Here is a 144,179-nt window from a genome sequence, read left to right as displayed (position 1 = left end):
CAAGTCAAAATCTATGTATTTCAATGGTCCCCGTTCTAATTGGTGCGACTTAAGTCGCAGTGACTCCATGAATGTTTTTTGCACTACTTTGTTTCATCTTCGGTGTGACTTGTTCTCCACAGAAAGTAATTAGGTTGCAATGCAGTCGCATGTACATGTATATATTATGATACCTGGGACTCTTTATCAGCTACTGAAAGGTCTGCAAAAAGTAAGTGGTTGATATATGCTGCTTAGCACTTTGCGGCTTGCACCTATTTAAATGTGCAGTAACCTCTAGCAACCAATGGGTGTGTGGTAATAATGTACAGTAACCTCTAGAAACCAATGGGTGTGTGGTAATAATGTGCACTGTGTTTTCTTGGTGGGGACTGCTTCTCCTGCCAGGACATCACAATGGTTTGGCAGGAGAGAATCCCCTGTGAACACTGTCTGTGTTGGTGGTGGAATTTAGCTAGTTTCTTTCCTGCAACCCGTGGCTGCAGGAATGTAAGTGTGTGTGTGTGTGTGTGTGTGTGTGTGTGTGTGTGTGTGTGTGTGTGTGTGTGTGTGTGTGTGTGTGTGTGTGTGTGTGTGTGTGTGTGTGTGTGTGTGTGTGTGTGTGTTTTTGGGGGGGGGGGGCGGCGGCCCAAATTATTGTTGCCCATGGTCCAAGCAATATTATAGATGGCCCTGACTAGTGATAGACGAACTTCCGACGGGACGCTTCGCGAAAGCGGACCACGAACGCGGCCGATAGTTCGCAAACCGTAACCTCCCATTGACTTCAATGGGAGGCGAACTTTGCAAACCTACAGGTCAAATTTGCAGCCACAAAATAATTAATAGCTGTGCAAACATAGTCCCACCACATGGCCAATGACATAACACATGTATGAGGTGAATCTGGGATCGACAACTACAAGCATTCTTTTTTTATATGGGAAATTGTTCTGACAATTCAGGACTGTGGAGCGCATGAAGACAATGGAGGAGAGGGAAGGTCAGGGACCAGGGTAGGCAAAGAAGAGGGTGCAGGAGATGATCACTAGCAGCGTGACATACAGCAATGACACCTGCACCGTGATATACAGCACTGACAGCAGCACCGAGTTGTAGACAAACCTACACTTTGTTTCAAGGCGGGGTCTGGGGAGGGGCAATGGGTGGGGCCAGGGGTGGGGCTGGAGGAGGGACTAGGGGCGGGGCCAGGGTGGAGCTGAAGGGGGCCCCGTCAGGTAGGCTGTACGGGGCCCCATGATTTCTATCAGCGGCCCTGCTTCTGGACAACTGTCAAGTCTTCCCCATGATTGTGTAACCTACTGAAATCAGACAGAGACCATTCAAAGGCTCAGGAAACCTTTACAGGTGTTTTGTGTTAGACGATTACAGTGTGACCCCATGAGTCTACAATACTGAACTTTTTTACAATAATCCATTTTTTACTAAGTTGGCCAGAACTAGTTCTTGAGGGAGCCTAGTCCACCTTTCTACAACTCTTAGGCCCCTTTCACATGGTGTTGTCTGTGTATGGACTCAGCTTTGCTCAGCAGGGATTGCTCCGCTGATCCCTGCTGACCAGGCGTCCGACAGGTCCATCGTGCGGAAATGGACCCATCAAAGCCCTGCTGTCCTCTATGAAGCTCGGATGAAAATGGGCCACCTGTCCGTTTTCATCAGATTCTCCATCAGAAATGTCACTGCTGACATCAGCTGCACCTTAGGAAGTGCACGGAGCATCTGATCGGGTCCATCTGAAAAACTGACAGGCGAACCTGATCAGAAAGCCCGTGTGAAAGAGGCCTTGCTGTGAAGAAACGTGTGTGCACGCTATTTGGATTTGAGCACAGACATTTTTCCAGCTCCAAAACATTAGCAGAATAGATAACAAGAGGAACATCTCTAACTAATCTTCATAAAAGATTATTTATGACAGGGGTCCGAACTCTCCCCCACTATCCAAAACTAAGGAAAATAGTTTGGGCTGCAAAAAACACATTAATCCTTTGTCATGAGAAAAATAGAGAGTCTGCTATTGCTGGCCTTCACCGACTAATACTTTTGAGCAATACTTTAAAAATAACCATCAGTGCGCTGGAGGAGGGGGGCTTGTCCCCCAAAACCTGTAAGCCTCTCAACTGTGTGACACGGGAATAGAAAACACGGCCTACAGCTAGAGTTGTTCAAAAAGCTTGTTTTTACAGTTGGATAGGAATCTTATTTTTTTTAAAGTATCTGTGGGAGGATGTTTTGCTTAAAAGCATTGCCTTTTCAAAGCAAGAAGATTTTTAGAAGATTGGGACTGGAATTCTGTCTGTAATGTTGGAATTAGTGGCGAGAATTCAAACGTATAATTTGGACAAAAACTGCAGGTATTCCAAAAATTTCCACCCTTTTCCTAAATACCCACCTCTGCTCCTAGACAAAGCCTGCTCCCTCAACTAGAGCTGCCACTTGAAAAGTAAGCGGTGACTGGCATCTTTGTCTGGGCACCGAGGAGAGGGTGAGAACAACGCTTACAATCTCGCACACCTCGGGTCCGCTGTGGTCACAGTCCAAAGTTTGTGCTGTTCAGGAGTGAGGCTTGCTGTGACTTTGATATCCATTTGCTGGCTTTTAAACTCTGACATGTGAGTGTAAAGGTTGAAGTGTTTTTGTGTTTTAATAAATTGATTCATACGGTTTTACACTATTGGAGCACCTTTATTATTTTACATGTGGAATATTTGAATTTGCACAATGGATGATTGGAGCAACGGTTCACTACTTGCTGTTTGGCTGATAAGCGCTTAAGCCTGATACAAAAGTGCCGGCATTGGGAGTCGGTGAGTGCATTTCTTAAGGGAGTGGAATCGCTGATCACTTTGGTGTGGTGGATGGAATAAGAGGAGACATTACTTCAAAGGATACTTTTGGACACTTTCATGAACTTTATCTTAATTTTGTTTGTTCTGTGACACATTTATTTGGTTCACTTATCACAGGGTGATACAATTGTTGTTCATACCATCCAATTGTTGTCACGTTTCTTGGAGTTAGTTATAATTTATAGTCAAGCGCCACTATTTTTCCTTTTTTCTGATTTTTGTATAATTTGGACAGATCGTTAGGAATTTGAATACCACTAATAGAGCAAGGGGTCCATTTAAAAAAGCAAATGTCGCCTGGAGATGACAAAGATTTACAGATTTTTGATACGAAAGATTGAAAGCTCTCCATATGTTTTTATCTCGCTATATGATTTAGCAGGGTAGTGATCGGGGTGTTAAGAAAGCACGTTGTATAGTAATTCCACTGATGTTGGGGTTAGCCTGAACAGATCGCAGAACCATTTGTAAAGTGAATATGCATATCAATGGGGAAAGTGGGCATCCCCATTGCCGATGTGAAAGGGGAATGAAAGAACCCCATGAAGTTATCCAAGGCTGCATATAAGGTGGCAGCGACAAATTCTCAAAGGATCACCACCAGTTTGCAGAATAGGAAACAAGCGGTAATTAAGATCAACTCTGAACTGGCATACAGAGGTACACTAATGCAGGGCTGGGCTGCCCACTTACGGGGCACCTGGGCAATTTGAGATCATGGGGCCCCCTGTGTCCCCACCCACATAAGCTACCCCCACCATATTGCACTGCCAACATTACATATGTTTGCCCTTTCCCCCTTTAGCTGCAGAGGCGGCAGTTGAGGATATACACTTGCTACGAGAGAAATTATACCCCCTGTTGCCTTTGGTTGGCGCCTGTGACCCATTCAAGTGAATGGGACCATTTTGCAAACACCCTGCAACCATATGCAATGCACGCAGTGCAGCGTGCAAGTGTGGGAGCCAAGGGGTTAAAGCAGGTGATAAGGCGATACAATGCCTTCTCATCCCCTGCTGTAACCCTTTGGTTGCTGTACTGCACAAGGTTGCATGACCTTTGCAGAGTGGCCCTATTCACTTGACCAAGTAACGCTTGGCACACAATACACATGCCAAGCATGACAGGGTGTACAATTCCTGCTGCAGCTGCGACATGTGCACAACCCACGCCCCCAGTTACAGGGGGTGTTGTGGGGGGGGGGGGGTAGTAAAAACTATGGGGTTTTACCGCCCCAAGCAAATGTAAACAAGGCCTTACTGTCCTTGTCCTGCGCCCCCTATCACAGTTGCTTTCAGGGGACCCCTGGTATGGTGGTCAGAGAGGGGAACCCTGGAAAGGGGGTCAGAAAGAGGCAGGTGGCATCTTTGATTTGGAGGAGGAGGGGGTAAGAAGATATTGTTGGGGGTGCTTTAGGAGGGGAGAGAACCCCACCTTTCAGCACAAGTTATCTCCCTCCAAAAGCACCCCCCTCCAACACATATCCTCTTAACCCTCACCTCTCCCATCACTCCTCCATGTGTGCATTCTTAATACCAGCCCACCACCATCCATAAACTTTACACAGGTCTCAGATAGATCAGAGTGGCTCCTGCAGTGTAGGATCTGTCCTCCCTGGCTCCTCCCTCTGTCTGTGTACATCGGAGCCATGGAGGAGGAGCCTCAGAAAGCTGTGTGTGATGTGCAGGCTCAGGGGGAGAGAATCCTGTGACAGCTGCCACAGAGGGCGATCGCTGTGAGTCCAGGCACCCCGCAGGAGATGCGGGGAAGGTGTCCTGAGTGCCCACGTTAGCGAGCCCCTGTCAGACCAGTTACTGGAGCTCAGTGCTGGATCTTGTTCTGGCTCTAGGATCTGCACGTTCTTTGGAAAGATGGAGGTACCTGGAGCCTCTTATGGAGCCCCCTACTGGCCTCGGGCAGTGCCAGAGTGCCCTAAAAGGTCAGTCCCAAGCCACTATTTGACTGAACAGCCGCTGTCTTCGCACTTGATGGGGAACCAGTCTCTCAGTTCCCCATTAAGCTTTACCCATCCCTATTACAAACTCCTTCAGCCAAGCGCCTTTCAGCACGACAAGTGCAGTACTGAGTGCGCACTGAGAAACGAGTGTCCAGTGACAATCCAGTGCACTTCTTCCCCAGTAAAGACACGAGCCAATCCATGTAACGGTCTGTGACAGTTAAATGAATTGGATGCAAGCACGGACACTCAGTGCTGTGCCCTGATGGAATTCAAAAAGGTGTCAACAACACCCCTTATGAATTCCCCGAATGTTGTTGGCTCACAAATGTAAATAAATCTGTAACCTTGCACCAGAGGGAGATTAGTCTGTGATTGAAGGCACACTTAAGCCCCATACACACTATTAGATTTTCTGCGGATTTTTGTCTTCAGATTTACCAAAACCAAGTAGTGCAAGGGCCTGCCTGATTGCATACAAATTGAAACTCCTAAGGTTTGACCTCATATTATATGGTTGCAGTATTTAAAGGATAAGTACACCTTTGAAATATGTTACACACATTAAACATGTCACTTTTCAAAAACAGTGAGCTCTGCCCACAAGGCCGCATTATTCCTTCACAGATTCCTGCAAATGAATAAACTACAAGTCTCGCCACTGTGGCAGACAGGCTGAAAGCTGGAGAACATATATGTAGGAGCCCAAATTGCATCCGTGATCTACTGATCGCAGGTGCAATGCTTTCGAAGCTGCTTTAGGAAAAAATAAGAATTGCCCTTTTAAAAAAAATAAGTGTGTGAATTATTTTTTCTGCAAAGGTGAACTTAGCCTTTAATGATTAATGAAGTGATGCCTTTGTTACATTGTGCAATACATGTGGTTGCGTCGCACTAGTATGGCGTTTACCCTCATTTGTAAGTGTTCATATGGGGGAGTTACAGCCATGCCCAGCAACTGTTGATCACACGTTCAGATTCAGAATCTACACCATCTAGAAAAGCATGCACATAATTCTATTCCCCAAGGGGACAAAGGGCTAAGAAAAATTTTGGTGAGACTTCTTTAGGCCTCATGCACACTGGGTTTGCCCAGCTCTGCTGAATGGCTTTCTCCCAGCACGAGAAAAGCAGCAGACACACTTAAAGCTGCGTTTTTTTGTAACTGTGTTTGGATGCATTTAAGCAAATCAGGCACTTGGGTTCTCATTTTATTGGCCAGAATAATAATGTATTCTGGCCACTGAAATGAATTCATGTTCAAGCGCTAAACACATCTAGCCTGAACTCTTAAGGTGCATCAAGTGATTTTTCTGCCAAAACGCTGCTGCTCCTGAACAGTCTAACATTGGGTTTTTCTTTTTTGAATGCCTGTAAACACCCATGTGTATGGATACATAGGCTAACATTGAGGGGTTCTTGCAGACAGAATAAAAAAAAAAATTAATCAAACCTCCTAAAAGCAGCATTTAATGCCCAGTATACATGAGGCCTTAAATAAAGTAGGTGGTTTCCAACCTGGAATGTAGGATAAAATGTTTAAATTTTGTTTTTATAGTACCTGATATGGCCAGCTTTCCTGGACAGACAGAGCGTTCCCTCATACCAGCATCTGATGACCTACAAAAGAAAAAAAACCCATGAATACAAAAATGACCCATAAAATGAACATGTAAAGACTCACCACTCAAAACAAAGAAAAAAAAAAATAAAAAAAGAAGAAGAAAAGGTTTAGGCTCTACATATACTCAACATTGACTTCAGCTAATATTGTTTTGTTCTTGGCTTGTAGTTGCCTAGTCACTCGTACAGATTCATTATTGCTCCCAGGCAGTTTTAACACAGTTGAGATACAAAGGTTTATCAGAATTTGCATCCCTGAAATACACAGGTGTTAGGCTCGGTTCATACCTAAATCGGCCGCGGATCGCACAGCAATGCTGTCCATCCCCTGTTCTACATTTCAGGGATGAATCAGGACAGAATCTTTGAATCCCGAATTCGGCCCTGAAACGAAGGCAAAGACTCACAGCGTTTCTGTGTAGCCTCCCCAGAGACATGTGAACCGGCTCCATAGAGAGCCAGTCATTCTCCTGCTATGCGAAGAAACCCACATCCAATTCACATAGGTATGAACCCAGCCTGAATGTGGCCTTCCAGGTGGATCCCGATGGGCTATGTCAGCCCCTGGCTTTGTTGGATATTCCAACAGTGACCACTCCTTGCCATAATTCCCAACACCTGGGAGTTTTGGGTATCCAAACCAACTCAGTGTTGGTAGGGCCACCAGAAAAAAAAGGCATACAAATAAACAGTTTGCAAAGTTTTGCTTTAAGTGTAAGTAAAGCAAAAACTTGAGAATGTGTGTGTGCCCCCCCCCATCAGGTTTTATTGCAGGGTTTCTCAACTCCAGTCCTCAAGGGGCCCCAACGGGTCATGTTTTCAGGCTGTCCATTATTTTGCACAGGCGATTTGATTGGTTTCACTGCTTTAGTAATTACCACAGCTGTTTCATCTGAGGGAAATCCTGAAAACATGACCTGTTGGGGCACCTTGAGGACTGGAGATGAGAAACACTTAATGTCATGAATTTTCCAGCTGGGATTCACCACCTCTGCTTGGCTAGTCCATCATCATCATCACTGCCCTATACTAACAAACAGATAATCTGATTGTTCCTCTTACCTTATCTGTTTGTTAGTATAGGGAAGTGATGGTGAACCTTGGCACCCCAGATGTTTTGGAACTACATTTCCCCATGATGCTCAACTACACTGCAGAATGCATGGGCATCATGGGAAATGTAATTTCAAAACATCTGGGGTTCCATAGTTCGCCATCACTTGTATATGGATTTTAACAGCCGATTCCAATTCTACAGACGAAAATAAAATAAAAAACAAGGAAAAAACAAAAACACAACACGAAGGGGCAAGATAGAAAATTTTTATCATAAGTTAACACGATGTGCGATTTTCATTTAACATGTCCAGTAATCACACAGAAATAATTGAATAGAAAATATCATGCATAATCAGGAGGAAAGGATGACCTGGAAGATGCTAGCACATAGCTAAGTTTGCCTTGTCATACAATGATCTTCATACAAGTTTTCTATATACAATATGTAATGAAACAATGTGGCCAGCAGATGGTACCAAACAACCATTCATAAAACAGCATGGATGTTACCAAAGTTATCCATGAGCAGAAACATTTACAAAAGGCAATTTGTCTTTTGAGAGCTCACAGATTGTTTTAAAATACAAGTTCTGTACAAACTGGTAAAAATTAATTCCATATAGTGCTTGTTTTAGGTCTTGTATACAGTACTTCAACATCTCCCTGCCAGAATCCCTGATTGTGTAACTAACTGTCCACCCGGGGAGTCTTGAATGTTCACAATTGCCCTTTTTCATTTGTCAGCCCCTCCTGAAAAATAATCCATAGTAAAAACTACAATTTGTGTTTAGACATTAACATATCCCAGCAGAGTTAGCATAAGATTTTAGCCATTTTGACTGCACGAAAAACCCCACAAAACAGCCTACTTACAATATCCCGAAAACTACGTACAAAAACGGTCTTGGGGTCCATGCACACTGGGCTTAAAGTGGTCGTAAAGGCTGAAGTTTTTTTTTACCTTTAGTCATGAAGGTAAAAAACCTGTGTGCTGCTCCCACCACCGCCCCTTCCTTATACTCAACCTGAGCCCCCTCTTGATCCAGCGAAGTGCATGGGAGCCTCTGCTATCCCAGGTCTTCCTCTCCTCATTGGATTAGACACAGCAGCGGGAGCCATTGGCTCCCACTGCTATCAATCACAGCCAGTGAGCGCATAAGGAGTGAGCCACCCTCATATGTCTTACTGACGCGTAGAGCGGGGCTTGGGTGTGAGCACACACCAGTGCCCCCTTAGCAAGCAGCTTGCTATTGGGGGAACAGGGGGGGGGAGGAGCCAAGAGCACCAACAGGGGGCCCCGAGAATTAAGGCTGCTCTGTGCAAAACCATACAGAGCAAGCAGGTATTGATTTTTTTTGTTTGTTTAGGATACCTTTTAAAAAAAAAAAAAAAAAAAAAAAAAAAAAAGTGGAGGGTTCTGGAGTGGCCATCACAATCTCCTGACCTCAACATCATTGGGCCACTTTGAGTAGATCTCAAAATGTGCAGAGCTTCTCAACACCCTATAAAAGGTATGCAAAATCTCATGGAACCCTAGTCTGCAACAGAAACATAAATGTTACCCATCAATTGGAAAACTAAGTCTGAGATGATGCGCACAACTGCCTGAGGTCCCCTTATGTCAAGGGCCTCTCAATACATCAGAGTCTCCCCACCACTGAAGTCCCCCATCAGAGCACCTCAATCACACAGCCCTTTCTTCACATCAGAGCCCTACATTTTGGCTCCAGCAGTGAGGCAGAGGGTGGGAGGTGGAGCAGCTCTGGAGAAAGATTTCCATCATCACCTGAAAGCTGGGAAGTGGCCCTACATGCTGTTTGCATGATCAGCATCATGCGTTGCCATTGTGTGCGTCGGCTGCTAACACCATAGCAACAAATGGCACTGTGCATCCTGCCCTTGAGTGTCATTGGTTATAGTGTTGGTGGCCAGCTTGCCTGTACCATGGCAGCTTAACATTTCTCCAGGGCAAAACTGGGTCCTGTGCTTGTGGCACCCCAAGGGAACTCAAATGGCACCCTCTGTTTAGAAACATTGAAAACCAAAGCATTTACAGGACCTGGAGGCTTTTTTGCACTTCCATGCAGTTTAGCCAACAATGGGTTAATGTTCAACCATGGGGGGGGTATATACTTGCTCTCCATAAGCAGCGGTAGAGTTAATGTCCTGGCTGCACCTCTTGACTGGCCCTACTTATAAGTGCACACCATCTCTATGGTATTATATGGTTTGAAACAGGAGGCAATTAGCTTTGAAACGCGTTACCACACCCTAGTTCCGGTTCTGCCAACGGTGACATCACATCTGGTCCAGCGCCCCCATGCGTTCCGGCATGGTTCCCAGGACTTCCTGCTTCTTTACACAATGGTTTATCACCTTGCTGCCATTCTTCACAGCAAAGACAGCGGGCTATACCAAAGCAGGGGTTCTGAGATGGAGATATACTTTACTTGAATGAACCAAATGTGAAAGGCGCCAATTGGTCTTTCCTCAATGAAGTATTCTCATACTATTGCACTTAGTCTGACACCCTCTGCTATCCTTTTTCTTCTTTTAGAGATCACTTCAGTCTCACAAGAGTCAGCCTTGGATGTGTGCAGAGTATTACCAGTAGTTTATGGACTCATACTATATAAAGACTGTTTATACTGCAAATGAGGAGCTTATAAGTTTGTCACTGTTTTTTTTTTTTTTTTAAATAAATGGGCAGGTAAACTTCACAGTGCGCCTTTTGTTTTAGTTTTTAATGTGATCACTGCTTACGCATATAGTTGCCAGAATTGATCAAATGGGGAACAAACACACACACAGGCTTCCCATACATGGATCGAAATTCAGCTAGTGCCTGCTGAACCGGCTTAATTTCATTCTATGGCCATCTTAAAGTCATACTAAAGTCTTGCTTTACTTACCTGCGGTGGTTTTGCACAGAGCGGCCCACATCCTCCTTTTTTCAGTCCCTCTTTGGCTCTCCTGGCCCCTCCCTCATGTCAAGTGCCCCCACAGCAAGCCGCTTGCTATGGGGTCAACGGAGCTGAGCCACTGCTCCGTGTCCATTCAGACACGGAGCCATGGACCAGCCCCGCCCCCTCTCTCCTCATTCGCTCACTGACTGAGCGTCAGCAGCGGGAGCCAATGGCGTGCCATTGCGATATGATAGTACAGCAATTAGAGGTTTAAATCAGATGTACGGAGACGACACTGGGCAATACTGTGCCTGGTGATCTTTGGCTTCTGAAGAAACCTTTTTCAACCACCTTTCATGCCTCTATATTATGGTTTAGGCATACCCAATTTCTTATTAATTATCTGCCCACCCAGATTAACCAACTAACAAAATATCATTCTACTGTTCAAACTCCTTTATGGGTGAGCATTGAGAATATAACAAAAAATTTTATATTTAAAATTTCCTCAGAGTTTGAGACATCACCAAGTACTCAGGCCGTCTTCTCTCACACAACCTCTACCTTCCGACTTAAATATTCCCTCATCTGCTCTTGGCATGGAAAGACATTTAAAACGCTGGATTAACCACTTCAGGACCGCCGTATTGCCAATGTACGTCAGCACAATGGCACAGGCAGGCACAATCACGTACATCTACGTGATTGCCTTCCAGCGGGTGGGGGGTCCGATCGGACCCCCTCCCGCTGGTTACGGCGGTCCGATTCGGTCCAGGAGCGCTCCGTGATGAGGGGATGGCCGTTGGTTTTCGGCCACCCCCTCTGGATCGCTCCTGGCCAATGAGAAGCTTCCTCCCCTGTGTATTGTTTACACAGGAAGGAGGAAGTGATGTCATTCTCCTCGGGGCGGTCTTTTTGACCGGACTACGAGGAGAAGACAGAAAGTAAGTGTGCACCAACACTACACTGACATGTAGGTACACACAGGCACACAAACCCCCCCCCGATCGCCCCCCCTCCCCCCCCAGTCACAGTGTCACTGATTGCATTGATCATTTCTTTACTGATCAATGCATTCAGTGTCAGTTGTGACAGTAAAAACTGTCAGGACAGTTAGTGTTAGGTCCAGGGTAGCCCCCTATCACCCCCCAATAAAGATTTAACCCCCTGATTGCCCCTAGAGTTAACCCTTTCACCCCCTTTTGCCAGTGTCACTAAGCGATCATTTTTCTGATCGCTGCATGTGTCGCTAGGTAGCTAGTTATTTTTTTAGGTTCACCGCCAGGTTTTTATATCGCTAGGTACCCCGATATACTACCCAATAATGGTTTTAACCCCCTGATTGCCGCTAGTTAACCCTTTCACCCCCTTTTGCCAGTGTCACTAAGCGATCGTTTTTCTGATCGCTGCATTAGTGTCGCTACAGTCGCTAGGTAGCTAGTTATTTTTTTAGGTTCACCGCCAGGTTTTTATAGCGCTAGGTACCCTGATATACTACCCAATAATGGTTTTAACCCCTTGATTTCCGCTAGTTAACCTTTTCACCCCCTTTTGCCAGTGTCACTAAGCGATAATTTTTCTGAACGCTGCATCAGTGTCGCTAGTGTCGCTAGGTAGCTAGTTATTTTTTTAGGTTCACCGCCAGGTTTTTATAGCGCTAGGTACCCCGATATACTACCCAATAATGGTTTTAACCCCCTGATTGCCGCTAGTTAACCCTTTCACCCCCTTTTGCCAGTGTCACTAAGCGATCGTTTTTCTGATCGCTGCATTAGTGTCGCTACAGTCGCTAGGTAGCTAGTTATTTTTTTAGGTTCACCGCCAGGTTTTTATAGCGCTAGGTACCCCGATATACTACCCAATAATGGTTTTAACCCCCTGATTTCCGCTAGTTAACCTTTTCACCCCCTTTTGCCAGTGTCACTAAGCGATAATTTTTCTGAACGCTGCATCAGTGTCGCTAGGTAGCTAGTTATTTTTTTAGGTTCACCGCCAGGTTTTTATAGCGCTAGGTACCCCGATATACTACCCAATAATGGTTTTAACCCCCTGATTGCTGCTAGTTAACCCTTTCACCCCCTTTCACCAGTGATCACAGTACAAGTGTCACTGGTGACGCTGGTTAGCCAGTTAGTTATTTAGGTTCCCCGTCAGGTTTTTATATAGCGCCAGGGACCCCCATATACTACCTAATAAAAATTTGAACCCCCTGATTGCTCCTAGTTAACCCTTTCACCACTGATCACCGTATAAGTGTTACGGGTGACTCTGGTTAGTTTGTTTTTTATAGCATCAGGGCACCCACCATTTATTACCCAATAAAGGTTTAACCCCCTGATCACCCGTCGGGTGATATCAATTAGGTTTTAGGGTCAGGGTCTGCGTCGCCCCAGGCAGCGCTAGGTTAGTGCCAGTACCGCTAACACCCACACACAAAGCATACACCTCCCGTAGTGGTATAGAATCTGAACAGATCAATATCTGATCAGATCTATACTAGCGTCCCCAGCAGTTTAGGGTTCCAAAAAAACGCATTGTTAGCGGGATCAGCCCAAATACCTGCTGGCACCTGCGTTTTGCCCCTCTGCCCAGCCCACCCAAGTGCAGTATCGATCAATCACTGTCACTTACAAAACACTAAACACATAACTGCAGCGATCGCAGAGTCAGGCCTGATCCCTGCCATCGCTAACAGGTTTTTTGGTAGCATTTTATATTCAAATCCGGAAGGCAGTGCTTGGTTTTCGGGGTCCCGTACGTGGCTAGGCTCCCAAAAAGTCCCCCACATGTGGTATCCCCATACTCGGGAGAAGCAGCTGAATTTATTTTGGGGTGTAATTTGACTTCTGCCCATAGCATGTGTGAGCAATATATCATTTAGTGACAACTTTGTGCAAAAAAAAAAAAAGTTTGTAATATTCCCGCAACTTTTGGCAAAATATAAAATATTCCATGGACTCAATATGCCTCTCAGTAAATAGCTTGGGGTGTCTACTTTCCAAAATGGGGTCATTTGGGGGGGTTTTGTGCTATTTTGGCATTTTATGGCCTTCGAAACTGTGATAGGTAGTGAGGAGTTAAATCAAAAATTTGCACCCTTAGAAATCCTGAAGGTGGTGATTGGTTTTCGGGGTGCCGTGCGCGACTAGACTCCCAAAAAGTCCCACACATGTGGTATCCCCATACTCGGGAGAAGTAGCGGAATATATTTTGGGGTGCAATTCCACATATAACCATGGCATGTGTGAGCAATATATCATTTAGTGACAACTTTTTGTAAAAAAATTTTTTTTTTTTTTTTTGTCATTATTCAATCCCTTAGGACAAAAAAAATAAATATTCAATGGGCTCAACATACCCATCAGCAATTTCCTTGGGGTGTCTACTTTCCAAAATGGGGTCATTTGGGGGGGATTTGTACTGCCCTGCCATTTTAGCACCTCAAGAAATGAGATCGGCAGTCATAAATTAAAAGCTGTGTAAATTCCAGAAAATGTACTCTAGTTTGTAGACGCTATAACTTTTGCGCAAACCAAAAAATATACGCTTATTGACATTTTTTTTTACTAAAGACATGTGGCTGAATAAATTTTGCCCTCAATGTATGACTAAAATTTAGTTTATTCGATTTTTCTTATAACAAAAAGAAGAAAATATCTTTTTTTTTTCAAAATTTTCGCTCTTTTTCCATTTATATCGCAAAAAAAAAAAATAAAAAAAATAAAAATAAAAATCGCAGAGGCAATCAAATACCATCAAAAGAAAGCTCTATTTGTGGGAAGAAAAGGACGCAAATTTCGTTTGGGTGCAATATTGCATGACCGCGCAATTACCAGTTAAAGCAGCGCAGTGCGAAATTGCAAAAAGACCTCTGGTCCTTAAGGTATTTATTGGTCCGGAGCTGAAGTGGTTAAAGCACACTTGTTTCTATAAATTCCACTCCTCGACCAACATCAACCTATTTCAGGTTATTATTCCCAAGACAAAATTTGAGCTCCCCGTACTAAATTATTTCAGCATTTTCAGATTAGGAATTTTATAAAAAAAAAAAAACTGTGCTAAACTCCAACATGCCTTTGACAAGTTCCAGTGATTAGAGAAGAAATGTCGAAACAACCCACTTTATCCAGGCCTCATTGTCTTGCTTTTCTCATCATTACTTATCTCTGGCTCTGACTGTCCATGATGTAAAGAACAGACTGGTTTGTAAGAAAGTGACAATGAAATTGTCAAAAAGAACAGCCACCGTCAAAAAGATCTGGGCTTCTTGAATCAGACACTGAATTCCATCTACATTTGACAAACATCTTACAATTATAACTTATGATGGTTTTTATATGGCTTTGGTTGTCCTGAGCAGGCATAAACTTTCCCTGCTCTAGTGTGTCCTTGACCCCCATCCCTCCTCCTCTCCCATACTTCTGTTCTTTTTCTAATCTTTTTGACACCAAGATTCCTTGGGGAAACTGAACCTGAATGTATGTGATGCCTTTACTCTTAACCACTTCAGCCCCGGAAGAATGTACCCCCTTCCTGACCAGAGCACTTTTTGTGATTCGGCACTGCGTCTCTTTAACGTCGTGGCTCCCAAACAAAATTGATGTCTTTTTCCCCACAAATAAAGCTTTCTTTTGGTGGCATTTGAACACCTGCGTTTTTTATTTTGTTGCGCTATAAACAAAAAACAGCGATAAATTTTGGGGGAAAAAAAAAGCATTCATTTTTACTATATTAAATAGCCCCAAAAAATTATATAAAGTGTTTATTTCCCTCAGTTTAGGAGGATACGTATTCTTCTACATATTTTTGGTAAAATAAAAAAAATGCAATAAGCGTTCGATTGGTAAACTAGTAATGGCGGCGATCTGCGTTTTTCATCGTGACTGCAATATTGTGGCGGACACATCAGAGACTTAACACCATTTTGGGACCATTGGCATTTATACAGCGACCCATGCCATAAAAATACATTGATTACTGTATAAATGTCACTGGCAGGGGAGGGGTTAACACTAGGGGGCAATCAAAGGGTTAACTGTGTCCTAGGGAGTGATTCTAACTGTAGGGGGAGGGGACTCACAAGGGGAGGAGACCGATCGGTGTTCCTCTGTACTAGGATCACATGATCGGTCTCCTCTCCTCTGACAGTCCTCGGTCCTGCTCAGTTAACGGGCAATCGCGGCCACCAGGCAAGCGCATCGGGTCCCGAGTGACGGGGCGGTGGCGCATGCACCCCCCCAGATGGCCAGGTAGCCCAGGACGTCGATTCCCATCTGCAGACGTCGTATGACAATGGGCGAGTATTGTGGTGGTTAATGGAAATCCGCAATGCACTCCGAGATCATCCCAACCACGATAAATTGTATAAAATATAAAAAATACACCCTATAATAAATGCTTTTTCCAAACGATTTGCTGAAGTTTGTCCCGGACCAAAATATTTGTGGGGATGAATCCCTCATCTACTTTGAGTTGAGCAGTTCAAATAATATATTCCAAGAGGGCCAGGTATGGGTCTGGAAACGGAATAAACTTTGTGATAGAGCCACTGGATAGGTGTACACCTTCCACATGCAGAAACTCCCAGCTCCAGCCCAATTGCCCAACATATATCGGAATCCAATGGTAAAATGGTCTGGGACCTTGCATACCCCGTTAAAAAAAATATATATAATTTATACGTAGACCATTACTACAGCAGCTTAACTTCAGAAAAACACAGGAAGGGCTTCCCATAGAATTATCAAAAAGGCTACAAAGCGGGGAATCTGCATTTGAGAAATGAGGAAGTGTTGGCTATGAAGTGGCACGACAAGCAAGATTTTCACATGTTTACCATCCACACTGACACCATGGTGGAGATTCAGAGAAGACACTGCCCCATTGTGAAGTCCAAATGTGTCCACAATTATAATCTGCTCATGGGGGGGGCGTGGATTCAAATGACCAGACGCTACAACCGTATTTGTCATCCCAAATGTACTGTTACCGGTATAAAAAAAAAAAAAAAAAAAAAAAAAAGTAGCATTTTATCTCTTTCATATGGGCATGTTTAATTCGTATGTCCGCTATCAAAAAAAAAAAAAAAAAACCCCACAACACAACACATCCCATCACCTACCTCAAATATATGGAAATAATTGTCACTGCCCCGATTTACCAGCAAGGACCCACCCCAGGAAGCATTCGCTCCACTTCAAGAGCAACATTTTTCCTATAACATTTCCCCCCACAGAACCCAGAAGACAGCGCCAAAAGAGATGTCGTGTATGCAGCAAAGGAGGAGTTAGAAGAGATACCAGTTATCATCCCCAATGTCCCTCCCAATCTGGCCTATGTATCAGAGATTGCTTAAGAAGTTATCCATCCATAAGATATTAGTTCCCCTTATTTTTTAACAGACAGTCTTTTTCCTGTTTCAAATACCTGTACGGATCATTTGTCTGCTACCACGTTTCTACATGTTAAACGGACCCTGACCTGTTACCAACGATGCCTTTGCCTGACGTTTTAAACCACTTTTCTGACTTCCACCGAACTCGGCCTGTTAACCACGTTTTTTGGGTTTCTGTGTTCTCAGAACAGGGTCTGGAGTCCAGGGGCTTCAAGGAGATTTGGGTGGGAGAAGTCTCTACCCCCGTCCACCAGGCCCTAAGCTCGATGATCATTTCTTCTGCCTGGACCATTACTTTGGCTGTGCTGACCATATCTCTGCCTGTTGCCTCTACTTACTATGGACAGTATTTCCCCCTGGACAATTCCTTTTGCTGCTGCTGACCACATCTCTGCCCACTACCTGGACCAATGCTTTGTCTGTGCCGACAGTATCTCTGCCTGTACTAACCACGGACAGTATTCCTGCCTGCTTCCTGGATGACTGCTTTTGCTGTCGCTGACCACATCCCTGCCTGTTGCCTGGGCTGATGCTTGCCTCCTTGGACTACTCCACTACTAAAACCACAGGTAATCTTTTGTTATGTGGCATGTACATGCTATGCGATAGGAATTTAAAGGGCCTTCAAAATTGTGAACGGTAGTCAGAAAATTAGGTGTAATTTATGCTCCAAGAATGCCTGGAAGTGCTACTTGATGTTGGGCCTCTAAAAATCTCACTCACACACGTGGTATCACCATACTCTGGAGGAGTAGTAGAATGTATCTTGGGGTGTAATTGTAAGTATGCATATGCTGTGTGTGAGAAATAACCTGTTAATATGACAAGTTCGTGAAAAAAAATAAAAAAGGGGGAAAGAAGAAGATTCTCTTAATTTTCCCAAGAATTTTAGGAAATTACAACTTCAAAACAAAAAACTCCCCATGCCTCTTACTAAATACCTTGGACTTTTCGAATAGAAGTCATTTGGGGGGTAATTGCACTGTTTTGTTAGTGTCTCAAGAAATTTAGATATGCCGCCAGTACATCAGGTGTGATCAATTTTCAATGATTAGCACCATAGCTTTTCCTTTCTATAACTTTCACACAGACTAAATATACACCAATTTGGGGTATTTTTACCTAGGTTGTGTAGCAGTATAACATTTGACACCAATTTATTTATTTTTTCCAATAAAACATTTTATTGAGCAAATGTGAAGTTACAATAAAGAGAACCACACTATATTTGTAACGTTAACAAACTTTGTATGTTAAACACAAAAATCAATCTCGTTGCGTAATATCTTGGAATTGAGTAAACAACGTATTCAATGTACATAAAGATGTTTGCGTTGCAACCCTTAGTCACACAATACAGTATCCGGCATCCGTATTGAAATAGCATTATACCTATAGGTTAGGTGGTTTGTAAGGGGGGGGTGAAAGAAGTCCCAGAGGGAGTAGGCAGAAAAAGGATAGGAGAGAGATAAAGAAAAAAAAAAAAAAAAAAAAAAAAAACACAAGAATGCGGGACATGAGGTTCCTCATTGAGGAGAATCGCCAGCTCGCCTTCGATTGAGAACTGTCAGGAGTAAACAGAACTGGTAATGGATTGTTCCGCCAGGGTCAAGTGGCCTCTCAGCCAGTAGACAATCTATCGAAGGCATCTGAATATTTGAACCGTACCCATTGGGACCAGGTTTGAAATTTTCTGCTGTTTCATTGGCTATAGCAAGCGTTTCTTCCATTGCAAAAACGTGGTTGACTGAACTCAGCCAGCCATTCTCTGATTGTTGGGGTTGATGTTAGTTTCCAGTATCTAGGAATCAGGGATTTTGCAGCAATGAGGAGGAGAGGTTTTGTCAGAGATATTTTAGATCTTCCAAGGGAGAAATTGGAGATATGTAGAAGACAGCAAGCTGGTGCAAGTTGCAATTTTGTTTCCGTAATGTGTAGAATTAGGTCACATATCTTTCCCCAAAAGATGGATATCTGGGGGCAATTCCACCAAATATGCAGCATGTCTCCTTTAGCCTCCCCACATCTCTAGCAAAGGTCTGTGGACGAAGGGTACCATTGTGATAACAACCTAGTGCTGATGGAGCATTTATGGGCCAGAATACATGCATTTTGCCACTGCATATCAGTAAAGCGGATCTGAAGTCCTGTCTCCCATTGGTCCCTGAACCTGACTGAATCTGTGTTGTCATGCTGCTGGAGACATGCATACATAAGGTAGGTTGTTCGCTCAATGGTTTTGCTCTCAGAGCATATTGATTCAAAGGGGGTAAGGTCCCTCAATGTCTCCTTTTTCTTGTGGGGGTAAGCAGGTAGTGGCATGCTTGTCTATAATTCCAAAAAGGTAGTTCTCAATGTGAGAGGCCATCCAGCAGACCATCATGCGGGAGGATCTGTCCTGCCTGTACCAGGTGTGAAGTTAGAAGGGGTGAATTACCTCAAGGCAAAAGGTTTTCGTGCCCATTCCCGGGAGAAAATCCAGGTTATTCAGTAGGGGTGTTAAGGGTCCGGGCGAAGTGGCAATCTGGTGGCACGAGACTGTCTTGTGGAAGGCCTTCAGGGTAGCTTTAATGAGTGGGTGTTGTGAAAATTCTGGGGGGCATTTTGCCCAGGGTATCCATGGTGCAAATTCCAAATTTATGAAGAAAAATTACTTTTTTCAAAATTGAATAGAGATTGGTTTTCAAAATTTTCGCTTATAATCACAAAAAATAAACAGCCCAGCAGTAAATACCACCAAAAGAAAGCTCTATTTGTGAAAAAAAGAAAAAGGATAACAATTTTGTTTGAGCACAGTGTAGCATGCGAGAGCACTGAAAGCCGAAACTTGGTCCTGGGTGGGAAGATGTATAGATGCCCTGTATTGAAGTGGTTAAGGTGACACTGACCTATAAACCGTACAACTCAGTTGAACAACAAACTGAAATTTTAAGTGGAGGTGTTTCATCAGATTTTCTAATGGAAGTGACGTTTCGTCATCGCAATCTTGCTACACCCTGCACTCGTCCACAGTAAGGATACATTGAGAAGGCGGCAAGCGGACATCTTTTTACACGCAACAGAGTCTTGCATGTCATACATTTTTACCAGTTAACTCAGCTTATATAGTGTAATTCAGTATTTTGAAATCCGTTTTAATGCAGATTCTTCAAAACAGCGGTGTTCTGCCAGATTAAAAATCTAAACAGTCACACGGATTTTTAAATACTGTATTTCACTAAATAAACTCAGTTTACTGTTAAAAATAACATGTGAAATGCAAAACTCTGGTGGGTGCAACAACACACACACACACTTCATAATATATGTGGTTTGCGTGCTCCTTATGTGCTTAAATAGGGTGCCCCCTAGTAGATGTGCACTCACCCATAGGATTGGACCAGCTAGTTAGGTTAAATGCGTGTGGGGCGACCCCTGTAGATCTCCTCTGGACCGTTGAACTATAATGAATGTTCCTCATATAGATTGATAGAGATAGATTAGATCTATCTCTCAGGGATATGCAATTAGCGGACCTCCAGCTGTTGCAGAACTACAAGTCCCATGAGGCATAGCAAGACTGACAGCCACAAGCATGATGGGACTTGTAGCTCTGCAACAGCTGGAGGTCCGCTACTTGCATAACCCTGAAATAAAATATATATACACGTGTGTGTGTGTGTGTGTGTGTGTGTGTGTGTGTGTGTGTGTGTGTATACATATATATACACACACACACACACACACACCCCTCATTACGCAGTACCGTTTAAAAATAACTTTTATTCCAAAGAATTTAAATATATTCAACTCACATGTATGAGTGCCTGATATCATGGCACCCGGAGTGAATAGCAGGTAAAAATATCATCGGTGAAAGCTGCCTGATCAGTTTGTGCAGCAAAGGGATCGATTTCTGGGTATGGGCGGAAGTGGTCACGATCACGTGACTCAGCCTTTATGCATTTCGGCCTACTAGATTGGCCGGCCTCAGGAAGTTACCTGGTCACAGATGTTTCCTTGTGCGCACCCCAGGGAGCGCGGGGGACCAAGGTTCTGGGAGGTGGTCAATGTACGCCCTTCCAAAGTTAGAGTCTCGCTGTAGCCATCATTCGGCTATAGCGCAGTCGTTTAGTTAATGTTGCTGTAGGCCTCTTGGCAGCCTCCCTGGCCATTTTTCTTCTTGTCTTTTCATCAATTTTGGAGGGACGGCCAGTCCTTGGTAATGTCTCTGTTGTGCCATATTTTTCACCACTTGATGATGACTGATTTCACTGTGTTCCATGGTATATCTAATTCCTTGGAAATTCTTTTGCACCCTTCTCCTGACTGATACTTTAACAACGAGATCCCTCTGATGCTTTGGAAGCTCTCTGCAGACCATGGCTTTTGCTGTACGATGCGACTAAGAAAAATGTCAAGAAAGACCTACTAAAACAGCTGAACTTTATTTGGGGTTAATTAGAGGCACTTTAAATGATGGCAGGTGTGTACTGACTCCTATTTAACATGAGTTTGAATGTGATTGCCTAATTCTGAACACAACAGCTACAGCCCCAGTTACAAGAAGGTGTGCATACTTATGTAACCACACTAACATATTTTAGTTTTTTTATTTCTACTTCCCCCCGCTAAAAGATCCACACAGTTCACAGAAACAGAGCTGGGGCTGTCAATCTACTGATGACCCCTCCCATGTCACAGTTTTTCTCTTGGTGTCAGGAAAACCTGTAGTCATGCTGACAGTAGCGGAATGAAGCCGCAGAGAGAAATTAGGCTCGATGCACACTGGGCTTTAAAAATGGCAGTTCCTTTGGCAGAAAACAAAACGATCATACAGAGCATTTTTATTTTATTTTACATAGTTTCGACAAGTTTGTTTTTTTAAGCCAGAAAGCTGCAATCAGAACCGCAAACCAGAAGGGTTTGGTTTTCCCTCAGCCTATAAACTTTGAGATCAAAATATGCATGCAATCGTCCTAATGTGCATGGACCCATAGGATAACACTGAGCTGCTTCTATAGATAGAACTCAAAACTCCTGTAGTAGCAGAGATTTTTAAGCCAGTGTGCATGGCTTAAAAGTACACACTATAGTGGGATTTGCTTTGTTCATGTTTCATGTGAGGTTTTTAACCACTAACACACATGAAGGGGGAGGGCAATATGTAGGTGAGGAGTGAGGGATAGATAGATCTCTACTACTACTACTACTACTGGTATTAAGTGTACATGCTTGGGCAATGCAAAGGTTTACAATAACAGGATTTATTGTAACATTTGCACTAGAAAGAGGGCGATTTGGTTAGGGGTGGGTACAATCTGTGCTTGGAAAGGAGTTTGGGAAGGGGGTGGGGGGGTGCAAGTGGATTTGTGCTAGAAGCAGGAGTTGGGGAGGGGAGGTAGGGGGACCGTTAGGCAAAATCTGGCATCTTCATTGCCTACTAGACTCTGCCTCACCTTCTATTGACCCCTGAACCCCACCTTCTATTGACCCTTGGCATCCTTTACTAAATTAACCCCTGCACTCGGTCCCTTTAAGCCACGGCCACTATTTAGTAGAATGAAAGCCACACCTAATTTTTGCTGTGGCACTTTTTCGCAGGCAGGAACGTCCAACTTATGTTCTTGCACACCCCCTGTCCTGCAAACTATTGACCTACAACGTAAAAAAAAAAAAATAAAAAAAAAAAGGGCTAGATCTAGGCCCGTTTTAAGAACTACTAAAAAAGTATCCACTAGCAGTTTTGACAGTGTAAAAGCAGACAACAGAACACAATCAGAGACCATAATTGGATGAAATGCCTGTCAGCAGAATTGGTTCATTGTGAAATTATATTCTAAATATATACTCGTGCTAATGGTGTGCAAAATATAAATGAAAATGCAAATATACTGTATTTATCGGCGTATAACACGCACATTTTTCCCCCTTAAAATCAGGGAATAATCACGGGTGCGTTTTATACACTGATCCTCCTACACCGATCCTCCGCCGTTTTGACAAAGCTGCAATTGACACTGACAAGGGTACAACGGTGGACAAGGCTGCATGAGAAAGCTGCATATGGGCAAGGCTGCATTGATGGGCATTTAAATGTAATTTTTTTTCCTTAAAATTCCCTCCTAAACTTGGGGTGCGTGTTATACGCCGATAAATACAGTATACAATACAGCGCTAGCAAATACAATATAAGTGAAAATTATGAACATGACAGTCCCTATAAAGCGACTGAAGTGCTCCGATCCAAAAGTACAAAAAGCTTCAGAAATTTTCAGGTGTACCACAACGACCTGCAAGGTCCTTGACGTCCTGTGGGAGGGTGAAGCGCGTAGACATAATTTCTGGTTCCTATTGATGTCACTTCCGGTTTTGCGGAACGGATGCCATGAACAGCATTTTTGCCCGTTTTTATCTTACTTTTTGTAAGTATCCATTCTCTTGCGCAATAGACCCATTTTTTGCGGTACTTCACCATCAGTCCATTCCTTTTTCATTTTGGGCACCTGTGTCTGGCTGAGAACCTTTTCAAAGAAGTTTTAACTGGTGATCTGAAGCCAAACCCGACATTCCTGGCCATCACTATTAATCCTGAATTGACCCCTAGACTGAAAAGCTGGGGATCGTTTTGATTTGATTTGGTGAGTGGGGACACAGGAAGGGGTGGTGTGGTGCACCTGGAATTCTGAAGAACTTTATATGGATTCTTATGTTCATCATTTTCACTTATATTGTATATATTATAATTGGTTTATTCTCTGCAAAATGTTGCCCTCCTTGGGCAAAGCAGTGAACCCAAAACATATTTTTTTTCCCCCGAAACATTTCTCTTACGAGTGCTAAATTACTGCTGGGTTACAAATAGTTGCATGTCGGGGGGTTATGCCACCTCCTGAATCACTGTCTGTTCTTTACCATTTCAATATCAGAAAACATAGCTTTTGCTACAATTCTGCCACTCCAACTAGGGCTCTCATATAGAGGTCGACAGATATATCGGCCGATATTTGCCGTTTTTTAAATAATCGGCATCGGCCGATTTGTGCTGATAAAAAGCCGATTTAGAACTACAGCCAGATTTTGAAATGACTTCTGTATAGAATGGTCTAAGTTGACTGAGTCGTCATAGCAACCCTTTCCTCCACTCTGGGCAGACTGCCAAGAAAAGAACAGAAAGATACAATGTTTACACTTGAATGAATTAAGTCATCTCTGTGTAGAAGTTCTCAGTTTAACCATTTAAAGACTAAATCTTTTCTGACACTTGTTGCTTACAAGTAAAAAATCCTGTATTTTCTGCCAGAAAATCACTTAGACCCCCCAAAAATTATATATATTTTTTTAGCAGAGATCCTAGGGAATAAAATAGCGGTTGTTGCAATATTTTATGTCACACGGCATTTGCACAGAGGTCTTTCAAATGCATTTTTTTGGGAAAAAAAATACACCATTTAAAAAATAAAAATAAAATAAAAAAAACAGTAAAGTTTTGACTACCTGTTTTTATTTAAACTATATATATATATATATATATATATATATATATATATATATATATATATATATATATATATATATATATATATATATATATAAAATTTTTTTTTTTTTTTTTTTAATCTAAATCATACATACAAGTAAACTGATTGGAGGTTTGTTTTGTTTAATAAATGTTTAAGTGTAAGAAATTTTCTGTATCACGTATAAAGGCCGCTTTCACACTGGAGCGGGCAGGCGTTGATGGTAAAACGCAAGTTTTAGCGGCTCTTTACCATCATTTTAGCGGTGCTATTTGGCTGCTAGTGGGGCACATATAACCCAGCTAGCGGCCAAGGAAGAGGTTAAATGCGCCCATGAAGCACCGCTGCCAAATCGCATTGCATGCGCTTCGGCAGTGGTGCCCATTCATATCAATGGGCAGGAGTGGTGGAGGAGCGGTATACACCACTCCAAACATGCTGCTTGCAGGACTTTTTTTTAAGATCCTGCCAGCGCATCGCCTCAGTGTGAAAGCACTCTGTCTTTCACACAGACTGCAGGTGAGCCATTTTACAGGCACTTTACAGGCGCTATTTTTAGCCCAAAAGCGCCTTAAAACGCCCCAGTGGGAAAGGTGTGTTAGATCAAGGGGGATTAAAAATAAATAAATAAAATAAAATCGGCCTAACATATCGGCCCAAAAAATTCGGCATCATATATCGGCTATCGGCCGCCATGATTTCTAAATATCGGCATCGGCCAGAGAAAAACCCACATCGGTCGACCTCTACTCTCATATACAGCAGCTGCCTTGTCATTTGTCCAACCCTTCTCACCCCTTGTCTGCTCACAGAATACAAAGTATTCCATGAATGGACAGGGAAAGAGGAGGAGCAGAGAGGATGGTGTCTGTATGATGGCTGCAAGTCTTTAGTCAGGAGTACTTCCTGGCACCAGTGAAGTTGTAAATCATAAATAATAGACAGCCATCTAGGAGACATACACCCAACAAGTAGCTTTTTTTTCCCCTAGAATCATTTAAAAGAAACGGTTACAAAAATAAAAAACTGTCTGTCTTTGATAACGCCCTGTGGGAAGGGAGAAACGCAGCTTGCTGGACCACGGTGACATCACATCCGATGCCCGTTCAATTACAGTTAGGTTGTAAGAGAACCTATTGGATTAATGGACTGGTAATTGATGTTCATCAGTTTTCCCTCCACCTTGGAAAGATTGATTTTAATGAATTAAACAAGACGTACCTTACTATGTGGGCTCTTTCTCCATAGGTTTGTGCCTGAAAACACCCCAGGAAGGATTGCACCCAGGAGTTGGCATTTTCATCACCCCACTCACCATACTTATGCCCCATACACACGGTCGGAAATTCAAAAACGGAAAAAGTCTGAAAATCCGATCGTGTGTGGGCTCTATCAGACTTTTTCTGTCGGAATTTCCGACTAAAAAATTTTGAGAGCTGGATCTAAAATTTTCCGACACCCAAAGTGCCACGCTTGCTCAGAAAAAATTTGGAGACGAAAGCCATTGGCTACTGGCCTCTGCGTAGTCCCATCGTACGTTTTGTACCGTCGCCTCGTTCCAAACGATCGGATTTTCCGACAACTTTGTGCAACAGTGTGTATGCTAGACAAGTTTCGGCCAAAATTAGTCGAGGAAAAAAAAAAGGGAAGAGGAAGATGGATTTTGTGGTCGGAGTGTCCGACCATGTGTATGAGGGGCATAAGCCTACCTGACCCGCAACCCCCTACTGCTTGGGGGGGGGGGGGGGGGAGGGGGTCCATTGGATCTGGCAAGTTCAACCATAAGGGGGGTGTGGGTCCTGTATGCACCTGTTTACAGGATATTTTTTTTAGCACAGCAGCACTTTTGAAAGGAACTTGGGAAAGGAGCTTATCAACTAAGAACTGCTATATGTTTATGTGCATGTCTTTTTTTGGACTTTCACTTGTCACATATTTAATATTGATTTGCTCTATTTCTATCACAGCAGCACCTGTGAAAGGAACCTTCCAACTAGAAGTTTATACAGGATTTGTAGATCTGCACAATTAATCGTTAACAAAATAGAATAAAATCGTGATCTCGATTCAACCCTCTGGCGATCTCTATTGCACAGTTTGCCGATCCTTTCATATAACAAGTGGAGAGACTTATCTGCTCACTCAGCTGTCAAAACAAAACATCTGGACAGTCTGCCAAGTTTTTAAAATGAAACATTGTAACCAACTTCCTTCTTTAGATCAAAGGGAAAATGTGTGTGTAAAAGAAGAAAATCCAGGCAGTCTGCCAAGTTTTTAAACAACCTGTAAATGGTGGAATTTTAACCACTTAAAGTTAGCCCATTTTTTGTTTTAATGTGAAAGATGTTACGCCACCTGAATCGTGAGAGAATCATGATCTTTTAAGCAAAAAAAAAATAAATAGTGATTCTCATTTTAGCCAGAATCGTGCAGCTCTACATATTTGCATTTTTTTAAGCTTTCACTGGCTACATGCTTGATATATATTTTTGGGATCAATTCTGCACTTAATTTTGTATGCACTACAGTTGCACTTTATTGTATTTATTCAGGCCGTCAGCGCTGTGGTACTTATACCCTCCCCCCCCCCAAAAATAAAATGACTGCTATATAAATCATTGATAGAAAACACACTACTAATGCTGGAGCAGTGATATTCTTCTCCTGTATTGAGTTGTATTGTAACTGTACTGTCTGCCCTAACATTGTAAAGCGCTGCCCAAACTGTTGGCACTATATAAATTCTGTATAATAGTAAACCTGAATTGTTTCAAGCCCACTGCCCTGTGGCTAATATGCAAATTGTGAGCAAGTATGCCAAGGTTTTCAGTCAGAGCCTTCCACACAGTAAGAAGTTGCTTTTTGACAGATTATTTTTGATCGTGGTTAATGCGATTAATCAATAGCAGGATTGTAATTTCGGACCTATGTACTGCGGGCAAGATAGTGCCAAAACACTGTGCCAAGCATACACAAAAAATAAGTCTCACCGTCGTCCAGCATTAATCACACTGCTTTCTTCCTGAGAATTGAGCTGTTTCATATAAACCTGAATACGTGCATTGCAGATCATAAGATTTTTCACCGCATTCAATATTTGAGGTTTCTGAGTGCTGACTGATAACAACTTGCAGATTCCTTCCCGCATTCGAACTTCAAAGTCTAGCTTTTCTTGAATGCAGCTGTCCTAAGGAAAACCGTTAACATAATATCATTAATACATAGGAAAATAAAACACAAATTTGAGATTAACACATTTGAAATGCTAATTATTTTTCCTATAACAATAACATTTAGAGCATGTGTATGAACCAGCAAGTGGTGGAATTCATGTTTATTGCCTACTGCCATACAGCATCTGAGCACCTTGTATGAAAGTATGCACTATATAGACCTACAGAAAGCACAGCATTATACTAATGGGTCTATTTATAACATGGGCGTTCAACCTGCAGCCCACCAGCTGTTGCAGAACTACAAGTCCCATGAGGCATTGCAAGCTGCTGACAGTTACAAGCATGACTCTAAATGGCAGAGACATGATGGGACTGAGTTCTGCAACAGCTAGAGGGCCACAGGTCGAGCAACCATGATGAGTTAGGGCATCAGAGCACCGAATATTAAAAAACGCAGGGAGGACCACAAAATACAAAAGTTAGAGACCTGAGAGTACAAGATCCAAGCAATGTATTCTTCTAGCTGGCCATAAACAGCAATGTATTAGCAATTACAATCCGCATTCAACTGTAAATATAAAAAAAAAATAAAAAAATAAAAAAAAAAAGGTATAGGAATCTGCAACAAAGGTTGTTATAATCCTTGCAATGTACATCGATCACCCAGAGGGGAATTTTTTTTTCTCAACAAAAGTCAAGTTACGCTTTAACAGAAGTTAGTTGTTTAAACAGACCTGTGTGAAAGAACAGGTTTAAAACATTTCCGTCTATAAGCTGCAACTCATGATTGGTGTATTTTGACATGGGCCTGTGCTGCTGTCAGCATGCAATGTCTGAGGGGAGAATGGGGATTCCTTCATCCACCGCACTGTGGGGGGGGGGGGGAATTCAATAACCAAAACAGCAATGTTTACCCTCATGGCTAAGAGGATAGAATTAGAAATAGACTTGAAAAACATAACATTCAATAAGTCACCGAGACCAGATGGCTTACACCATGTTTGTCAGCCACGTTTGTGGTGCCATTAACAACTTATGGCACTGTAAGTGCAATAAATGCATGCTTTTGCATGAGTTTATGGAATGGCCAGATGTGAATGGGGTCTAAGGGAGCATTTGACAACAGTGGTAAATTCCAGGAGCCATGCATCACCCCTAGGCTGCCATGGCCCATCTGTTGTTGCAGCTCCCTCCTCTCCCTTTAAGCAGCCACTCATTGACACAGGGGAGTTGGAGGTGTGGGATCATGAGTAGACCAGAGCAGATAATATAAATGTACACTTTTTAAATGGGGAAAAAAAAAAAAAGGAGGGAGGACTTCTAAATACTGTCACCGGTAAGTCTAAGAACCTTTCAGGGAAACCTTAGAGCGCAGCCCCCCCCCCCCCCAATTTCCAGGAAACACATGTAGCCTTTAAATTCCTCCTCTTCCATCATGGCTTCATTTATTGTGTCTCCTCCGCCATGGTGGAAGTGCATGCTGGAATCAGGGAGCTGCTCTCTCCAAGGTGGAGGGAGAAGGCTTACCTTTGTGATTTGTGTGCAGTGACCATACCAGCACACCCCCCACCCCCCACCATACGGGCAGGGGGTGTTCTGGAGTCGCCAGTCTCTCCAGCTCAGGGGGATGCAAGGGCCCGCTGGAAGCAGCGACGTCTATGTGCCCGGGGTCCACTGGCATGGCCCTGGCGGCTGGGCGCCGCTGGTCAGTGATGCGTCCCACCTGTTGGTTCCGGGTCCCGGCCGGCGACGTCATGTGCGGTGATGGGGCGTGGCGCAAGTGGTTCCAAACACTTGGAATGCAGAGACCAGGGGGCGGGTCTGTCAACCGGTGGTTCCGGCCCTCGACACCCAGACTAGGCAAGTCAAAAACCAGATGGTTCTCAATATTTGTATTATTGTGTGGTCTCAGACATACTGGAAAACAAAGCACAGAAAACCAACAACCATGACCGACATGTAAAAGCACTTCTAAGATGTCCTGAAAGGCTCTTAGAAACACTGTCACGTCTAACCAAGTCTCTTAAAATCACTTTTCAGGACAAACCTTGGAGAGGATAACCAAGAAACTTACCCTAGGGTGGGACTACTGCCTGCAGTACCTTCTTGCCGAAGGCTTGATCTGCAGCATACAGCAAGTCTAACTTATGAGAAATATTGAGTAGTTGGACCAAGTGGCAGCCTTGCAAATTTGTTCAGGCGCAACACCGAATGAGCAATACCTAAGGGGGGCATTTCTCCCTTCGCTTTGTAGACCTCCGTGATTGCTGATCTAAGCCATCTGCCCAGTGTGCTTTTGGAAGCTTACTCCCCTTTATGTGAGCCTGAGAATATCACAAAAAGAGCATTTGACTTTCTGAATTCTTTGGTGACTGTTGGAAAGTGTAGCAGGCATCTCCTCACATCCATGTGTTGAAAGCTTCTTCTCCTGGACTGGCAGAAGCTGAGGAGAAAGTGGGCAAGACTATTTCCTGTGAACAGTGAAAAGTTGTAGAAACCTTAGGTAGAAACGCCGTATCTGATTGAAGGATCACTCGGTCTGAAAAAACTTTTATAAAGGGTTTTGTGACTGCCAGGGCCTGAAGCTCGCTGACTCTTCTTGCCAACATGATGGCTACAGGAAAAATCGTTTTAAGAAGTTTTGTAAGGATGCTTCCTGTAAGGGTTCAAAGCGGAGCTCCCATGAGACCCTGTAAAACAGACAAATCCTAACTGGGAAAAACTTTAAGAGCTACCGGCCTATTTCATGCAAGTGCCTTAAAAATAAATAAAATCTTGAACTTAAGACTTCTCTGGATAGAGCCTTAAAAACACAACCCACACCACACTGAGCACAAACCCCCTTGGTTTTCAGGGGAGCTGGCTGCCAGCCACTTCTCCATTCCGTCATGGAGAAATTCTAAGACCGATACTAAAAATGTTGATCCTTAGAAGTGCACCAGAAATTGAACTTTTTCCAAACTTTCAGGTATATGGCCGAGTTACCTCCTTTCTACTGGAAAGTAGGGTCTTCACTAATTTAATCGGAGAGGCCCTTGGCTTTCTTCAGAAACCAAGCACATGTAGCCGGTCTGCTTCTGGGTGGTGCACAGAACTTCTGTACTTTCGAGTTGTGTTGACTGGCAAGCAGATCTATATGAGGCTGCCACCAAGCTTCTGAGATCGGGAAAAAAAAATACAAAAAAAACAAACACTTCTTGGTTCAGACTCCATTCTGCTTCCACCACTCTCCTTTGGCTTAGTAGGTCTGCAAACAGATTTGGGATCCCTTCAGATTGACTGCTGAGGCGGCCACATTCTGTTCGGCCCATGTAAGTAGCGCACTGGCCAGTTCTAGGAGTCCTCTGCTCCTGGTTCCTCCCCGTTTCAATACATAAGCTATTGCAGTTGTATTGTCTGAGAGAACCTGAACGTGTTGTCCCTTTACCACTTTTTGGAAAGCCTAGAGACTAAGAAAATTGGCCTTTGGTTCAAGCCAATTTGAGGACTTTTGGGTTTCCATTCAGGTGGGCTCCCCAGTCCGTTAGATGCTTGTCTAGGGGAAAGATCCTTTGCTAGTTTGGTTGGATTCCTCTAATCACTAGAGTGTCCATTTTACGCTTGAAGCAAGTTTGATGTGTTCTTCTAGCGACTCCTGGTGCGACCATCTTTGTAAGATATTCATCTGGCCCACTGAATAGCTGGAATCGATGCCACGAGAAGGCCTAATGCCGCGTACACACGAGAGGACTTATGTCCGGCAGACTTCCAAAGGAGTTCCGCCGGAGTTCCGACGGAGTTCTGGCGGACTTTTCGACCGAACGGACTTGGACACACACCATCACACCAAACTCCGACGGAGTCGAACGTGATGACGTACGACTGGATTCGAATAAGGAATTTCATAGCCAGTAGCCAATAGCTGCCCTAGCGTCGGTTTTAGTCCATCGGAGTAGCATACACACGAGCGGATTTTTCGAAGGGGACCGGGTCCGGCGGAGTTCCGTCGGGAAAATTTGAAGCATGCTTCATTTCTAAAGTCCGTCAGACTTTTGCGAAGCTAAAGTCCGTTGCAGCCCACACACGATCGAATAGTCTGACGGACTCAGTCCGTCGGACTTTGGATGTCGAAAAGTCCGCTCGTGTGTACGCGGCATAAGACTGCCATGGTTGAGTGGACTGGAACTGAGCGATATGGACCTTCTCCTGTGGCAGAAACACCTTTTGAAGCAGAGTTTATCGTATAGCCCAGAAACGTCATCTCCTGTGTGGGTTCTAGATTTGATTTTTCTAGATTCAAGAGCCACCCCAAATTCTTGAGGTGAGCCTGAGACACTTGCGAGATTTGTCAAGACTTGTTCTTTGAAGTCTGCAAAAGACAGGTCGTACAGATATGGGTTGACTGAAATGGCTTAGCTTCAGAGGTTCCAGGGCTTCTGACATTATCTTTGTAGGGAAGGGGGGGGGGGGGGGGAAGGGAAAGAGAGAAATGGGGAGCCGGGGGAATGAAAGTCCGAAAAGGCAGAGCTCTGAATTGGAGATACCAGACTGAAGTTTGCAAGTTGAGGGCCAGACGAAGAAAGCATTCTGAAATGTTTGTAAGGGGGGGAAAATAGACCTGTTAATTTCAGAAGAAACCGATACTTCCCCAAAGGCTTTTTCACCAGGAAGGAAGAAATCTCCTCCTCCAGAGACAAGGCTCCTCCATAATTCTGGACCGCAGGGTTATAGCACCACCTTCAGGGGTAGGACACTATGCAGAAAAAAAAAAAAAAACACAGCACGGCCTATGGGTGGTCCTAGCTGGTACCCTCTCTGCTATAGACAGTCACAAAGCAGTACAAGAAAAACCACCAACCAAGGGGTGGGCGCTGAGTCAATTACCTCCAAGAAAGGACACTACCTGCCTGGAGTTTGCATGTTCTCCCTGTGCATGTGTGGGTTTCTTCCAGGTACTCTGGTTTTCCTTCCACATTCCAAAAGACATGCTGGTAGGTTAATTGGCTCCTGTCTAAATTGACTTGTAGGTGAATGAATGAGTTATGGACCTTAGATTGCCATCTCCTTCAAGACAGGGTCTGTTAATCAGCAAAAACACCCACCCGAGAATGCCAAAACATCAACTTTGTAATACCTGGTAAAGTTGTGAATAGACAACCAGCCTTGCAAACTTGAGACAGAGGCGCCTGATGCTAGAAAGCCCAGGAGTCACTAAATCACCCTAGCAGAATGTACTATAACAGGGAAAGGAGGAGACCGACCATTGATGGCATAGGCTTGGCCAACTGTCTGCTTGATCCAATGAAAAAATAGTTGCAGAGGAGGGTATGGGTATCAAAGAGCACAGCCATTTCCTCAGCAGCCCCAGTGGGATCCCCAATTAACAATTCAGGCACCAGCACCTTTTCATGTGCAGCAATGGAGGCAGAGAAATTGTACTCTCTATCCAAGGAATCAGTGCCCATGGCTCTCAGCAAGACAGCGGCCACCGGGGGGGCGGGCGCGCGCAAGACAGCGGCCACCGGGGGGCGGGCGCGCGCAAGACAGCGGCCACCGGGGGGCGGGGGGCGCAAGACAGCGGCCACCGGAGGGAGGGGGGGGGCGCAAGACAGCGGCCACCGGAGGGAGGGGGGGGGCGCAAGACAGCGGCCACCGGAGGGAGGGGGGGGGCGCAAGACAGCGGCCACCGGAGGGAGGGGGGGGGCGCAAGACAGCGGCCACCGGAGGGAGGGGGGGGGGGCGCAAGACAGCGGCCACCGGAGGGAGGGGGGGGGGGGCGCAAGACAGCGGCCACCGGAGGGAGGGGGGGGGGGCGCAAGACAGCGGCCACCGGAGGGAGGGGGGGGGGGCGCAAGACAGCGGCCACCGGAGGGAGGGGGGGGGCGCAAGACAGCGGCCACCGGAGGGAGGGGGGGGGCGCAAGACAGCGGCCACCGGAGGGAGGGGGGGTGTGCAAGACAGCGGCCACCGGAGGGAGGGGGGGTGCGCAAGACAGCGGCCACCGGAGGGAGGGGGGGGCGCAAGACAGCGGCCACCGGAGGGAGGGGGGGGCGCAAGACAGCGGCCACCGGAGGGAGGGGGGGGGGCGCAAGACAGCGGCCACCGGAGGGAGGGGGGGGCGCAAGACAGCGGCCACCGGAGGGAGGGGGGGGGCGCAAGACAGCGGCCACCGGAGGGAGGGGGGCGCAAGACAGCGGCAACCGGAGCGGGGGGGGGGGGGCGCAAGACAGCGGCAACCGGAGCGGGGGGGGGGGGGCGCAAGACAGCGGCAACCGGAGCGGGGGGGGGCGCAAGACAGCGGCAACCGGAGCGGGGGGGGGGCGCAAGACAGCGGCAACCGGAGGGGGGGGGGGGCGCAAGACAGCGGCAACCGGAGGGGGGGGGGCGCAAGACAGCGGCAACCGGAGGGGGGGGGGCGCAAGACAGCGGCAACCGGAGGGGGGGGGGCGCAAGACAGCGGCAACCGGAGGGGGGGGGGCGCAAGACAGCGGCAACCGGAGGGGGGGGGGCGCAAGACAGCGGCAACCGGAGGGGGGGGGGCGCAAGACAGCGGCCACCGGAGGGGGGGGGCGCAAGACAGCTTGCGCGCGGCAACCGGGGGGCGCGCGCAAGACAGCGGCCACCAGAGGGGGGGGAGGCGCAAGACAGCGGCAACCGAAGGGGGGGGTGGTGGGCGAGGGTTATCCGTAAAGTGTGGCTCTACAATCCCCCAGCATGCCATTCCGATCCCAGGCTTCCATGCGGTGTCTGTGGTGAATGAACCCGTGCTGTATACAGGGGCTGCTCATTGTACCGCACAGACAATAATAATAACAATAGACGGAGTTGTATCGGGTCAGACTGCAGGCGGCACTCACTTCCTGTGCAGGGAAGACGGCGCTCTCCCGGATCTTCTTCCTCTTGATCTCCATCCCCAGGGCGGAACACTTGGATACGGTGGCCCGATAACGCTCACTGCGGCGGAACATTTGAAATTGGCGCCGCTCCCCTCCGAGCTCCGTCGGCTCCATTGTCCCAGTGACGTCACCCGCTCCTTGGATTCAGCAGGACACACAAGGCCCCGCCTCTCACAGGGCGGACCGTACCACTGTGCGGTGATTACTGGGAGCTCCGAGAGAAGAGAAAATCATGTCACTCGTTATAGTCATTTATGTCATTCATGTGTGATTTTCGTACCAACCTAATACATTCAGTATTAAACGGCTTGACCGAAATTACACTCCCCCTCCCCCCTCCCCCCCGGTTTCATGTGGGACTTTCCTTCTGGATAGGGATAGAAATAAGCTAGGCGAACAGGTGCAGAAGGGCCACGGAGGGTCACATATCACCTGTCCAGTGCCACCTGTGTACTATTACCTCTGTAGTATTACCTCTGTATTATTACCTGTGTACTATTACCTATTCCCTATCACCTTTATATTATTACCTATACACTATTACCTTTGATATTATTACTTATACACTATTACCTTTATACTATTACCTTTTATATAATTACCTATACACTATTACTTTTGATATTATTACCTTTATATTATTACCTATGCACTATTACCTTTAAATTATTACCTATACATTGTTAGCTGTCCACTATTTCCTGTCTATTATTACCTTACTTGTGCATTATTATCTTTACAATATTACCTGTCAGGCCATTGTTACCTACTAATACCTCTCAATTATTACCTATATGCTATTGCTTATACATTATTTCCTGTCCATAATTACCTGTACACTATTACTTGTCCTTTATTTCCTTTACATAATCACTATTCTTATTACACACCATTGCCTGTCTATTGTTACTTGTACACTATTACCTGTACATTATTTTCTGTTGTTTACTTTTATATCATTATTATCTGTCCATTTTTGCCTCTATGATACTTCCAATTATGATCTGTACATTATTTCCTTTCCATTACTGTCTGTCCATTATTATCTGTGCATTGTTACCCATATATTAGTATCTGTCCATTAGAACCTGTAGATTAAAGTAGAACTAAAGGCAAAATTAAAAAAAAAAATCCAGGTAGATTAACCACTTGCTTACTGGGCACTTAAACCCCCCTCAGTCCCAGACCAATTTTCAGCTTTCAGCGCTGATGCATTTTGAATGACAATTACGCGGTCATACAACACTGTACCCAAATGAAATTTTTATCATTTTTTTCCCACAAATAAAGCTTTCTTTTGGTGGTATTTAGTTACAGCTCGGAGTTTTATTTTTTGCTAAACAAACAAAAAAAGATGCAAAAAAAAAAAAAATCATGTTTAATAGTTTGTTATAAAATTTTGCAAACGGGTCATTTTTCTCCTTCATTGAAGTGCGCTGATGAGGCGGCACTGATAGGCTGCACTGGTGAGCACTGATGGGCTGCATTGGTGGGCACTGATAGGCTGCATTGGTGGGCACTGATAGGCTGCACTGGTGGGCACTGATAGGCATAGTTAAGGCGGCACTAATAGGCACAGATAAGGCGGCACCAATGGGCACAGATAAGGCGGCACTGATGGGCAAAGATGGGCACAGATAAGATGGCACGGATGGGGGGCACAGATGGGTGGCACGGATGGATGGCACGGATGAGCACTGATAGGTACCACTGATAGATGGGACTGATGGGCACTGATAGGTGGCTCTGATAGGTGGCACTGCTGGGCACTGATGGGCGGCACTGCTGGGCACTGGTAGATGACACCGATGGGCACGGATATGTGGCACTGGGGTGCAGCACCTTTGTTGAGGCAGATTGTGGGCACTGCTGGGTGGCACTGTGGGCACTGCTGGGTGGCACTATGGGCACTGCTGGGTGGCACTGACGGGGGGCACTTACTTTTTATTAATGTGGCACTGGCATGGGGCAGATGGGCACTAGCAGGGCTGGCCGTGATCGGGACTGATGTCCCGATCACGGCCTCCGGTGATCGGCTTTTTTTTTTTTCTCCTCGCGAATAATAGCCGATTACCGGCTCCGTTATATCACATGATCAGCTGTCATTGGCTGACAGCTGATCACGTGATAAGGCGGTCGGGATCGACCCCTTGCATGGATCGGTGATCAGGCGAGTCTTATAGACTCGCCGATCACAGAGCGTGCCGCGCGCGCCCCTCAGGGGGCGCGCAGGCCGCTCGTGCACGGGACGACGTCAATAGACGTAGTCCCGGAAAAGGAGATCCGCGCTGTAGCCGTCATTCGGCTATAGCGCGGGTCTCAAGTGGTTAAGGGAGGGTTATCCCCCTTGACAGTTTTATTTTTGCCATCTGTGGCTAGATTTCCCTGCAGTCCCTGGCCCATAGCCAAAACAGTGTATGAGAAATCCCTCCAAAGTGAGGGAAACCCTTGTCACCAGAAAAAGCATCAATGCACCGATTTTATTTACAATGAGTACAAGTAACAATACTTTTTTTTTTTTTTTATCTCTCACCGATACCAATTAATGATACCTACGGCAACTGTTTTGTTTTAACTTCAGGTGTCAGCACTGGTACAAAGCATTGAAAAGTTATTTACAAATGAAATAAATAGTTTTTTTGTTTTTTTCTATTTATTTAGAACTTTTTCAAAGTGAAATGTGTAAATGTATGTTAATATATATGTGTAAAAATATTCACTAAAAAAGCAAACAAAAAAAAAGTTTTAATTGTTTATCGTTTATCAAATAGACGTGAACAAAAGAAAAAAGCAGGAAAATAATAATTAAATGGAGGTGAATAGGGAGTTAAGGCTGATTAGAGTAAATTAAGGATTATTAAGGGGTTAAAAAAGAGGAACATTCAAACAGAAATATACAAAAAGAAACAATTTTTATTTTAGTGTTTCAGGGCTGAGCAATGTTGTTAATAAACAATTGCTGGTGGCTTTTTTTTTTTTTACAGCTCCAGTTACCATACTTTTTAATCGCTTGTGGACCAGGCGACGCAGTTTTACTGCGGCAGGTTGGCTCCGCTGCACGAAATCACATTATTGTACATGATCTTGCGAGGCTTGTATATCAGGCGCGCATGCCCGCCGCAAGCTCCGTGAGTCCGACCGCGGGTCCCACGGACTCGATATGCGGAGGGATAACCGCGATCGTCTCACGGAGAGGAAGAACGGGGAAATGCTAATGTAAACAAGCATTTCCCAGTTCTGCCTAGTGACTGGACACTGATCACAGCTCCCGGTGATCAGTGACGTGTCACACATACCCCTCTCCCCACAGTTAGAATCACTCCCTAGGACACACTTAACCCCTACAGCGCCACCTATTGGTCAACCCCTTCACTGCCAGTCACATTTATACAGTAATCAGTGCATTTTTAATAGCACTGATCGCTGTATAAATGTGAATGGTTCCAAAATAGCGCCAAAAGTGTCCAATGTGTCCGCCATAATGTCACAGTCATGATAAAAATCGCTGATCGCCGCCATTACTAGTAAAAAAAAATAATAATAATAAAAATGCCATAAAACTATCTTCTATTTTGTAGATGCTATAACTTTGGCTCAAACCAATCAATAAACGCTTATTGTGATTTTTTTTTTTTTTTACCAAAAATATTTAGAAGAATATGTATGGGCCTAAACTGAGGGGAAAAAAATGTTTTTTATATATATATATTTTCCGGGGATATTTATTATAGCAAAAAGTAAAAAAAAAGATTTTTTTTCAAAATTGTCACCCTTTTTTGTTTATAGCGCAAAAAATAAAAACCGCAGGGGTGATCAAATACCACCAAAAGAAAGCTCTATTTGTGGGGAAAAAAGCACATCAATTTTATTTAGGAACCACGTTGCACGACCGCGCAATTGTCAGTTAAAGCGACGCAGTGCCGAATCGCAAAAAGTACTCTGGTCTTTGACCAGCCAAATGCTCCGGGGCTGAAGTGGTTAACCACTGGGGAGACCCACTGACAGCTCAAAGAGCCAAGCTTGAAAGTATCGGTTTCAGGTATCAGTGCATTTGAATGAGTACCGATACTTGTGCAAATAATCAGTATCGGAACCGGTACTAGTATCGGTGAAACCCTAGTTCACATATGTGTGGCCGCGGTTTGGTGCCTGGGGTCTGGTGCTTGTTCACCAGCCTTAGACCCCTTTCACACTGGGTCATTTTGCAGGTGCTATTGCGCTAAAAATAGCGCCTGCAAACCAACCTGAAACAGCCGCTGCTGTGTCTCCAGTGTGAAAGCTCCAAGGGCTTTCACACTGGAGCGGTGCACTAGCAGGACGGTAAAAAAAGTCCTGATAGCAGCATCTTTGGAGCGGTGAAGGAGCGGTTTGTATACAGCACCCCTCAACTGCTCATGCCCATTGAAATCAATGGGACACCACGGCAGAGGCACTTTGCAGTGATTTTTAATCGGCCACTAATGGGGGGGTAAAAACGCCCCGCTAGTGAGCAAATAGCGGTGCAAATCCGACGGTAAAGCGCCTCTAAAATAGCGGCGCTTTACCACCAATGCACCTCCTGCCTCGGTGTGAAAGGAGCCTAAAAGAAACATTAATTTGACTACATTAACAATTTGAAAATTAACTGAATATTCCCATATCAAAAGTTCTTCCAGTATATGGCTTGCTTATGGAGAAAAAATGCTCGTCTTACAGAATCTAAACTGGAATAAAATTTGCAACTGTATGGAGTAAACCAATCAATATAATACATTTACAGGAACATAATGCAATCTGCCTCACTCAGCAAGCCACGCTACAATACCCAGGGCTCGTTTAGACCAGATCACTATGTATTCAGGCAAATCTATAACCATAATAATATAGGGCAGTGGCTTTGAGCTCACTGGTTTAGACAGTCCCGCCACCAGACCCTGCAACAGTCCCACAATGCCATGCATAAAGCTGGCCATACACCAGGAAAATCTTGCATGAATGAAGGATAAATCTGCCAGAACTTTTAATAGTACCATTATAGACTCTACAACAGGCTTTCTCAACCTTTTAACCCTAGAGGAACCCTAAAAATAATTGTCATGTCTCGAGGAACCCTTATGAAACCAAATCAGCAGGGCTCAATAGGAACAATGCTGCTTATATTAGTGGTCAATGGGAAGAATGTCCCCCTTTAGGCTGGATTCACACCTGTGCAGTTTTAGTGCTTTTTGCATTTTGCAGATTTGCACTACAGTCCATTCACCATGGTTTCCTATGGAACACGTTCTGTAGTGCAAATCTACAAAATGCAAAAAGCACTAAAAATGCATAGGTGTGAATCGGGCCTAAAGTGGTGTTCAGAATGCCACCCTTCAAGAGGAAGTAAAGGCAATCTAAAAAACAACAAAAAACAAAACAAAAGAAAAACACACCCTGTAAGGCAAAGGCATAATGAGCTAGTGTGCATAGCATACTAGCTCATTATGAATAACTTACCAGAGAACAAAGCCCCCGAAGCGGTCCTCCGTCTTCCTCTTCGCCGTTGCCATGTATCCTGGAGCGACTTCCAGGTCTCGTTGCTCCAGCGCTGTGATTCGCCGGAGCTGCGATGACATCACTCCCGCGCCATGTGCACGGGATCCGACACGATCTGCGGCCTGCACAGTGCGCCTGCGCACCGCTGTCTACGGCGCATGCGCCGTAGACAGCGGCGGCTGTCTTTTTAAAAAATTTCTTGGACCTACAGGTAAGCCTTAATCTAGGCTTACCTGTAGGTAAAAGTGTTTTTTTAAGGGTTTACAACCACTTTAAAGAGGAAGTAAACCCTGATGGGTTTACTTCCTCTTTGATTCCCTGCAAAGGTAAAGCATAATGGACTACTATGCATCGCATTGTAGTCCATTATGTGTCACTTACCTGACACAGGAGCCAGCGATGTCACGGCTGTCCCCTGTAGTCCGGAGCATCCATCTTCTCGGTGGGTCTCGCTGCTCCGGCGCTGTCATTCGGCGAAGCCGCAATGACGTCACTGCCGCGCATGCGCACGGGAGCCGCCACTCGCGGCATATCGCCGTTGACAGCGGCGCGCTCAGTGCGCCTGCGCGCCATTGTCTGCGACTCATGCGCCGTAGACAGCGGTGCCTGTCTTTCGGCAAATATCTCCTAAACCATGTATGTTTAGGAGATATTTCTTGGGCCTACAGGTAAGCCTTAATCTAGGCTTACCTGTAGGTCAAAGTTGGTTGTAAGGGTTTACAACCACTTTAAAGACAGCTAAAAAGATATTTGGTGTCATGCTGCTGGCTTTTCTAAGTGGTGCTGAATCTTGAAGTCTGTAGGCATCATCAAATAGGTGGTCCACCAGCCACACCTCAAGGGACCCCTAGCAACCTCTGGAGGAACCCCAGGGTTCCATGGAACCCTGGTTGAGAATGACTGCTCTACAAGTTTCAAAATAAACTTTTTGTGCAACAGAAAGTTACAGACATAATAAAGTGGAAGTGGATACATGATAGTTGAATCTTTTTTAAAGTATAAGAAGTATCATTCTGCCCACCCAGGGGCTTTGCTTCATACTTAAAAAGATCTAGAATGACAAAAGGTACAGTATACTTGTACCAATCAGAGGCCTAAGGCCGCGTACACACGGGCGGACTGTTCAACCAACTTAGTCCGCTGAACAGTGTTTCAGCAGACAATCCGCTCGTGTGTGGGCTTCAGCGGACTGTTTCAGCGGACAGTCTGACGAACAAAGTCTTACGGAATTTCCGTAAGACAGTCCGTCCAAACTTGGTTTCAGCGGACAGTCCGCTCGTGTGTAGGCTAGTTCGACAGACTAAGTTTGGCGCATGCTCAGAAAGGATTTACACGGCGAAGGTTGCATTGCAGTGTATTGGACGTCGAATTTCTCGTCCCGTCGTACGTGCCGTTCACGTCATCGCGCACGCTTTCAGCGGACTGTCTGCTCATCGTGTGTGGTCAAGTCCGTTCATGCAAATTTTGAACGGACTGTTTGTCGGATTGTCTGACGAACTTAGTTGGGCGAACAGTCCGCCCGTGTGTACGCGGCCTAAGTGGCATAGAGAAGGACTGTGCCTGGAGCTTCGCATAAAGTTGTCCTGCTTACCCTTGTTTTGATCACTATGGGTCAACTATACCAATTCAACAATTTTCATTGGAAAATTCAGAAAACATTTGTTTGATTGCCAAGCCAATGTTTAGAATTCAATTTTGGGATGCAAAAGTGCAGTACAAAAAGTATCTCTCCCGAACAAAAATCACATTCACAATTAGAATTTCATTCTTTTGTGAAAAAATTTTCATTCACCATTAAAGCCATTGAAAAACCGCTGAACAAAAAAAACCAAAAAACTGCAATGCCATAATGTGCTAGTAGGCATCACTTACTAGCACATTATGAAATACTCATCCTAGAAAGAAGACCTCTCAGCTGCACCCGGTCACCACTGACATCTCCCATCCTTTCTTCTGGGGTCGCAGACTTTGGCACTGTGAGTGGCAGGAGCCGCACTGCTGACATGGGTGAATATCTCCTAAACGGTGCATGTTTAGGATATATTCATTTTACCTACAGGTAAGCCTAAAATAAGTGGGCTTTACAACCCCTTTAAAGAGATATTACAGGCAGATATTTTTTTTTCAACAAACATGTTATACTTACCTGCTTTGTGTAATGGTTTTGCACAGAGCAGCCCCCATCCTTCTCTTTTCAGGTCCCCTGCCGGTGCTCCTAGCCCCTCCATCCTGCCAAGTGCCCCCATAGCAAGCAGCTTGCTAAGGTGGCACCTGAGGCGCTGCTCTGTGTGTCCTTTCACACATGAAGCATGGCTCAGCCCACCACTGCTCTGTCCACATTTTGAATTTTCTCATCATTGCGTTCTAAAAAGAACACAAATTTCACGCTGACACTAATGATTAGAAAATTGAACAAACGTTGTTAGAAATCAAACAACTTTGAACAAAATTCTACTAAGATATGGTCAGCTTTAAGCCATATAGTCTGTTTACCCTTAATTTTTCCTCTCAAACTCTGCCTATGTAGTGATGTAGGCAAAGTTTGGTAGAGATTACACTGCATTGCTATGTCTTTCTGCCCATTGCTTTAACCCCTTGCTGTCAAGCCTATTGTAAAATGATAACCAGGTGTTCTCATATCCTGAGTGGACGTCATATGATGTCCTACCAGTCCTCTGGGGCACATAGGGGCGCAATCTGTGACCACTGTGTCCCAATACAGTGGAACTGAGTGATCAGTACTGGGCCACTGTGATCATCCTAGGTACTATGTGATTGCTGTGACAAATCACAGTGATCACATGCTCACCAAGTAAAAACTTTAATGAATGGAAGCCAATCATGATTCATGATATACTATTGTAATCTCTGTGATTGGTCACAGGGATCACATATTGTACATGGCTAATCATAGTGGTCGTGTACCATGTGGCCAATCACAGCATCACAATAGTAAAAAAAAAAGTAAAACAAGAAGCCATTCATGACAGTTAAAATGATTGCTATTACAGTGATCATCACTGTAACAAGCAATCACAGTGTGAAAAAAAAATCCCAGTCACCTTCCCAGAGAGTGTCCCTTTCACATGGCCGGGTTAGTTGTGGCCACTGGATTTCTGCTGCAAGACTCTGCAGAGTCTTGCTGCTGGAATGACTGGGTAATGCAATCAGCAGTGGCCACTCAGCCTTTTTAAACTAATGGTGGGCTGACAGCGGCTGCTGCTGTTCACATGTAATGGTAGGTACATGCTATTCACATGTGCTGTGGGTACATGCTGTTCACATGTACTGAAGCTGCACACAGAGTAGTTAGCTCTGGATAGGGACAAATGTGCAAGCCTGGACACACAGATTGTAGACTCACACAGACTAAATCATTTACACTGATTTGGGTTATTTTACCCAAGAAGTGTAGCAGAATATATTTTGGTCTAAATTTATAAAGAAAGATTATTTATTTACAAAATTTTATAGCAGAACCTAAGTTATTTTTTTTTTACATTTTCAGTATTTATTTATATAGCAAAAAAAAAAAAAAAAAACAGTGGTGGGTAAATACCACCAAAAGAAAGCTCTAGTTGTTGCAAAAAAAAGATAAAAAATGGCATTTGGGCACAATGCTGCATGACTGAGTAATTGTCATTCAAAATGAGATAGCACTGAAAACTTAAAAATAGCCTGGACAGGAAGGGGATGAAAGTGTCCTGTATTGAGATTGTAAATATACAGCATACATATGCATTCATTTTAAATTGCTGCTAATGCACCTTAGTACATAGGAAACCAAACCTGACCCTTTTTTCCTTTTTCTTCTTTTTTTTTTATTTAAAGAGCCCCTAAATAAAAGCACAGGAGCTCATTCCAACACATCCTATGTTGTGTTGCAAGGTGTACATAACTACAACTAGGTATTTAGGTATTTAGGTGCTGCCTTAGGCCTGACTAGACTCGTGCAACCCCTAATTTAAATATGACCTACCCCTTCCTGTCAAGGCCACACCTTTTCCTTTTTAAGATCCGCCCTGTCATCTTCATGGGGGGGGACAGAGAGGCGCTGCGGGAAGAGGGCAGAGAGGGATGCGGCATCTTTTCAATTGGGGGAGAGGACATATGCTAGTGGTGGGGGAGGATAAGACCCCCCCTCTAGCACATATCTTCCCCCCTCCCGAAGCACCAAGCACATATCCCCTTACCCCTACCTCTCCTCCCATCACTCCCTGTGTGCATCTGTTATCTGCCCCCCTTTCCCCTATACACAGACCTCAGACCAAACAGCATGGCTCTTGCACTGAAGTCGTGTCCCTCCTCTGTGGCTCCTTCTGTACACTAGAACATAGGAGACGAGGAGGAGCCAAGGATTGTGTGTGGCTGTCAGTGGGGAGAGAGGCGTCGGCTGCTACTGAAAGCCGATCACCGCTTGTAGGACCACAGACGGCAGATGTCCCGGGTGCTCACGCTAGCGTACCCCATTACCAGAGCTCAGTACTGGAACTTGTTGTGGCACTGGGTTCCAGAACAGTGGCATCACTAGGGTTGGTGTCACCTGTTGTGGTAAAAATGGTGTCACTCCCTATTTTTGGGCCAGAGGCCCAGTGTTGGAGCTTGTTGTGGCACTCAATAAGGCCTACAGGACAGTGCAGGTACAGCGTGACTTTTTCTCTTCCCCTGTAGCACTCAATTCCTCTGCTTTTTGCCAGATTCCAGCACCCCCCCCCCCCCAGCAGAGTGCATGCATGCTGGGGGAGTGTAGCATGCTGTCTGTGGAATCACTGGGGGCGCCAATCTTGAGGGACTACATTTTCCATGATGCCCCCCCCGCCAGTGTTTTCTGATTGGCCTTCTGCTTTGACCAATGAGAAGAGAAACAGCAGGCAGGAAGCTGGGTGGCATTGCAGAAAACCCAATTAGAGCCACTCTCTACCTTCAGCTTACAGGAGAAATGGGAAGGGGGTGAGCGGGAAGATGCACAGACAGCCCGCAGCTCACCTCTCCCTGTCATAGCAAAGCTGCAAGTTCTCTGGCAAATGGAGCAGCAGCGCTGTCATCGCCTTACCAAGGGGAGGGGGGCGGCTCGATAGCATGCTTCCTGGTGTCACATCCCCCGAACCCCCTGACGCCACTGCTCTCTTCAGCTGTACTGTCCTGATGGTGGCCCTGCGTGCGGGAGGAGGGCACGGGTGCTTTTTTTTCATGTGGGGAGGGCGGCTTTTTTGCCCTCTCCTGCAAAGTGCCGCCCTAGGCCAAAACACAGCACTGACCACAACGAAAAGGCGTGAAGCCAGCCTAGGTGTCCCTCAATTAGGGTAGCCTTCAGAAATTGTGGGGCCCCTTAGATAGCTTTAGCCCTGGGCCATTCCACCCCCCATGGGCCTAACCACCAACATTCCCCAGGGTCTGCCCACTGGCCGTCCCACCGAATCCGCCCACTAGCCATCCCACCAAATCCTTTTTATAAGACGTTGCATTATAAGTCATCAGTACTTTCAAGGTTTAACAGCAGGAAATTATATTCTGCCCAAAAGAGACATCCCCAACCCCTCCACACCTGTATGCTCGAATCCCCCCTCACACCGGTACACTCTCAGCCACCCCCTCACACCTGTATGCTCTCAGCCACCCCCTCACACCTGTATGCTCTCAGCCACCCCCTCACACCTGTATGCTCTCAGCAACCCCATCACAGTGGTATGCTCTCAGCCACCCCCTCACACTTGTTTGTGCTCAGCCCCCTAATGCCTGTACGGTCCTTCGCCCCCTCACATGTGTATATGTATGACACACACACGTACCCTTCATTTGTATAACAGCCATTACTTGTAAGGTGGTGTTCCTGGTTCCAGCACACACGAGGAGTTCCCATGCAGGAATTTGCCAGAGGTGGCAGCAAAGAGCTCAATGACACAGAGCAGCAGCTGGCAACTCATGCTCATTCAGAAAGCCAGTGCAGCCATGGAGCTCCCCTGCACCCGCCCCTGCCTTCTCCCATGCCCGCTAGGCAGCGGGGCCCATCAGACACTTGGGCCCCTTACAAGTGTATGGGCTGTACCCCCCTTAGGGTGGCCCTGCCCTCAATATCAAACATAAATTTCCCAGCAATTTCTTGGCCATTTTTCGACACAAGAATAACCAATTGCACCCTTAAAAACCTCCCTAATTTTGCATTTTTGGCTGCAATGTATGTTTCAATAGCAAAATTTTGGCAAAATATTCAGATTTCTGAAACAAAAATTCAGTTAAAATGTCAATTTCACGCATCACCAGTACCCAATTCACTGATTTCTAATTCGTATGACATAGAGATACTTTTACTATAATTTGTTAAAAAAATTTTGTGAACTTAGTCGCGCCATATATTTTGCAAGCGTGCAGCACGGCACCATTATAATCACAGACCCCTCCCCCACCTCCACTTCCAGAAATAATACCCTTTCCTTCTATAAATGCACCAATGTTAGCATTATACACACTCTGTGCTCCCCTTCTCGCCCCACTGAGTTAGCCCCCCTTGTGGCCCCCATAGATTATATATTTGCTATTATTTTTTTTATTATACTTATCATTTCTTATGTTTTCAGGCTGCTCACATGACTGATGTAGAGTGCTGCACCGTTACACCCCAAAAGAACGGCACACTAGTGGCCATGAATAGGTACTGCAGAGGACAGCTTGGGAGTATAGAGAAGTATTGCAGCCAGGGCTGTTATATTTTTATTTATTTATTTATTTATTTTACACCACCTTGGGGATCTTTATAAAAACTAAAAGTTTAGCTCAGAGCTGGCCTTTAACCAAAGCTTAGGAAATGCAGAATAAAATAATCTACATCCTTTACCATCCACTAAGTAATCTAAGCTTACTACAACTGCATTTGTTATCCTGCTTGCCATTGTATGAGAAATTTCATTTGATTACTGAGTTCTGTGGTTTCCTGCCTAAATTACAGCTTGTTTTTCCTGTCATGCTGCTCTGTGGTTATGTTTTCTATACGCTTTGATCTTACCATCCATGTAGTTTTGAAGGTTGAAATACCTTTTACGATAATTGCAGCAAAGCTTTTAAGAAGCCTACTATAAATACATTTTAAATGCATGGTGCTTGTTTTGTATACTTAGCTAAATACTGGAAGACTAAATCGATTGCATTGCCATGAATGCATGTTTTATTAGATTTAATATAGAAATCTTACTCTGAGGAATTACAGTACAGTACACACATAGTAAGGAATGCTATTGAAACTGTCAATGATTTTAAAACCTACTTCCCTGTGGGCTGCTACATTAAAGTAAATGTCAACCCTAACTAAATGAGATTTAGTCTGCTAAAGCCCCATGAATCATTAACAATCAGCATGTTTACCTTATTTATTTATTTATTTTAATTTTTTTTAGAAATAGTGTTTTTACTTTTTTTTATACACCTTAGTGTTGGTGATCTACTCCATCCTCTTTACAATAACTTCCTGACTACATTTTGGTTGGCGACAGCTGCACGTCATCTAAATGTATGGGCTTCAGAAGCATATGAACAACAGAGGTAGAATCAGTCTAAATGGAAGGCTGCTCTCTTGATGCCTCTAAACCTCTGGGGGTCTGCAGGATGCCAATGTTGAGTACATTGAAAAGACAAGAGCAGCACAGGTTCCAGACAAATAGATCTTTGTTAATCACCTGTCAGGAACGTCTAGTGCTCCTGCTCCTCATTCTAGCATCCTGGTTTTGGCTATGGTTTGGTTTTATTCTTGTCTGTCTCTCCACCTGCAAGGTGATTGATGTAGTCAGCCTCTGGGTGAAGACCAGGCCTGATTTAAGCCAGCCAAACCTACATGCTCACACTTGTGATGACATGTGTATTATCTGATCAGGCTCCCTGTCTACCTATCTTCCCTGCTTTGCTAGATTGGATTTCCCTGTGTATGACTTTGGATCAGATAACGACTATTCTCTGAACTCTGTCTGCCTTTTACCTGGTCTGTCATTGAACCACTCTGCCCGTCTGCCAAAACACAAGTACCTGTTTTCTTTGCTCAGTTCACGCATGCCCTGCCGTACGGTCAGGCACTCGAGTACAGGTAGTGTAGTAGAATTTCATATTAACCAATATATTTTATGTTTTTCACATTAATTTGCATATGTTTTATTGGTAATATAATTATTATTATTATTATTATTATTATTATTATTATTATTATTATTATATAGTAGTGGTCTTATCAATATTATTATTCAATAGTAAAGCAATAGTTATTAATTTGTATTAATTTATACTATGTTATTCCATAAATATAGAAAGTGTTCATTTTTAAATGTTGAACTTTAGATGACCTCTCTGCTTCTTTCTGATATTTTTTATAAGAGAGTTTACTGGGTGAAAGTGTTTCAGGATACTTCATAGTTTTTAAATTCACTAATACAAAGAACAGAAAATACTTTGACAGCAGTTGAATTACAGCCTGATAAGATAATATTGCTTAAAGAGGAAGTAAGCCCTGATGGGTTTACTTCCTCTTTCATTCCCTGCAAAGGTAAAGCATAATGGACTACTATGCATCGCATAGTAGTCCATTATGTGTCACTTACCTGACACAGGAGCCGTAGACAGCAGTGCCTGTCTTTCGGCAAATATCTCCTAAACCGTGTAGTTTTAGGAGATATTTCTTGGACCTACAGGAAAGCCTTAATCTAGGCTTACCTGTAGGTCAAAGTTGGTTGTAAGGGTTTACAACCACTTTAAAAGATAATAAATAATCATTGTCTAGAAAAAGTGCTAAAAACATCCTATACTGATGGTTTTAAAATAATTATGTGGAATATGGGAATGTTATGTACTTTAATTTAGTTTGACAGGGTCAAAAGGTCTGCTTGTGCCCTCATTAAAACTGTTAAAATACATTAAATAAGATAACACTGATGTGTATGTATATATTAATAAATAGACAATATTGAATAAAGTAATTAGCTTTATGTGTGTATGTATGTGTATATACTCTCTCTCTCTCTATATATATATATATCTATATATCTATATATCTATATAATGTAAATAATATTGTACCTTTTTGTGAAACCAATATATGAATACATACACATAGGACTGTATAGTGAAAAAAAAAAAAAAAAACACATATAACACATAAAATGGGGTTATTGCAAGTTAATTTTCCCAAAGTCATAAATCTGTTATCTTTAAGTTGGTAAAGCCTTATTAGGACAAGGAGAGTTTGATTTAACATGACTGCGTGCCATATTGTCTCTATACAAGTATTTTAATGGGTAAAGCCATAGACAAAAACAGTTATAAATCATTTTAATAAACATGTAGGAATTCTGGGAATGAATAAGTTTGTCTGGTTATATGACAAGTGTCAGATTTATAGTTACATTTGCGTAGATCTTAGCAACCAATCGTGTTGTACCTAATATGCTTGCATTGTAAGAAACTGTATGAATTAGACCTGCATCTTGTAATACTTTCACCATAATCCTGTATGTTCCCAGCTGTTAATAAACCTGCATCACTGAAGTCCTGCCTAGTTCGATATGTTATTATTCTACTTCATTTGGTGGCCCGTACGGGGACAGCATCACCTCAACTCCGATCTTGCCTAACTCCATGCTGGTAAGGCACTAAGCTCAACACAATATTGCGCAATTTATATCAGGCTAGCAGAAACCTATTATTGAAAGTTCTGCATTACGTTGTGCCGTGTTTAGCTAGCACTAGAAAGGGCAGGTGGTTGTTATTGGGGTATCGCTGTCCACCAGGCAGGTCTTTGTGATAGCAGGTTGTGTTTTCTCAACTGTGGGTGCCGTAAGGTGCATGTTACAGGATGGGATACCCTGGGTGGAAATGTTTTCTTTTTTCTCGAAGGGGTACCCCTGTAGAGGGTTGATTACTCTCTATGTAAACCTAGGTTTTACATGCATGTTGGTTCCCTGCACTGCAAAAAGTAGTCAGGAAGAGGTTTTGGGGATTTAAAGACCCCTGGAGAACCTGCATTTATTGGATTGGTAATCAGTCTGGAGGAGGCTTTGGGGTTATCAGACCCCTGGAAAGCCTAAGTTAAATATTTTTTAGGATGAGTACTGATATGTAGTTACTAGTAGAAAAAGGTACCATTTTTATTGTCTGTGAAAAGATAACAGAGCATAAAAGTTGTAGTGTAAAACAATACTCATGAGTTTAGAAATGTCAGGAAGGTAAGTCCTGACAGGTAAATAAGATAAAGGATTTGGAGCTCCATTTGTTAACATAGTTAAAAGATATGTATCATCTTTGTAATATAGGTGTACATATGTTTATATGTATCTGGTATACCAGTCTTTGTTGTCTGGGTGCTAACTGAGTTAAGATCAGGTTGAGACATTCCTGATCGCTGTGGCAAGTCATTAACCCCCTTTTCTTGCTGAAATACTGCAATAGGCAGATGGTTCAATATGACATAAATAATACTGAAGTTTAGAGTCATAGGAATTGTAGACATTTTGATAGTACAGATGACTGTAATGATCTCTCTCCTGATTGGTTGCTTAGATACAATTTGTGTATATTGTTGTTGTAGCTGCTCTCTGAGTACTATCTGATGTAGAACCACAAGTTCCAGCATAGCTTGAATCTGTAGATAAATTCAATTCTGCTAAACTAATTAATGGCATGCTTAAAAAATAAGATTTTTGCAATTTTAAGTTTTACATGTTAGACAAGATAATCTATTTCTTTCAGTATGTGTGTAGGAGAGTAGAAGGTATAGCCACCATTTTAGAAATAGCTGTCTGCACGTAAGGGCAAAAACATTAAATCCCGTTTGACAGTTCATCTCAGTACTTTTCTATCTTTTTAAGGGGCATGTTTAGTGAGTTATGTCTGGTGAATTTAGACAGGAACTTTATGAGCTGACCAGAAAAATCTCAGAATAGGTTCTCATTCTTAATTGTTGTTCATTTTTAATTTTTTTATGCTTCTAAAAAGAAAATTATCACTCTTGTAGGGAGGGTGCTTATTCTCCTTAGTAGCTTTTGTTGTTTATTTTGTCATGTCCCTATCTTATTGTACACTATTATGTATACTGTCATCTTTATATATTTGTCTACTTAGTAGTATTAACAAAGATAGCAATGGGATTTATTTATTTGGTAAAAGGGAACTTTTATATTTGTTTCTTATTAAAAAAAAAAAAGAATAGTGAAGAGTGATGCATGGTAAAAACATTACTACCATCCTATTATATGTGCTATATGTATCACTTACAGTGGGGTGAGTTAATTAGTCTTAATTTTTAATATTAGCTTTTAAAGTTCCAGTGAGCAAGGTCCCTTATTGATGTTGACTATAACTTATTTTGTCCTACCTGATTATAATATTTATTAATCATCAGGATGATTATTAGTTTGACTAAAGTAATAATTTGTTTCTTTATTCCAGGAGCAGCTAGCACATTTTCATATGTACAGTTATACTTTGTAAAATTTCCCTCCTTTTTGTTTTTTTATTATTCCTAGTTATGCTACTACAGGTGGCAAAGTCAGTTTTTGGATTAGGGTCACTCTGCATTAATATGATCAATAAAATGTGCATATAATTATTCTTAAGGAAACTCTAGTTAACTAATACAATTTTGAAAGACCTGAAAGCTATGGGTGCAAAATACATGAGACATATTTTAGGAGGGGCTCTTCTGAATTTCATTATATTAAAATTGGGATTTTTGGGGATCATAAAAAGTAATAGCATGCAATGTAAATCTGCAACCAATCAATTAAGTATAATACATTATTGTACAAGGAGTATGTGTGTGTATGTGTATATGTGTGTGTGTGTGTGTGTGTGTGTGTGTGTGTGTGTGTATATATATATATATATATATATTAGTGTGGGATCAATCTATAGTTTTGTTACTTCATTAAACATTGGGTTAGCCTTATCACCGATATGTGGCTTGTGGGAAAAATGTTTTATGGAGACATGAGCACAATGTGCTAATTCGTCAAATGTAATTAAATAAACTGTAATGACATTCTATTTACTTATGGCCCCTGTAAAGGACATATGATACATTTTAATCTTACATTTAAAAAGTTTTACTGACAACATAAACTGTGTCTTATAAAAATGTGAAGCTTTCACAGTGGTATTTGTTGATAGTGATGGTATACTCAGATATATCTTAAGTTTGTAGGCTGTTGATCTAGGCATTGTTTCATCATTGATAATATCACTGATTAATGTTTTCAGGTTTTATTGTCTTCTTTCAGATAAGTAGGGACATAGTAATGCACATTTTTCTTAATCTCTTTGGATTTATCAGACTGTATAGGTGACTGTGTAATTTTATTTGATTTCTTTTTAATTATGAACATTATCACAATGTAGTTTCATGAAATGTAGTTCTATAAAGTCTATTTTCTGTGCCTGCATATAGACTTTATTGCAATGAAAGAACAAAGCTGTAGATATAGATATACTTTAATAAATGTCTGCTCCTTTTTAAAGTAAATCAAAGTTTTTCATATGGTCATGCAAATGTACGAGACAACAGCTAAGTGTCTGATGCGGGGTGTTTTTCCCAGGATTACGGTTTATACGGCACTGATATCAGATAATTGTGCCCATTTTTATGAAAATCTGTTCCATTTTGTTCTATGCTTGGCATAGATGATAGAACCTTGTGTCCACGCTCATATTAATTGGTGGACAGGATGTATGGGCTGTTGTAAACCAAATTAAATACAATTTACCGGGCCATATACATTTTTGGATAGATTTGTCACTAATTTTAGAATTTCTAGAGGCAAATGATAGTTGCTTAGACGTAATGCTGTACAGTGGGAGGTAAAATGTTCATGTGTTAGTGTAGTTTTGTTTCTAAACAGATCCTTGTTTTAGATGTGATCTCTTGTTCCAATCAAAGCCACTAAAGGAATATATGTCAGTAATGCCCTATACACACAGTCGGACATTCCGACCACAAAATCCATCTAATTTTTTCCAACGGATTTTGGCCAAAACTTGTGTTGCATACACACGGTCTGACAAAGTTGGCAGAAAATCTGATCTTTCGGAAAGAGTTGACGTACAAAACGTACAACGAGACTACGTAGAGACTAGTAGCCAATAGCTTTGGTCTCGTAATTTAATCTGAGCATGCGTGGCACTTTGTCCGTCGGAAAAACATGGGATTTTGTTGTCGGGAAATTTTAGATCAAGGCTCTCAAACTTTTTCCATCTGGATTTCCGACGAAAAAAGTTCGATAGAGCCCACACACGAGCGGGTTTTCCGACAACAGAATCCGATCGGACCTTTTCTGTTGGAATTTCCGACCGTGTGTACAGGGCATTACTCTTGATGACTGCAAATACATCAAAGGTCATAAAAGGAAGTGGAAGAATTTATAATTGAAGTGTCAGTTTAAATCCACAATTGTGACAGTGACATTTTCAGTTTCTATAGTAGTCAAAGTCTGAGTGAGGTTAGTAGAAGTGCTATTCACATAAGTGGAATGCATACAAGAGACTATTGCAGAAAAAAGACATTAGAAGTATTTCAGTTTCCTTAGGCCGCGTACACACGGGCGGACTGTTCGCCCAACTAAGTTCGTCAGACAATCCGACAAACAGTCCGTTCAAAATTTGCATGAACGGACTTGACCACACACGATGAGCAGACAGTCCGCTGAAAGCGTGCGCGATGACGTGAACGGCACGTACGACGGGACGAGAAATTCGACGTCCAATACACTGCAATGCAACCTTCGCCGTGTAAATCCTTTCTGAGCATGCGCCAAACTTAGTCTGTCGAACTAGCCTACACACGAGCGGACTGTCCGCTGAAACCAAGTTTGGACGGACTGTCTTACGGAAATTCCGTAAGACTTTGTTCGTCAGACTGTCCGCTGAAACAGTCCGCTGAAGCCCACACATGAGCGGATTGTCCGCTGAAACACTGTTCAGCGGACTAAGTTGGGCGAACAGTCCGCCCGTGTGTACGCGGCCTTACAAGGAATGGCTGCGGTAGCACCCGGGAGCTAATTGAAAAATCGGCTGGGGTACCAACATTGCAGGATCCCTGGACAGTTAAGTGTCCTAACATTAATGCCCTGTACACGCGGTCGAAAATTCAGACGGAAAAGGTCCGATCGGATTATATTGTCGGAAAATCCTATCGTGTGTGGGCTCTATCGGACTTTTTCCGTCCGAGATTCTGACGGAAAAAATTCGAGCAGGATCTCAAATTTTCCGTCAAAAAAAATCCAATCTGACTTTTTCCGATCGTTTGTAGAGAATTCCGATCGGACAAAGTGCCACGCATGCTCAGATCAAATTACGAGACCAAAGCTATTGGCTACTAGCCTGAATGTAGTCCTGCCTTAACGAACAAATGTCATCATGTTTCCGAACTAACGGATTTTCCGACAACTTTGTCCGACTGTGTGTATGCAAAGCCAGTTTCAGACAAAATCCGTCGGAAAAAATTCAATGGATTTTGCTGTAGGAATTTCCGACCGTGTGTACGGGGGCTAAAAGTCAGCAGCTACAGTATTTTTGGTGCGGGGGGCTAAAGCTCCACTTTAAGATAAATAACCGTCTGCCTTTAGAATCACTTTAAATTACTTTAAAAGTTGTTTTAATTTGTTAGAGATTATGAGATTTGGGTTTACGTCCAAAAAAAATCATTAATGTATGTACTCATGGAAATACGCAGTTAGGTCACACATGTACATAAATGAGGTTTACATTACACAGGTTAGGGCCGATGTACAGCTATGGCGATTTGTGGGAACAAGCCGACCTGCTGCAGTATAATGATGGCGGCAAGTGGTTAATAATTGTTAACATACAATCAATGTGCAAACAGGCATTATCAGCAAAGGACCCAACTAGAATCCTGGTGGAATTGTGTACATGTACATAACCCCTCCTTGCTCTATCCAAAATAAAAAAAATGTCCATAGTTCTACTTTAATTTGGAGACACTTTTCTTGGGCCAGGCCATTTCAGAAAATGAGGGACCTATTGCACCTTTTGCTACTGATGTGATGCCTTTAAAAAAAATAGTACATATAGGGATACATATTATTTTTCTAGTTTGCAGATTATTTCTTTGTAACTGTAATGCTGCGTACACACGGGCGGACTGTATGGCCTACTTAGTCCGCCGAAACACATTTCAGCGGACAGTCCGCTCGTGTGTGGGCTTCAGCGGACTTTTTCAGCGTGCAGTATGGCGGACTAAGTATTTCGGAATGTTCGAAATACTGTCCGTCGTACTCGCATTTTGGCGGACAATCCGCCCGTGTGTATGCCAGTCCGCCGTACTTTTGAAATGAGCGGACTTTTCCCGTCCGGAGAAAAGTCCGCTCATTTCGAGCGGGTATCCAGGTAGGCGGGGCACGCGAAGGAGACGTTGCTGACCCCGCCGCCTGGTATGGACTTAAAGGGGAACCCCAACGCCGAAAAAAATCGGCGTGGGGGTCCCCCCAAAGTCCACAACAGACCCTTGTCTGAGCACGCTACCCGGCCGGCCAGGAAAGGGGGGCGAGCGAGCGCCCCCCCCTCCTAAACCGTACCAGGCCGCGTGCCCTCAACATGGGGGGGTGCCTTGGGGAAGGGGGGGCAGCGCGGCCCCCCCACCCCAAAGCACCTTGTCCCCATGTTGATGAGGACAAGGGCCTCTTCCCGACAACCCTGGCCGTTGGTTGTCGGGGTCTGCGGGCGGGGGGCTTATCGGAATCCAGGAGCCCCCTTTAATAAGGGGGCCCCCGGATACCGGCCCCCCCTATGTGAATGAGTATGGGGTACAATGTACCCCTACCCATTCACCTGTAAAATAAAAGTACCAAAAAAAACACAACACACGAGATAAAATACTTCATTGCACAGCTCCGGGGGTCTTCCGTCTTCGGGGGTCTTCTCGCCGGACTCCTCCGCTATCTTCTTGTAGCTCTTTTGCTAGCGGAGGAGTCCGGCTTTCTTCCTCGCCGCCGGCCTCTTCTCCCGACTTCGGGGGTCTTGTCCCCCTCTTCGGTTCTTCTGCCAGGCCACCGCGCCTTCTTATAGCTCTTTTACAGGCGGTGGCCCGGTCTTCTTTCGCCGCCGCCGCCGCCTTCCGTTCTTCTTTTTCTTCTTCTTCTTCTTTTTCTTCTCCAGGAGATGTTGCCTTGACGATCTCTCTGGCCGGAATGCCAGGGACGCACTGCGCGGCCACTTATATAGGGACAAGGGGCGGTGTCACATGGCTTTATGTCACATGGTTGGTCACATGGGTTGATGTCACATGGGGACTATGACATCGTAAGGGGGCGGGGTCACCATGTGACACCAACCCATGTGACATAAAGCCATGTGACACCGCCCCTTGTCCCTATATAAGTGGCCGCGCAGTGCGTCCCTGGCATTCCGGCCGGAGAGATCGTCAAGGCAACATCTCCTGGAGAAGAAAAAGAAGAAGAAGAAGAAAAAGAAGAACGGAAGGCGGCGGCGGCGGCGAAAGAAGACCGGGCCACCGCCTGTAAAAGAGCTATAAGAAGGCGCGGTGGCCCGGCAGAAGAACCGAAGAGGGGGACAAGACCCCCGAAGTCGGGAGAAGAGGCCGGCGGCGAGGAAGAAAGCCGGACTCCTCCGCTAGCAAAAGAGCTACAAGAAGATAGTGGAGGAGTCCGGCGAGAAGACCCCCGAAGACGGAAGACCCCCGGAGCTGTGCAATAAAGTATTTTATCTCATGTGTTGTGTTTTTTTTGGTACTTTTATTTTACAGGTGAATGGGTAGGGGTACATTGTACCCCATACTCATTCACATAGGGTGGGGGGCCGGTATCCGGGGGCCCCCTTATTAAAGGGGGCTCCCGGATTCCGATAAGCCCCCCGCCCGCAGACCCCGACAACCAACGGCCAGGGTTGTCGGGAAGAGGCCCTTGTCCTCATCAACATGGGGACAAGGTGCTTTGGGGTGGGGGGGCCGCGCTGCCCCCCCTTCCCCAAGGCACCCCCCCATGTTGAGGGCACGCGGCCTGGTACGGTTTAGGAGGGGGGGCGCTCGCTCGCCCCCCTTCCCTGGCCGGCCGGGTAGCGTGCTCGGACAAGGGTCTGTTGTGGACTTTGGGGGGACCCCCACGCCGATTTTTTTCGGCGTTGGGGTTCCCCTTTAAGTCCATACCAGGCGGCGGGGTCAGCGACGTCTCCTTCGCGGGCCCCGCCTACCTGGAGACGCGCTCAAAATGAGCGGACTTTCCTCCGCGTGTGTGGGCGAGTCCGTTCATTTCAAAAGTAGGGCGGATAGTATGGCGGACTTAGTACGCCGTATTAGTCCGCTCAAAAAGTGGTGTGTGTGGTCAAGTCTGTTCATTCGAAAGTATGACGGACTGTCCGTCGGATTGTCTGACGGACTAAGTTGGCCAGACAGTCCGCCCGTGTGTACGCAGCTTTAGTGTTCACAGTGTAACATGTTCAGTATTGCAATGAAATATCAAATAATTAGGGAAAGAATTTCTGAGATCAAGTGGATGAGACAGGATCTTACCTTCTACTCGGAGTTGTTCACATGGTAATTACAAATAAACAAAGCCTTCTGGGTGATGAAATAGCTGCATGGTATTCAGATGGAAAGTCAAACACATCATTAGCTGAAAGGGAGGAATTATAGCTGGAATGTGATTATAAATAATGTTTACAAGTCTTGTTGCTTTCTGTCTGTTCAGCAATTAAAGGATCCCAATATGTTCTTGCAACTTAAAGTTGGAAGTGTATGCTGGGGCTTGTAGTTCCTCTGCAGCTGAAAACATCTTACATTGACTCTAAAAAAAAAATCCTCTGTTTAAAAAAAAAGTATATATATTCAATTATGTATTCTTAAAGCAGAGTCCCAGCCTGAAGAAAAAAATAAAAGTCGGCAGCTACAAATAGTGTAGCTGCTGACTTTTAATATAAGGACACTTACCTGTCCAGAGAGCCCGCAATGTCGGCACCCCAAGCTGATCCGTCCATCGGCTTTGGATGCAGGCCCCGGCATTGCAAGTAAGGGAAACCGGCAATGGAAAAAAAAAAAACGTGGAAGTGATGTACCCAGCTGCCGCGACATAGGATGGAAGTCCTTAAGAAAATACGCCAAAAGATACAAAAAAGAAAAAAAAATATCCAAAAAGAAGGGTGGGGGAATGGGGTGTTCAGTTGTTTGAGACGGAGTTTCTCAGTTTGTTTGGAACTCCGCTTTAACTTAAAAAGTACTTTGCTCTCAGCCTCCTCTAAATATCCAAATTATTATTATTATTATGTTTTTTGCTGCTGTGATGTGACTTCCTGTTAGAGGGTGGCTACGTTTGTTCTCCATGGTCACACTGTATGTAGGAATGTAGCCACCCTCTCTTACTCTTTTCTGAGATGAACTAAGGACGATGAGTTAGGGGATTTGTAGTGTGCATAGAATCGGGCACATGACCACAACTAATGTGCACTGCTTGTTCCAGACAAGTAGAAGCAAGAAGGAAAAGGAGAGGTTCGGGAGCTCATAGAGGCAGAAAAAGACAGAAAGAAACAATTTAATGAAAAATCGGTTATAAGGTCATTAAATTGTAGATGCATATGCATTTTTTTTTAACCACTTAAGCCCCGAACCAATTTGCAGCCAAAGGACCAAGCCCCTTTTTGCGATTCGGCACTGCGTTGCTTTAACTGACAATTGCGCTGTCATGCAACGTAGCTCCCAAACAAAATTGACGTCCTTTTTTTCCCACAAATAGAGCTTTCTTTTGGTGGTATTTGATCACCTCTGCGGCTTTTATTTTTTGCGCTATAAACAAAAATAGAGCGACAATTTTTAAAAAAATACAATATTTTTTACTTTTTGCTATAATAAATACCCCCAAAAAATATATAAAAAAATTTTTTTTCCTCAGTTTGGGCCGATACGTATTCTTCTACATATTTTTGGTAAAAAAAAATCGCAATTAGTATTATTGATTGGTTTGCGCAAAAGTAATAGCGTTTACAAAATAGGGGATAGTTTTATAGCATTTTTATAAATTTTTTTTTTTACTAGTAATGGCGGCGATCAACGATTTTTATTGTGACTGCGACATTACGGCGGACACATCGGACACTTTTGGGTCCATTGTCATTTATACAGCAATCAGTGCTATTTAAATGCACTGATTCCTGCATAAATGACACTGGCAGCGAAGGAGTTAACCACTAGGGGGGCAGTGTAGATGTTATGTATGACGTTATGTGTCTTTTTATTGTAGGGGCATGGCCTGGCATGTGACATCACTGATCGTCTTTCCCTATACCAGGGAACAGACGATTGGTGAAAGCCACAGTAGGAAGCACGAGGAGAGGTTTATTTACACAGACCTCTCCTCGTTCTTCACCTCTGTGATCCGATCGCGGGACACCTGCGGTGACTGGGTCCCACGGAGCTCAGGACCGGTGCGCTCCCGACCCACGGCTGGGCACTTAAAGAGCAACGTACAGGTACGTGCTTGTACCCAGCCGTGCCATTCTGTCGACGTACATCAGCGTGAAGCGGTCCTTAAGTGGTTAAAACAATTATATTGTTTGGTGTGACTTCAAGGCCTCATTCCTACAGATGTACTAAAGTGTATGCCATGTAAAGCGTTGTGTGGCATGTTCCTGAATAGAGACGGTATGGGTACGGGGACATGCACCTGCACCCATGCATCCGCTGAGTCCCAATTGACATGAATAGGACTGCCTACACAGGGATGCATGGAACTCCTGTACATCCCATATGGGCAAACATGACCCCTCACAGGAGAGTACGCTTTAGTACACACGTGTGATCCAGTTCTTATTCTAATTTAAAATGTAGCTCCAGTACCTACAAAAATGACTGGTGAAAGAAGACCAAAGCTTAGTGGCACTGATCAGTGTGTAAAGGATTAGTTCATGTCATGTTCAATGTCTCTTTTGCAATAAGATGCACCTACCTGTCTGCTCTGTGATCCCCAGCATGTAAACTGAGCTGTGCATGCGTAGCTCAGCTCACAGTGCTGGCCCAATCCATGTGTGTTGGGATTACTAGCTCCTGCGCATGTGCAGGGGTGGCATCATCTTGTGCCAGCCAATGAAGATGGCCGAAAACCGGCACACAGAAGAAGATGCCGGCCAGGGACAGGGTTCTGCTTTAAAGTGGCTGTAAACCTCAGACAGGAAATATGAACAAAGTGTATCCCTCTAGTGTGTTTATCTCAATTGAGATCACTAAATGTCATTTCTGTATGCTGCTTCATTCCTCTTCTATCAGCATGAGTCACTTCTGAAAAGTTTTCCTGACACCAAGAGAAAAATGGTGACAGGGTAGGGATCTCCAGCTGATTAACAGTCTCAGCTCTGATCCTGTGTATTATGTATAGAGGGGTGTATTCCTGCCCTCCAATCAGCTCTCAGAGCTCTCCTCGCTGAGCTCTGCAGAATGTAACTTCAGCTCTCCGCCCCCTATTTCTGACAGCTCAGACAAGCCTCATAAATTCTGGATGTTAGAGGAATGCTGCAGATAAACAAGTACAACTTACGTAGGAAGATTTATTTAGTCTCTGTGCATCCCCTTAGGCTAGTCCCTTCACTGGGTATATGTAAGGGTTTACAACCACTAAATCCTCCTATTTAGGGATGGCCTTGCGGTTCACCTGGCGGTCGGTTCGCGGCAAATTTTGCGTGTTCGCGATTCGCCAAACTGGCAGACTTCTGGCGCTGTTCACGCGGCTGACATATGCGTTTAAATTGTGGAAGAACTTTGACCCATGATGACACATCCATCATGGGGTACAGGACAGCCAATTGAGACATTTCAGCACATGGACAATTGGACATTCCCCCTAACTTATAAATAGACCTGATCTGGCGGCTATTTTACACCCTGTCTTTTGTCAGTGTAGGGAGAGGTTGTTGTGTGGAGCAGGGAGAGACTGTAGTGACACTAATCGCTAGCTATTAGGTCCACAAAAGTCCTTTTAAGGTATAGGTGTACAGTATATAGGGTTCTGGTGCACTGCTGCTGACTGCTGTGCTGCCGATTTGCTGAGTGTACTGCTGACCGATTCTGGAGCTGTCTTTTGTCGGTGTAGGGACATGACGCTGTGTGGAGCAGGGACAGTCAATTTAATCACTAGCTATTACTATTAGGTCCACAAAGGTCCTTTTAAGGACTGGTATAGCTGTACAGTATATAGGGTTGTACACGTATAATATACTTTCTTTCAAATATAGAAAGCCTATTATACTTGACTGCTGAGCTGAGTGCTGACCGATTCTGCAGCTATCTTTTATCAGTGTAGGGACTGAGGGACAGTCTGCAAATCACTAGCTACTAGGTCAACAAATGTCCTTTTAAGGACTGGTATAGGTGTACAGTATATAGGGTTGTACACATGTAATATACTTTCTTTCAAATATAGAAAGCATATTATAGTGCACTGCATGCAGTGCTGCTGACCGATTCTGCAGCTGTCGTTTCTCAGTGTAGGGAGGGACAGTTTGGTGTTTGGAGCAGGGACAGTCTGCAATTCACTAGCTACTAGCTAGCTACTATTAGGTCCACAAAAGTCCTTTTAAGGACTGGTATATGTGCACTAGTTAGTGTGCAGTATATAGGGGTGTAATATACGTATAAAATACAGAAAGCATAGTATAGTGCATTTCCACTGTGCAGCATTGTGACTGCTGAGCGGTTCTGCAGCGATACTACAAAGAGTGACAAACGCAATTAAAATAAAGTATTATAACTGGTGTGATAGACCAGTGGCCCCCCAAAATGACCGATTGAAGCGGGGTGTTATATACCTTCTTCCACATACATACTGCACTTCTTTAGAGACTTTTGTCACAGGGTCATTTAAAAAAATGACAGGCAGAGGAAGAGGCAGGCCCTTCCGCAGGGGTGATAGAGGTAGGGCAGGAGCAACAGGCTTGAGCCAAAGTGGGAAATTGCAGACGGTGCGTTCGATTACGTCAAAGGACGCACCATACTTGGTTGAGTGGCTCACTCAGCCTTATTCTTCTGCACCCTCCTCATCCTCTCGATCTGCACCCTCTTCTTCACTCTCTGCTGTGTGCACCCCCAAAGACACTACCACCCACACCACCACCACCATATACCCTCCGCTTGAGTAGCAGGAATTATTTTCCGATCCATCACAAGACATTGCCGATGCGCAGCCACTCTTGGCATTGGATCAGGAAGAGGAGGTAGCAACAACCGCCACTCAGCAGTCTGACGACAGTACCCAGATCAGCCCAAGGAGGAGGTTGGTCCCCGGTGTTGCTGCCTACTCCGAGATCTCTAATTATAGCAGTGGGGAAGGTGACGTTGATGATGACATGCCTAGTGATGTCACGTGGGTTCCCACAAGATCTCGATGCTGGTGTCAGTGCTCTCTATCTCGGTGCTGGTGCCAGTGCTCTCTATCACAGCGCTGGTGTCAGTGCTCTCTATCTCGGTGCTGGTGTCAGTGCTCTCTATCTTGGTGCTGGTGTCAGTGCTCTCTATCTCGGTGCTGGTGTCAGTGCTCTCTATCTCGGTGCTGGTGTCAGTGCTCTCTATCTCGGTGCTGGTGTCAGTGCTCTCTATCACGGTGCTGGTGTCAGTGCTCTCTATGACGGTGCTGGTGTCAGTGCTCTCTATCTTGGTGCTGGTGTCAGTGCTCTCTATCTCGGTGCTGGTGTCAGTGCTCTCTAACATGGTGCTGGTGTCAGTGTTCAGTCTCTATCACAGTGCTGGTTTCAGACAGTGAGGGAGATAGCAGTGGAGAAGCCAATCAGCAGGCAGTGCCAGCACCATAGCTGAGGATCAGCACTGGACTTGCACCTCCGGACCACCGCAGTGGAGCTCTGCATAGGTGGGGGTAAGGGCCGGGCAGAGGGAGGGGCTCAAGCACAGGTTGGCACACTGGGACACTGGCACAGGACTGTGCTGCCCTGACTGTGGCACTGATCATCTCCTGCACCCCCTTCATAGCCTGCCCTGACCTTACCTCTCCTCCATGGCCTTCATGCGCTCCTGAATTGTCAAAATTTCACAGATAAAAAAGAATTTTGTTATGTCAGTGTCCATGTGGTGGGAGTATGTGTGCACAGCTAGTAAGTATTTTGTGGCTGAAAATATGACCTGTAGGTTTTTAAGGTTCGCCTGCCATTCAAGTCAATGGGGTCCGCTGCGAACTTTGCGGTTCACAAACTTTCGTGGTTCGCGTTCGCAAAACGTCCCTTCGGAAGTTCGTCCATCACTACTCCTATTCTTTACAGCCAAGAAAGCTGCCATCTTGGTCGTTTAATCTTCAATTTCCATCGTGCTGTAAATGTGATCAGTTATGATACCAGCTATTTGATGTGCTTGACAGTTTAGTTGAGAGCACAAGCAACTTGAAAGCATGTCTTGAAGTGGCAGTGTATTTGAGATATATATATATATATATATATATATATATATATATATATATATATATATAATATACACACACAGTATCTCACAAAAGTGAGTACACCCCTCACATTTTTGTAAATATTATATTATATTTTTTCACGTAAAAACACTGAAGAAATTACACTTTGCTAAAATGTAAAGTAGTGAGTGTACAGCTTGTATAACAGTGTAAATTTGCTGTCCCCTCAAAATAACTCAACACACAGCCATTAATGTCTAAAGAGCTGGCAACAAAAGAGATTACACCACTAAGTGAAAATGTCCAAATTGGGCCCAAAGTGTCAATATTTTGTGTGGCCACCATTATTTACCAGCACTGCCTTAACCCTCTTGGGCATGGTGTTCATCAGAGCTTCACAGGTTGCCACTGGAGTCCTCTTCCACTCTTCCAAGACGTCATCACGGAGCTGGTGGATGTTAGAGATCTTGCGCTCTTCCACCTTCCATTTGAGGATGCCCCACAGATGCTCAATAGGGTTTAGGTATGGAGACATGCTTGGCCAGTCCATCACCTTTATCCTCAGCTTTTTTAGCAAGGAAGTGGTCATCTTGGAGGTGTTTGGGGTTGTAATAATGTTGGATTACTGCCCTGTGGCCCAGTCTCCGAAGGGAGGGGATTATGTCTTGCTTCAGTATGTCACAGTACATGTTGGGCATATCATGACCATGACACTCCCACCACCATGTTTGACTGCAGGCAGGACATTTGTCTTTGTACTCCTCGCTTGGTTGCCTTTACACACGTTTGACACCATCTAAACCAACTATGTTTATCATGGTCTCATCAGAGCACGGGACACGGTTCCAGTAATCCATGTCCTTAGTCTGCTTGTCTTCGGCAAACTGTTTGCGGGCTTTCATGTGCATCATCTTTAGAAGGCTTCCTTCTGGAATAACAGCCATGCAGAACAATTTGATGCAGTGTGCGGCATATAGTCTGAGCACTGACAGGCTGAACCTCTGCAGCAATGCTGGCAGCACTCATACATCTATTTCCCAAAGACAACCTCTGGATGTAACGCTGAGCACGTGTACTCAACTTCTTTGGTCGACCATGACGAGGCCTCTTCTGAGTGGAACCTGTCCTGTTCAACTGCTGTATAGTCTTGGCCACTGTGCTGCAGCTCAGTTTCAGGGTCCTGATAATCTTCTTATAGCCTATGCTATCTTTATGTAGAGCAGCAAGTCTTTTTTTCCGCTCCTCAGAGTTCTTTGCCATGAGGTACCACGTTGAACTTTCAGTGAGCAGTATGAGAGAGTGAGAGTGATAACACCAAATTTAACACACCTGCTCCGCACTCACATTAGAGACCTTGTAACACTAACGAGTTACATGACCCCAGGGAGGGAAAATGGCTAAACGGGCCAAGTGCATTCGATGGTGTACAGTTTCTAATACAGTGCAGGGGGCATACACTATCTAATACAGTGTGTACAATTTCTAATACACTTTTGGTGGTGTACACAGTATATAATACAGTGCACTTGTTGTACAGTTGCTAATACAGTGTAGACAGTGTACACAGTATCTAATACAGTGTATACAGTTTCTAATACACGTCAGGTGGTGTATTAATATATATACAGTCTGATATATATACACACACAGTATATATACTCTGCATTCAGTGTAGCCTATATATACAGTGCATTCCATAGTGTATGCTAACTAATATAGTGGTCGGCACTTTTACCTAGCAGAAAAAGGGTTGCTGGTTTGAATCCTGACCACGACACTACCTGTGCCTGTGTAGGTTTTCTCCCACACTCCAAAGACATGCTGGTAGGGTAATCGACTCCTGTGTAAATTGGCCTTGGTATGTGTATGTATGAATGTGAGTTAGGGATCTTAGATTAAAAGCTCCTTGAGGGCAGGGACTGATGTGAATGTACAATGCATATGTAAAGCGCTCTGTAATTTGACAGTGCTATGTAATTACTTGAAATAAATAAGTTAATGTATGTGTTCCTAACTTAAGCTAAATGTAGTTGGCTTTACCTGAACCTATGGTCTATAAACTGTAAAAATGTAGTTGACTTTACTTAAAACTATAGTTCCAGACAAGTTATAGTATGTATTCCTAACTTAAAACAGTATAAACTTAAAAAAAAATTGAGTTAGCTATACTTAAAACAACAAAGTTGAAAACATGAAAAGTCTAATGAGTCAGACAAAAATAAGTTTAGTTGACAGTACTTAAAAAACTGATGCAAATAGTTTCCTACAATAATATACAATATTTTCCAGAGCAATATTTTTTACAGTGTAGGTGACCCTCAGGTGCCCCCTAGTCTGGTGGTGGTGGGGGGTGTCCTGCCTTGGGCATGGGCTCGAGTACTGGAAGGATCCTGCCATAACACGCAGGAGGAAGCCCTTCCTGGAGGCACGGGAGCAAGAGAACAGCATGAGTAGATCAGCACTGCTGGGGACTAACAAGGGGGGAGACTGCCACATGTAGCCAGTCTCCCTGAAGACAGCGGTGACCCCATACATACTATACAACTTTTGTTGTCTGGTGTCCTGTAGATTTACCAAAACCATGTAGCACAAGGTCCTGCCTGATTGCATACAAATTGAAGCTCTTATGCCGCGTACACACGAGCGGAATGTCCGACAGAAAAATTCAGACAGAAGCTTTTCATCCTATATTCCGATCGTGTGTATGCCTCAGCTGACTTTTTTTTTTTTTTTTTAAATTCTTACGGACCTAGAAATAGAACATGTTCTAAATATTTCCGATGGAACTAATTCCTATCGGGAAAACCGCTTGTCTGCATGCTCTTCCGAAGGACCAAAAACGACGCATGCTCTGAGGGAAACTATTGGCTACTGGCTATTGGCTACTGGCTAATGAACTTCCCTTTTCTGGTCCCGTTGTACGTGTTGTATGGCACCACGTTCTTAAGGATTGGACTTTGGTGTGATTGTGTGTACGCAAGACAGTTTCAGCAGAATTCTGTCGGAAAAACCTTCAGAGTTTATTCCGACGGGAAAACCGGTCGCGTGTATGCGGCATTAGACTGCTTTCACACTGGGGCGGGGGTTTGGCGGTAAAATGCTGCTACTTTTAACTGCTATTTGGCCGCTAGCGGGGTGCTTTTACCCCCTCTAGCAGTCGAATAAAGGGTAAATGTATCGCCGATACTAAAGCGCTTTGCAGGTGCTTCAGCAGCGGTGCCCATTGATTTCAATGGGCAGGAGCGGTGGAGGAGCAGTGTATACATCGCTCCTTCACCACCCCAAAGATGCTGCTTGCAGGACTTTTTTTTTTTTAACGTCCTGTCAGTACATCGCCCCAGTGTGACAGCACTCTGGCTTTCATACTGGGACTGCAGGGAGGTGTTTTTCAGGCACTTTACAGGCGCTATTTTTAGTTTTTAGTTTTAGTGACGTTGAAGTTCTGATGGAACGTAACGCGTACAGGGAGGAGCTACCCATGACGTTACCCGCTGCTGCCCTACGGAACTAACACGATTATCGACTTTACATGCTGTGTTTTTATCATCTTTATGTGAGTAGTTTGTGTTTGAACACAAAAATGTAATCTTATACTTAAAGAGGAAGTAAACCCTTCCAAACAACTTGGACCTATAGGTAAGCCTAGATTAAGGCTTACCTGTAGGTCCAAGCAATATCTCCTAAACCTATATGGTTTAGGAGATATTTGCCCGAAAATGGGCACCGCTGTCTACGGCGCATGCGCCGTAGACAGCGGCGCGCATGCGCACTAAATGCGGCAAATCCAAGAATGGATTTGCCAAATTTGTCGACTCCCGTGCGCATGCGCGGGAGTGACGTCATCGCGGCCTCGCCGTATGACAGCGGCGGAGCTGCGAGGCGCGACTCCCGTGCGCATGCGCGGGAGTGACGTCATCGCGGCTTCGCCGCTGTCATTGGTCGGAGCTGCGAGACGCCACCAGCAAGATGGACGCGGCGGACTACAGGGATCAGCGGCGACTTCGCTGGCTCCTGTGTCAGGTAAGTGACACATAATGAGCTACTATGCGATGCATAGTAGTCCATTATGCTTTACCTTTGCAGGGAAAAAAAGAGGAAGTAAACCCATCAGGGTTTACTTCCTCTTTAAGCGGTGAGCACTTAGATCTTTTCTTTCTACCCATGACCTGGCGTCATTGCTGAGATCTAAGGAGACGTGAGAGAAGTTTATGGTCCGTGTTAACCCTTTTGATACCCGCTTGCATGACCACCTGTTTGCACAGGGGTCCATGCCATAAGGTGAGAGTGATTAGTTAGACCGGAGGTGGAGGGATTGTCACGCTACTGTGGGGAAAAAAATGACTTACGTCAGTGCTACAGTTTGAATTTAAAACGTATTTGTGTGAACTGTGAAGTTAAACTGGTTGTAAACCCTTACAGACCACTTTGACCTACAGGTAAGCCTAGATTAAGGTTTACCTGTAGGTCCAAGAAATATCTCCTAAACCTACACGGTTTCGGAGATATTTACTAAAAGACAGACACCGCTGTCTAGGGTGCATGCGCCGTAGACACAGGCGCACTGAGCATGCCGCTTCTAACGCGATATGCCGTTAGTGGCGCCTCCCATGCGCATGCACAGGAGTGATGTCACCGCAGCTCCAGCCAATCACAGCGCCGGAGCCACGATGCCTGGAAAGAAAGATGGACGCTCCGTGGAATAGGGGACATCGGTGACTTCGCTGGCTCCTGTGTCAGGTAAGTGACACATAATGGGCTACTATGTGGTGCATAGTAGCCCATTATGCTTCACCTTTGCAAGGAAACTAAGAGGAAGTAAACTAATCAGTGTTTACTTCCTCTTTAACCACTTCCCACCCGGCCAATGCATATATACGGCCGGGTGGGAGCCGTCTACTCCTGATAGGACGTTCAGGAACGTCCTTCAGGAGTAGCGGGATCGCGCGCGCGCGCGCGCCCGCGCAGCGGCGCGATCCCGATGTGCTCGTGTCACCCGGACACGGCACATCTCAGATCGGCAGGAGGGCTCTGTGATTGGCCATCCTGATCACATGACGGCCGTGTCCAATCACGGCCGTCATGTGATGTAAACAAACAGCCGGTTGCTAGGCAATCGGCTCTCCTCTCCTCACACGGAAGTCACCGCTGAGGAGAGGAGAGCAGAACGCTGCAGCCGGCTGATGATCAGTGAGTATGGGCTGCTTTTTACAGCTTTTTACTCACTGATCATCAGTGTAGTGTAAACACACAACACACCACACAGTACAAACACAGTCCCCACATATGTCCCCAAAACACACATGTCCCCAAAACATACATGTCCCCAAATAATAAAAACACATGTCCCTAATAATAAAAACATGTCCCCCACATATGTCCCACTAAAATCACATGTCCCAATGATTATCTGCACACATATGTACGTGATCACCTGCACACATATGTACATGATCATTTGCGTACATATGTCCGTGATCACACAAACCAATTATTATACACTTAACGGAATTTTTTTTACCAAAAACATGTAGCAGAATACATTTTGGCTTAAATTTATGACAAAATTTGATTTTATTGGATTTCTTTTCAAATAGAAAAAAGAAAATATTGTTTTTTTCCCAAATTTCTGCTTTTTTTGCGCTTATATCGCAAAAAAAAAAAAAACTGAGTCGTGAATAAATAACACCAAAATAAAGCTCTATTTGTGCGAACAAAATGATAACAATTTCATTTGGGTACAGTGTAGCATGACCGCGCAATTGTCACTGAAAGCGCTAGAGCGCTGAAAGCTGAAAATTGGGCTGGGAAGGAAGGGGGTGAAAGTGCCCTGTATTGTAGTGGTTAAAGTTGTATAGTCTTTTTTTTTTTTTACTTTTACCTACAGGTAAGCTTATAATAAGGCTTACCTGTAGGTAAAAAAAAAAATATCCCCTCGCAATGAGCCACTGACTGCAGCGGTGCATGCGTACAGGGGATTCTCGGCTGGAAGCCCGGCAGACACCGTACCCTGCCGGAAAGAAATCTCCCGCGCGCATGCGCGGGAGTGATGCTATCGCTGCTCCAGCCACACACAGCGCCGGAGCCGTGATATCCAGAAGACACGCCGAGGGAACATGTCAGCTTCCTCGGCGTGTATCGGGCGAGATGTTGGGGCCTCGTTCTAAGGTAAGTATTTCATAACGAGCTAGTATGCGGTGCATACTAGCCCATTATGCCTTTTCCCTTACAGGTCTGAATTTTTTTTTATTATTAGCGGGTTTATTACCGCTTTAAGTCATGGATTGTGGAAACTAACTAGTGTCGGGTGATTGTATATAGTATATACCACATTTACCACTGACTAATGTAGAGCTGCAACGCAAGGCGATCAGCTAAAAGTAATTGGATCTGTATGTGCGTTATAATTAATCAATTAGTCAATTAAAAAAACAAAAACGATTAATCGAACACGAAAATTTTAATCAGTAACAGCCCTAATATATATAGGTCAGACCAAAATGAGGGACAGAGGGACATTGCTCCAAACCAGGGACAGTTGAGAGCTATGCTAATGCATCTCTGGGAAGTGGAGGTAAGTATTTCTGGGGGTTTAGTTCCACAAAAGTCAGCAACCATAGTATTGCCTTTTATTTCCTTTTTTCAAGCCGAGTTTAGTGTGACTTTATGCAGCCATGGTTTGTTATGGGTGAACCCTCTTCCCTCAGACATGGACTGTATACTGTCAGCAGGCTGTCACATCTCAGGAGGGAGATCAGGACTGATCTGTGTGTGGAGAGATCTGCATCCATCCTTTATTATCCTTTCCTTATAACACACATCTCTATGGGAAAGGTGACATAATCCTCCAGAAGAGGAGAGCTACCCAGCCTGGGAGACTCCATGAGCCAATCAGAGAGGCTGGCTCAGCAACCAATGAGAGGCCAGCTTACATGTGAACTCCAGCACATGGGTGATCAGCATCCCTCCAGCTCTGGATGGAACACTCTGAGCGATGCTCTGATTTACGGCTCTGCTGTGAAGGGCTTTTCCAGCAGCATCAGCAACAAGTCGGGTAAGTGAGCAGTCTGCTTGTGTGATTAGAGATGCAGAGGGGGGTGATCCTCCTCCCCTCCCCCACCCCCAGCATGTTTACAAACATTCAATAAAAGGGAAGGAGCCCAGATTAACCCCTTCCAGCCTGGTCCAGAAGAGAGGACAGCCATGACAGTTCTCTTCTGCAGGTTGGAGGATTGATGGGCAGCCTGTGTATGGACTGATCTTGCCATGGTGTGGAGGAGAGGGATCAGATCATGCAATGTGGTTCCCTGTCTTATGTCCTCCATATTGGGGTAGCTGTGTTTGCCTGGTTACAGATCTCCAGGGAGAAGGTAATGTGCTCTCTGGTGGTTGGCGCTTTGTTTCCGTTACGTCTGTGTGTGGACGGATCCCCTGGAAACAGAAAATTGCAAAAGGCTGCCTAAGTTTATTTGGACTGCTTGGAATGTTCCTAAAAGCACATGTCCCCCCTAGAAATAAAATCCTGCACCCCCCCCCCCGATCGGACTGACCCCCTTCTAAATACAGGGCAACACAGGGACCTATAAGTAGAGGATCCCATGACAATCATCTCTAATGCCCTGTAATTCCGACGGAAAAGGTCAGATCGGATTATATTGTCGGAAAATCTGATCATGTGTGGGCTCTATCGGACTTTCTTTCCATAAATTGAGAGCGGGATCTCAAATTTTTCCGACAACGAAATCCGATCAGACTTTTTCCAATCGTTTGTGGAGAATTCCGACCGGACAAAGTGCCACGCATGCTCAGATCAAAGTACGAGAGCTAAACTATTGGCTACTAGCCTCAGCGCAGTCCCGTTGGGAACGGACAAACGTCATCACATTCCGAACGATCGGGTTTTCCGACAACTTTGTCCGACTGTATGTATGCAACACCAGTTTCGGACAAAATCCATCGGAAAAAAATCCGACTGATTTCGTGGTCGGAATTTCCGACCGAGTGTACGGGGGATTAGGGCTCCTTTACACCATATCTGTTTAAATACATTTCCAAACGGAGTACAAACGCTTATGCAAGAAAAGTGAGCGTATTACAATGAGTCTAGTCTACACCATGGCAGTGATTTCACATGTATTTAAAGTGGAGGGCCACTCCAAAAAAAAAGCCTAAAAATAATCCGAAAAAATTGGAGAATTATTATTTTTTTTTTTTTTTTATTTACCAGAAATGCCTGTTGCTAGGCAGATCGTCCTAATCTGCCTCTTCCTATTCCGCAGGGATCTTCAGTCTCCTCCTCCTCAAGTTGTCTTCTAGTGAATGGGGCGCGGTGTGTTCTGGGAACTGTGTGTGTCCCAGAACACAGCGCGCCCCATTCACAAAGCGCTGCGCGACTCACGCATGCGCAGTAGGAAATGGGCGGTGAAGCTCCGATGCCTGTTTCCTTTAGTTGGAATGGTGGCGCCGGGACCTGAGAGCCGAGGGATGGGTCGGCCTCGGGCGGCCAACATCGCAGGCACCCAGGACAGGTAAGTGTGCTTATTAAAAGTCGCCAGCTACAGTGTTTGTAGCTGCTAACGTTTATTTTTATTTTTTTTCCCTGCTGGCTCTCCCCTTTAAAAAATAATGGAACATATTGCATTTTTTTTTGTACATAAATGCACCAAAAATGCATGTAAAAGAAAAAAAACTGACAAAAATCACATGTAAACATGCATACGGAACCACACACTAACACGAGTACTGCGGTATAAACGAGCTAATTTTTTTCAATAGCCAGAGGATTAAAGTGGTTGTAAACCCTTACAAACCACTTTGACCTACAGGTAAGCCTAGATTAAGGCTTACCTGTAGGTCCAAGAAATATCTCCTAAACCTACACGGTTTAGGAGATATTTGCCCGAAGACAGGCACCGCTGTCTACGGCGCATGCGCCGTAGACAGCGGCACGCAGGTGCACTGAGCGTGGCATTTTCAACGACGGAGCTGCCGCGCGTGTCAGCTCCCGTGCGCATGCGCGGGAGTGACGTCATCGCGGCTTCGCCGAATGACAGCGGATGACAGCGGCGGAGCTGCGAGACCCCACCAAGAAGATGGATGACTACAGGGGACAGCGGTGACTTCGCTGGCTCCTGTGTCAGGTAAGTGGCACATAATGGACTACTATGCGATGCATAGTAGCCCATTATGCTTTACCTTTGCAGGGAATGAAAGAGGAAGTAAACTCATCAGGGTTTACTTCCTCTTTAAAACATTTGTGTGCACCAAATGCCTTTGCAAATCCAGATATTACCTTGTAAAAGTAGCAGATACACAATCTGCCTGTGCTGAGAGCAGAGCTGTGGGAGGGTCCCAGCAGGCTCCACCCACTATATGCTGCCTGCAGAAAATGACATGAGGGGGCGGAGCCAAGACCAGTCACCCTGCACAAGGAGAGAGAGCAGCAGTGAGTGGTCTGTATTATAGGAAGCTCCTGCACAGGGGCGATCCTTCGCTCTGGATTGCTGCACACGCCTGCAAGAAATAAACAAAGCACACCAGCATTCAAGTAAGGATACACATGTACTGTGTTTAAACAATATTTCTTTAACCCGGAGTTCAGCTTTAATGTCCAGTAGAGGACGCATCATAAATAATACTGACCTTGCTACACAGATCAATTTTATGCGCTTGTAGGCCAATGACTGCAATACTGCATGATCAATATACAACTGAATTACATATGTCACACATCATATGTTATCCTTGTGGATGTTTACATATATACACCGGCTGAATACAATATTTGTCAAGTACAAGATATTCTTTTGGTGCTTCTGTGGCTGAACTTCTCTTCAACCCATATTAAAAGCTACTTTCTTTTTCTCCACAATTTGTTTTGAAACATTTGCCTCTGTTTTAGCATTTGGTTTAGTTGTTTAGTTTATTAACTATAAACGACGTTTCGTTGTTTGGTTTATTATTTTTGTAAATACTTATTAAAATGTAGCAAAAACAGGAGGCTTGGGCCCCCCCCCCCCCCCCCCCCCCCGTTCACAACGAATCCAACTTTGAAATTGCGTGACTTCACTTCCATTCACACCTGAGCATAGCGTTTTCATGGAGAAAATTACAGCGATTTTACCGCTATTTTGCAGCGTTTTTTATCGCATTTTGCCACAATTTTGTGCAGGGCAAAAGCTCACCAATATAAAAAGAAGATTTGAGCGACACAAACTTGCTTGAGCTTCAGTCGTTCGGCTTCAGGCGACTTGGAGTGGAGATGAGAACCGTTATTCTCCATTGAGAATAATTGTTTTTTTCCCCCTCCAGCGTTTTGTAGCTTCATGCTTCAAGCTACAAAACACTCAGGTGTGAATGGGGCCGAAATCACACGATTTCAAAGCCGCATGTCATTGCGAAATCAGGTGCGACAGAGATGTGACTTCATGCACAGGTGTCTATGCGAGTCGCACTTCAAATCGCCAAAAGGAGTGCAGCAACTTTTTTTTCAAATTGGTACGGCACTGCAAAGCTGGCGGCGCACCGATTTTTGAACTGTTTCATTGCCGACAATAGCATGCGACTTGGACCTGCCACATCACATGACATATCACACGGTGTGAACGAGTGCTTAGGCCTGGTTTGCACTCGTGTTTATGTGCATTTTTATGCAGTTTTGCAGTTACTGGTTTTGCCTCATTTTTTGCAACAGTCCCGAGATGCAGATGGCTTATGCAAATACATTCATTCCAATGAAGCCATTCACATCTCTGCACTGTGTTGTAAAACATGAGACTTGTCCAATACAGTATTATATGCATTTACTTAATTTTCTGGCCAATTGAAGTCTGTGGGAATGCATGAAAAACCATGTAAAATGCATGTAATACTCCTATTTTACATGACTTAAGGCAGTAATAACTGCAAAACCAGTAACTGCAAAATCTTCTAATAAAGCTGGCTATAAAATTCCAGTCCCAACCTAATACAGGCATACCCCGCTTTTAAGTACACAATGGGGTTTATTTACTAAAGCTAGAAAGTGCAAAATCAGGCTCCCTTCTGCATAGAGACCAATGAGCTTCCAGGTTTTATTAACAAAGCCTAATTGAACAAGCTGGGATTAGAAGCTCATTAGTTTCTATGCTGAAGTGAGCCTGATTTTGCACTTTCCAGATTTAGTAAATAAACCCCATTGTGTACTTAAAAGTGGGGTATGCCTGTATTGTGGCCAAGGGTTCAGGCAATGATTTAGCTGTTTATGGGTACCCATTGAAGGTCATTATGGGCTCTTCCAACACCCACTATTAAGCAGGCCATAGAGTACCTGATTTTCTTTCCTGCAACCACGGGTTGTTGGAAAGAAAATCGCTTGATTCGCCCATCAAAACGACCAGTGTTAATGGGGGAATCCCTCCTGCAGAGCCATTGTGTTCTCCAGGCTGGGTTGTGCAGGGAGCCATTCCTGCCTGGACAACACAGTGATTACTGCTAGCGGCTATAGCCAATCCGACATACTGGTTGTACCAAAGTCGATTGATGGATCGACATGGATACAGTCAGCCTGCCCAGAGATGGATCGAATCTCAGCTGGTTCCTGCTGAAGTGGCTGGGATTTGATCCATCTATGGCCGGCTTTACTCACAAAAAGTGAGAGAAGGTGTTGACCATGGGTCCACTGCTTTGCTTTGCTTGAAGAGTCACATCACCCACTTAAGCCCCGAACTATTTGGCCGGCCAAAGACCAGAGAACTTTTTGCGATTCGGCACGGCGTCGCTTTAACTAACAATTGCGCGGTCATGCGACGTGGCTCCCAAACAAAATTGGTGTCCTTTTTTTCCCCACAGAGATTTCTTTTGGTGGTATTTGATCACCCCTGCGTTTTTTTTTTTTTTTGCGCTATAAACAAAAGAATGCGTAAATTTAAAAAAAAAAAAACGCATTTTTTTTACATTTTGCTATAATAAATATCCCTTAAAAAATATATTAAAAAAATGTTTTTTCATCAGTTTAGGCCAATACGTATTCTTCTACATATTTTTGGTAAAAAAAAAATCACAATACGAGTTTATTGATTGGTTTATAACGTTATAGCTTTAACAAAATAGGGGATAGTTTTATGGCATTTTTATTAATAATATTTTCTTACTAGTAATGGTGGCGATCAGCAATTTTTATTGTGACTGCGACATTATTGCGGACACATCGGACATTTTTGACACATTTTTGGGACCATTGTCATTTATACAGCAATCAGTATGCACTGATTCCTGTGTAAATGACACTGGCAGTGAAGGGGTTAAACACTAGGTGGCAGTGTAGGGGTTAAGTGTGTCCTGGGGAGTGTTTCTAACTGTGGGGGGTTGTGGCTATGTGTGACACGTCACTGATCTCTGCTCCCGATGACAGGGAGCAGAGATCAGTGTCACTGTTGCTAGGCAGAACGGGGAGATGCTTGTTTACATTAGCATTTCCCTGTTCTTCCTCCCCGTGAGATGATCGCAGGTATCCTTGCGGCAATTGAGTCCACGGGAGCCACAATCCGACTCACGGAGGTGCCGGCGCACACGTGATGGCATGCCGGCAAATTTAAAGAAACATACCTGTACACCCATTTGCCTGTCCGTGCCATTCCGCCGACATAAATCGGCATGCGCCGGTCGGGAAGTGGTTAATGCATACATGGGTTGAATTCCGAATGAATTTTCTTTTGAAAATCAGAAATTTTGTGCATTTTGTAATCCGATGATGCCATCATTGATTTTGAAATTCAACCAAAAATGCTCCAAAGATGCTGCTTGAGGGAGTTTTTTCACCGTCCTGCTAGGGCACTGCCCCAGTGTGAAAGCATTTATTGATTTTAATGGAAATAGGTTTTTGTGAGCTTTTCAAGCATTTTTTTTTTGTGTGAAAGTGCCTCAGTGTCAAAGGGGTCTAAATATCTTAGATGGTTATTCTCAGGGAAATATCTGCTTGCCAGGGCTAGGGACAGCTATAGTAATATGAAATAAGTCTAATGTTAAGACTTACTTCTAGAGCTGCATAATTAATCGTCAAGAATCGTTATCGCAATTTTTTTCCCGTTTCGATCTCGAAAAAAAAGTGTTTCACAATTCTTGCTATGCAAAGAATTCGCTCTGCTCTTCTGAAGCCACAGCCATCAAAAGAAAGGAAGAAAAAAAACAGGCAGTCTGCCAAAAATCACAACATTCTTTAGCAGAGGAACTTAAGTATAAACATTGTAACAATTTGTCAAAGGAATAGAGTTTGTGTGTAAGAGAGGAAAGTTTAACCACTTAAAGAGGGATTCCACCAAAAAAAAAAAATATTAAAAGCCAGCAGCTATAAATACTACAGCTGCTGACTTTTAATAAATGGACACTCACCTGTCCCGGGTTCCAGCGATGCCGGCAGCCGAGGCCGATCGATCGCTCGGCTCTCGGCTGCTGCCGCCACCATTCTAGGTGAGGGAATCAGGAAGTGAAGCGAATTGGCTTCACTTCCCGGTTCCCTACTGCGCATGCGCGAGTCGCGCAGCGCAATAGGAAATCTCCGCGCTGTCACTGGGACCCGTGTCCCAGCAGACAGCGCGGCAGGGCAGGAAATGGCGTAGACTCCCACTGGAGTCTATGCCCGGAAGTGGGTGTAAATACCTGTCTTTGACAGGTATCTCCACCCCCCTCCCCCCTGAAAGGTGTCAATTGTGACACCGGAGGGGGGGAGGGATCCGATCAGCGGAAGTTCCACTTTAGGGTGGAATCCCGCTTTAAACACTAAACCTTTTTCTGACATTTGTTGGTTTCAAGTTAAAATCATCTTCTTTTATTTTTGTCTCTACTAATATATATATATAATTAGTAGAGACCCTAGAGAATAAAATGGTGAGTGTTGCAATATTTTATGTCACACTGTATTTTTTTGGAAAAAATTAATGAATAAAAAAAAAAAACACTAAACAGTAAAGTTAGCCCATTTTTTTTTTTTTGCGTCGCGAGAATTGTGAGAGAATCGTGATCTTTTTATTCTAAGCAAAAAAAATATGATTCTCATTTTGGCCAGAATCGTGCAGCTCTACTTAGTTCAGATAAATACTTTTTGTTTAAAATGATGATTTCAGAGACTTACAGTGCCTTGAAAAAGTATTCATACCCCTTGATATTTTCCACATTTTGTCATGTTACAAACAAAAATGTAAATGTATTTTATTGGGATTCTATGTGATAGACCAACTCAAAGTGGAACATAATTGTGAAGTGGAAGGAAAATGATAAATGGTTTTCAAAATGTTTTACAAATAAATATGTGAAAAGTGTGGTGTGCATTTGTATTCACCTCACTTTACTCTGATACCCCTAACTAAAATCTAGTGGACCAGACAGGTCAGAGATAAAGGTGTGGACAAGTTTAAAACAGGGTTAAGTTATAAAAAACTAAAAAACTCCCAAGCTTTGAACATCTCACAGAACACTGTTTAATCCATCATCCAAAAATGGAAAGAGTCTGGTCCACCTATCAAAACATGGTCGTCCACCTAAACTGACAGGCCGGGCAAGGAGAGCATAAGGCTACTATCACACTGAGGTACTTTGCAGGCACTATAGTGCTAAAAATAGCACCTGCAAAGTGCCCTGAAAGAGCCGCTCAATTCACGCCAATGTGAAAGCTTCGAAGGCTTTCACACTGGAGCGGTGCGCTTGAAGGACAGTCAAAAAAAGTCATGCAAGCTGCATCTTTGCAGCGCTATAGGAGCGGTGTATTCACTGCTCCTGAAGCGCCCCTTCCCATTGAAAACAATGGGGCGGTGCTTTGCAGGCGGTTTTAACCCTTTTTTGGCTGCTAGAGGGGGTTAAAACCGCCCCCGCTAGCGACCGAATATTGCCGCTAAATATAGCGCCGATTTACTGCCGGCGCCCGGCCGCCTGCCCCAGTGTGGAAGTAGCTTTAATCAGAGAAGCAGCCAAGAGGCCCATGATAACTCTGGAGCAGTTACAGAGATCCACAGCTCAGGTGGGAGAATCTGTCCACAGGATAACTATTGGTCGTGCATTCCACAAATCTGGCCTTTATGGAAGAGTGACAAGAAGAAAGCTGTTGTTAAAAGAAAGCCATAAGAAGTCCCGTTTGCAGTTTGCGAGAAGCCATGTGGGGGACACAGCAAACATTTGGCAAGAAGGTGCTCTGGTCAGATGAGACCAAAAATTTACTTTTTGACCTAAAAGCAAAATGCTATGTGTGGTGGAAAACTAACACTGCACATCATCCTAAACACACCATCCTCACTGTGAAACGTAGTGGTGGCAGCATCATGTTGTGGAGATGCTTTTCTTCAGCAAGGACAGGGAAACTGGTCAGAGTTGATGGGAAGATGGATGGATCCAAATACAGGGCAATCTAAAGGCCCATATACACAATTGGATTTTTCTACAACAACGGTCCAACTGACCTGTTTTATTGGACAATCCAACCGTCTGTATGCTCCATTGGACAATTGTTTTTCGTTTTTCATCGGACAAATGTTCGCTGTGAATGCTCTCAAACTTTCCGGCAACAAATGTCGGATGGAGGATAATCCGATTTTGTGTACGCAACTCCATCGAACTAAAGTCCAAAGTACAAATACGCATGCTCAAAACCAATGCTAAAGATCAGACAACAATAGCAGAAGTTGCCCAAAGGGTGGCGGTAAAGAGCTGAAAAAACACATGATTTGGGGAATGTTGGCTGAAAAAGTTCTGCCGTGTGTATGCAGAACAAGTTCACGCCCAACGCCCCTTTGGACAGAAATCCAGAGAAAAGTCTGAAGTTAAAGTATGACTAAAGGCAAAACTTTTCTTTCAGTTGTGTATAGAGCGTAGAGGGAATAGAATGCGTGCCAGTTTTTATTGCGGTCTGTGCCCCCATTAGGGATATTCATTCTCTATACGTGTCCTGTTTACCATTATCAATGGAAGTGGAAGTAAAAGAAAATCCCAAATCTTGGGTTGTCCCCAGAAAAGGAATAGAGGGAAAATCTTCCAAAGGGTACACTAGTTCTGGTGATCTGGGGGTCCCCAAGGAATCCCCTTAATTTGCAAGGATTTCCTCTCACTTCCTGTTTGGCTATAGGGCAGGAAGTGAAGGGAAATCTCTGCAATAGGACACAGATGGTGAAAAATAAATCTGACCGTCCCTTATGCTATCCAAAATGGGGAAAAAAAATAAATGTTTTGCCTTTTAGTTCTACATTAATCCTCTATATTATGACTACTTACATTTAGCTATCTTAAAAAGCTCAATGGTAGGGATGGATAAAATAATGAAGAATTCAGCAGCTAATTGAACAAACTATGGAGCTGACATGATCTTTTATGGAACTATTAATCCGTTGATTGCCACATCCATCAACCAAAAAGGTTAATTTCTAGAGATGAATTAAAAATGTATTATTCATCTTAATTAAAAATTTATTATATTGCAGCTTACCAATCGTTAGCTGTAGTGGCTGCATCAGTTTTATTTTATTTGTCCTTTTGCCCTTTGTTTACACCTAGGGGTCTGGCTATTAACAACCTTCCTGTATTAGTGAGACACAACTCTGTATGAATGAGAACAGGAGGCATAGCAGACAGCAGCATTGTCATTTGGGGGGGGGGGGGGGTAGTTTTAAAGCGGGAGTTCCGCCATTTTTTTTAAAAGTCAGCAGCTACAAATACTGCAGCTGCTGACTTTTAAAATAAGGACACTTACTCGCCCAGCTAGCCCGCGATGTCGGCACCCGAAGCCGATCTCTCGATCGGCTCTCGGGTGCTGCCGCCGCCATCTTTGGTATGGGAATCAGGAAGTGAAGCCTTGCGGCTTCACTTCCCGGTTCCCTACTGCGCATGCGCGAGTCGTGCTGCGCAATAAGGACGGTCCCTGCTGTCTCTGGGATCCATGTGTTTCCCAGCAGACAGCGGGGGCCCCGCAGGAAGTGGCGTAAATACCCACAGAATCTGCGGCTATCTATGCCCGGAAGTGGGTGCAAATACCTGTATTATTATTATTATTATACAGGATTTATATAGCGCCAACAGTTTACGCAGCGCTTTACAACATTGGGTAGACAGTACAATGCAATACAATTCAAGACAAGGGGAATCAGAGGGCCCTGCTCGTTAGAGCTTACAATCTAGGAGGGAGGGTCAAGTTATACAAAAGGGTAATAGCTGTGGGGGATGAGCTAATGGAGAGAATAGTGAAGTTGTTAGATGGAGGCAAGATAGGCTTCTCTGAAGAGGAAAGTTTTCAGGGATCACCTAAAAGTGGATAAATTTGGAGACAGTCTGACAGATTGGGGTAATGAGTTCCAGAGGATGGGCGAGGCTCGGGAGAAGTCCTGGAGGCGGATATGGGAGGAGGTGATGAGGGAGCTAGAGAGCAGGAGGTCCTGGGAGGAACGGAGTGGGCGATTAGGTTGGTATTTTGAGACTAGGCTCGAGATGTAGCTGGGGGCAGAGTTGTGGATGGCTTTGTAAGTAAGTGTTAGTATTTTGAATTTAATTTGTTGGGCAAGTGGCAGCCAATGGAGGGATTGGCAGAGAGGGGTAGCAGACACTGTGCGGTTTGTAAGGTGGATGAGTCTGGCAGCAGCATTCATGATGGACTGAAGGGGGAATAGTCTATTTAAAGGTGAACCAATGAGGAGGGAGTTGCAGTAGTCAAGGCGAGAGATAACCAGGGAGTGAATCAGGAGCTTTGTGGTTTCCTTGGTTAGAAAGGGACGTAGTTTGGAGATGTTGCGGAGGTTGAGGCGGCGAGCTTTGGAAAGTGATTGGATGTGGGGCTGAAAGGAGAGTTCAGAGTCCAGGATAACACCGAGCACCCTGACATGTGGGAATGGGTGGATGGTTGTGCCATTACTCTTGACAGAGAAGTCAGGGGAAGAGGCGCGTTGGGGAGGAAATATTATAAGTTCGGTTTTGGACAAATTGAGTTTAAGGAAGTGTTGTGACATCCATAAAGATATGTCTGTTAGTAAGTTGGTGATGCGTGAGGAGACTGATTGAGTGAGTTGAGGGGTGGAGAGATAGATTTGAGTGTTGTCAGCGTAGAAATGATATTGAAAGCCGTGAGAGGCTATCAGCTGACCCAGGGAAGAGGTGTAGACTGAAAATAAAAGAGGTCCAAGAACAGAACCTTGGGGGACTCCGACAGAGAAGGGAAGAGGAGTGGAGGAAGTAGAATTGTAAGTGACACTGAAGGTGTTATACAGGGATCTGCACCCCCTCACCCCTGAAAGGTGCCAATTGTGGCACCGGAGGGGGGGAGGGTTCCAATGAGCGGAAGTTCCACTTTAGGGTGGAGCTCAGCTTTAAATGTATTAGAAAATATAGATAGATCCACTAATGCCGCGTTCACACGACCAGACTTTTTGACAGCAAAGGTCCAACGGAATGAGTCCGTCGACAATTCGATCGTGTGTGGGCTCCATCGGACCTTTGCTTGCCAAAAATCAGGCGGACTTTAGAAATAGAACATGTTTTAAATTTTTCCACCGGAACTCCGCCGGACTGAGATATACGTTCGTGTGTGTGCTAATCCGACGGACAAAAACCGACGCTAGGGAAGCTATTGGCTACTGGCTATGAACTTCCTTATTCTAGTCCAGTCGTATGTCATCACATTCGAATCTGTCGGACTTTGGTGTGATTGTGTGTGGCCAAGTCCGTTCATTTGGAAAGTCCGTCGGAACTCCGCCGAAAGTCAGTCGGAAAGACCGTCGGACGTAGTCCCCTAAAGTCCGGTCGTGTGTACGCGGCATTACACATTGAAGCCAAACTCCAGCTCACACTTTATAATAAGTTACAGCAAAAATGTTTTGGGATAAAGGTTTTGCATGAATAAATAAAGGCTTATCATTTTAATCATCTCTGCCAGCGTTAAGTGTTTTTTTCTCAACCATGTAAATGGATACATTCTGCTGGAGAGTTTGTGCTTTCATCGATCCGGCTGCACGTCACTGTGCACTGCGGCATGATCTGTCACTGGTTATGTCTGCCGAACACTGCCAATGACTGATCAGTGTACCAGCCCACTGCCAGTACCATGTGATCGCTGTGACCAATGTACAAGCCAATCACAACTAATCACAACAAAGCACACTGAATTAATCAGCTTCATTCAGTAAAAAATTACTGGTATAAACAATCATAGTGTATGTAAAAAAAAAAATCCTGATCATGTCCTCAGAGTAGTACAGTGTAACTACAGTAACACTGTATTGCTCGGATCAGTGTGTTAAAAAAAATCGTAAAAGAAAAAAAAATTTTTTTTTAATTTGTTATTTATATATTTTTTTTCTTTTACATACTGTCACCAGTCAGTTTCATCACTGATCACCACCACACCCATTACATGATAACGCTGTACTGCACTGGTGACAGTATGTAAATAAATAAATAAATAAATAAATGTAAAGAAAAAAACATTTTATTTAGATTTGTTCATTTTTCAAAAAATTGTGACAAAAAATTTCGACTTTAAAAAACTTTCTATGCCTCTTACTAAATACCTTGGGCTGTCTACTTTCCAAAAAGGGGTAATTTTGGGGGATATTTGTACTCTCCTGCTATCTTCGGGCCTCAAGAATTGAGATAGGCCTTCAATACATCAGGACTGATCAATTTTCTGATATACAGATGCATCTCATAAAATTAGAATATCATCAAAAAAGTCCATTTATTTCAGTTATTATATAAAAAGTGAAACTCATGTTTTATCAAGTCCAAAGTCAACGCAGCCTTCTGCTGATTTCATTTTCCAGAAGGACTTGGCACCTGACCACACTGCCAAAAGTACCAATACCTGGTTTAATGATCATGGTATCGCTGTGCTTGATTGGCCTGTAACCTTGTCTGACCTAACCCCCATAGATAATCTGTAGGGTATTGTCAAGAGGAAGATGAGAGATGGCAGACCCAGCAATGCAGATGAGCTAAAGGCCTCTATCAAAGCAACCTGGACTTCCATAACACCTCAGCAGTGCCATAGGCTGATCGCCTCCATGTCCTTTTTTTCTCACAAATAGAGCTTTCTTTTGCTGGTATTTGATCACCTCTTCGGTTTTTATTTTTTGCGCTATAAACAAAAATAGAGCGACAATTTAAAAAAAATTCAATATTGTTTACTTTTTATATTAAAAAAACATTTTTTTTCCTCAGTTTAGGCCGATACGTATTCTTCTACATATTTTTGGTAAAAAAAAAGCACAATTAGCAATTATTGATTGGTTTGCGCAAAAGTTATAGCGTTTATAGCGGGATAGTTTTATAGCATTTTTATTAATATATATATATTTTTTTTTTACTAGAAATGGCGGCGATCAGCGATTTTTTTTATTTTTATTGTGACTGCAACATTATGGGGGACACATCGGACATTTTTGGGACCATTGTCATTTATACAGCAATCAGTGCTATTTAAATGCACTAATTCCTGTGTAAATGACACTGGCAGTGAAGGAGTTAACCACTAGGGGGCGGGAAGGGGTTAAGTGTGTGTGTTTTTTTTTTTTGTTTTTTTTTACTGTAGGGGGCGTGGCTTGGTGTCTGACATCACTGATCGTCTTTCCCTATAACAGGGAAGAGACGATCAGTGACAGGCTCAGTAGGAAGCATGAGGAGAGTTTTGTTTACACTTACCTCTCCTCGTTCTTCAGCTCTGTGACCTGATTGTGGGACACCCGCGGGCGATCGGGTCCGATGGTCCCGCGGCCACAGTCACAGAGCTCAGGACCGAGTCGGGAGCGCGCCACCAGCCCAATTTAGGAGATATCCCTGTATTTGCATGTGCGCACGTCATATGTCACATGCGCACTTAAGCCAGCTGAAGCAATGGCACGTACGTGCTGCTGCTTCAGTTGTACTGTGCCGTTCCTGGCAGCTCCCGCGCATGCACGGGAGTGACGTCATTGTGGCTCCGGCCAATCAGTGTCAGTGCCGCGATACCCGGAAGTAACCTTTAGGATAGATGTCACCGGCCGGAGGGGGAGACGAGGATGGCTGCGGGGGCTTCGTTCTTGGGTAGGTAATTCTTGGGTAGTATGCTATGCATACTAGCTCATTATGCCTTTATCTTGCAGGGTTTTTTTTTTTTTCTTTTTTTTTCAAGAGGGTTTACAACCACTTTAAAGTGATTAATACTGCTTTTCATTAATCACAAATTCATAGTTGCTCCAGTTGACTTCTTCTACTTGTGATCAAAATCAAACCATCTCTTGGGCTTTATTAATTATTTTTAAGAACATTTGCTACTTGACTTCTAGGAGAACAGTTATGGTCAACCAACTAACACCTATAGGTACCAAGTGACAATATATAACTCAACAAATTAATAAGTTGCATTTGATTTGAGGCTACAACAAGAGTGCCATGTTGGAGTTAACCTCAGAACCACAGACTGGAAATTCTCTGGGTCAAAACATTTTTCACCATGTGCACACATATACTTATTTGAATATCTGATGGACTAGGACAGCGATGGTGAACCTTGGCACCCCAGATGTTTTGGAACTACATTTCCCATGATGCTCAGCTACACTGCAGAGTGGATGAGCATCATGGGAAATGTAGTTCCAAAAACATCTGGGGTGCCAAAGTTCGCCATCACTGGACTAGGATTACAGAGTATGCATGCTTCAAGAAAGAATGAATGGATCTCCCATCTCTTGTGAGAAAGGCCATTTACGACCTATGAATTATGGTTCTGGGAGTGAACAGCAAGTCAATGAATGTTAGTGGTATTCTCTGCCAGATGTCCCTGTCCATTCAAACAGAGTGAAGGGAGAGAAGGGGAAGACGAGTCACTCTTGCAAATGCTGAAACAGGGATACTAATATTTAGGTTAGGTTTCTAACAATGATTGCTTTTGGTGGTACTTGCTGTAATAAGAACACCCCCAGGGTTATCTGGAATCTCGATGCTGTGAAGGGGTTCATAGTGCTAATCTTTGCTCTACTCTTCAATGTGAATTGGTAACACAGAGGGGACATAGTAACGGGTAACCAATGGTATTATTTACAATATAATTAATATACTGTAATAAAGTGTTATGTATTTTTTTTGCAGGTGTGCGGGGGTGATGCAACAGAAAACATCTGAAGGAATTAAGTCCTCGTGGCAGGACTCTGTAAGAAATGGTAACCTATATAAGCCTTTTCGTTGCCCCCAGTGTGGAGAAAGTTCTCGTTTCAAAAGCCTCTCTTCTTTGAGAGCTCATATGGACTATATGCATAGCTATGAAGAAAGATATTTTTGGGGACAATCAGGAATTATTTGTTCCTTGAAAGAGACAGAACTTAAAAATTCCACCGATCCTCTAAATGAAAGCCACGTGGAATCTATTGACAATGCACTAAATCAAAAGAGCACTTCACCCACCTTCTGTGACCTAAAGAACGAAAGCAGAAAATCCCACAGTCCTATAGAAATACTATCAGAACGACCTTTACCTCTTGTTAAAACCTCCTTCTCGGACAATTCAACTAAAAGACACAATTATATTATTGGTTATCCTGTTATGAGTACTAAGTTTCAGTTAGATCCACAAGAGAAGTCTGTACTAAATCAGCTTGCTGAAAATGTTGATAAGACCATAGGAAAGAAAATTGATAAACTCAATGAGGAACTTTGCCAAAAAACATCAGAATTGCTGGAAGTCCGAGCTGCCTTTTTACAACTGTCTCAAAAGAAGCAAGAGGTTCAACGCAGAGAAAGAGCCCTCAGTCGGCAGGTAGATGTGGCTGTTGAGCTGATTGCAATTCTTCGCCAGCGACTAACGGAATCTGAGCAGGAACTCCAAAGGAAGGAAGAGTAAGTACCTGTGAGAGAGAATATCCATTTTTTATATATGTGTCCTACCTCGCTTTTGTAAATTAAGACATTCGTCATCTGCAGAGTTTAACATTCTAGCCCCATGAAACCATGGTAATGATGGCCACCAATTGGATGGGTGACATTAGGAAAAAATGGTTATTTAATTTCTGCTTCCTGTGTCATTTCTCCTCCCCCTTCTGATTGGATGTTGAAGAAGCAACATCACATTACAGTGATAGTAAACTTGACTGGATCCAACTGGATGTTGATTTTAACCTACGGGTAAGTTTGTAATAAATTACATCATAAAGACTCGCCCATTTAATCGGCTGCAGCCCGCGAACCTGGAAGGAAGACTGGGTGTAGATGAACATCTCTGAAGCGTTGACAGCGAGCGCTGGAGGGCTTTGTTTCAAGAAAAGTATTTTATAATGTGCATTTATGCGATGCATACTAGCACATTATTGCTTTACCTTGCAGAAAGGTTTTTTTTTTTTTGTAATTCTTGCTACCACTTTAAAGTAATTCTTGTTTCCCCTTCTGTAAGCATGTTCATGGTGTCAACCTTTCTCAAGCATTTCAACACAGAGGAACCCTTGAAATAGTTCTCCGGTCTCGGGGGAACCCCTGCTAAAAATTAGATATCTACAACTCATGATACATTAGTGTGATGGTCAGTGGGAAGAATGGTCCTTACACTTGTGGTCATTGGGAAGAATTCCCTCCTTACAGATAGCTAAAAAGATCAATGGTGTCAGTGGGAACTTATTTGAGAGGCAGAAATTGCCCAATGCTGAAGGGACCCCTAGCAACCTCTGGAGGAACCCTGGTTGAGAATCACTGACTGGCAGCACTGTGCAAAGCAATAGGGACCTAACTGTCTCAGAGTGCTGATCCTTCTTTTTTTTCAGTCTAGGTGTATCTATACAAGAGAATACAAGGACTAATATAAAACATATTTAGGGATTTATTTTAGCTTTATTTAAAAATATATTTAAACACCAGTTGTAGCTTTCTGTAAAACATAATATAATAAAACATCCATGCACAACAGGACAGTCGACTGCCACATCTTGAGTTCTTGGATGGGGGGTTGTTCCACTTTACTGCCGCACTGCTTGACACTGGCACATTCTAGATTAATGGTTCCCCTGTTTATGGTTTGGGCAATCTCTTTGGAGATGGCCCAACTGGATGGCCCTAGTACAGAGATTGTGACCTTGGCTGGTGATGTTCAGCTTCTTCACGGGATGGCATCCCCTCCTTGCTGCTCAAAAGAATATTAGTGTCTGCACTTCAGTGTGGATATCTTTCTGGACCTGAGAGATACCTTCTGTCATTTCTTGATGGTCATCGTCTATGGTGCTGTCTGTTCGGTTGCAGGTGGATCTACCCAATTCTCATCAATGACAACAATTGGTGTGTCTGAGCCTGTATGCCTCTTCTCCTGACACAATGTAGTTACTTCTAACAGTTTGCGGAGTTTCTTTTACATTTTTCTTCCCCACTGATCCGCTCCTTTTACCTCCTTTACCTCCTTCATCCTCCCATGCTCCAGGGAATGCAGGAGGCTTAAATTCTGGGACTTCAAAAAAAAAAAAGCAAAAAACATTTAATGATGCAGTAATGATTACAGAGATAAATTAATTTGTGCATTTTTTTAATCTGCCTAAAGTTCAGCTTTTAGCTTTGCAGAAAGCTACACTTGGGCAATATCTCTTAATTATACATTACTGTATTAAAAGATTTAGAAAAATGTTTCCTTGCATCTGAACTTTAAATTACAGTGATTGTAAAAAAAGTGAGTAGCTGATTACTGGGACAGGAAGGGATGGGCAACCGTAAAACACATTCTAACTCTTCCTCACAGGTCTAGAAATGAACTTTTTTCTTCCTGTAAATTGAAATGGAAAGTTTAGTTGGATTTTGGCTTTGAAGTGACCCTTTTGCTATGAAGATAGCTAAAATCAGTAGCAGCCTCTAAAAGAAGAAGCCTAAAACCTCGCTCCAGCTTTGCTATCACTTTAAATAGTTTGGGTCAAGCTGGACAAAAAGAGCCATTTTCCTCACCAGGAAATGTGTCCGCTATCAGTGCTTTATGTAGCATATATAATAATCAGCTGTGTGTTCTGTCAGCAGTATGGGAACATCCCAAGGCTTGCTCTTTTTGGCTGAGGTGGAGAGGCAGGTGAATTCTGTCATGATCTTTACCTCAGTCTTGTATTTATTCATAAAATACAAGGCTTCTTGTGAATGGATGAGCAGGACAGGAAGTCCCCATACCACTGCTGGAACACAGCACAACTGTATAAAAAGAAAAGGGGGACAAGTGGGACTTTAAATTAAGCATGTCAATTGAAAATAACAATTTACGAATACATGTGAATAAAATAATTTAGATTTAATTTATAATCAATGACCCCTAGGGGTTGTCCATGATCTGAATGCATACAATGGTAGTACAGTAATATAAATATAGATATACACTCAATATATTTTCATAATAGTAATCAGACAATCTGGAGTATAGACAAATCAATGGACATGCATGGATGCAGTTCATAACAGAAATACATAAATTACTAATCAAAAATCATAAAATCACATGAATGAGTACAAACTCTATATTACAAAAGTTGATAGTATCAAGGATTAAAATAAGCTTAAGTAGGCATCCTTAGTTTGAGAACCCGACGCGTTTCTTGGCTTCTTGCCAGTCATCAGGGGTGGGATGCATGTTTTTACTAGAAAAGCAAATAAATATGACAAATATTAATATAGGTGGAACCTGTATGTAGCTGATACTCTTATCTCCTGCTTCTCCAATCCCATCTCCTCCAGTCCCATCTTCTCCATCCCATGTTCTCCTCCTGTCCAATCTTCTCATTCCCATGTCTTCCTCCTTCTCCATCCCATGTCCTCCCCTTCCAGTCTCATCTCTGCCATCCCATGTCCTTCTCCTCCTTTATCCCATGTCCTCCTCTAGTCCCATCCATCCTATCTCATGTCCTCCTCCTCCAGTCCCATCCCTCCCATCTCATGTTCTCCTCCTCCAGTCCCATCCCTCCCATCTCATGTCCTCCTCCTCCAGTCTCATCCCTCCCATCTCATGTCCTCGTCCTCCAGTCCCATCCCTCCCATCTCATGTCCTCCTCCTCCAGTCCCATCCCTCCCATCTCATGTCCTCCTCCTGCAGTGCCATCCCTCCCATCTCATGTCCTCCTCCTCCAGTCCCATCCCACCCATCTCATGTCCTCCTCCTCCAGTCCCATCCCTCCCATCTCATGTCCTCCTCCTCCAGTCCCATCCCTCCCATCTCATGTCCTCCTCCTGCAGTGCCATCCCTCCCATCTCATGTCCTCCTCCTCCAGTCTCATCCCTCCCATCTCATGTCCTCCTCCTCCAGTCCCATCCCTCCCATCTCATGTCCTCCTCCTCCAGTCTCATCCCTCCCATCTCATGTCCTCCTCCTCCAGTCCCATCCCTCCCATCTCATGTCCTCCTCCTCCAGTCCCATCCCTCCCATCTCATGTCCTCCTCCTCCAGTGCCATCCCTCCCATCTCATGTCCTCCTCCTGCAGTGCCATCCCTCCCATCTCATGTCCTCCTCCTCCAGTCCCATCCCTCCCATCTCATGTCCTCCTCCTCCAGTCCCATCCCTCCCATCTCATGTCCTCCTCCTCCAGTCCCATCCCTCCCATCTCATGTCCTCCTCCTCCAGTCCCATCCCTCCCATCTCATGTCCTCCTCCTCCAGTCCCATCTCTCCCATCTCATGTCCTCCTCCTGCAGTGCCATCCCTCCCATCTCATGTCCTCCTCCTCCAGTCCCATCCCTCCCATCTCATGTCCTCCTCCTCCAGTCCCATCCCTCCCATCTCATGTCCTCCTCCTCCAGTACCATCCCTCCCATCTCATGTTCTCCTCCTGCAGTGCTATCCCTCCCATCTCATGTCCTCCTCCTGCAGTGCCATCCCTCCCATCTCATGTCCTCCTCCTCCAGTCCCATCCCTCCCATCTCATGTCCTCCTCCTGCAGTGCCATCCCTCCCATCTCATGTCCTCCTCCTGCAGTGCCATCCCTCCCATCTCATGTCCTCCTCCTGCAGTGCCATCCCTCCCATCTCATGTCCTCCTCCTCCAGTCCCATCCCTCCCATCTCATGTCCTCCTTCTCCAGTCCCATCCCTCCCATCTCATGTCCTCCTCCAGTCCCATCCCTTCCATCTCATGCCCTCCTCCTCCAGTCCCATCCCTCCCATCTCATGTCCTTCTCCTCCTCCAGTCCCATCCCTCCCATCTCATGTCCTCCTCCTCCAGTACCATCCCTCCCATCTCATGTTCTCCTCCTGCAGTGCTATCCCTCCCATCTCATGTCCTCCTCCTGCAGTGCCATCCCTCCCATCTCATGTCCTCCTCCTCCAGTCCCATCCCTCCCATCTCATGTCCTCCTCCTGCAGTGCCATCCCTCCCATCTCATGTCCTCCTCCTGCAGTGCCATCCCTCCCATCTCATGTCCTCCTCCTGCAGTGCCATCCCTCCCATCTCATGTCCTCCTCCTCCAGTCCCATCCCTCCCATCTCATGTCCTCCTTCTCCAGTCCCATCCCTCCCATCTCATGTCCTCCTCCAGTCCCATCCCTTCCATCTCATGCCCTCCTCCTCCAGTCCCATCCCTCCCATCTCATGTCCTTCTCCTCCTCCAGTCCCATCTCTGCCATCCCATGGTCTCCATGGGGGGGTGGCGAGAAATAGAAAGAGAGAAAGGGGAGGGAGTGGTGAGAGAGGGGAGGGAGTGGTGGGGGGAGAGAGAGGATATGAGAAAGAGAGGAGGGTGAGAGAGAAAGATTTGGGGGTCGAGAGAAAGAGGGGGGGCAGAGGGAGGGGGAGATAGAGCATAGAGAGAAATGGGGTGAAAGAGGGAGAGGGGGAGAGAGAGAGACCCTTAGCCCTGTCTGCAGTCACTCCTGTGCCCCTCTGTCCCAGTGCCTGTCTGTGGGTAGGTGACTGTGTGTGAGGCCCGGTACCTTCCATACCAGCAGTAGGACTTTCATGCTGGCCAGCAGTGGGCAGGACTCCTTCTTCTGGGTGACAATGAGGGTTCTCTGCTCCTTCCAGCAGACCCCTAGCTGCCTGCGCCTCCTGCCAGTCCTAATCCTCTGGTTTCAGTCACTATTGATGTTGGAGGAGTCCAGGCTCTGGGAGGTGCTGCTACTCGCCTCTTTGGGTTTCATGGAGGTCTTCTCTCTCCAGAACAATCATTCCGAGCTGCCCTCACTGCGTTGCTAGACTTCCCTGCTCCCATCCACACTCGCTATGTGGAGATGAACAGCAAGGCACTATCCTGCCCACACCCCACCACCGTCAAAGACTGCCCTGGTCGGGGCTTAGGCCTCTCGGGACACTCAAGCCCTCCAACATCTGTATGGGCTTCACCCCCCCCCCCCCCGCTGATACCACCTACAGTTTATACAGCACTGAGACAGCAGACAAATGTCTAGATGCAGTGGCGTAACTAGAACCTTCAGGGCCCCGATGCAAGAAACCATGAAGGGCCCCCCTGAACCCCAGCCAGGGCCCTTCCCTCCGAGTCCAGCGGTGGAACTCCAGGGCGTGGTCACAGGTATGACCTTTGTGAGCCCTGTAGTTCCACCACTGGCATCAGTAGTTTTTTTTTTATTATTTTGTTTTTCATTTTTAGGTGCCCCATTGGGGGACTGTCCCTATTCAGGATGGGGTCCCCGTCCCCAGAAGAGATGAGGTCCTTTTCTCCAGGGCAGATGAAGCTACTGTCCCCAGGGGAGATGGGGGTCCCTGTCCCCACGTGAGAAGGGGCCCCTGTCCCCAGGGGGAGATGGAGGGGGTATGTAATGGTGTGTGGGGGATGGGGTCCTCTCACTCACCATGACCAAGCTGCAGGCCGTGCACTCATCTATGTTGGCCTGGGCTCCATCCAGTGTGCTGGACGGGCGATCAGCATATCTCCCAGAAAGACCTTTCATCATCTGTGTATGACTGGGGAGGAGGGGGGCTGGCAGACAAGCCTGCAGTGCCCTCCGGGGGGCTCTCATAGGACTGCACTGCATCTGTGTGCTTAAAGTTTGTTTACCCAGGAGAAGTATGCAGTGCAGTGTGGGCCGGACTCAGGGGGGGGGGGACTCTGGCTGGGGAGAACAGACATCGGACTGAGCGGCAATGCATGGAGCAGGAGAGGGGTAATCTGAGGAGCCGGCCGTGGACACAGATCATGCGGGGAATGCACAACTAAAGAGCAGCCAGTGCAATAGTCGAGCATGGAGCTCTGCTAGTCACCCTCCACCTCCAGCCACCCGTGTGCATGGTGCACTGGTACCCTTAGCTGCCTATGCTGCCATATGTAGAGGGGGCTGCATGGGCCCCCTGCAGCACAGGGCCCAGTTGCGGTCGCGACTGCTGCACCCCCTATAGTTACGCCCTTGTCTAGATGAACTATTTCAAGTAAAATGTAATAGCAAAGCTAGAGTTCTGCTTTAAAGCTGTATTAAAAAAGTAGCAAACATTTAGCATATTGTAGCTTATCAATTCATAGATGTGATGGCTGCATCCATTTTGTTTTTTAGGCTTTCTATTTTCATCTGATGATCTGTCCAGTAAGTCTGTTGTTTTTCAAAAGAACAAGCTCTTTTGCAGATTATTTCTGTCATTTACAGGGATGAGAGAAACTGGGGTACTCAGGGGTGCTAACAATGGTCAGCTTTTTTGTCTTTAAGTAAAACCTTTATCACAAAAGGTAAACTGTTTGCTGTAACTGCTTATAAAGTATTGGCTAAAGTTTAAATTCAATGTGTTACTGTGTTTAAATCGGCTAGTACATCTAGCCCCCCCCCCCCTCTCCCCCTAGATTAGCAATTCTGCTGTCCAAAGGTGTCCTCTATGCTCCTCCATCTAAAGTGAGGGCACTAATACAGGAGGTGTGCTACTGGCCAGATCAGCAGGTGAAAACAGAGGGGCAAAAAATGCCTATGAAAAGAAAACGAATGCAGCCACCACATGTATTGATTGGTAAGCTGCAATATATAAAATTTGTTTTGGGTTTATTACCACGTTAAGACTTTCCACCTTGGCAGATGGTGAGTTAAACCTTTCCTTTCTATAAAATCTAGAGGTGTCACTGCCAAGACTTCCAGGTGTGTTTAGATATTGTGTCCCCTCACTAGGCGCTATAGTTTCATAAGTCCGATGCTACATCACTACTGTGTCCAATTATTATTTTGTTTTCATTGTAGTCACGTGATTATTTTAAACTTAATGTTATGATTACCGGCTAAACCCAAACCATTATAGATTCTTTAAAAGCAGTCGAGTGATTTTAGTGTGAGGGCTCTTACAATTTTCCACTCCATTATGTTGCGGTTCCCCACATGTGTTCTTTTGTGTGTAAATTTGCTCTGTATAAAGGCCGCAAATTATAATGCAACGTAAAAGCAACGTAATGGACTTATGGGGGTTGTTTAGCCAGTTATTGCACTTGTGATTTTGGCTGCTATTCTAAATGTATGGCAATGAATACACCTCATAAAGTGTCCTGCATTAATGTACATTGTTGCAGCATGCCATAAAACACAATGCATAGGTGTGATGCTGATTGGATGTTCAGGTAGAGGCAACCAGTCATGACCTCCAGACAGAGCCATCCCTAATGCCGCGTACACACAACCGGACTTTTTGGACGGGCTTGGTCCGGCGGACAATCCGACAGACTTTGCAGCTGAGGTCTGCCAGACTTTCAAACAAATGGACTTGGCCACACACGATCACTCCAAAAATCTGATGGATTCGAACGTGATGACGTAGAATAAGTAAGTTCATAGCCAGTAGCCAATAGCTGCCCGAGCGTTGGTTTTAGTCCATCAGACCAGCACACAGTCGACTGGATTTTTTTCGAACGGACTTGAGTCCGTCGGAAAGATTTGAAGCAAGTTTTATTTCTAGGTCCGCCGGACGGAAAAAGAAGGAAGAAAAAGTCAGCTGGAACACACACACGATTGAATTGTCCAACAGATTCCAGTCCGCTGGTCCAAGTCCATCGAAAAGTCCAGTCGTGTGTACACGGCATTAGCTGTGTTCATGAAACTGAAATGTCAAAGCAGTGGCCAGTTGTATCTTAAGGCTACTTTCACACTGGGGCGGTGCATGTGCTGGCGGTAAAGCAGCGCTATATTTAGCGGTGATATGTGGCCGCTAGTTTTAACCCCCGCAAGCGGCCGAAAAAGGGTCAAAACCGTCCGCAAAACACCGCTACAGTGGTGCTTTGCAGGCGGGGTTTGCAGCGCTGCCCAGTTGTTTTCAATGGGAAGGGGCGCTTTAGGAGCGGAAAAATACACCGCTCCTACAGCGCTCCAAAGATGCAGCTTGCAGGACTTTTTTGACTGACCTTGAAGCGCACCGCTCCAGTGTGAAAGACCTCAGATTTTCACACTGGAGACACAGCAGCTCTTTAGTGCCTGCAAAGCGTCCCAGTGTGAAAGCAGCCTAATGTTATTTCAGAGCTGTTTGAGCTGTTTATTTTTTTAAAAGCTGGACTTGGGGGAATATGAAAAAGCTAGCCTTGCAGTGAGGCTTCCACAGCACTGTAAAATGGTCGTTTTTGCCTAGTGTACCAGTAATGATCAGTTTACACTGTACTTCGCATGTGAATCTAATGCCGCATACACATGACCGGACTTTTCAATGGACTAGGTCCGATCGGTCTTCCCGACAGACTTTCGGCGGAGATCTGACAGACTTTCCGAACGAACGGACTTGGCCACACACGCGCGGATTAAGTCCGTTCGAAAGTCCGTTAGTTTTGAACGTGATGACGCAAATGGAACTAAACAAGGAAGTTCAACAGCCAGTAGCCAATAGCTGCCCTTGTGTCGTATTTGATCCATCAGACTAGCACACAGATGAACGGTTTTCCCGATTTTAAGTCCGTCGGATAGATTTGAAACATGTTCTATTTCTAGGTGTGTCAGATTTTTTTTTTTTATAAAAAATGGTCGAACTAGCCCACACACGATCGGATTGTCCGACAGACTGATCCCGTCAGACCTAGTCTGGCGGAAAGCCCGTTCGTGTGTACGTGGCATTACAGGAACCGCACCACATTCCTGTGCAATTCACATGCAATTTAGTGGTGTGCAATTTGAGCCCATTCAAATTGCACTGCATCACACTAAAAAAGTGCATGTTCCTTTTTTGGAGCCACACTGAACCAGATTACATGATCATTTTGTACGTGTATGTATGTGATCCAGAGCTGGCAAACACACTGTGTTTGTGACCTGCGTTGGGTCCCATTAACTTTGTATTGACACACCTAACAGATCGCGAGGGCAGTGCAATTGCAATACAGTGTGAGAAACACGCACGGATCGTGACATTGCCCGCAAAGCATAAGTGTGAACCTAGCCTTAAAAGTAATTTTCCTTTCTTCCTAGCAGTCAGCACTCGCCTCTTCTCTGCAGTGCATCTTCACTTCAATATGTAGGACTCGTGGTCATTCATTGTGTGTGATAAAGTCACAGCTGCAACCACCATCTTCAGTGGTTGCATGGGTTAAAGAGCCTTCAGGAGCAAGCAATAACATAAGGCCCCTTTCACACTGCCAGCGTGCCATGTTAGGGGTAAAGCGGCACTAGCGGTGCTGTACCCTTGTTTTAGCACCGCTTTTTGCCCACTAGCGGGGTGCTTTTAGTGCCGAAGTGCTTTGCAGGCGCTTCGGCAGCGGTGCCAAGTCATTTCAATGGGCAGGGGCGGTGGAGGAGCGGTGTATACACTGCTGCTAAACCGCTCCAAAGATGCTGCTTGCAAGACTTTTCTAACGTCCTGCAGGTGCACCGCTCCTCAGGCATTCACACTGGGGCTGCAGGGGAAGCGTTTTACAGGCGCTATTTTTAGCCCTTTAGCTCCTGAAAAACGCCTCTAGTGTAAAAGGGGTGTGCTATTTTTAGCCCTTTAGTGCCTGAAAAATGCCACCAGTGTTAAAGAAATCTAAGCCCTTGTACACACAGAAAATGTCCGATCGGACCGTGTTGTCGGATAATCCGACCGTGTGTGGGCTCCATTTGGACTGTTTCTGTCAGAATATCCGACCGTCAAAGTTTTAGAGCTGGGCTATAAAAATTTTCGACAACATGATCCGATCGGACTTTATCGGATCGTTTGTAGAGAATTCTGATCGGACAAAGTGCCACACATGCTCAGATCAATTTCCTAGACCAAAGCTATTGGCTACTAGCCTGGACGTAGTCCCATCGTAACGAAATAACGCCATCACATTAGGAATGATCGGATTTTCCGACAACTTTGTCCGACCGTGTGTATGCAACACCAGTTTCGGACAAAATCCGTCAGACAAAATCCGACAGATTTTGTTGTTGGAATGTCCGACCGTGTGTACAAGGACTAAGTGTATTTACTAGTACCTTAGATAAAAATGAGCATTTACCCTTGCAAGGACATTTTTTCAATTCCTAGAGTTTAGTTTTAAAGTGGTTCTAAAGTCTAAGGCCCCTTTCACAATGACTGACTGATGGAGTCTGCTTGTCTGGCAGACCCAATTGGACCATCCATTGCCTTCCAACATACATTCTCTACATTAAGGTTAAAACCTTCCACTGTCCCCCCAACACTTACCTGAGTCCTGTATCGATCCAGCATTGCGCTGTGCCCTCCCCTCCTTTCTTGGTCTCATAGGCTTATATCATTGCACAGAGCAGGTAGGTATAAAATGTTGTTGTAATTTTTTTTTTAAAGTAGACTTTACAAACTAATGCCGCGTACACGCGATCGGAATTATGGTCAGAAAAAGCTCTGATGGTTTTCCCGATGGAATTCCGCTCAAGCTGTCTTGCCTACACACGGTCACACCAAATTCCGACTGTCAAGAACGCGGCGACGCACAACACTACGACGAGCCGAGAAAAAATCAAGTTCAATGCTTCCGAGCATGCGTTGAATTGTTTCCGAGCATGTGCAGGAATTTTGCGCGTTGGAATTGCTACAGACGATCGGAATTTCCGAACATGCTCTCAAATTTTTGCTGGTAGGAATTCGGCGAGCTAAATTCTGATGGAGCATACACACGGTCGCATTTTCTGATGAAAAGCTCCCATCGGTCTTTTGCTGGCCGAAATTCCGATCGTGTGTACACGGCATAAGGGAGTAGCATGAGAAGTGGTGGACATTGGGTCAATTTTTGTTACTTTAGGTCAGGGATATGCAATCAGCGGACCTCCAGCTGTTGCAAAACTACAAGTCCCATCATGCCTCTGCCTCTGGGTGTCATGCTTGTGGCTGTCAGAGTCTTGCTATGCCTCATGGGACTTGTAGTTCTGCAACAGCTGGAGGTCCGCATATTGCATATCCCTGCTTTAGGTCTTCTTGAAAGAGTACCAAGGAATTCTTCTTATTTGTTTTCTTATTGTCAGTTAAATACTGAAATTGCTTTCTTATAGCTGTTAAGTATATGGCAGAAAATACCTGATGACCGTGCAGGAATCTTGTGAGCTGATAACTTTGTGTGCGATTTGCCTCTTATCTTTTATAGTGTTCCCTAACTATGTGGACTACAACCCCCACCTTAATGGAGAAGAGTGTGTGTGTGTGTGTGTGTGTGTGGGGGGGGGGGGTGTTCTGTAGTCTCTTGCAAAAGTGAAAACACTGCCCCTCCGTAGATACCATGTGGCAAGAAAACATTATCACCTTAGGATAGGAAGTTTGTTATTGGCAAATTTAAATGGTGACAATAGCGGGAAAAGCCGTAAAAAAGAAAAACGATCGGACAATCCCATCATCGATTGGAATGCTTCCATTGGACCTAGTCTGCCGAAAAGTCCGGTCGTGTGTACGCGGCATAACAATCCATTGTAATATCACATCTCATTGGCTAAATGAATCAGGTCATGGGAATAAAAACACATGCTGACACAGTACACCTGGCTTCATCATGTATTAAAAACCTAAAGCAACAGATCTGCTGTTATAATTATGATTTTCTACTTTCCTGGAAAAGAACACTGAATCTAGAGAAAATAGAATGTATGAGAACTTCATCTGCCAAGACAAATGTTTTCCACTGTAAGCGCTATGGCGTACAGAAGATGAAGAATAAAATAAATACTGCAATTCACTGCGTTCTTTCTGAGATGTCTATTATATTTCACTTACATAACATTAATATTGCAATTTCTGTGATACGAGTCGCTGGAAATCTTTTAAAGCTCTTAAAGCATACTTTGGTTAGAGTTAACACTATTTATTGGGGAATAGAGGAATCTGCAGTATACTGCAAGGCAATTGTATAACATAAAACAAAATACAATTCTACAGAGGACTGACACTTTACATATAAATCACATTTAGGATAACAACATTGCTGATGTTTTAGGAAAATATGGATGGATGATACATTGTTTTGGTTCACAATAGCACATATTCTAAAGGGAGTTTCCACTCTCTAAAAAAGGGATAGAATAAACTAACAGTATATCTTGGTGCCCTACATTTTTGGGGCAGGTAGGTGAGCATGCAAAAAAAAGGGCTAGGTTAGTGTTCTGGTTGGAGTTACAGGGAGCATAATACATATCCATAATCTGTAGTCCAGACATTTATTGATGTGATCACATCACAATAAGCGCAAGTTCAATGTTACAAGGCCATGCAGGACCTCTTAGGCCCCTTTCACACATGCGGACATTATGTCCATATTTCATCCATCCGTTTGCGGATAGAATACGGACATACATGCACCCCTATGGGATAGCGGGTGTCTGCGGATGAACATCCTCTGACACCCGCTATCGTCCGTCTCCGCTATGGTCCGATTCTGCAGACGGAGGAAAATCCTATTTTTCTATCCGTCTGCAGAGCGGATCGGATGAACAGGGACAGACGGTCCGTGCTCATCCGATCCCCCATAGAGGAGAGCGGAGATCTGACAGGGCGGTCTCTGCACAGTGTGCCGGGACCGCCCTGTCATCCGCCGACTCAGCCAGGATAAACGGAGCGATCCCCCGCTGAGCAAGCGGATCATCACAGGGCGGATCATTACGGATCCGTCCAGTGTGAAAGGGGCCTAAGTAAGGCTTGTGATTTTGACACAGCACATGTCTGATAAGAGATCCTATGTGGATTCAAACAGCTGCACATGCAATAAATTCCGGGGTTTTCTATTTGGAACACAGTATTAACCACTTCAGCCCCAGACCATTTGGCTGGCCAAAGACCAGAGCACTTTTTGCGATTCGCGTACTGCATGGATTTAACTGACAATTGCGCGGTCGTATGACGTGGCTCCCAAACAAAACTGACATCCTTTTTTTCCCCCACATATAGAGCTTTCTTTTGGCGGTATTTGATCACCTCTGCGGTTTTTATTTTTTGCGCTATAAATAAAAAAAGAGCAACAATTTTGAAAAAAACACATTATTTTTTACTTTTTGCTATAATAAATATCCCCCAAAAATATATATAAAAAAATTATTTTCCTCAGTTTAGGCCGATATGTATTCTTCTACATATTTTTTGTAAAAAAAAATCGCAATATTGATTGGTTTACATAAAAGTTATAGCGTCTACAAAATTGGGGATAGTTTTATGGCATTTTTATTAAAATATATATTTTTTTACTAGTAATGGCAGCGATCAGCGATTTATTTTTTATTTTTATCATGACTGCGACATTATGGCGGACATATCGGACAATTTTGACACATTTTTGGGACCATTCACATTTATACAGTGATCAAAAATGCATTGATTACTGTGTAAATGTGACTGGCAGTGAAGGGGTTAACACTAGGTGGGGCTGTATGGGTTAAGTGTGTCCTAGGGAGTGATTCTAACTGTGGGGGGAGGGGCTGTGTGTGACACAACACTGATCACCGCTCCCTGTAATCAGGAGCGGTGATCAGTGACAGTGTCACTAGGCAGAAAGGGGAAATGCTTGTTTACAATAGCATTTCCTCGTTCTTCCTCTCCGTGAGACGATTGCGGGGATCCTACTCACAGAGCTCGTGGCGGGCACGCACGGTGGCACGGCAGCAAATTCAAAGGGACGTTCAGGTACGCCCACTTGCACAGCTGTGCCATTCTGTCAACGTAAATCTACATTGGCGGTCGGCAAGCAGTTAAGCATGCTGACAACTGCGTCCCAGTACCAGTTACATTTCCAGAACATGTGAAGGTGATTTGCATTATCTCTTATTTATTTATTTATTTCAGGTACCAATATAGCACCATCAATTTACGCAGCGCTTTACATATACATTGTACATTGACATCAGTCCCTGCCCTCAAAGAGATTACAATCTAAGGTCCTTAACTCACATTCATATACTAGGGCTAATTTAGACAGGAACCAATTAAAGAGGAAGTAAACCCTGATGGGTTTACTTCCTCTTTCATTCCCTGCAAAGGTAAAGCATAATGGACTGCTATGCATCGCATAGTAGCTCATTATGTGTCACTTACCTGACACAGGAGCCAGCAATGTCACCGCTGTCCCCTGTAGTCCGGAGCATCCATCTTCTTGGTGGGTCTCGCAGCTCCGGCACTGTCATTCGTTGGAGCCGCGATGACGTCACTCCTGCGCATGCACACGGGAGCCGCCACTCGCTGCATCGCCGTTAACTGCGGCGCGCTCAGTGCAGCTGTGCGCCGATGTCTACAGCGCATGCGCCGTAGACAGCGGTGCCTGTCTTTTGGCAAATATCTCATAAACCGTGTAGGTTTAGGAGATATTTCTTGGACCTACAAGTAAGCCTTAATCTAAGCTTACCTGTAGGTCAAAGTTGGTTGTAAGGGTTTACAACCACTTTAACCTACCAGCATGTCTTTTGGATTGTGGGAGGAAACCGGAGTACCCAGAGGAAAACCATGCAGGCACAGGGAGAACATGCAAACTCCAGGAAAGTAGTGTAGTGGGTTAAGATTCAAACCAGCGACTCTTTTGGTGCTAGGCGAAAGTGCTAACCACTACACCACTGTGCTGCCCATCTCTCTGCACATAGGATCTACTCACTTCCCAAAGTCAAAAAAATCTTTTTGGTGTATAATGCGCACTCATAATATACAGCTGTAACAACCTTTGTAACACATTCAAATAAACTTTATGAACATTTAGCAACACATGTTCTCACGTGTCCTCAAAAGAACCCAACCCACTTGGACCTCACCTTACAGCAGTGGTCTCCAAACTGCAACCTGGGGGCCAGAGGTGGCCTTTTACTTGCTTTTATCCAGCCCTTAGGGCACTATTTCATCTACTGATACCAACAATGGGGCATAATGCCGCCACTGACCCCAATGATGGGACCCAATTCCTCCCAATGACACCAACAATAGGGCCCAACGATGAGGAACAATTCTTTTAACTGACACCAAAGATGGGGCATTGTTTATTTCCACTGACATCAGGACCTTTCCTACTCTCAGTAGCCACAGTTCAGCCCCCCCATAAAGTTAAAGGACTGTAAATTGGCCCTTTGTTTAGAAAGTTTGGAGACCCCTGCCTTACTAGAGTGGAAGCATAAGTATTCCCTCAGCAGCATCTGATAACAGTTTGATATGGAAACACTAATGGTACAAGATCATTCAACTAAATTAAAAATAGGCATGGGTACTCATACTCCCCCACCATGACCCACCAGGTCGAATTGGATCTTGGATTATACAACCTACATTAACACATTTCGATTACCATCCTCCTCGGTTCTTCTGTGTTCCTTGTGTGCACTCCGTGTGACCACCTGGGCACCTTCTGATCTTCTGGTCTATTTATCAGCCAAATATGTTTTTATATTTGGCTGATAAATAGATGTTTCACCACCTATTTTACAGTACTTGACTCCTGACCCCGATGAAGATTCTTTAAAGCTTCCCACACATTTGCAATTCGTACAATACAGTTGGATAAATTGATATTTGATGCAGGAATATGGAGAATAGACATTGATTTGGTGATTGTATGTAACGCTGTACCAGCCATTGCTTTTGTATTCTAAAGCTTTAGAATTGTTGTATAAATAAAATATAAGCTTTTACGGAAATTCTGTTTTTGTTATTAATGCCTTAAACGTTCAGTGAATATCAAGATGATGTATTATGTATAGTTATTTGGGATGTTGGCACTTCAGTATTGTATTTATCACTTCTGATGTGAATAGGATATTCAGTAAACGTTTGGACTATTTTTATTATTGTTCTGGAAATTTCATAGATAAGCAACAACGATCCTCATTGATTAGTGGTTCCAAAATAATAACTACTGTAGTAGGGAACAGACACAAAAGTTACACTAGGCATCTTTCCAAAATAACAGTGCCTTGAAAAAGTAGTCACTTAATTAGTCAATAGATTCCATCTGTGTGTAATTTAATCTCAGTAAAAAGACAGCTGTTCCATGAAGCCCTCAGGGTTTTGTTAGAGAACCTTAGTGAACAAACAAAACAGGTCAGGGATAAAGTTGTGGAGAAGTTTAATGCAGGGTTAGGTTTTAAAAAAAATATCCCAAGTTTTGAACATCTCACTGAGCACTGTTCAATCCATCATCCAAAAATGGAAAGGGTATGGCAAAACTGCAAACCTACCAAGACATGGCCATCCACCTAAACTGACCGGCCCGGCAAGGAGAGCATTCATCAGAGAAGCAGCCGAGGCCCATGGTAACTCAGGAGGAGCTGCAGAGATCCACAGCGCAGGTGGGAGAATCTGTCCACAGGACGACTATTAGTTGTGCACTCCACATATCTGGCCTTTGTGCAAGAGTGGTAACAAGAAAGCCATTGTTGAAAGAAAGGCATAAGAAGTCTTGTTTGCAAGAATCCATCTGGGGGTCACAGCAAACATGTGAAAGAAGGTGCTCTGGTCGGATGAGACCAAATTTGAACTTTTTGGCCTAAAAGCAAAATGCTATGTGTGGTGGAAAATTAACACTGCACATCACCCTGAACACGCTATCCCCACTGTGAAACATGGTGGTGGAGATGCTTTTCTTCAGCTCAGCATCGACAGGGAAGCTGGTCAGAGTTGATAGGAAGATGGATGGAGCCAAATGCAGGCCAATCTAATGCCGCGTACACACGTAGCGGACTATCCGGCGGACTTAGTCCGGCGTACTTCCCGCCGGACTTTCCGAACGGGCTACTTGCCCACACACTGCATTTTTTCAGCGGACTAATACAGCGTACTAAGTCCGCCGGACTCTCCGCCGTACTTTTGAAATGAACGGACTCGCCCACACCCGCGGAGGAAAGTCCGCTCATTTTGAGCACGTCTCCAGGTAGCTGGGGCCAGCGAAGGAGGCGTCGCTGGCCCTGTCACCTGGTATGAACTTAAAGGGGAATCCCTACGCCGAAAAATCGGCGTGGGGGCCCCCCCCTAAGTCCACATCAGACCCTTGTCCGAGCACGATACCCGGCCGGCCAGGAAAGGGGGGACGAGCGAGCGGCCCCCCTCCTGAACCGTACCAGGCCGCGTGCCCTCAACATGGGGGGGTGCCTTGGGGAAGGAGGGGCCGCGCGGCCCCCCCACCCCAAAGCACCTTGTCCCCATGTTGATGAGGACAAGGGCCTCTTCCCGACAACCCTGGCCGTTGTTTGTCAGGGTCTGCGGGCGGGGGGCTTATCGGAATCCGGGAGTCCCCTTTCATAAGGGGGCCCCCGGATCCCGGCCCCCCACCCTATGTGAATGAGTATGGGGTACAATGTACCCCTACCCATTCACCTGTGGAAAAAAGTAAAAAAAAAAAAAACACAACACACAAGGGTTAAGATAGTTTATTGCACAGCTCCGGGGGTCTTCCGTCTTCGGGGGTCTTCTCGCCGGACTCCTCCGCTATCTTCTGCTTGCACTTTTGCTAGCGGAGGAGACCGGCTTTCTTCTCCTCTGGGACTGTGACACTATAATGGGCAGGGGCATTATCCGGTGATGTCCCTATATAAGTCGCCGCGCGTCGCGTCCGTGCCATTGTGAGTGGAGGATGCGACGAGGCAACATCTGAAGAGAAGAAGAACAGAAGACGGTGAAAGCGGCGACAGAAGGATGGGCCACCGCCTGTAAAAGAGCTAGAAGAAGGCGAGGTGGCCCGGCAAGAAGAACCGAAGAGGGGGACAAGACCCCCGAAGTCAGAAAAAGAGGGCGGCGGTGAGGAAGAAAGCCGGGCTCCTCTGCTAGCAAAAGAGCTAGAAGAAAATAGCGGAGGAATCCGGCGAGAAGACCCCTGAAGACGGAAGACCCCCGGAGCTGTGCAATAAACTATTATAACCCTTGTGTGTTGTGTTTTTTTTACAGGTGAATGGGTAAGGGTACATTGTACCCCATACTCATTCACATAGGGTGGGGGGCCGGTATCCGGGGGCCCCCTTATTAAAGGGGGCTCCCGGATTCCGATAAGCCCCCTGCCCACAGACCCCGTCAACCAACGGCCAGGGTTGTCAGGAAGAGGCCCTTGTCCTCATCAACATGGGGACAAGGTGCTTTGGGGTGGGGAGGCACCCCCCCATGTTGAGGGCACGCGGCCTGGTACGGCTCAGGAGGGGGGGGGGGCGCTCGCTCGTCCCCCCCTTTCCTGGCCGGCCGGGCAGCGTGCTCGGACAAGGGTCTGATGTGGACCTGGGGAGGACCCCATGCCGATTTTTTTTTGGTGATGGGGCCAGCGACGCCTCCTTCACTGGCCCCGTCTACCTGGAGACGCGCTCAAAATGAGCAGACTTTTCTCTGCACGGGAAAAGTCAGCTTATTTCAAAAGTACGGCGGACTGGCATACCAACGGCCAGATTAGAAATGCGAGTCCGACGGGAAGATTGGAGTGCAAAACTACTTTCTAAGTCCACCGTACTTTTGGGTAAAAAAAGTCCGCTGGAGGCTACACACAGGGGGATTGTCCGGCGGACATTGTTCGCCGGACTTTTCCACCGGATTGTTTGATCGTGTGTACGCGGCATTAGAGGAACACCTGTTAGAGCCTGCAAAAGACTTGAGCCTGGGGATGAGGTTCACCTTCCAGCAGGACAACGGCCCTAAACACACAGCCAGAGCTACAATGGAATGGTTTAGATCAGGGATATGCAATTAGCGGACCTCCAGCTGTAGCAGAACCACAAGTCCCATGAAGCATAGCAAGACTCTGACAGCTACAAGCATGACACCCAGAGGCAGAGGCATGATGGGACTTGTAGTTTTACAACAGCTGGAGGTCCACTAATTGCATATTAGATCAAAGCATATTCATGTGTTAGAATGGCCCGGTCAAAGCCAAGTCTAAACCCAATTGTGAATCTGTGGCAAGACCTGAAAATTGCTGTTCACAGACGTTCTCCGTCCAATCTGACAGAGCTTGAGCCATTTTGCAAAGAATGGACAAAAATGTCACTCTTTTTAGATGTGCAAAGCTGATAGAGACATCCCCAAAAAGACATGCAGCTTTAATTGCAGCGAAAGGTGGTTCTACAAAGTATTGACTGGCTGAATACAAATGCACGTCACACTTTTCACATTTATTTTTAAATATTTTGAAAATGTATCATTGGGGTGGAGTTTCTGGTGCTGATGTCATGCCGCTGCTTTTATCTGATTATGCACGTTTTGTGTTTATAACAACATTTAAAAAAAAAAACAACAACACTATTGGGAATTTATTTCTGGGTCATGGTGAGCTTTATTTTCCCTAGTTGGAGTCCATCTGAGATTTACCATGTGTCATATGTGTTTCTGCTATTGTAATGGCAGCCCTTTGATCTGGTGAGTGATGATTTCACAAGGAGTTGGTGGCTGGTTCTTTGAGCACTTTGGTAGAGTGAATACACATTGGACGGCGGTGGATGGTGGTTTCAACTTTCACTTTTCTTGTTCACTGAGAACAGTGTTTAATGGGGCTTTTGCATTTATTACTCTTTATAGACTTTACACAATTCTACTAAGTGGCGCTACACATCATGTTTTTTTTTTATAATTCTAACATGACTTACAGCTACCCTTTTGATGTTTATATACATTTTATATGTATATATTCTTTGTGTTGACGTGTGTATAATTTTTTTGGGGGGGCCTCTGTATATACAGCATATTATATGTTTGTTAATTCCGTCTGTTTAATGAAGCAGTTGTAGTAGAACATTATTATGTCTTCTTCACTTTAGGGAAGTTTTGTCTATCAATCACTTTCTGGAGGCAGCTGCTGAGAAGGAATTAAGAGGGAAAAGGAGACTCCAGCAGTTTATTGAGAACTTGCTACAAAGAGTGGAACTTGCAGAAAAGCAGCTGGAATTTTATCAGAACCGACAGATCAAAAACAATCAAGCCAGCGCAGGAGATGCTGTGGTAAGACATTGTGTATAGATTCTCTTATAAGATGTATGTGTAACAAATAGACATATTGTGGGCACAAACTGCTGCTTTCTGCTGTTTAGAAAAGTGAGTGGATCTGCTGCTTCTTCTTTACTTGGAACCTAAAACTGAGACCGAATGCACACTTTACATTTTAAAGAACAGTCATGCATACTGCTTGCACTATACGATTCTTTATGTTACCTTAAAGGGGTTGTAAAGGTAAATGTTTTTTCACCTTAATGCATTCTGTGCATTAAGGTGAAAAAACATCTGACAGTCCCGGCGCCCCCAGCCCCCCCGTTTTTCTTACCTCACCCCTCGAAAGTCCCGCGCTCGTCCCCCGACGTCCTTTCCACCGTTCAGCCTGGCCGCTGATTGGCTGGAGTGGATGGATGGAAAGCAGCGCAGCCATTGGCTCGCGCTGCTGTCAATCACATCCACTGACGCGGAGCGCCGGGGCCGTGTGATACAGCGAGTGGCTATAGCCACCGGCTGTATCACGGGAGCGCGCCCGCAGATGCTTCTCACCATGCGAGGGAGCTCGCATGAACATGAGAAGCACCTGCAGGAGGAAGCCGAGACAGCCGCCGAGGGACCCCAGAAGAGCAGGTTCGGGGCCACTCTGTACAAAACGAGCTGCACAGTGGAGGTAAGTATAACATGTTTGTTATTTTTTTTAAAATTCACTTTACAACCACTTTAATTAGCTAGAAATGCTTCTTTTGTGCCTCTCTGATTTTAGTTTCACTTTGTTACAAAGGTAATATTTTACTGAAATGGATGTAAACCCTCACATATCTCCAGTGAAGTGAACAGCCTCAGATACACAGATATGAAACAAATCTCCCCCTTCATAAGGTTTATTTGTATTTTTGCTGTCTTCAGCTTTATATGCTGTTTTTAGAAAGTGTATTAGCCCTTGTACACATGGTCGGACATTCCGACCACAAAAAAAATCCGTCAGATTTTGTCCGACGGATTTTGTCCGAATCTTGTGTTGCATACACACGGTCGGACAACGTCGTCGGAAAATCCGATCGTTCAGAACGTGGTGACGTTATTTCGTTACGACGGGACTACGTTCAGGCTAGTAGCCAATAGCTTTGGTCTAGGAATTTGATCTGAGCATGCGTGGCACTTTGTCCGATCGGAATTCTCTACAAACGATAGGACAAAGTCCCCTCGGACCATGTTGTCAGAAAATTTTATAGCCCAGCTGTAAAACTTTGTCGGTCGGATATTCCGTCGGAAACAGTCCAATGGAGCCCACACACAGTCGGATTATCCGACAACACGGTCCAATCGGACATTTTCCATCGGAATGTCTGACCGTGTGCACAAGGGCTTAGAATTTTTTCTACCTGTTTCAGCAGTGGGAGGGGAGTCTGGACGTACACTGTGTGACAGCTAATTGGATGAAAGGCAAACACCCCCCCTCCACGTAGGCAGTGGAACAAAGATACTTGCAGAGCTGTGCTGTGAGTAGACCAGCTCACAGCTAATCTGTCTCTTTAAGTTCCCTCCCCGACACAAATTTCCAGCTGCTTTTATCTCCTGTGTTGGACAACTTGTCAGAAATGAATCTTATAACAGAAGAACTGAGCAGCAGGAAGACACAGGACTTAGGGCTTTGGAGAGAGATGAGAAAACAATACAGATATATGTGTCTAGGTCATATTTCATGAATGGGATTTACATCCACTTTACCTTAAAGTGGTTGTAAACCCTTACAAACCACTTTGACCTACAGGTAAGCCTAGATTAAGGCTTACCTGTAGGTCCAATTAATATCTCCTAAACCTACACGGTTTAGGAGATATTTGCCAAAATACAGGCACAGACAGCGGCACACCGGTGCACTGAGTGCGCCGCTGTCAACGGCGATATGCCGCGAGTGGCGGCTCCCGTGCGCATGCGCGGGAGTGACGTCATCGTGACTTTGTCGAATGACAGCGGCTAAGCAGCAAGACCCACCGAGAAGATGGATGCGGCGGACTACAGGGGACAGCGGTGACTTCGCTGGCTCCTGTGTCAGGTAAGTGACACATAATGGACTACTATGCGATGCATAGTAGTCCATTATGCTTTACCTTTGCAGGGAATGAAAGAGGAAGTAAACTCATCAGGGGTAACTTCCTCTTTAAGGCTCCGTTCACACTGGAACTGGCCGCGGATCGCACAGGAACGCTGTGCGTCCTCATTCTCCGGTTCAGGGGCGAATCAGGGCCAAACCTTTGACTGAATTCGGCTCTTAAATTGGAGCTAAAGACACAGTGTTGTCTGTGTAGTGCACTCCCCCGTCCCTGCCGGAGTTATGTGAACCGCTTCCATAGAGAGCCGATCACATTCTACTGCTATGAAAATTGGATGTGTGGAAACCTGCATCCAATTCACATATGTGTGAACCCAGCCTTATGGCTAGGCCCTACCATCTGACATTTGACTAGTCTGTTTTAGTGGCTAGAAAGGGCAGTCTCAGTGGATAAGAGGATGGCAATTGGTATTTACTTTCAAAATCTGTTACCATCGTCATTGTTTTAATTGTGTTATGTTTTGTGTTAAAAATATTTCTTAAAGGTTCTCTGTAATGGATTCAGCATGAATTGGAATTTTTTTTTTCTTTTAAATAACAAACATTTTATACTTAACTGCTCTGTGCAATGGTGTTGCACAGAGTAGTAATCTTCCTCTTCTTGAGTACCCCGCCGGTGCTCCTAGCTCCTCCTCTTCTCAGTGTGCATACCAAGTCGCCACTGGCACCAACAATGGGGCACTATTCCCTCCGCTGACACCAACAATGAAGCATTGTTTACTCGCATTGAAGCCGGGGCATTTTCGACTCACGCTGGTGACAGTCTGGCCCCCCCAAAAGTCTGGCCTTTTGGTTTACAAAGTTTGGAGACCCCTGGTTTAGGGAATCAACCTGACTTTGCCCCAGGGTATTAGATACCGGATTGCCTATGAAACAAAAAAAGCACTTTGAGGTGTTAATTCGCCGAATGCAGTAATTTGGCATTTTCCTTTTTTTAAACAATAACCTATTGCAGAAATAGCTGCTATTATTACTGCGATTGGCACACATTACCAGTCAGTCTTTTGGAAATTGTAGGTATCCTGCAACAAGGATAAATATTCACTTTTTTTTGTACAAATATTCTGCCAGTTGTGCAGTGTTCACTGTTTTCGATAAACCCAATTATGTAAATGAAACCTTCTACAAGGGCTCCTCATCTGTGAGTTTAATACCCTGTATGGAACCAGCCCTACGTTAGCCCAGCTCTGTTTTCAGTAATAACACCTCTTTCTGAGTTCTCTCACACTTTAATTAGAGAAGCAAAGCCACAAGAAAGATTGCTGTGTGTTAATTTTTCCTGAGGATGCTGTTAAAGTAAACCTGGCATGAGACCAGTGTGGAGCTAGTAACCTGGCTATAATTCTAGCCCAATGGCCTAGAACAAGTAGGCAGAAATAGGGGGCAAGTTTCTGCATATAAATACCAAATACACTACATTCTAGCATTGTTTACTCCTGACCCCTTCATTGTGTATTACTTACTCCTGATCTCTGTACTCTGGGTGTTACTTAGTTTTAACCCCTACAATCTGTGCATTTCTTACTACTGATCTCTGCAGTTTATACAGAACGAACTCCTGACCTCTACACATTGTATGTTACATAGTCCTGACCCCCTGCACTCTGTGTGCTACTTATGTCTTACCCCTGAACTGTGTGCATTACTTATTTCTAAGGTCTGCACTCTGTACATTACGTACTCCTGACCTTTGTGTATTACTGTCTCTTAAATTCTATAATCTTTTTATTACTAACTCCTGGCCCCAGCACCCTGTGAGTTACCTACTCTAGAACTGTGCATTACTTTAACTTATGTTCCTGACCTCTGCACACTGTACATTACTCCTGACCCCTGTAGTCTGTGCATTTATCCTGATCTCTTGCACTTTATCCTGACCTCTACACTGTATGCATTACTTTTTTCTGACTCGCACACTGTGTGCATTACTTACTCCTGACCCCTGCAATATTTGTTCCTTACCTCTGCATACGTGTCACTTCAAGGAGTTGTAAAGGCAGAAGGTTTTTTATCTTAATGCATTCTATGCCATTCTGCCGATTGTATATCATCGTGCAGCGGTCGGGAAGCATGGTAAATCAGGAGTGATTTGTTGTGGGTGTGAATACAAATGAGAGAGCCTTGTTTTGTAGGTGTGGCTACAAGTGTCCACAGCTTATAAATCTTTTTATATTAAAATACTGCCACTATATACCTTATTGGCTGATCTGTATACCATGGTCAAGTGATAAACTGCAGGGTCTGTCCAGTGCTGAGAGTTCAGGTAGGAGGAGTTTTCCACTATAGCCTGTGTCCTCATGCTGTTATGGGAGGCGGATCGTCCATGAATTAAGATGTGACATCCCACCCACTGTGTTATTTTTTAGTTATTGGGCATGGAGGAAGAGGGAGGGACTGGGCTGTGCTTTTTACACAATGTAAAGGATTAACCCCTTGAGTTCCACAGTGAGTATAACAAGCATGCTATTCTTCATATAGAGACTGATTTTACTCTTGCGGGTTTAGTAACACTTTAACCCATTCCCGACCAGCCGCTGCAGTTACACTGCGGCAGGTTGGCTCCCCTGCATGAATCATTGTAGCTGTACGTGGGCTCTTTAAGACACTTTAGCAGGCACGCACGCCGGCAGCATGTCCCCAGAGCCGATGTGCATGCCCGGCGGGCGCGATTGCTTGTGACAGGGTGAGAACCGGGATCTGTGTGTGTGTAAACATACAAGTCCCGGTTCTTTCGGGGGAGAGGAGACAGATTGTGTGTTCATACTAAGCAGCAACACCAATTGGTCTCCTCTATTTTTTTTACCAAAAATATGTAGAAGAATACATATCGACACAAACTGATGAAGAAATCAGCTTTTTTTTGTTTTTGTTTTTTTAATTGGTATATTTATTATAGCAAAAAGTACAAAATATTTTTTTTTCCAAAATTGTCGCTCTTTTTTAGTGTATTGCTCAAAAAATAAAAACCGCAGAGGAGATCAAATACCACCAAAAGAAAGCTCTATTTGTGGGGAAAATAACCTACATCAATTTTGTTTGGGTTCAATTTGGCACGACCGCGTAATTGTCAGTTAAAGCGACGCAGTGCCGGATCGCAAAAAGTGGCCTGGTCAAGAAGGGGGTAAATCCTGCTGGGGCTGAAGTAGTTAAGGTTATGGAAGGTAATAGGGTTAAGTGGGGTGAAGGATAAATGTCAGGTTTAGATAATATTTGAAGCATATGGCCGCGTACACACGGGCGGATTGTCTGCCCAACTAAGTTCGTCAGACAATCCGACAGACAGTCCGTCCAACATTTGAATGAACGGACTTGACCACACACGATGAACAGACAGTCCGCTGAAAGCTTGCGCGATGACGTGTACAGCACGTACGACGGGACTAGAAAAACGACGTCCAATACACTGCAATGCAACCTTCGGCCGTGTAAATCCTTTCTGAGCATGCGCCATACTTAGTCCGTCCAACTTGCCTACTCACGAGCGGACTGTCCGCTGAAACCAAGTTTGGACGGACAAAACCAAGTTTGGACGGACAAAATTACGGAAATTCCAAAAGACTTAGTCCGCCAGACTGTCCGCTGAAAAAGTCCGCTGAAGCCCACACACGAGCGGATTGTCCGCTGAAACACGGTTCAGCGGACTAAGTTGGGCAGACAATCCGCCCGTGTGTACGCGGCCTAAGGCTACTTAAATAAAAATAACATTCATTAACTTTTCTATGAAAAAGTTCTGACTCTATATAAACTGGAATGAAAACTAACATATCACTGGGTTGAAGTACCATCACATATAAAATAAAAGGGTGAATTGCATTGTTGATTGACTTGACCTGTGCTTGAATTATGTTTCTTATATACTTACTCAACTATACTTTTGATTTATTACAATCCATATCTGCAGTGCAAATAATGATTTCTGAGAAATAGATCCGAGAGTAATGGCCTAGATGAAAGCTTGGTTCCTTATTGTTGGCTAAGAAATGGATATTGTGATTATCCAGACTTCCGGGGGACAAATGTAATGGACTTAGTCTATAATAAACCTTTCTGTGCTGATTTCTGTAAACACTACTGGTGGTTTTTGGTGATTTTTTTTTCTTTACAATTTCCACTAAAATCTAAATGCATTAGTATTAGCTTTTTGTTTTTCATAGAGGACTAGTGAAAAAGTAAAGCGCCCATTAAATCTTTTTTTCCTCTAGTATTAGATACAGTGGTAGAGTGTTAGAACCTATGTGAGATCTTTAGTCATGTCTGTATTTATAATTTTTCCCTTGCTTCCTGACACACGTAGGTCCCATTCACACCGCCAGTGAACTTTACTGCTTCTCTGTCTTTCAGAGGCAGTTGAGTAGCAGTTTGCAGGTGTTAGAGGAAGCTCTGCTTATCTGCCTCCTCCTCCACCCGCTACATTTGAAATCTTTCAGGGTGCAGGAGGCAGATACCTAATTTTGACTTCCGGCTGAGTTTGCCGCAGAGAACTCAGCCGGTGATGTTTGACCGCCCCCCATCCTCCTCCTCCACCCACAGCTGGCCCAATTAGAGGGTGCAGCGTGCTTTGCACATGTGCAGTAGAGAACGGCTTCACTGCCAGTTTCCCTTAGTGGAGATGGCAGCGGCAGCACCCGAGAGCCATTTGAAAATCAACTCACCGCTGGATTCCTGGACAGTTAAGTGTCCTAATATTAAAAGTCAGCAGCTACAGTATTTGTAGCTGCTGACTTTTATTTTTTTCTGCAGGAGCCTGGAGCTACTCATTAAGGAGGCAATATGGCAGCCTCCTGAATGCCTCTTTTTTTCAATTCCAAGGGGGATTCTACATTGAAATGCTGCGCTGGATGGTGAGCTTTAGGCCTACATTTACACCATGATTACATGTACTTTAGTGGGTACTTTGGAAAGCATCACCTGCCAAGCACAACATGCCAAGTTAAATTTGACTGCAAAGCATCTGGCTAGGGCATTGTGAATGGACCTGGGCAGCAATTATGTTATCTTGTAGGTAGAGGGGATGATAAAAACATGGATCAACCACCTGTTTCATATAACACTTAAAGAGGAAGTCCAGCCCCCCCCCCCCCCCCCACACAATTTTTTTTTAAGTCAGCAGCTACAAATACTTGACAGCCAGTTCCTTACTGCGTATGTGCGAAACCCACTCTGCTTTGCGAATGGCCCAGCGGCGAGGGAAGTGGGACGGGAGCCAAACTTCTGGGGGACCTCGCCGCAACCCGGACTTCCGGAAGTGGGGATGGGTACCTGTCAAAAACAGGTATCTGTTTCCCCCTCCCCCCACAAGGTGACACATGTGGCACCGAAGGGGGGGGGGGCAGTTAAGTGGAGCTTCCACTTTTGGGTGGATTTCCACTTTAACTAGTGCAGTGCTACCTTGTGATATCAAATACATAAAGCTTAATCAATATACATCAGTAACTCTCAATCATATATACAGTAGCTCACAAAAGTGAGTACACCCCTCACATTTTTGTAAATATTTTATTATATTTATTATTATAATACATGATTTATATAGTGCCAACAGTTTACGCAGCGCTTATATTTTCATGTGACAACACTGAAGAAATGAGCAGTGCTGGAAAAGAATGGTGGCCACACAAAATATTGACATTGGGCCCAATTTGGACATTTTCTTTTAGGGGTGTACTCACTTTTGTTGCCAGTGGTTTAGACATTAATGGCTGTGTGTTGAGTTATTTTGAGGTGACAGCAAATTTACACTGTTATACAAGCTGTACACTCACTACTTTACATTGTAGCAAAGTATCATGTCTTCAGTGTTGTCACATGAAAAGGTATAATAACATATTTACAAAAATGTGAGGGGTGTACTCACTTTTGTGAGATACTGTATTAGTACATACTAGTAATCAATAATCAAAAAATTGGGGTACAGTAAATGTTAATAAAAAGTCCATATAACATAAAGTTCATGTAGTAGGAAGTTCACATAGAACTTCCAACAAAATGCTTTTCACTTTAAAAACACACCACAGAGCCCTTCACCCCACCTCATGGTTGTCCCCTGACCTTCTTTCCAGGACTTCGCTATGCTAGAGGAGGTCAAATCTGCTTTATTAATAAAGGGACACTGCTCCACTCGATATACCAATCATCAAATCCTTAGGGCTATAAGATACGCATAGGAAGCAAGAAGACCCAATTTAAAAAAAAAGAAAATATGAAACAGATCTTGTAACCCTATTGCATATGGCATCCAAGCTACGCCCAGCCTAATGACGTCACCGCCTGACTGACGCATTGTACCCAATCAGCTTTCTCAAAGGCCCAGGTAGGTTAACGGCATCACGCTCTAAATAGACTGCACTCTGGTTACCATAGCAGTCACATAACACAGCCGCCGCCATGATCCGCAAGAATGTAAACAGTCAGATGAACGAGAAAACCATTGTAAATGGCCCGAGGAGATAATCACATTACAAATATCTAACCATATGCAAAAAAATACTGTATATACATAAAAAGCTATCCTCACATTATAGGCATTCTATTAAGTAAACCACCTGTTTTTACTCCCACTTTGCTGCCTATTACCTCGTACACACGATTAAACAATCCGGTGGAAAAGTCCAGCGGACTCAAGTCCGCCGGGCAATCCCCCCGTGTGTGGGCTCCGGCGGACTTTTTTTACCCAAAAGTCCGGCGGACTTAGAAAGTATTTTTGCACTCCAATCTGTCCGCCGGACTCGCATTTCGGCAGACAATCCGGCCGTGTGTGTGCCAGTCTGCAGTACTTTTGAAATGAATGGACTTTTCCCGCCTGGTCATTTTGAGCGCGTCTCCAGGTAGCCGGGGCCAGCGAAGGAGGCGTTGCTGGCCCCGTCACCCGGTATGGACTTAAAGGGGAACCCGTACGCCGAAAAAATCGGCGTGGGGTACCCCCCCAGGTCCATATCAGACCCTTATCCGAGCGCGCTACCCGGTCGGCCAGGAAAGGGGGTGGGGACGAGCGAGCGCCCCCCCCCTCCTGAGCCGTACCAGGCCGCGCGGCCCCCCCCACCCCAAAGCACCTTGTCCCCATGTTGATGAGGACAAGGGCCTCTTCCCGACAACCCTAGCCGTTGGTTGTCGGGGTCTGCGGGCGGAGGGGTTATTGGAATCTGGGAGCCCCCTTTAATAAGGGGGCCCCCGGATACCGGCCCCCCACCCTATGTGAATGAGTATGGGGTACATGGGGGGTGCTCACTCGTCCCCACCCCCTTTCCTGGCCAGCCGGGTAGCGTACTCGGATAAGGGTCTGATATGGACCTGGGGGGGGACCCCCACGCCGATTTTTCGGTGTAGGGGTTCCCCTTTAAGTCCATACCAGGTGACGGGGCCAACTATGCCTCCTTCGCTGGCCCCGGCTACCTGGAGACGCACTCAAAATGAGCGGACTTTCCTCCACGTGTGTGGGCGAGTCCGTTCATTTCAAAAGTACGGCGGGTAGTCCGGCGGACTTAGTACGCCGTATTAGTCCGCTGAAAAAGTGCCGTGTGTGGGCAAGTAGCTTGTTCGGAAAGTCCGGCGGACAGTCCGGCGGGAAGTCCGCCAGACTAAGTCCGCCGGATAGTCGGCTACGTGTGTACGCGGCATTAGTGTAGCTTTTCAGTCTAACCCCGTACACATCGAATTTTCCGACAACAAATGTTGGATGTGAGTTTGTTGGCTGAAAGTCCGACCGTGTGTATGCTCCATTGAAAATTTGTTGTCGGACTTTCCACCAACAAATGTTGGCCAGCAGGTTCTCAAATTTTCCACCAACAAAACTTTGTTGTCCGAATTTCTGATCGTGTGTACACAAGTCTGACGCACAAAAGTTCACGCATGCTCAGAATCAAGCAGAAGGAGCCGCACCGGCTATGGAAATTCCTTTTTCTCAGGTTGTCATGTGTCTTGTACGTCACAACGTTCCCATGTTCGGAATTGTTGGCTAACATTTGTGTGACCGTGTGTATGCAAGACAAATTGGAGCCAACAACCTTCGAACAAAATTCCACAGTTTTGTCGTCGGAAAGTCTGATCCTGTGTACGGGCATTAGACTTACATTGCTACACAACACGGCTCCTTCTTTTGGATATGGTAGCCACATTTTTTTTTTACTATTTTATACCCACAGATTCTCTGTATATAAATTTTTTTTATGCTTTTTCAATTGATCCCATGGTGAGTCACATTTTAGATTTCTAGGCACACTGCTGAATAGCTTATACTCTATATGTGTTGAGGGTGATGAGCTGTGTTGCTTTTATGCCAAACATATCCATTTGCGAATAATCGCACCAACTGTTGTCACCCTCTCACCAAGCTGCTTGGTGATGGTCTTGTAGTCCATTCCAGCCTTGTGTAGGTCTACAATCTTGTCCCCGACACCCTTGGACAGCTCTTTGGTCTTGGCAATGGTGGAGAGATTGGAATCTGATTGGTTAATAGCTTCTGTGGACAGGTGTCTTTTATACAAGTAACAAGCTGAGATTAGGAGCACTCCCTTTAAGAAAGGTAGTGCTCCTAATCTCAGCTTGTTACCTGTATAGAAGACACCTGGGAGCCAGAAATCTTGCTGATTGATAGGGGATCAAATACTTATGTCACCCTTTAAAATGTAAAAACTATTTTATAACTTTTTTGAAATGTGTTTTTGTGGATAATTTTCTTGTTGTTCTGTCTCGCTGTTAAACATACCATTAAAATTATAGACTGGTCATTTCTTTGTCAGTGGGAAAATGTACAAAATCAGCAGGGGATCAAATACTTTTTTTCCCCTCACTGTAACTTCGGCTTGTTCAATTAAGCTTTGACAATAAAACATGGAAGCTGATTGGTTTCTGTTCAGAGTTGCACCAGATTTTGCACGCTCCAGTTTTAGTAAATCTTCCCCTATGGGTCGATATGAACTGTATAAGCATTTACTAAGGTTACATAAATGTATTAAGAATGTGAAAACTTTTCATTTGTTCCCACAGGTTGTACATTTTCAGGCAACCAGGAAAAACAAGTGCTTGTACGTATACTTTGTTTTTACAGTTACAATATTTGAATACCATAATGTTTATATTGTAAATTTTTATATGATTCATTGAATTTTCTATCATTGTGTTTTAAAGTAGAACTATAGGCAAAACTTTTTTTTTTCACTTTGAATAGAGCAAGTTAGGGTTATAACCCCTGTCTATTTTTATTTCACCATCTGTGTCCCACTTCAGAGATTTCCCTTCTCATCTTTTCCTGTACCATAACGAAACAGGAAATCCCTGCAAATTAAGGGGATATCTTGGGGACCCCCAGGCCACCAGAACTAGTGTCCCCATGGGAAGATTTTCCTCAATTACTTTTCTGAGGACAATCCAAAATGTTGAATTTTTTTTTTCACTTCGATAATAATGGTAAACAGGAAAAATAGAGAGGGTGACTCTCCTTAACAGGGGCACAGACAGCAATAAAAACTGACAGGGGTTATACTTTAAGGTAGGTTTCTGTAAAGTAATCCTCTGGTCTGATACTATCTATTAACCTAAATTCTCTTTGTCACAAAAAGTATCCAGTATATAATGTCAGGTGGTACCTTTATGCTGAAATTCCTGCGTGAATATGAACTTTCAGAAAGTTGGTCTTTGTAAAGTTTAGGCATATATACTCACCATCCACTTTATTAGATACACCTTGCTGGTACTGGGTTGGACCCCCTTGTTGCCTTATTTCTTCATGGCATAAGTTCAACAAGGTGTTGGAAACATTCCTCAGAGATTTTGGTCCATATTGACATGATAGCATCACGCAGTTGCTGCAGAGTTGTCAGCTGCAAATCCAGGATGCGACTTTCCCGTTCCACCACATCCCAAAGGTTCTCTATTGGGTTGAAATCTGGTGACTGTGGAGGCCATTGGAGTACAGTGAACACATGGTGCATTATCCTGCTGGAAGGAGCCATCAGAAGATGGGTACACTGTAGTCATAAAAGGATGGACATTGTTGGCAACAATACTCAGGTCGGCCGTGGCATTTAAACGATGTTCAATTGCTACTAAGGGGCCCAAAGTGTGGCAAGAAAATATCCCCCACACCATTACACCACCACCAGCCTGAACCGTTGATACAAGGTAGGAAGGATCCATGCTTTATTGATGTTTACACCAAATTCTGACCCTACCATCTGATTGTTGCAGCTAAAATCGAGATTCATCAGACCAGGCAAAGTTTTTCCAATCTTCTATTGTCTAATTTTGGAGAGCCTGTGCGAATTGTAGCCTCAGTTTCCTGTTCTTAGCTGACAGGATTGGCACCCAGTGTGGTCTTCTACTGCTGTAGCCCATCTGCTTCAAGGTTTCGATGTGTTGTGCTTTCAGAGATGGTATTCTGCATACCTTGGTTGTAACGAGTGGTTATTTGAGTTACTGTTGCCTTTCTACCATCTCAAACCAGTCTGCCCATTCTCTGATCTCTGACATCAGCACACCATTTTCGTCCACCCAACTGCCACTTACTGTATATTTTCTATTTTTTGGACCATTCTCTGTAAACCCTACAGATGGTTGTGTGTGAAAATCCCAGTAGATCAGCAGTTTTTTAAATACTCAGACCAGCCCGTTTGGCACCAACAACCGTGCCACGTTCAAAGTCACTTAAGTACCCTTTCTTCCCCATTCTGATGCTCGGTTTAAACTTCAGCAAGTTGTCTTCACCATGTCTAGATGGATGAATGCATTGAGTTGCTGCCATCTGCTTGGCTGATTAGCAATTTGTGTTACCAAGCAATTGAACCGGTGTACTGAATAAAGTGGCTGGTGAGTGTATATTGTCCCCTTAGGCAGTTTTCGGGGCTGGGGACAGGTTGCCCAGACACCAAGCTTATCATATATGAGGTAGGAAAAGGGACAACACTCTCACTTGCCACTGAAAAGTGTTGCTTTTTCCAAATGGTTCCTTAGCACTGTCAGCGGTACTCTGAATCAAAAGAAAAAATATGGTGCCTGATACCTGGTGGGCCCAATTCATCAGGTTTTATCAGACCTCTGTTCCATGTGAGTGGCCAATCCAATGAGGATCTCAATTATATAATATTTAATAGTAATATGGCCTGAGTTCCTATTCAAATCCATAGTAATAGCCATTTGAAGCTGGTCAAATACAGGTCAAAAGGAAGTCAGTTGCATCCAAAAAAAGTGACCATCCTCCACCTGCCCGCTCGCTTGCTATCTGCCGGTCGGTCTGTCACCTACCCCATCTTGGTGGCAGGCTGTGGGCAGCGGCTCCTGTGTCCTCTCCTCCAGCATGGTGGCTTCCGCTGTGCGTCTCCTCTTTCCTCTTCCTATGCACTAGGCATCCAATAGGATCACCTGTCCTTTCAGTCAGTTGGGTGACGTGTCTCACGACCCGCTTCCTGATTGACCGGCAGGAGGATTAGTGTGAGAATAGCAAATACATGGCCTTTACCATTTCACTAAAATATGAATAGCAAATATTCATTCGCTAGTCTCACACAACTGGGTGGGCTTGGAGTGCAGTGCTCTGCGCCTTGAGAACACCCTTTTTAGAAGCCTATTATAAGCCTATTAGAGCCTCTAGGCTCTAATCAACTGCTTCAAACACACCACCCCCCCCTCCCATAATTGGAATCCATGGTCTGGTGCCCTGTATGTAGATCGAGGGCCGGACACATGAATAGGGGGGCAGTGCCTGTGCACCCCTAATGCAGGGGCCTCCCCTGAAGTTATATAAATGACTTAACACAATTACATGTCTTTTGGCAGATTAAATACTTCACATATAGGTAATTCAGTTGTGTAGTTGATTACCTAGAATAACATTTGAATGCTTTTGCTAATTTTATTGTGTAGCACCCTCTAGTTTGCTAGTGTTGAAGTACAGGCAAATTTCGTTGACTCATAGTGTGAGTCTGGAATCTGGGCCAGGGTTTATTGCAGGTCAGGCTGGATGACTCATACAGGCAGGTCTCTGGTGTCTCTGATTCTGGAAACTTCTAAAAGTTAGTGGGCGGAGGCCAGGAGGGTTTATCTGCTTGCTATGGGGAACCTAGCCAATCCCTAGGTGTACTGGCCTGGCAGGGTGGCTAGGCCAGCCCTTAATATGGCCAGCAGGGGAGTCGGTGGAAGATGGAGTACTGAGGAGACTGTCGGTGGCCTAGAAGAGGTCTCCTATGTCTAGGGGACACCCCCAGCTCCAGGCTGGGCTTGAGCTGGCTTAGGGGTTTTAGTGCTATAATTGCATATACAGATCTATATTGTTTTTTGTAGATTATAGTATTTTCTCTATAATGTGTTATGGTTATTCTGTATGCAATATACCAGTGATGGCTGTTGATTTTCATAAATGTCCGATATCTATTATAGCACTTCCTTAGTCATCTAATTAAAGATAGCACTCCAACTTGTATAGTTTCTAGAGGAGGGTTTCTCAACCAGGGTTCCATGAAATCCTAGAGTTTTTTCAGAGGTTGCCAGGGATTCCAATGCGCAATTTCTGCCTCTCAGATAAGTTCCCACTGATACTAATGAACTTTTTAGCTATCTATAAGGGGGTAATTCTTCCCAATGGACACAAATGTATCATGGGCTGATATAGTAATGTTTAGTAGGGGTTCCCCAACACCGGAAAGATATTTCAAGGTTTCTTCTGTATTGAAAAGCTTGAAAAATTATTTTCTACAGAGATCAAAGAAAAGGTAAAAACTACACTAAGGTTATTATTAGGTTGTTATTACGAACACTTCTCCAATACCCTGACCATACCAGCTTTCTCAGAGAACAAAGATGTATTATAGGAGCGCTGGACCCCTTTGCTGGTTAAAAGACATTCAGGTTTTTAAATTTTTAGGAATTCCTGGAAACATATTAGAAGAGTGAGAACTCCACTGATAAATAAAATTCAGTATGAATTTATTCATCAAATCTGATGCAAACATAAAAGCCAATGTGTTTCAGTGGCTCACAATCCCATTTTTTCAGTGTTGTAGACTAAAACAATAGGGAAATTATATGTAAGAATCAAAGGTATAAATTGGTGTCTAGAAAGATGGCAACTCTCTAGATAAGCATTTATACATTTGGGTCTTACACATGCTATCTTCGGGTTCTTTTGTTCTCCAGCCCTGATGAAGGGGATTGTGAACACCTGAAAACTGCTGAGGGTTGCTAGGGGGGGGGGGGGGTATAGTTCTACTGTAACTTGCAGGTGAAACTATTAATGTGAGTGGGTTTATGAAGATAATACTGCATATGAGTAAATTTATAGTCATTAACATATATCTGAAGCCAAACTTTTTTTCCCGTTTTGGATAAAGTAGGGAGGAGTTAACACTCCTGGCAAATTGATGTTGCTGTCTGTGTGCCCGCTTGGGAGATTTACCCTTTCTATTTGTATTGGGCTCACTGTTACTTAAATATGAGAGAAAATCCAAAAATGTCAAGTTCAGATTAGAACAGGGATTGAAAAAAAAATCTTCTAATGGGAAGATTGTTTTGGTGACAACTGACAACTTTATAGAAATTTCCATTCACTTCAGTGAAGAGAAATCTTCCCAATGGGACAAACATGGCAAACAAAAAAATGACAAGAGGTTTTAAGCATTCCTTACTCTATGCCTTAAATCAAATAAAGTTTGGACTTTAAATCTATTTTAATTTAGCCTTGTACATAAAGAATGTATTTAGAAATAACAATATATATATATATATATATATTCCATTTTTCAGGAACCGAGGAAGTTTTAATCTGGCAAATAACATGCATGATGTCAAGCCTCAGTCTGCACAGAAAGGTCGCAGTTACATGAACCGCGTTGGCATCCAACCAATGAAATTATTACATGAGTCCTCTGAAGGTTGCAGAGAAATATGGAAGCCACAGAAGAAAGTGGACTCTTCAGGCACTGCCAGGAAGGTTCACAACAAATCCAAAATTGGGAAAAAGATATGCATGTGTAATAATGTTCATAAACAGTACTAAAATACCACTTTATTTACATTTTGTACAGAAACAAATATCCTTTCACAATTCATGGGGGGTATCTTTTTCCTGAAAGAGTTGTAAATATATAAAGGGAATTGCAATACATATCTTTGTTGTCACTGTCCATTAAAGTGGAAGTAAACCCATCGATTTAAACAGTTAAAAAAAAAGGCATGCCGGGAATGCTAACTGCACATTGGCTGTGCTCTCAGCCAAACTATCAAACCATCCAATGGCTGGTGTCATAACAAATCACATGTGCAGCACCATAGCAGTTGAAGATTAAACAGAGGCAAAGATGGCAGCTTCCTTGGCTGAAAACGATAGGGGAGTTTACTTCCACTTTAACTGGTGAGTCACCTCAAAACTGGTTTCTCAGTTTTTGACTGGATGCTTACAAATTGAATCACATATTGATCTATCCCTGAGTTCTGTATGGTGAGATCTCTTCTCCTGAGTTTCCAAGTTTACCCACCTGTGACAATCCTAAAGACTGCCATAGATTTATGGTATTTAAATTTCGGCTAATTCCTGCTGAATTGGTCAAAGGGGTAACCCTATTGGCACCTCCCGGCTCGACAAAAGTTGATCTTTCAATTGACAAAGTCAGGTGGAAAATTGTCAAACTAACTATGACTGCATCCAATCAGATACAGTTACTGCTCAGTTATTTAGCCACAGGAGCTGGCTGTCAGAATACCATAGCCAGCAGGGAAGATTCCTCCATTCACACTGTTTAGTGTGGATGGAAGAATCTATCAGATTTCTCTAGTTTGGCCAGTGGGTCGAAACAAAAGAAATCTATACATGTATGGCTAGCTTTTGACTTTCTACTTACTCTGGATTTTTTATTTATCAGAGAATACAGCGGGTTAAATGACACTCCTTGATGGAGGACATAGAGTTGGGAACCCTGGTGGGTATATCTCTCCTCTGGAGTTCTCAAGATATATTAGACGATGATTCTATTCATAAGCATTAACCTGTAACTGGAATGTCAGTTTAAGTAGAGCTCACTTTAAAACTGGAAAAAGAATATTGCTACTGTATGTTTGTACAATTTCTTATTGCTTACACTCTATGATTTGCACATAAATAGTCAGTACTGTACAGTGCTGTAAAAGATAAAATATTTTAGATATTTATATATAAATATATATAATGAAAGACTGAGGATTTAAACTTTAATGAAAATGATGTTTATTCTTTAGTAAGCTATCACACTGTCTGGCCTATATTAAAGAGTAATGGTGTGCTTTGGGCTGAAGCAACCTATAACATTTCAGCTTACAAATGATTACAGCAGTAAGAAAAAAATAAATATGAAATCTGGTTGCTGCAGGTAGCTAGGCTTTTGCAATTTGCTATAGTTAAAAAAGGCCTCCAAATATAATTATTATTTACAGGGTGACAGTGATTGCTGATATTACACTGTAGGTCAAAGATCAGCTATGGCTTGTACAACTGCTGCTGACCTTTTTATATAGCACTTATACTCACACTGTAATAACAGACCATTGTACAGTGAGTAAATATGTAAATCTGCACTTTTAGAGGTTGCCTTTCACTAGTAAGACTAGACGTTTTGCAAAGCAAAGCTGTTTTAGAAATAATTGGTATTGAATGCTGTGTTATACAGGGATCCAAAATATTTTATAATGGTGTAAATTGGCCTGCAACATATTCACCAATATGGAGTATATATGGTCAGGGATTTACTGTGCATGACCCTTTGTGACACCAGTATCTTAGAGAAGTTAAGGTAATCCTGTGGCCAGGTTATAGACGTCCAAGTATTTACATATTTTAAAAAAACAAAATTAGTTTGTAAGAAAGTCTTCTGAATGTGCAGCCACTGTGGAGCAATTCATCCTCAAAGTTCACAGCAGAAGAACTAAAGTTGTTCAGATCATTTTTGCAGGCTGTTCAGCTCACTCTGTTACTTCTTCCTAGTGCTCTTGCTTTGTGTTTATATTATAGATTGAAAGGCTGATAAATCACAGGGTAGCAGGGGAAGCAGAACTGGCTTAGAGGTGTCAGGAGCTTCAGTGATTCTGTTGTGAACTTTGAGAATACATTGCTCTACAGTGCCTAAAGCAAAAAGGGTCAGTGTGGGCCTGCTGTTTATGTCTGAATCATTTGCTTGCTCTAGAGCCACATGGCTGATTTGTCAAGTGTTGCCAGTCTTGGATGTGCCCATATACTGTCTTGTATGTGCTCAAGTAAATATCAGTTTTGTGTAGACTGTGGTAGGTTGAATCAACCACTGGCTTTTTAGGCTACTAGTAGACAAGCAGACCTAGAGTATGTAAATCCATAGAAGATGTGGCCATAATTCTCTAGATCCCATACCACCAAGCCTGCTACATTTTTTCACCTGCTTATTAAAATGAAAGAATATTAGACGATAATAACATAAAGTGAAAAAAAAACGTAATTATCTTTTAAAATGTTACATACCTTGAAGTATCAAGTATCATTAATAGTTTTGAGATGTGTACAAACATTAGTCTTTTGACTTGTATTTGCAACTATTTATTAAATCCATACATTCGTGATGGGATTCTGGTCTTGGAGATGGTACACTTTATCCAGGGTATTTACACTGGCTGAATATTCAGCTGTATAATTATAATAGAATAAGCTACATTTTTATCCAGCCATCCCAAAGACTTGATTGGTGTAGGGTGGGTCAGGTGTATGATATATATATATATATATATACACAGATTATTGTTTAAATAATTTGCGTAAGAGTGAACCATGTTTTATACATATATTTTTGGAACCACCCAGTGCAATATTAAACTTCACTCTTTGCTGGGGAAACAATTCCAGTTGAGCCAAGCCCCGCACCTGGGTTATAAAAGGTGCTATTGTCCTGCCAAAATTAAAAATGTTTGGGTATTTATTAGTAAATTTTATAAGAATTTGCAGGAACAAAAAGGGTCTTAATAGACTTGCTTTCTTCCACTCTAATCCCTACTTTATGAATGGGAACCTTAGGTGCAGCTATATTAATGACCAAAAGAGGGAGAAGGTTTCAAAGTGCATCAGAAGAAGGTTGAACTTTATTTCACTATGACCTTAATCTTGAAAAACAGGGAGAAAGAAAAACAAATGTACTACCTGAAAATGTGTCAATTACCGTAAATTGCAATATCCAGTATTCCTATGTTTTGAAAGGCTGTGAAGAGCATACTGGAAATAAAGTACTTTGAACAAGAATATAATATTTTTCTATAAATACATTTCAGCATATATAGCAGGTGGTATGAGGCGTGGACGTGCTCAGAACTAAAAGTTTTCATAAAGGGTTTCCCACTTTTACCAAATATGAACCCTTGTTTCTGACCCTTCCTTGTAGTTACAAGGAGTGGAGCCCAACACAGGGGATTCACTATTGTTTAAATTCCTCTGTGGATCAATGGACCAAGCCCAAACATTTAGATTGATTTCTATTTTCTGATCACCATTATGTCTAAGGCTGGATTCACACCTATGCATTTTTTGTGCTTTTTGCATTTTGCAGATTTGCACTACAGCCCATTTAACATGGTTTCCTATGGAACACGTTCTGTAGTGCAAATCTGCAAAATGCAAAAAGCACTAAAAATACAGAGGTGTGAATCCAGCCTAAGTGGCCAAGTTCGAACACCAGATGCCACTGGTGAAGAGAGAACGCTTAGTTTTAGGCTGAAATTCTATGAAAATTGTTCGAGAAAGGATATTTATCTTTTTTACAATAGCATTCTTATTTCTCAGTTAGGGTTCATACAATTTTGCACTTTATTTCTTCCTCATATGTGAATGCAAAAGCAACTTGAATTAGCACAGAGCAACTCAAATCAACTCCTTCAGCAGATCAAAAGCAAACAGGAAGCATGCAAAAGCACCTGAAAGCATAATGATTCTGACTCTATTCTGAGACCTTTACCTCACGTACAGTACTTGCACCACACATAATAGGCAAAAATGTTTATTGAGCATGTTTTGTGTGTGATTTTACAGAAAGTCTGCTATAGAACATACTGTATATATAGTTCTCTAGCATTTGGCACTTTTTTGAAAATATGTTTCCATGGCTACGCTACGCTGGAAGAATTCCATTTGTGTTTAAATATATATATATAATATATATATATATATATATATATATATTGCACTTTTCACAGTTTATTGTTTATATCATTTTTATTACAATATTAAAATGTGTTTTCAGATGTTCCACTGGTTTCTGCCAGTCATGACAAGAAACATATATAGTAAACATATTTTACAAAGCTGAAAGTTGAATTAGTGATAGTGTCTGCTTGATGGACATCTGATCTCAAGCAGCCTTTCTCAACCTTTTACCCCAAAATAATAATTTTCAGGTCTCAGAAAACCCTACTAAAACCAACTTATTGGGAGTCAGTAGGAAAAATGCTCCTTATATTGGTGGTCAGTAGGAAGAATGCACCCCCACAGGTAGCTAAAAAGGTCACTGGTGTCATCTTGCTGGCTTTGCCAATAGGCATTGGCACTGGTACTATGCAGGTACCATCGAGCAGGTGGTCAGTCAGCCAAATCAAGGAACCCCTAGCAATAGCTGAAAGAACCTTAGGGTTCCATAGAACCCTGGTTGAGAATGACTGATCTAGGGACTTTCCATAGGTTATGCAGTGTAAGAATACACATGGGTTTGTTGGTCTGTTTTTCTTTTTACACTTACCTGTATGGGAGATCACAGTAGCCCATATCGTATCTGATTAGTCATGTTGATTTTGTTATAATATATTTTCCATTTAAAGAATATTTACCTGTTCAAAGAGACAAAGCTTTAAAGTACAAGTCCAGTCAAATACTATCGAAGCTAAAACCTGTTCCCACCCCATTCTAAGCCCTATACTAACTACCATGTAAAGGAACGTTGTCTATATTTATCTGTTCTCTGGGCGCTCTGATCCCATCACAGCGCTAGCTTCAGTGTAGAGGAGGAACAGCTGACAACAGACACCCCATAGTAAGCCTATGGGTGACGTCACAGCATTGGTATTGTAGCCGTTGGTGCCCATTAATTGGCTGAAATAATCCAATTATACTAAAAATTATAGGCTTCCAGCGCTAGCTTCAGTGTAGAGGAGGGACAGCTGACAACAGACACCCCATAGTAAGCTTATGGGTGACGTTACAGCATTGGCATTGTAGCCATTGGTGCCCATTAATTGGCTAAAATAATCCAATTATACTAAAAATATTTAACAACACCCACAGCAGAGCTAGCAAGGGACCCTGCTCACATTCAATTCAATCATTAAATTTAAAATTTTTACAATAAAATAGGGATTGATTTACTACCTTAACTTCACCCTATATTAAATGTCTTGAGTGGATAAAGACATTTTAGAGACCCTGTTAACATTCCAAAATATTGCTGGTAAAAGCATATACAAATTAAGTATTTAAATGCTTGCTTGAAGTGTTTTTATTTTTATTTTCCATTAATTATTTTTAATTATTTGCAGTATGCCTTCGAACGTGCTAGAAAATTAGTCTACTTCACTTGCACATCATAGCCCTCTCCGCTTCTGGGAGTATCTAATAACTGTCTGTGCTGGTCCAGCACCTCCCTGTTTTTTCACCTCTTATATAACCTTACAATATATATAGCTGCCTAGGAGGGAGCTTGAGTGAAAGCTGTGAGTCTGCTGGGGCTGCTGACATCCCATCCAAGATAAGATGGCAGTGCCAGCAGCAGTCCCAGGGCTTTGGGAAGTCTACACAAGGGAGGGCTTTACAGGCAAATAACATGCTTAAAATACATTAAAGGCATATATAATCTTATGAGAATATTTTTGTTGAAATTAATGGTCTGATGGCAGAGTCTCTTTAATAGAATTGCTGAAGTATTAACTTATATCGGGGAAAATGCTGCTCTAAGCTCCCTCCAGTTATGACAATTTGACCAAAATCCTGGCGATGTGTCACGGGAACTCTGAAGGACCAGATATCCCATTTTGGCTGATGCTGATCTTCAGTGGAGATCACAGTGGAGATCACATACACAGATTCCCCAAGCTTTCAGTGACCAACACTGGATGAACCTTGAGCAGCGTTTTTCTCCGAAAAGGAAAGCATTTCTGCCATTTTGTTACTCTTTATCTGTGCTAGTAAGAAAGTTGCCATGGCTTTAAGTCAGTATCTGAGTATAGGCATTGCTTTTTGGCAGTCTCCTGGATAAACGAGAGTCTTTGTTGTGGGGAGGCAATGAGAAGAGTGAGGGCTGCAGCGTTAATATGGACTTACAATGCACCTCACTTCATTTTTTAGGGAAGTGCCAAGCAAATTTTGAACACCTGACTGTATTAAGTTATCCAGATTAATATGACTCTATTATACTGAGCACTTCTCTTAGGTACTCTTAACCCCTTCAGCTCCCGCACCTGTACACCCCCTAAGGGCTAGAACATTTTTACATTTCTACGACAGGCCTGTTTATTCTGCAAAAGCTTTGTCATTACTAAAGATAACAAACTAATACATGTTTCATTGTTTAGGATTAAACAAGGCTTTCCTTTACTGAAATTGACATGTAAAAATACTTTTATTTTTTTAGACAATCAATAGCCTAAAAAATACTATTTCCTACTTTTTTTTTTAACTCAAGTATGGCTAAAATAATAAAATTATAAACGAAATTCCTTACTTTGTCCTGTTTAAAATTAAACTAAAATTGTGATTCTGGTTCGAAGTTACTTACAAATGGGGTAGTTATATATATATATATATATATATATATATATATTTTTTTTAGTTTTGTGCTTTTTTTGAACTAACTGAATAAAAAAAAATGCAAATGTTAATGGTTAGAAAAATAGAAAATAAACAAATAAAGTTAGCAGGAAAATAATATCTAAGGGGAGAAGAGGAAGTTAATTAGGATTGAGTAAGTTAACTAAGGGCTCATTCACACCATACCTGTGTGAAAACTGATGGGAAAACTGCAGATTTCACTTGCAGAGACACGAGTTTACATCAGTTCTCATGCGCATTTCAGTCCGTTTTTATGCATGTTGACATCAGTTTTCCTGCACGTCAGTTATGTGCCCTGTTCACGCCAATGTTGATGTCATGTCAGTTTGTTTCCTGTGCAGAAAACTGCGTACACATTGCAGATTCCTGCACAAAACAAACCTGTGCGTTGTGGTGTGAACAGGGCACACCCTCACAGAATGCATGCAGAAAAACTGATGTCTCTGCACCATGGTGTGCCTTAGGGTTAATAGGGATTTACATAGGAATGCATTTTTCTTTAAACATTTTTTTTTTTTTACTTGTCAGGTTGCTTTAATTGACATTGACATCTCTTTGCTCATCTCTTTGATGAGCAAAGAGATGTCAATGTCAATGATTGATCTGCAGATGAATGAAACAGAGTAAATACAAAGGTAACAGTGCTACTTTTTCTTTGCATCTTTCTATCTTATGTCTGAACAGTGTTTTTAAACACTGTGTCCAAGGTCCATTTTTTCACAGCAGCTGCTGTAAAGTGACTGACAACAAAAAAACACCCAAAAAAGGAATGAGTGTATAACCTCTATGGGAATTTAAATTGGGTTGCTGGCATTATATTAATAGAAAGATTTTTAATTTTTGAAATTATTATTTATTTAACAAAAGAAAAAAAATCCACTAAAGACAAGTTTTCACACAGAAAAATTATATCTGTAAAATGTGAGGGGGGGGGGGGGGCATACGACACAAGCCCTTTTGGGCATTATTTTGAGCACAACCAAGGTCCACAATTAGTTAAGGAAAAGATTACCTATGTCTAGTTAGAGCTTAAATTCAAATGCCAGCTATTTTTTCCCTTTAGATTTTAAAAGAGCAAGGAAGAATGTGTCCCAATTTGGGAGATTTTTCTTCACTCAGACAAAAAAAAAAAGCTGTAGCAAAGTTTTAAGAAACAAATCAGACCTTCCGAGGCTCTGTTTATACACTTATTCTCTCTCTGAGTGCTGCTTGGATAAGATTTAAAATGATAATTCTCCCATTATACAAGACTCTGGTCCGGCTGCATCTTGAGTATGCCATCCAGTTCTGGGCACCAGTCCTCCAAGAAGGATGTGCTGGAACTGGAGAAAGTCCAGAGAGAGACCAACAAAGCTAATTAAGGGATTGGAGGACCTCAGCTATGGGGAAAGACTACAAGCATTGAACTTATTTTCTCTGGAAAGGAGACGCTTGAGATGGGATATGATATCAATGTACAATGGCCATTCTAGCATAGAAAATATATATTTAGTGAAAGAGAATTTAAAAAGACATGCAACCATTCACTAGAGAAGTGGTTTAACCTTAAACTGCATTTACTGTCTGAGCGGTAAGGATGTGGAATTATTTTCCACAAACAGTGGTATCAGCGGGGAGCATCAATCGATGGGCACCGCAACGACCACAACATAGAGGAGTACACAATTTACTATTGACATAAAAACAAGCACACTCACACATCATAGGTTGAAGTGAATGGACTAGTGTCTTTTTTTCAACCTCACCAACTATGTATATGTGAGCACATTTTTTCTTTCTTTCCAAAAAAAGAATTTGAAGATTCCACTTCGATGTGAAAATTCCCCTGATAGGTGAACATGTTCTACTCCTTTAGTAAAGCACCTCCACAGATTTTCAGAACATTGCAGTGGAGACCGGTCACCAGAATCTGAGTTGGCTATCTCTACATGCAGCTCAGAATTTCACTGTGGTAACAAAACATTATTCTAGGTATGAATATGAAACCATATTTAGCAGGGTACTTGTTCCTCTCTGCCCAAACTTAAAGGATCACTAAAGGCAAAATAAAATAAAAAATAACAAACATGTTATACTTACCTCCACTGTGCAGCTCGTTTTGCACAGAGTGGCCCCGAACCTGCTCTTCTGGGGTCCCTCGGCGGCTGTCTCGGCTCCCTCACGCAAGGACTCCACAACTTCATGTGAGCTCCCTCGCATAGTGTGGAGTGCTTGCGAGCGCGTTCCCGTGATACAGCAAGCGGCTGTAGCCGATCACTGTATCACTCGGCCCCACCCTCGGCGCGCCATTGGATGCGATTGACAGCAGCACGAGCCAATGGCTGCTTTCAATCCATCCACTCTAGCCAATTAACGGCCAGAGTGAGTGGCGAAGAGGACGTCGGGGGCGAATGCGGGACTTTCGAGGGGTCAGGTAAGTAAAACGGGGGGCTGGGGGCGTCGCCATTGTCAGATGTTTTTTCACCTTAATGCATAGAATGCATTAAAGTGAAAAAACGTTTACCTTTACAACCCCTTTAAGCTTTAAACCTGGAGCTATGTTTCATAATAAATCCTTGTAATGTGGGTTATCTTGATAAATTAAACATTTTTCTGTGTTTACATTTTCTTACCTTTCTTTAAAATAATTATTTTTATTAATAAGAAGCAAAAGATAGTATATAATAAACAAATTGGTCTTAGTGCCCAAAGATTTCTGAAATAATTTATATACAGGACTAGTGGTCAACTGGTCAGAGATTAAATTATTACTGTAGAAAAGTTAAAACATTCCATAATTAAGTATGCAGTCAGATACTAGCTATACTTAGCCTTGACATAGCATGCTAGAACCTTTATATCTGGTACTATGGGTTACATGCTCTGTGCACTTTACTAGAAGGACATTGGCTGCTGACTCGAGTCCTCACTCTAATGCCCCATACACACGGTCGGATTTTCCGACAGAAAATGTGCGATCGGATCATGTGTGTGGGCTCCATCAGACTTTTTCCGTCTGATTTTCTGACGCACAAAGTTTGAGCCCCTGTACACATGGTCGGAGATTTCGACAACCAAATCCGTCGGATTTTGTTCGTCGGATCTTGTACGAAACTGTTGCATACACGCGGTCGGACTAAGTTGTCGAAAAATCTGATTATTCAGATCGTGATGACGTAATTTAGTTACGATGGGACTACGTTCACGCTAGTAGCCAATAGCTTTGATGTAGGAATTTGATCTGAGCATGCGTGGCACTTGGTCCGATCAAAATTCTCTACACATGATCGGAGTATGTCCGATCGAACCAGTTGGTCGGGAAATATTTCCAACATGTTGGAAAATTGGATCCGACGGATGTTCCAACGGAATCAGTCCGATGCATACCACACACAGTCGGATTATCCGACGACACGGTCCGATAGGACACATTTCGACTGATTCTCCGACCGTGTGTACAAGGGCTTAGAGCAGGATCTAAAATTCCGATCGTGTGTAGACAATTTCGACGGACAAAGTGCCACGCATGTTCAGAATAAACTAAGAGACAAAAGCTATTGAATACTGGCCCGTTTATAGTCCCGACGTACATGTTTGACGTCGCCTTGTTCAGAACGCTCGGATTTTCTGACAACTTTGTGCGATTGTGTGTATGCAACACAAGTTTCAGCCAAAATCAGTCGGAAAAAATCAGACAAATTTTGTGGTCAGAATGTCCAACCGTGTGTATGGAGCATTAGGAGACTCTGATAGCATAAATTATTGTGTGGCTCCAGATCAGTAGCTGTGAGCTGCAGCTTGCTGTGTGATAAATTTAATATTTGAAACAGGGAATACAGGGTCCTGGCTCAGTCCCAATATAAGAATGTACCTGCCATCGAGAAGTTACACTTGTAAAACAGGAACAGAGAAACAGTTATGTTTTGTCCTTGGTAGCCAATTCTGTTTTTCCTGTAAAAAAGAAAAGCTAGCATCTGATTGGCTACCATATGCAACTGTTGTTTACTTGTAGCTAGTTCATTTTCATGAACATTGCACATTTTTGTATAATCTAAGAATTGGTGTTGTATATTTTCCAAGTGTATTTCCTGTTATTAAATAATAAAAGTGCATCTACTACTTACAGTGTAACACTACATGTGCAAATATCATGTTGTAAGGCAGGATACAGAAATAGTTGTGAAATGTATTTACTTGTTTTCCTTATGCTTTGGTTTTGAAGTATAAAGTGTGGTAGGTATATCATGCATCTATAGCAGATTACAGTCTCATTTATCAGCAGCAGTCACTAGACCTTAACGTATAAGCGAAGGCAGGGCAATGGCTAAGGGAATACCACCAGTTCTGGGTGACTCCAATAAGGACACTAGTTCTGGTTATAACCAGGGATTCCATCATTTGGGAGGGATTTCCTCTCGCTTCCTGTTTTGGCTTTGGGACAGGAAGTGAAGGGAAATCTCTCCAAACAAAAAATTTCAAGGGTTGTAACGCTCCCTTACTCAATCTAAAATAAAAAAAAAAATGGTTTTGCCTTTTAGTTCTACTTAAAGAATATTCCATAGTTAGCTTTTTAGAACTATAGATAGACCTCCTAATGCATCTAGCATTTTTTAATGGATGAAACGGGTGCTTCGTTAGCATGAAGAGTGAAAAAAATATTTAGGTCATAAAAGCTGTTCAAAGTTTACTCTCTCACGTTTCTAATTCGTTAAGTTTGTTGAAACTGCAAGAACTCTTCTTTAATTAAACCAGTATTAAACCCAAAAGCAAACATTTATTGTATTGCAGCTTACCAATTGTAAATTGTGATGGCTGGATTCGTTTCCTATTATAGGCTTTCTTCTTTTTCAAAAGCACAAGCTCTCCAGCAGAATGTATCAGTTTACATGGATGAAACAAACCACCTAACTCTGGCAGGGGTGATTTAAAATGATCAGCTTTTATACATTCATGCAAAACCTTTATCCCAAAAGGAAAAAACAAAACTGTTTGACTTTACAGATTATAAAGTATGAGCTGGAATTTGACATCAGTTTGTTTTACAGTTAAAACTACCCCTCCCCCCCCAGAATGACAATGCTGCTGTCTGCTGTGCCCCCGTTCTCATTTATCCAGAGTTGTGTCTCAGTTATACAGGAGGTGTGTTACTGGCCACATGACCAGGGGAAAACCGATGCAGCCACCACATCTAATGATTGGTAAGCTGCAATACAATACATTTTTGGTTTGGGGTTTAATACGGCTTTAAATGATGACTCCAAGCAAAATAAATGGTAGTACTGCATGGAATAACTAATTAAATTAGTAACCTTTATTTAAAGTGGATCTAAAGTCAGTTCGGTCTGCCAAACTCTCAAATGTCTATTATGTGAAAATCCCACCTTTAGCATTATCAATCTTTAGATAAGACCTGTAGATTGGTCCATCGGTGTGATGGGGTACCCTCCTGGACCAAAAGAGAGGCTCAGTAGGTAAAAGGGGGAGGCATGGCCTCAAGTTTCTTGTCTATAGTCAGAATCAGAATGAGCGAGGCCAAGCGCTCAAATAGAGATTGGAATGTATGTGCAGGCAACATTCATGTTTAAGGCTGGATTCACACCTATACAGTTTTAGTGTTTTTTGCATTTTGCAGATTTGCACTGCAGTCCATTTAACATGGTTTCCTATGGAACACATTCTGTAGAGAAAATCTGCAAAATGCAAAAAGCACAGGTGTGATTCCAGCCTAATAGCAGTTTGCAGGTTGATAGAATAATGACAGATACACAATAAGAAATATATATTTTTTCCATTCTAGGAAATAATTACATTTTATCCAGCTTTAAGGGAAGGGTGTACAGGTACTTCCAGCCACCATTTGTCATAACCTTGGGCGGCACAGTGGTGTAGTAGGTAGCACTCTCACCTAGCAGTAAAAACGGTCACTGGTTCAAATCCCAACCACGACCCTGTGCCTGCATGGGTTTCCTCCGGGTACTCCGGTTTCCACCCACACTCCAAAGACATGCAGGTAGGTTAATTAGCTTCTGTCCAAAATTGTCTCTAGTATATAAATGTGAGTTGGGGACCTTGGATTGTGGGCCCCTTAAGGGTAGGGACTGATGTGAGTGTATGTGTGGAGCGCTGCGTAAATTGACAGCGCTGTATGAGTACCTTAAATAAATAAGGACAATTGTAGACACATAGGTTGAACTGGATGGACTGGTGTCTTTATTCAACCTTACTAACTATGTAACTATGTAACCTTCCACAAGAAAGTAGAGACCCATGTGAATCCTAAACCCTTGTCTGAAGTCAGGTTTGTCTGCTACTTATCATAGTGTGGGTATGTGTCCCCCAAAATGGTGAAGCAGAAGTATCCAAAAATGTGTCCTCACCAAAAAGTGGAGGTTTACACAACAAATGTAGAAGTAAATGTAAGTCTTCTTGTACCTTCTTTGTGTGAACATCAGATCTGGTGAGCACACATATTTTTTGAGGACTGCGGCTTCACATTGCTCATGCAGGGTGCATGGATTTCAATGTTTTTTTTTTTAAGCACATGATTAGATCCTGAGGCTCTAATTGGCTTGAAAAAAAGGGTGGACTCGGGGCGCAGAGCCCTCGCCCAGAGCCCACCCACTTGTGTGACAACAGCGAATTAATATTCACTATTGCTTTCTTGATTCTCCTCCCAGCCAATCAGGAAGCAGTTCCTGTGATCTGATTGGCGATGGATGTTAGGACACACTTCCTGTTCGCGTGGGAGGAGAATCAACGGCCCAGCTTTCCATTCCTCTGACTCCCCCCCCCCCCCCCATATATATTAAACACTGCCTGCCACTGCCCACACTAGCATGCTTCAGCATTAAAAGTGATTTTATCCTGGACTACCTCCAACAGCACTGAGAGCCCTTGAATACTCTTCAAGGTATACATGGACACAGAAATATTCTTCACAAGCAAGCTACAGGATTGCAGATTTCTTTGGGTATCTTGCCAATCCTCCAAAAGTGGGTTGAAAGAATCCTTTACCAAATATCATCACTTTACAATTCTTTATCAACTGCCATCACAGAAAAAAATACACTACATCGTTTATGAGAGTCTAAATTTCTATGATCGTCAACTCCATCTAGTGGTCAAAATGCAGTATATTTTCTCATTGAAGTATTTCAGAAAACAAAACCACATTTTGGCCACTAGATGGAGCGGAAAATCATAGAAATTCATCTATTACAGAAATTTCAGCCAACATATGTACAGTCTGCACAAATATATGTGACATTCCTTTAACAAACCTTTTAAAAATAGTCCCCTAAGTCTTTCCCATTTTCCAGACTTCCCATCCTCTTTGGGGACTTCTGCATTGAATGCTACAATGCATACTATGCATATTCAGTTCTATGAGTGTCTATGGCAGCAGTTTCATCCCAGCAACCCATTCATATGGCTTAGGCCTCACACAGTCCTTAGCTCTCTTATGAAAGCTGATTAGCTGATCTCTGTAGTGTCTGAATATGGATAACCTGTTAGAAGAAAAGGTTTCCTGGACAACCTTTTTAAAGTAAACTTGTCACAAAACACATGAAATTCAAACAAAGCATATCATAAAAAATTAAGGATAGGTTACCTTTAGATAAAACTGCTAGTAAATCCAGAGATATCCAGAGATCATTCCTCTGTAAAAGTCAAGCTCGGCTCAACCCTACTGCCATGAGCCTTCCTATTAAGTCCTAAATAGGATGGTCAATTGAGAGTACTGGGAGGCAGGTAGAGGTGTGGCCAAGCTCAGCGTTTATGGAAAAAGTCATTATTTACATATCATTTACATAAATGATATGCATATATTTACATATAATTTAGCCTACTGATATCTCCAAAGTTATTTAACATAATGATGTGGCTTTCACTAAAGGCTGGCTCTGCTTTCATCATATGCTCAGTTTGAATTGCAAAGGTTTGTGACAGATTTAGTTTAATCTCGGCGATATTGATCTTTGAATCTGTTCTGACACATTATATGGTATTATTTCCAGTAGAAAGCAAAATTTTAATTTTGTGTTTTATTGATTTATTGGTTTAGAAGCACCAAGTGCAGTTTTATTTATTTATTTATTTTTTATGTCGTTTTTGTTTTTAATATTCCCAGTAGCTCTGAGACTCTCATGAGTGTCTGTCTATTGGCAAGCATATGAAGCGGTGTCACAAACACAAATTTGAGTTCCATGTTTTATTTAAGGAAATGTATTCTATGTAATAATAAAATAAAATTCAGTTTTATATGAGGATCCCCTCTAATATTGTATGTTTTTTTTTTTTTTTTTTTACTATTTGTCTTGTCACGCTTGTGATTTATAGCCTAATCAAACAACAGCTCTGTACAGATATTTTTGTAAAGATCATTGTATACCGTATTTAAAAAAAAACAATGTAAGTTATCTTAATACTGCCGTGAATTTCTTTATCACATTTACTAAAATTCTATGACTCATGTAAGAAGTGATTCATTGGATTTTTTTTTTTTTTCTTGGCACAGAATTTGTTGCATATGTTGTGACTTGTACTGAAATATCAATAATTCTATCATTAAAGACCATACTGATTTCAGTTCAGACACATAATAGTTGTTTTTTCTTATTTTTTATTTTAATTATTTGACACAAAGGTTATCCTGTTTCAATGATCTTTATTAGGTTTTAAAACATAATACAGATATGTATAACATTACATATAAATGTGTGTGCGTCCAGATAGTTGCACAAAGACAACATTATTAAAGTGTTTGTTACCCCAGCAATTCATATTCCTGATATGTGTATGTTTGGAGCATGTGTGCTCCTTCATCGAGCCATCTGAAGAAGGAGTCTGATTAGATGGCCTGCTGAAGGAGCACACATACTCCGAACATGCCGCCTCCACGACCACTGATGTCCGTGTTTGAATTCACCAGCACAGTCGCCAGCTTGCCGTTCAGACCGTAAGGAGGGTAGAATGGAGCGCTAGCGGGTGCAGCTAGTGATATATATATATATATATATATATATATATATATATATATATATATATATATATATAAAAGCAATGATAAAAGTCCAGTTAGTATTTGGAGGCTAAGTCCATTTCCTTCTGGATCCAGGCCTGTATTAAAAAGGTTCTGGTTGGTGTTGGTAGTGGCAGCCAGCTCGGCAGAGCAGAAGAGACTCTATAGCAATGAGAAGAAGGAAGAAAGAGAAGCGGGGCTTATATGTTTATACAAGTGTGAGTTCTTCTCTTGTGAGTTGTTTCCTTTTTAAAGTGTTTTTAACTACTACACTAAGCCCTTGTACACACGGTCGGATATTCTGACAACCAAATCCGTTGGATTTTGTCCGACTGATTTTGTCCGAAACTGTTGCATACACACGGTCGGACAAAGTTGTCGGAAAATCCGATTGTACATAACGTGATGACGTTATTTCATTACGACGGGACTACGTTCAGGCTAGTAGCCAATAACTTTGGTCTAGGAATTTGATCTGAGCATGCGTGGCACTTTGTCCGTCGGAGTAGGCTACACATGATCAGAGTATGTCCGATCGGAGCATTTTGACGGAAAAATTTACCGGCAAGTTGGAAAAGTTGGTCCGTCGGATATTCCAACGGAAACAGTCCGATGGAGACCACACACAGTCGGAATATCCGACAAAACGGTCCGATAGGACACATCCCGTCTGAATCTCCGACCGTGTGTACAAGGGCTTAGAAGCGCTGTTCCCCGCTTTCAAGTGTTTACATCATTAAAATCCAGAGACTTATGCCGCGTACACACGACCGGACTTTTTCACAGCAAAGGTCCGACGGAACGAGTCCGTCGGACAATTTGATCGTGTGTGGGCTCCATCGGACCTTTGCTTTGCAAAATCCGGTGGACTTTAGAAATAGAACATGTTTTTAATTTTCCCGCCGGAACTCCGCCGGACCGAGAAATCTGTTCTTGTGTATGCTAGTCCAACGCACAAAAAACGACGCTAGGGCAGCTATTGGCTACTGGCTATGAACTTCCTTATTCTAGTCCGGTCGTACGTCATCACGTTCGAATCCGTCGGACTTTGGTGTGATTGTGTGTGTCCGTTCATTCAGAAAGTTCGCCGGAAGACTGTTGGACCTAGTCCGTCAAAAAGTCCGGTCGTGTGTACATGGCATTACATAGGCTTTTACATTAGTATCTATACATATTGTATGGACTTTTACACGTTTTTAAAGCTTAGCCTCATGTCACAGTTGGGACTGTCTCTTCTGTGTGCCAAATGTTTATCCCAGTAATACATAAAGAGGAGCTCCAGTCTGGACAAAAAAATATTTAAATCTGCAGCTATAAATACTGTAGCTGCTGACTTTTAATATAAGGACGCTTACCTGTCCAGGGATCCAGCAATGTCAGTATTCCGAGCCAATTCTTCAAATGGCTTGGGGTGCGTGTGCCGGCATCTTCATTGAGGGAAACCGTCAGGCTTCTACTGCACATGCGTGAGTCACTCTGCACTTTCTGAATGGTCCCATAGTCTTCTGGGACCTGTGTGTGTCCCAGAAAGAAGCTGGGGGAAGGAGAAGGGGGGCGGAAGTACTCGGAGATCACCACGTTGATCCCGCACTGCCCCCCCAAAAAAAGTGCCAAATATGGTAGTGATGGGGGGGAGGAAGCGAACAAGCAAAGCTTCCCCTTTTAAGCAGAGCTCCACTTAAATAAACTTTGCTTTTATAAGTGAGGGCAATTTTGGCACCTAAAAAGCCCCTTCGCTCTGTTGTGACTGCCTTTATTGACACTCATTTACTGTTTTGCATAATTTTGGGATGTGGTGCAGGATTATCTGTAAGTGGATCTGTGACACTGATTTGGTTTATACACACAAAATGACAGGTAAAGTTATATTGTATATTCTAGGGATGGTACATACGAGATCTTTAATTTAATGAGTAACTGACATCTAAGTACTTCTTAATAGTGCAGCTTGTATATGAGAACAGATGCTGCCACCTGGTGTAAAGACTTGGGATATTACTAACACGCATAATATTAATGAATAGTAATAAAAATATCCAAAAGAACCCAATTCAGTTTCAATTTTTACCTTTAATTGATCATCAAGTTTCAAATATACAAGAGGGACTTTCAAAAAACGTAATCTCCAGTAAATATGGTCTCTGATTCAGTGTAAAGCCTCGTGCACACGGTACAATTGTTGGCAGGGGATTGTCTATTGACAGACTGTTGTCCTAAAATCTTACCGTTAGTACACTCCTTTTGACAATTGTTGTCCAAATTTTGGCCAACAAATGTTGGATGGCAGGCTAGTAAATTTTCAGCGGACAACAAATTTTTTGTATGGTCAGTACACAAATCATCACAAAAAAGTTGAAAGTACAAACACGCATGACCGGAATCTATGCTCAAACACGAAATTAGCAGAAGGGGCCCAAAGGGTGATGCTCAAGAGCTGAAATTCCTCGTAGTACGCCACTACTTTAGTGTTTGTTGCACGACAATTGTGTAATGTTAGTATGCAAGACAAGATCCTGGCACACGCAAGACAAAAATGATGCTCGGTTGGCCAACAATCATACTGTGTGTATGAGGCTCAACAGTTAAACCCACAGATATTATATGGGGGAAACACGAGTCAGAAATTACAAAATGTAATTTACATAAATACATATAAGTGATATTAAACCTGAAACCAAAGAGTTAATACATTGCAATTTACCAACCCTTAATTGGGGGCTGCATTAGTTGTTTTTTTGTTTTGTTTTTTACTTGGAGATCCAACCATAAAGTACTTCTTGCCTTAGGGTATCGCTACTCTAGATGGGGGAGCAACAGAGACACCCTACCACAGCAGAAGTGTCAGTCTGGGGAGGAGGTAATGTTTGATGCATTAGCATATTTAGATAGACTTGATTAACAAATTAAAGTGAGAGTAAATGTGGAAGAATATAAAAAAAAAATTTGGACCAGGTGCTCCAGGTGCGCCTGGACCAGAGTCTTGTAGAGCGGGAAAATTATCATTTTATCTCTGGAGTTGATTTCCTTTTTAATGCATGCTAATATTCTGTTTGCTTTTTTAGCAGCAGCTTGGCATTGCATGCCATTACTGAGCCTATCATCTACTAGGACCCCCAGGTCCTTTTCCATCCTAGATTCCCCCAGAGGTTCTCCCCCCAGTGTATAGATTGCATTCATATTCATATTTTTGCCACCCAAATGCATTATTTCACATTTTTCTACATTGAACCTCATTTGCCATGTAGTTGCCCACCCCATTCATTTGTTCTGATCTTTTTGCAAGGTTTCCACATCCTGCAGAGAAGTTATTGCCCTGCTTAGCTTAGTATCATCCACAAATACAGAGATTTAACTTTTTACCCCATCCTCCAGGTTGTTTATGAACAAATGTCCTCAACAAATTAAATTGGATTGGTCCCAGCACAGAACCCTGGGTGACCCCACTACCCACCCCTGACCTGATCTGAGTACTCATTTATCACCACCCTCTGAACTCGCCCTTGTAGCCAGTTTTCAATTCATGTACTCACCCTATGGCCCATGCCAACTGAACTTATTTTGTACAGTAAACGTTTATGGGGAACTGTGTCAAATGCTTCTGCAAAATCCAGATACACCACTTACACCACTACTTATTGGGATGCCTCCCTGGCACTTTCCCCTCTACCCTTCCTGACTGTCACCCATCTACTCTTTGCTAGTGCTTGCACCTCTTTGTCTCCACCCACCTCTGTGCTGGCCCCTGCTGGCCAAAAACTAATGGAGGTCTGTGATCAAGTGCACCGTCCACCGTCTGCAGCTGGAAGTGGACGGTGCACTTGATCACAGACCTCCATTTGTTTTTGGCTTTTCATTGTGATCTGTTGGGACGCCTGGAGATCCACATATTGAGCAGCTGTTCTTTCCATCTTCCACACCTCTCTACAACTCCCGGGTAGAGTCTGATGTGCATCTGGGATGGCCCCCTCCTGGCCTGTTACACATTTGGAAGATTTAGTTATTGGATTTTAATTATAAGTTCATTATATTTCATCTACGTGAAGGCGTTATCCAGACTTCATAATTATATATCCCTGTGTGCTTCTCTTGAGGAAGGGTGTTTTTATCTCGCAAAACACCGAGAATTTAAGCACAGACCATCTTGACTAATGGACAGCCTCAGCTCCATTGTCATATGTTGACGTCAGGTCTTTTCAAACTTGAAGATTTGTATCCTCAAATTTTAACCATATGGGAGATATACTGAAGAGGTGTGCCTACTAATATATCTGACGGAAGCAGGCTGCCCTAGATATTTTCACCGAATTTGGCAGATATTCGGGCATCAGGATTAATTGGTCTAAGTCTGTCTTATTCCCTCTGGATTCGCAGGCGAAGGCGATGCAGACACCGTCCCCGCTGGTTTGGGTAGATTAGTTCAAATATCTGGGAGTGTTGGTCACGAGGGAGACTCGAACATTTCGTCGGCTTAATCTCCAACCCCTGGTGGCGAAATTTAAGGACCACTGTGTTAAGTGGAAGGATTTACCCCTGTCCCTATTAGGTCGGATTAATATTTTCAAGATGATGTTCCTCCCGCGCTTTTTGTATATATTCCGCAACTGCCCGGTGTGGCTCCCTGGTTCTTTTTTTAGGGAACTGGAGGGATGTCTGAGCACTTTTTTGTGGAGCGGCAGGGCCCCTAGACTGGCTAGAGCTACCCTGCAGTTGCCGGTCCGGTGTGGGGGCCTGGCTTTGCCGAACTTGCAGGTGTATTACTGGGCGGCGATTCTGGTGTCGGTGAGATGGTGGTTTGAACAGTCGGGGGCTAATGCGGCGGTGGGACTGGAGGCGGCGGCGTTGGGTTCCATGCGAGAGCTCGGGAATCTGGTGTACAGGGGTCCTGGGGCGTATCGATCTCTTCCGTCGGCTACTGCAACAACCTTGCGGGCTTGGGCGGTGGCTAGAAGGCGCTTCCTTCGGGAGGATCGATACTCGCCCTTTGTCCCGTTGTGGGGTAATCCGAGTCTCCCCCACTTCCAGTCGGTTCCGGACCCGCAGCTGTGGGCCCGGTACAATATTCGGACCCTCAGGGATATTTATGCCGAGGGGTCCTTACTGCCCTTTAGAAGTCTAGTGGAGAGATCGGGGCTTCCTGGGTTCATGTAGTTTCGTTATTATCAACTGCGACATGCGGCCAGGGCACAGTTTCCCAGGCCTATTGTGCTGTGTGCGGACCCGGTAGAAGATGCCCTGGCGCAGGAATCTCTCGAAAAGACCCTTACCACGCTGTATCAGGTTCTGTTGCGCTCCGATTCTCCTGGGATGAACACCCTCTGGGACAAGTGGCGGGCGGACATCCCTGGATTGGATAGGCAGGATTGGGAGGAGTGTTTTGAGGATGGGTCCCGGGCGCTGATCTCCTCTAGGGACCGGCTGATACACACGAAATTTTTACACCGCGTATACTTTACGCCGCAGAGGCTGCACAGAATTTATCCTCATCGGTCCCCGGAATGCCCCAGGTGTCATTACCCTGAAGGCACTTTTCTACACATGTTTTGGGATTGCCCCCGAATTGCTCAGTTCTGGAGGGACGTTTTCGATTGTATAAACATTCGCCTGCAACTGACAGTTCCTATGACGCCTGAGTTCGCCCTCCTGGGGATTCAGGGGGATGAACAGCGTCCACGGTATAGTAAGCTGTTGCTTTCCCTCCTGGTGTTTTACGCCCGGAGGGAGATTCTCCGGCATTGGATATCGTCCTCGCCCCCTACGGTGGCTTTGTGGGATGCTGCGGTTAATGCTGTCCTCCCCCTATACAAGCTGACTTATCTGGTTAGAGGGTGCCCGCAGAAGTTTGACCGGGTATGGTTACCTTGGGTGGAACAGTTTTGAATTCTTGGGGTGTTGACGTTGGGCCTCCCCCCCCCCCGCACCTG

At 43.8% G+C, this 144,179-nt stretch overlaps 2 protein-coding genes across 2 annotated transcripts in view; one reads left to right on the top strand and one right to left on the bottom strand.

The window, feature by feature from the left end:
* RTKN2 (rhotekin 2) overlaps window positions 1-34,480 on the bottom strand; it is a 122,470-nt gene extending 87,990 nt beyond the window's left edge. The window contains exons 1-3 of the mRNA XM_077453798.1: window positions 34,297-34,480; window positions 27,275-27,471; window positions 6,365-6,423 (exon numbers count right to left, since the gene is read on the bottom strand). Of these exons, the coding sequence (XP_077309924.1) occupies window positions 6,365-6,423; window positions 27,275-27,471; window positions 34,297-34,449 (409 nt within the window). The 5' untranslated portion in view covers window positions 34,450-34,480. The remainder of the gene's footprint in view (window positions 1-6,364; window positions 6,424-27,274; window positions 27,472-34,296) is intronic.
* Window positions 34,481-70,154: 35,674 nt separating this feature from the next.
* Window positions 70,155-126,568, top strand: ZNF365 (zinc finger protein 365). Its single transcript, XM_077455423.1, has 5 exons — window positions 70,155-70,281; window positions 85,293-86,036; window positions 106,197-106,377; window positions 117,461-117,498; window positions 122,207-126,568. Exons 1-5 carry the CDS (start codon window positions 70,205-70,207, stop codon window positions 122,457-122,459), a joined length of 1,293 nt encoding a protein of 430 aa, XP_077311549.1. The 5' UTR covers window positions 70,155-70,204; the 3' UTR covers window positions 122,460-126,568.
* The last annotated feature ends 17,611 nt before the right edge of the window (window positions 126,569-144,179 follow it).

Source organism: Lithobates pipiens, unplaced genomic scaffold (assembly GCF_037356315.1).
Source record: "Lithobates pipiens isolate NorthernLeopardFrog02 unplaced genomic scaffold, aLitPip1_a1.2 Scaffold_25, whole genome shotgun sequence".
Taxonomy (NCBI): domain Eukaryota; kingdom Metazoa; phylum Chordata; class Amphibia; order Anura; family Ranidae; genus Lithobates; species Lithobates pipiens.
Note: the sequence above shows the minus strand (reverse complement) of the source record. Positions and strands in the feature narration are given on the sequence as shown.

Excerpts from the sequence above, each read along its gene's own strand:
- ZNF365 (XM_077455423.1), top strand. The coding sequence starts at position 70,205 with ATGGAACACTCTGAGCGATGCTCTGATTTACGGCTCTGCTGTGAAGGG. Across the intron at positions 70,282-85,292 it reads CAGCATCAGCAACAAGTCGG|GTGTGCGGGGGTGATGCAAC; the intron begins GTAAGTGAGCAG and ends TTTTTTTTGCAG. Across the intron at positions 106,378-117,460 it reads CCAGCGCAGGAGATGCTGTG|GTTGTACATTTTCAGGCAAC; the intron begins GTAAGACATTGT and ends TTGTTCCCACAG.